A 103,265-nucleotide genomic window follows, 5' to 3' on the forward strand; every position below is an offset into this window, starting at 1 on the left:
GGCCTGACCTCCTATAGAGATTCCAGCTCTTCCCCAGTCTTTTTTTTTTTTTTTTCTCCTATTGTCCTCCACTGATTTTCTTTGCCTGTCTCTCACCATTGTCCTCTTTTCAGGTGATGAACTCAGGCTGTGTGGGTTCAGTGGGGGTGGAGAGGGATTGTGAAAGATGACCACCCAGATTTAATGAGGATAGTTCACATTTATTGGGAAGCCTACAAAAGGCTTAGAGGATGAATTTTGCATTTTCAATGGCATATTGGACAAATAGCATCAGATAAATTCTTACTGATCACTTCCTATAAGTTATGCATGGTGCTAACTTTTTTTTTTTTTTTTTTAGTTTTCGGTGGACACAACATCTTTATTTTATTTGTATGTGGTGCTGAGGATTGAACATAGCGCCCCGCACATGCCAGGAGAATGCGCCATATCCCCAGCCCCTAGTGCTAACTTTTTTGTTTTTGGAACTTGGAAAGGAACCCAGGGGTGCTCTACCACTGAGCTACATTTTTAGTCCTTTTTATTTTTTATTTTGAGATAGGGTCCGGGTAAATTGCTGAGGCTGGCCTCAAACTTGGAATCTTTTTGTCTGAGTCTCCTGAGTCACTGGGATTATAGGTGTGGGCCATCACACTCTACAGTAAAACCTATTTCCATAACTGGAAATGCCACTCAAACTTGAATGTATTACCTGCCTCCAAGAACCTAAAGCAGCTGGGTGTGATGTCACACATATGTGATCCCAGTGATTTGCCAGTGACTCAGGAGGCTGAAGCAGGAAGACTGAAAATTCTAGGCCAGCCTCTTGGCAACTTAAAGCCTGTCTCAAAATACAAAATAAAAAGGACTACATATGTAGCTCAGTAGTAGGAAGCTCCTGAGTTTAATCCCCAGTACCAAAACAAACAACAACCATAAACCCCAAAACCCTATAAAACAGTTCTCTCTAGAGAACTGACCTCGGTTTTAGGGAGGTCAGAATATAGTCCTCCTTCAGTGTCCATGGAGGATTGGTTTCCTGTGGTTAAGATGCTCAAGTCCCTTATACAGAATGGCCTGGATTTGCATCTAAGTTATGTACATCCTCGTGTGTGTGTGTGTGTGTGTGTGTGTATGTGTGTGTGTGTGTGTGTATCCCTAGTACTGGGGATTCAATCCAGGGATTTTTACCACTGAGTTACAGCCCCAGTTCTTTTTTATTTTTATTTATTTTTTAATCTAGAGACAAGGTCTCACTAAGTTGCCCAGGCTGGCATCAAACTTTGATCCTCTTGCCTTAGCCTCCCAAATTGCTGAGATTATAGGTGTGTACCACTATGCCCAGCTTGTTTTATTTTTTAAAAAATATTTACTTATTTATGTTTTTAGTTTTAGGTGGACACAATATCTTTATTTTATTTTTATGTGGTATTGAGGATCGATCCCAGCACCCCACACATGCCAGGTGAGCACGCTGTTGCTTGAGCCACATCCCCAGCCCCCAGCTTGTTTTATTTTTATTTTTTATAAACAAAAACATTTTATTCTTCATTTAAAAGTGGTTTCCATGTTACTTTATTTATTTATTTATTTATTTATTTTAAAATTTATTTATTTATTTTTTTAGTTCCCGGCCGACACAACATCTTTGTTTGTATGTGGTGCTGAGAATCGAACCCGGGCCGCACACATGACAGGCGAGCGTGCTACCTCTTGAGCCACATCCCCAGCCCCTCCATGTTACTTTAAATCATTTTTAGTTTACTTATAATATCTAATATGATGTAAACACTATGTAAATAGTTGTTATATTGTGTTGTTTAGGAAATAATGACAAGAAATAAAATGTGTACATGTTCAATACAAATGCACTTTGCACTTTTTTTTTTTTGGTACTAAGAATTGAACCCAAGGATACTTTACCACTTAGCTACATTCCCAGTCCTTTTCTTTATAAATTTTGAGTTGGGGTCTTGCTAAATTGCTGAGGGTAGCCTCAAACTTGCAATACTCCTGCCTCAGCCTCCCAAACTGCTGAGATTACAGGTGGATGCCACTGTGACTGGCTTGATTAACTCTTTTTAAAGAATAGTTTCCATCAGTCGTTAGTTAAATTCATGGATTGGAACATGGATATGGAGGGCACACCAGATTATATTTATAATTGGGGATCATTGTGAAGGTTTTTAATTTAATTTTGGTGCTGTGGATTAAATCAAGAGTCTCCCCAAAGTCAAGCACACACTATTACTGAGATACATCCTCAGCCTTTTTTTTTTTCTTTCTTTTCTTTTGGTACTGGTCATTTAACCCAGGGGCACTCTACTCCACTGAGATATTCTCCCTACCAAGAGTATCTCAAAGTTTGAAGCTGGTCTCCAACTTGTGATCCTCCTGTTTCAGCCTTCTGGGTAACTGGAATTACAAGATTGTGCCACCCCACCCTACGTCCAGAAAATGTTTTGAGTTAGGTCTAAAAGAAAAGGAAGGATTGGGCAGGTAGGGAAGGTGGGAGAAGGGCATATAGGCCAAAGCACAGAAGAATCTATAATAAAATCAACAAATGATGATGGAGATAAAGAGGTGGGAAATGATAGAAAATGAGGCTGAAAGCACTTGGCAGGTCAAATTAAAGATTTGAAATGGATCCTGACGGCAGGATCCATCAGAAGCCATTAAAGAGTTAGGAGACTGTGAATATATTCCAGCAACACAGAAAGAAGTGTTAAGGTAGTGAATGTTGGCCAGGCATGGTGACTGCCTGTAGTCTCAGCTATTGGAGAGACTGAGGCAGGAGAATCATTTTAGTCTATGATAGAGATCAGAATGAACAATATAGCGAGTTCTTAACTCCTTAAAAACAAATAAAAATCTGGTCGCGGTGGCGCATGCTGGTAACCTTAAAGACTCTGGAGGCTGAGGCAGGAGCATCTTGGGTCCAAAGCCAGCCTCAGCAATTTAGGGAGACCTTTAGTAATTTAGAGAGATCCTGTCTCTAAATAAAATATAAAAAAGGACTGGGGATGTGGTTCAGTGCCCCTGGGTTCAATCCTCAGTATTAAAAACAACAACAACAAATCACTGGGAATGGGGGAGGTGGGAAAGCACTGGAATGTAGCTCAGTTGTAAAGTACCCCTGGGTTCAACTCCCAGTACTAAAAAAAAAAAAAAAAAACACCATCAGATTATGCGGGTCTCAGGTTGGGGAGGAGGGAAGTTCAGGGAAGAGCTCTGAAAAGATTTAAAGAATGGACATTGGACTCCCTGTCCACCCTGCACGTGGGTGTGAGGATGAGAGCTCTCCCAAGGATGAAGCATAGGTCTCTGACTTGGGTGCCTGAAAGAAGGTTCAAAAGCGCGGGGACGTCAGTCAGGAGTCCAAGTTCCTAGGCGGTGGCCGCTCTGGCCGCCAGGGATCCGCCGCCCAAGCGTCGCGGGCAGCGGCAGGGACCTCTCAAGTCTGCCGGGCGCGGATCTAGCTGGTGACTGAGAGCAGCGCCACCTAGCGAAGACTGGGTCTTAGCACCCGCCCGATGAGGTCACCTCCCAGGGGCATGCTGGGAAGGGGAGCCTCCTGGGCGTGTCACCTAGGGGCGGAGGGAGGGATGTGACCTTGCTGTGGACTGTCCCGATCTGGCCTGTATCCTCACTGGGGACTCAGATCACACCAAAGGGTAGGGCCTCCCGCTCCGGTTCCCGGACTTTTAGCTTTACTGAGAGCGCTCCAGTTCCTTCCCCACCCTCCAGCCTGAGTGCCCGGTCACAGAGATCTGACCCTTTTAGACCCTCTTTCATTCATTTTATTTTATTGGACCAGAGATTGAACCCAGGGGCACTTAGCCACTGAGCCACATCCCTAGTCATTTTTCGTATTTTATTTAGAGACAGGGTGTCACTGAGTTGCTTAGTGCTTCAGTAAATTGCTAGGCTGGCTTTGACTCGTGATCCTCCTGCCTCAGCCTCCAGATCCGCTGGGATTACCGGCGGGCGCCGGCTCACATTCCATTTTTGATCCCTTCCTCTGCGCCTTACTTTCCTCCGACTTCTCTTACCACTTGACTTTTCTCACCCTCGTGTTGACTCCCTTAATTCTCTCAAGGCCAGCGCAATAGGGGTTCAGGTTGATCACCTCTGTCTGTTCTAAAGGCCTCTTTCCTAAGTCACACAAACATCCGCTCTAGGCCGGTAGGGTCACACTAGTCAGCAGTTCTGCTCTCTTTTAAATAAAAAGGAGGGCGACTGTACTGAGGATTGAACCAGCTTGGAAAACCTCCTTTCGTGCCTCCCCCTGGAATACTAGGAGAGGTGGAGACAAGAGGATTGCCTCAGCAATTTAGCGAGTCCCTAAGCAATTTTGGGAGAGATACTGTCTCAAAATAAAAAATAAAAAGGCCTGGGGATGTGGGTCAGTGGTTGAGCACCCCTGGGTTCAATCCCTTTTACTCACTCCATCCCATAAAACCAACCAAACAAACAACAACATTAAAAAACAAACAAACAAACAAACAAAAAAAACCCCAACAACCTAGGGGGCAGGGACTGTAGCTCAATGGTAGAGTGCTTGACTAGTGTGATCCGCAGCATGGCAAAAACAACATATCAATAATTTAGAAACTATGTCAATTAAAGAGTAAAACACAATAACACTGAAGAAGAGGAAGAGGAAGGAGGAGGAGGAAAACAAGGAGGTCTGGACCTGGTGGCACATGTCTGAAATCCCAAATCCCAGTGACCTGAGAGCCTGACACAGGAGGAACCCAAGTTCAAAGCCAGCCTCTGAAATTTGAGATCCTGTCTCAAAATAAAAAATAAAAAGGGCCCGGTATGTAGCTCAGAGATAGAATAACCCTGGGCTCACTTCTAGAGCTCCCTTCTCTTCTGTATGCAGGTTATCTCCTCTTCTTCTTTGAGACTGAGTTTAAAGGTCATCCTTCTCCTGCTCTCTTGAAGTCCTGGGCTTGCTCCTAGAACAGCAATTATTCAATAGAGCTTTGCCTGTCTGCATCTTTGTCCACTCAAGTAGAGTGTAAGCTTTCTATGGCAAGGGCAAGGGCTGGGTTTGTTCTCAGAGCAAAGTGCCTGGCATAGAGAAGGGACTGAAATACTTGTTGACTATTGAATGACCATTGAATATCTGGGTGTATTCTAAGCTTAAAGTAATTCTAGGACCAGGCATGGGGGCGAGGGGTGGGGTGGGTGGGGGGAAGAAGAGAAATCCAGAATAAGCCAGCCCTGGGGATGGAGGACAGAAAAACTAATGTGGAATAGTAGGCTCTTCCAGTTTTCCTCAAACCACCACCCACAAAATTCTGATTTAGGGCATATCTCCTCTCAAGAATGCCAAGAGAGCCTGGGGTCCATGTGTCAGCTCCCTTTTCTGTAGCCTCAAGGACCTACTCTTCTCTGCTGGGGTTTTTGAGTTCCACCTGTACCATCCAGGGCAACTGGAGATGGCATCATTAAAATTCAACAGTACCTTGTCTTTTTTTTTTTTTTCCAAGATTAAATTAATTTTTATTTTATTTTATTTTTTTTCAGTACCTTGTCTTTATTTTTTTTTTATATATCAGAGAAAAACTGACCCCAGTTTAGTCAAATGACTCATTATACCCTCAATGAAGCCACAGGTCAGATTCAGGTAGCAGAGCCAGTTCCTGCCCAGCCCACAGGCAAGGTGCTAGAAAACCAGCCAGCAGATGGCCCTCTGGAGCCAACACAGACCACTGATGTGTCCTGGGCATTCCCTGACCTCCACCCTCAGGGATGTCTCCATTATAGTTAAGGATTGTGGAAAGGACTTGAATTGAGTTTTAACTAGAATAACAATTCTAATAGCAGCTATGGTTCTTCTCTTTCTTCTTCTTCTTCAGTACTAGAGATTGAGCCCAGGGATGCTTTACCATTGAGCTACATCCTGAGTCCTTTTTATTTTTTATTTTGGGACAGGATCTCACTAAGTTGCTTAGGTCTTTGCTAAATTGCTGAGACTGGTCTCAAATTTAGGATCCTCTCATGTCAGCCTTGAACTGCTGGGATTACAGACATGTGCCACTGGATCTGGCACAGCTATGGTTCCTATTGAATGCACACTGTGTGCCAAACATCACTTTAAGTACTTGACATCTCTTACACTTCAAAAGAAACTGAGATTCTGAGAGGTTGTGTCAGCCCATTCACTTGGAGGGATGGGTACAAAGAGAGTGGTAGGGAGGGGGGACCTGTGTGGAGACACACACTCCGTTTGGGGTAGACAGAAGTGCAGTTCTTCAGTTCGAAGCAAAGGATGTACAGAGGAGTCTGTGATGATTACACTCCCTGACTGCCAGATGGAGGTGCTATGCTGGTTCCTCTAGGCTCCATACCAACTGCTCCTTTCCTCTGTGTTTCTGTCTTAGGGTGCTGAATGCTATGGTCCAAGGCAGTAGAGCTGGGAGTTCTGGCCCCGCTATAGTCTAACTGTTGGAAATTAGGCAGATTCCTACCCTCTCTGGACCTAAGTCATCTTCTATTTATTTATTTCCTGTGGTGTTAGGGTTTGAACCCATGGCCTGGACATGTGAGGCAAACACTCAATCAACTAAGCTATATCCTCAGCCCCTAAGTGTCTTCTTTCTGAACCACATCTCCAGCCCTATTTTGTATTTTATTTAGAGATAGGGTCTCACTGAGTTGCTTGGCACCTCGCTTTTGCTGAAGCTGGCTTTGAACTTGCAATTCTCCCGTGTCAGTCTCTTGAGCCACTGGGATTACAGGTGTGTGCCAACGCTCCTGTTTTTGATGCTGAAGATTAAACTCAGGGCCTTGTTCGTGCTGTGCATGTGTTCTACTACTGAGCTACACCCTCAGGGTCCTCTTTCTGAAGGGAGGGCTGCTCAGGTATTTCCAGCCCAGCTCACTGGTCTCTCTCCATTCATAACTTCAGAGCAGGATTAAACCCAGATGCAGGAACAGCTTTGACTTTAGCCCTTTCCCCCAAATAACTCCTTCTCCTGCTTCTCAGGTGCCCTTAAATACAAAACAAAGAAGCAAGAGGTAGGAACAAGCAAGCAGATCCCCTCCTGTCTGTACATCCCTCAGTAGATGAATTGTCTAGTCTCTCCTGAAGTCCTGGTCAGTCCTCTTGGTGGGTCCCCAGGCCCAGACAAATAACGTCTACTCCTCCTCCTTTCTTCAGTCTGCATTCATTCATTCTTTAACCTTCAAAGAATGAAAAATGCCTTCTCTGAGTCAGGCATTGTACTAGGTCCTGGAATACAGACATGAACCAGATGGATAACTGTCTCTCTTAGTCTACTGGCCACCAGGTGTCACTAGTGCCAGACACATGGCCTCTCACAGGCTTGAGAAAAGATGGGCTGGGATGGAGAAGTGTGCATGAGTGAACTTGACCTTCTCTTCTCAGCCAGCCTGAATCAGAAGCAAGTTCCTCAAATGAAGAAAAAAAAAAAAATCATCCAAATCTCCCTCTCGCCCACCACAAAGACACCCTGGCGACTTCCTCAACAGTCCAGGTGTCCTGGGACCTTGGAAATTCATGACTGGGGATCAGTTTGACATTCTTTGTGCAGGACTACCCTTGCAGAGAGTCCACGTGTTGTACAAACTCCTTCACTGAAGGCAAAATACCCAAACAGGGAGAGACCTCATAGATCAGTGATGTTTTTTATTAAGCAGCAGAGGGGCACATTTTCAGGAGAGAAAATGGTGGTAGGATACAACAAGGGTTTGAGTTTTATAGGGTTTAGCAGAGCCAGGTCATGGGATGGGTTGGTTGCCTATTTTTGGCAGGCTCATTTAGGGTGGGACAGGAGGGTAGGTAGGGAGGTTCCCTGGGGCATGTTGTATTGGGGTCAGCCAGTTCAACCCAGGAGCGTGTGTGTGTGTGTGTGTGTGTGTGTGTGTGTGTGTGTGTGTCCTCAGGTGTGAGTTCCTTTTTATGTTCTCTCCATTTTCCCTTCCTGCCTTCCCCCTGGCTGAGGCCTGGGCTTCTAAATAACAAAAGCTCCAATTTACCACAGACATCTCCTGCGCCCCCCACCCAGCGTGGTTGTGTGTAACACACACACACACACACACACACACACAAGGCAGGCAGGAAGGTGGATGGGGGAACAACTCTAAATAGGGGAAGTACCCTGGGGTTTATTCTCCATGTCCTTCATTTTAGACTCTGAAAGTGGTATAACGACTTGAGGTGACATCATCATATCTGTCTACTTCATGCTGAGAAAGGGCATAGCTGGGGCATCTTCTAGAGTCTGAAAGAGGAACATAGCTTTCACATGATCTTATGCGGTGGCCCTGGAGATGGTGGGGATATGTTCTGTTAGAAACTTTTGGAAAAGACCAATGAAACATGGAGGAGGGAGAGAGATAAGATAATCAGGAGAATGGGGGTCACAATGGGCCAAATCCAGGTTGGGAGTGTTCCCCTTCCCATCATCCAGGGGAGGAGGAGGTGGTTGCTAGGTTAATGGCTTAGTTTTTATTTTATTTTATTTTTTGGTACTGGGGATTGAACTCAGGGGCACTAAGCTGCATCGACCACTAAGCTGCATCCCCAGCCTATTTTTTGTATCTTATCTGGAAACAGGGTCTCACTGAGTAGCTTAGTGCTTTGCCATTGCTGAGGTTGGTTTTGAACTCATGATCCTTCTGCCTCAGCCACTCAAGCCACTGGGATTACAGGTATACGCAACTGTGCCTGACGCTTGTTATTTTAGATATTTTTTTCTTTAAGTCTTATCTTTTACTATTCCTGACTTATTAACAGAAAGGACCTCCTTTTTCCATGAGAATTAAATCTAAGCCTTTCTGTTTTTGAAGGACAGCAGCAGCCAGAGAGTCTAGTTGATCTTGGATGTCATTAATTTGAGAAGCTATATGGTCAGGTAATTCCCTAACTGCTCTGGAAAATTGCTCATATTTGTCTAGAGATACCCCAAGACCAGCTGCTCCTGTGGCCACCCCATGAGTGTTTCAAGAACTGCAAGGATGGGAATCAGGCCAGGGTTCTGCTGGCTGCAATAGAGAAAATGTTTAGTAGAGATAGGGATGATAAAGGTGTCCAGGTATAGGATACAGGGGGAGCTGAAAATGCTAGGGTACAAATTCCTTCCAATTGGAGGGAAGTCATAAGTAGGCCCAATCCCATCATATGAAGAATACTCCCTGCTTAGATTCCAGGCATCCCCAGGAGGTGACAGAGAAGTAGTTCTACTGAAGGACATGGAGAGTAGGCTCCAGGGCACTTTCCTTATATGCAGCTGTTCCCCCTAACCTCCTTCCTGCCTTGCACACTGGGTAGGAAGATATCTGTAGTAAATTGGAGCGTTTGCCCTTCAGAAACCCAGCCCCAGCCAGAAGGAAGACATGGAAAGGAAAATGGGGAGAACGCAAAAAAGATAATCACACCTGACTGAACTTTTTTTTTTTAAGAGAGAGTGAGAGAGGGAGAGAGAGAGAGAATTTTAATATTTATTTATTTTTTTTAGTTATCGGCGGACACAACATCTTTGTTTGTATATGGTGCTGAGGATGGAACCTGGGCCACACCCATGCCAGCCAAGCGGGCTACCGCTTGAGCCACATCCCCAGCCCCTGACTGAACTTCTGACCCCAGTACAATAGGCCCCAAGGAAACTCCCTTCCTACCCTCCTGTCCCACCCTAAATGAGCCTGCCCAAAGTAGGTAACCAACTCATCCCATGACCTGGCTCTGCTAAACCCTATAAAACAGACCCTTGTTGTATCCTGCCACCATTTTCTCTCCTGAAAATGTGCCCCTCTGCTGCTTAATAAAAAGCAACACTAATCTGTGAGGTTTGTCCCTGTTTCAGTTATTTTTGCTTTCATTTTGGTGCCAAAACCCAGGAATGGGATTTTCTGGGGTTCCTTTGACCCCTCCCCGTTCCAACAAACCTCCATCCTCCACCTCTTTTGCCTTTTCACTGGACAGTCATGTTAAAATTGTGGCTGAGACCTGAGAAGTGACCACTGATTGTCCAGTGCTCCTATGATTCTCTGAGGTCAGGGAAGCCCCCAGCGACAGCTCATGTGGCCACAGCTGAATTCCCATATTGTCTTCCACTCCCATTTCTTCCCACCTTTTAGAAGAAGACCCTTCACACTGTCTGAAGTCCACTTTGCCTAAATGGCAGCTGGTATTCATCCCAAATCGAACACCATTCTTGGGCTCAGATTTTGCTGTCTTATTGCTACATGGATGGAGCAAGGATCTGTATCAGGTCCTTTATTGGTGTTGGAGGCATCCTCCTTCTAAACCTCTCCTTTCCAATCTCTCTTTGTTCTTAGACCTCTTCCCTGCACCTAAGACCTCCAGACCGGAGACTGCTTTCTGCCATTTTGTTCCTGCATGCAACATGGGCCTTCTGTTTCTTCCAAGAGTTAAGATCCCTTCTGGTCTCTTGTAGAGGTGCCCTCCCTGAGACCCTCAACTTTTGGCACATCTAACTTCAGGAGTCCTCCACCTGGGGTTGTTGTAGGGACAGATGAGGCAAGGCACCGAAGATAGCAGGAAACAGTTTTATTTGGCTGCAGCCAGGTTCAGAGGGCACAGGTTTTGCTGTAATCAATTAATCCCCTGAACCCCAAGTTCAGGTATTTTCAGAGTTTTATACCTAGCATGTAATAGGAGGGGGCTCAGAAGTTCACAGTCTGCAGAAGTTCACATAAAAGCAGTTTTTTTTTCTTTCATTGTTTTGGGCAAGTTAACCTTTCAAGGATAATACCTGAGAAGGGGAGAGCTTTTCTCCCCTTTGTTTCCTCCCCCTGCCAGCTGTTACCATGAAGCCCAATTGGTAACTTCTCTAAACAATGTAGACATTTCTGTGAAGCTCAACTCAAGGCCAGAGGCCTTGTTTGAACATTTCTACAAACTACTATATTGGATATGTTTGTGAAAAACTAGTAAGGGGGTGTGCAGCGTGGGAGGCCATCCTCACACGTGATTTGAGTTACCTCCCTGGCTGCATGAGAGGCGCTTAGACACAGCTATGTCAGAGTTTTCCCCACCCTTCTCCAGGTCCGAGGGCTTGTCCGTGCAGAGGTGAGTCTGGCCACTGCCCTGAAAACCCAATCGTCGCCTCTGACCTTGGAATGCTGCCCCCCTTAATCTTCATTGTTTGGGATTTTCCCCAGAATTTCTTGTTCCCCAATAAAAGTCCACTCCCTAGCGTGTTCTCTCTCATGCGCTAGCCTCTTCAGCAAACCTTCGATTAGAACCTTCTTTCATGAAGCCAGAACAGGCCGCGGGCTAGAGTCCAGCACCTGGAGTGCTGATTTTTTTCTTGACAAGTGGCCAAGTAAGATAGGGCAATGTGAAAATAGGAAGTTTATCTACACTGAACTGTTTTGTAGAGACTCTTTGGTAATAGTCCTAAAATCAGCCATGGTGAAGAATTCTGGAGAAGCCCAGTTAGGACTTTTCTGTGTAGAAAAGAGGTGGCACTTCAGGATCAGATTGTAGAAGGGGATGTCCTCTCATTCTCCTGTGGAGCTCTGTCTGGTGACAAGAGATGTTAAGGGACACCTTGATCTCGACTGCCACCCTGGCCAAACTTCTCCAATATGGGGGCTAACAAGTCTGTCCCACAGGACTCCTTCCTAGGTTGTCTCATTAAAAACTCAAAATCCTTCACCTCCAAGCTGAACTCAAATGCAAACTCCTCATTAGGCTTAGTACTCTGATCTGGACACAATATTTATACAATCTGCATTGGTGACCTGAATTCAGGAAATTTGATCAAAAAATTCTCCAAGATTTGGACAATTTCCTCCAACAAAATGGCAAATGGCAAATGGTCTGAGGTTCTCTACCTCTAAGCTTTCTTTTACCTTTGCTCAAAGCCTTCATTATATCAGCCTTGCTCCACAACTAATCCTTGTGGACTTACAACTTTCTCATTCACTGCCCCTGAAATACCAGGCAAACACCCTCCTTACAGACCCTAGGGTCCCTTCCTCAAATCCCACACCCACACTTCCCCTACCCCTTGCCATCACCTTCCCTTACACAATCTAAAATTCTTCCAATGAAATACATGTTCCCTTTCCTGGAGGTGGCAGGGGCTGAAGGGATGATCAAAGTTCATGTTTCCATTTCTATGACAGATATGTCCCATACTGAGGACAAATTAATTTCATTTTCTGAAAATCTTACTCCTGAGGCTATTACCAAATATATCATCCTAGACCTCAATACTCCCGCTGGTATTCTCTTTCTCCATGTTCACTTTATTGGCAGATCTGTACCTGATACCCATTAAAAAATTTAAAACAGAAAAGCATCCCAAGACTCATCAGTAGCAATTTCTAAATACTGCTTTCAAAGCCTTTAACAATCGGGAGGATGAGACAAAAAAAAAAAAAAAAAAAAAAAGGAGAAAGGAAAGCATCTCAAAGCTCAGTATCAACTTCTGTCCTCAGCCATCCATAACCCTAAAAAACCCCCGCTGCTCATGGCCCCATCAGAACCTCTAATACACTCTTGGGGCCCATTTCCAATGTGGGTAGACAGGGCACTGGGAAAAAGCCTGCCATAACTCAAGGCCCCTCACCAAGCTGTCCCAACTATGGACAATGGGGACACTAGAAGTAGAGCTGTTCCCAGAGAAGGACACCCCTCCCCTCAGTACAACCTACTTTCCAAGCCCCATAAACTGAATTACTGGAATTGGGGGGCCCAAAATCCACTGCCCCATCACCTCATGTGATATATCCGAGGATCCCCAAGTTACAAGGACGGTAATTTCCAACATTGCTTAACACCATCTCGCTAGTCAAGTCTAACTAAAAGACCCCACTCAAACCTGGTCTGATTACCAACTGGGGAATAAAATTGGTCTCTAGGGTAAACATAAATTACAGGACCACACCTGAAGAGACTGATCTTAGATAGGAAAAATGGTTGAAATGCCCTAGGCATGAGGTGTAGCTTAAACAGCGGATTCTCTTGGCTTCTACCAGATCTCTATCTTGCCAAGACTTGCATTGTAATATAAATTTCAGAGGCCTCCCAAGCTTACAGGAATTGGGAACAGAGGGAAAAAAAATGTACCCCTTTTAAAACTAAGCCACTTGTGGCTGGGTATCTGACCAAGGAAAATCGGAGGGAAAATGAAATTGTCAATTCTTCTTTACCTTGAGAATCCTTATCTAAGTATCTCAGAGCTCTCTCTTATTCTTTCAATATCTGAACTCACGATTAGAGTGAGCCAAAAATAAACTCTGATCTGATAAATATATTCTGAATACTCCTCTACTAATTATAGCCATGTTATTATTTTTTTCCTAGGACTCTTGTTTTTTAAAATTCTGTCTTTTTGGACTCATGGTTTTATGGTGAATTCACATTTGATCCTGCATGCCTAAATTAAAATATTTTTCTAATCAGTCTTATTTCATCTAATAAGGTTTTACACTGTTTTTTCCCAAGGTCAAATTTTCAGGGGCTAGCTCTCAATCTGATAGAGACTTTAATAAACATCTGTAGCATTGCAATGCTGATCTACCTATAAAAAGCTACAAGATCTTTGTTTCTTGTTTTTTTTGTGTGTGTGTCTGTGTGTACACCTGTTGTCATTTCTACGTGGGCTTGTGTCCCTATATCATGTATATAGTATCAAAATTGGCATATAGATAAATGAGCACTCATAAATTAAAATTTAAAAGAAAAATGGATCCAAATACCTTTTAGTTCACATGATTTAAAAGGTTCAATTTAGCTAGTGCATGCCTGTATCCCCAGTGGGGAGGCCAAGCAGGAGAATCCTGAGTTCAAAGCCAGCCTCAGCAACTGTGAGGCACTAAGCAACTCAATGAGACCCTGTCTCTAAATAAAAATACAAAATAGGGCTAAGGATGTGTGGCTCAGTGGTCAAGTGCCCCTGAACCCTGGTACCAAAAAAAAAAAAAAAAGGTTCAATTTAAGTTAGGTAAACAGATGAGAATATTCTTTAAAATTACTAACTCATAAGTTTTTCCAGGTGATCAGACAATAAATTGTTGTCGGGAACTGCCCTGGATGCAGATGCCTTCAAGTCCTGGTGCACCGGGGTTCTGAACATTTATTGCCTTTAGTCTGGCAGAGTAGTGCCAAGTCACAGTGACTTGGGTGTTCCCCCAGCTCAGCTAACAAGGCGTGGCTCCAGGAGAAGGTATCACTCACTGGGGTTGAGTTACACTCACCTGTTCCTATGTAATCCTACCTCTTTGCCCTTTTTGGGATAGAATGTTCCATGGAGGCTCCCCTTATGTGTCCCGTATATAAGAATAAAGAATTCCAGTGGTTCTTTCTCTTTCCATGGACCCTTAAGGTCAAAGAGCTGTCACAGATTTTGAAAAGTTACTTCTATGTATTTGCATGCTTTCTTTGTCATTTTCTTAAGTTATTTGAATAGTCAGATTTTGTGAATCCAGCATTAGGTCGCCAGCTAGGATAGATGGTGATGGATTGTTAATTTCTATAAAATGTCTAAAATGTAATATCCATTGTTTCTAGGATTTTTTTCAACAAGGAAGAGATGGCTACTGATGTTAAAAATACTTGTCTGATATCTTGGTTTTTACAGTTAGAAATAAATAAATTAGATTAAACATAAATGGGATTAATCTTCATAAATTTGCTTGTTAGAAACATCTGATTAATTTACAAAGTTAAGGGCTGGGTTGTGGCTCAGTGGTAACAACTTGCCTAGCATGTGTGAGGCACTGGGTTCAATTCTCAGCACCACATATAACTAAAGTCCACTGACAACTAAGAAAATATTTAAGACAACAACAACAACAAATTTATAAAGTTAAAGTGCTAAAACATCAACTGCTAAATATAAAATCAAGTACTCTTGACCTCTTAAGTTTGATAAGGTAATATATTAAACATTATGTGTGTTTTCATAAATGGGTAAATGGAAAAAGGTTCAAGATTGTCTTATGTCTGTTTTTTCACTAAAACAAGATTACTAAGAGTCCAGATTCTATCAGATGTAATTTATATGCAGAGAGTATAAGAGGTTTCAGTTGGGCTTAAATTAAAGTACCATAAAAACAAAGTATTTCATCTTATTAAAGAGTAATAATTTGCCTAATTCAGAAATAAGGATTGTTTCAGAATGTGAATTAAGAAAAGGGTGAACAATCAGAAAAGAGATAAAGAAGGTTCTAGATATGGAAATACATTTTAGGTATTGGAAATGGAAGGAAAAGGAATGTTTCTGGATAAGAAAGTCTTTTGTATGGTAAAGTAAAATGTCTAAGCAAAAGGTTTGTGGAGGGCAAATTTCAAAAAGTTTGTGTGTAACTAAGTTAGATATATATATATATATATATATATATATATATATATATATATAATTAGCATAATCAGTTAAGACTATTTAAGTTTTTTTTTCCCTATGGTCAAATAATAATGTACTTATATAAACCAAAGTTTAATCCTCTATGGGTTAAAGTAACAAAGATTTCTTAAAACATTAATCTACTCTTATCTATCAAGATAATTTCTTGTGTCTGTTAAGTTTTATTCTTTAAAGGAACTAGTCTTAAAGTAATTAGAGTTTGTACAACTCTGGTTAAACAACAACTACTATTCTATAGTATTACACTACATTACTGAGTCAAATTTTTTATTTAAAAGCTAAACTTGGTTAATATAAGAATATCAGTGTAATCAGAGTGTAAAAACACCAAGCTGGTGTTTTTCAAGCTAAAATTTAAAGTACAGGTTTGGGATTATACATTTATGTTTCTTAGTTCACAGTTATTATACAAACTTAATGTTTTTACTCTTGTTAATTTCATTTTGTATTTTCCTTGTGAACTTTAACTGTTGTCTGTTAGTGCCTTATGGAACTATAACATTTAATAAAACAAAATCTACATTAATTTGAGGTAATAGGCCATTATCTATAGACAGATAGGATGTAAGGCTAACTTTCAGTACTAATAGATGCCCTAATTAAATAAAAGAGATAAATAACTGTAAAGTTATAGACATGAAAGTTAAAACCCAGTACTCTTATTTTAAGACTGTTAAACTGGCTTAGTGTATGTTTAAGATCAAAACTTGGAGATTAAAGTTAAGGAAGTAAAAAGGTCAAGGAAAAAAAATAGCCAATATTTAGTTTTTGACTTCTGAATCAGCTTGAACCCAGGGAATAAGGGGACTTCTCTAAGGTCTTTGCAACTCTGGGCCACAGGACCTCTTTATCAAGGGATCACTGAGACCCTGGAGAACAGAATGCCAGTGTACATGCTGCAAATGAAGAGGATCATTGGAGAAGTCAGACATCCCTGATGCTTCTAAGGGAAGCCACTAAGGAAGACCTTGACCTATCCTGCAGATGTCACTAAAGGAGCTAAAAGGATGTTCTCAAGTTCCCCAAGAGTGATTCCTTGATGGAACTCAGCTGACTCTTCATAGATAGGAACAAGACCAATTTGACCAACATGGTCTTGAACACCCAGCAAAACAGTTATAACAAAAGTACAGTCATACCTGGGTTTAAAAGAAAAGACAATAGTTCTTTAATAGAACTTAAGACTACACTTGTGTTAGCCCCACAACCTGGGTGCCTTCCCCAAAATTCTGAGGCATTTTTTTCCTTTATGAGTTTCATATTTACCCTTGCCTACCAAAATTTGTACTGGCCTCTGTACTTTTAGTCTTCCTTATTCCTCAGATTTATGTTTTACCTAACAACCAAAGTTTGCCTATCCTGGTAATGGTGCACATCAGATATAAGAGAGCCCTTCAGTTTATTCCCTTACTCATAAGACTAGAGATATCTGCCAGGATTGGCACAGGAGCAGCAGGATTAGGAACCACTATTCACTACTATAAAAAGTTGTCAGAAAAGGCTATTGAAGATATTCATAGTTCACCAATTCAGATAAATTTACATGATCAATTGGATTCCTGGCATCAGTCATCCTACAAAGTTGTCAGGGTCTAGTTCTCCTTACTGCTGAACAAGGTGGCCTCTGCCTCTTCCTCGGGGAAGAATGTTTCTTTTATGTCAATCAATCAGGACTGGTAAAGGGATAAAGTTAAATAATTACAGGACTGGGGCTGGGGCTGGGACTCAGCAGTAGAGCGCTTGGCTAGCACGTGTGAAGCCCTGGGTTCAATCCTCAGTACACATAAAAATAAATAAAATAAAGGTATTGTGTCCAACTACAACTAAAAAATAAATATTAAAAAAATAATTACAGTACTGATTGGAACAACAGAGGCAAGAACTCGCTGGTGGTCCTCATTAGGGTATCAAAATGGTGGACTCCCTAGTCACACCCCCTTTTATCTCCTTTAATATTCATCTTCCTCATAATAACATGTCTTCCCTATATCCTTAATGTCATACAACATCAAACTGCTTCCCAAGGACACATCAAAGCCATTCTCATCCTGCATTTAAGACTGTATTCCCAGAAACCACCATGGGACAAGATATCCTGCATTGACCATTTTAGCCACAATTGCCAGAGTCTCTGTATCCTCTTCCAGGATTCTGAAAGGGAATTTCTCCACAACTTTGCCCCTTCTCAGCAGGAAGTAGCCAGATATTATGACATCATCCCAACTCATTAACTCCTATCAGAGTCTAAAATGAAGGATATAGAGCATAGGCTCCACTTCCCCTATCTATAACTATTTTCCTACAGGCCTTTCTGCCCATGTGGGTAGGTAAACTGGAGCTTTTGTTATTCAGAAGCCCAGGCCTCAGCCAGAGGGAAGGCAGGAAGGGAAAATGGGGAGAACACAAATTGAACTCTCACCTGACCCCCCCCCACACCTGACTGAACCTGCTGATTCCAGTCCAATAGACCCCAGAGAACCTCCCTACCTTCCCTCCTGTCCCACTCTAAATGAGCCTAACAAAAGTAACTGACCAGGATAGGGCTATAGCTCAGTTGGTAGAGTGCTTGCTGAGCATGCACAAGGCCCTGGGTTTAATTCCCAGCATCACCAAAAAGAAAACAAACAAAACAAAAATAACAGACCAATTCATCCCATGACCTGGCTTTGCTAAATCCTATAAAACTCAAACCCTTGTTGTGTCCTGCTGCCATTTTTTTTTTCTTGAAAATGTGCCCCTCTGTTGTTTAGTAAAAAGCATTGCTGATCTGTCAAGGTCTTCACCATTTCAGTTATTTTTGCTTTCATACTTAATCTGCAGGCAGCTCATGGTGATAAACTAGCAGGGTGGTGTTTAGATGTGCTGCTGTAAGTGGTTGTAGTTTGGTGTTTGCAGAGAAGGGAACAGGGTGTTCAGAGGCAAGTCTTCCCATGTTTTAGTGGAGAAAGAAGCAGTAAGGGAAAAGAGGTGGGAAGCCCTACACAATCATTGTTTTGAAAAGATTCCGTGTAGGGTAACCCATAAAGTGAGATCTCCTGGTTTGTGGGGGCTCGACTTGACAGAAGGCTGATATTGTGGATGTGGTTGATCCTGATGTAACCTGAAATTAGGTATTTTGAAGTGGGTAAATGGGTGTTATTTGAAGCCATCCAGCTTGAGATCCTCCTGTAGTGGTGTTACCGCTGTTGACCGGTGATGAGTCCTTACTTCCCCGATGTTGAAGAATAACACCAGAAAAGCACGGCGAGGCAAAGTCAGAGTAGAAATTAGAAGTTTATTAAAGGACAGCAGAAAAGACTTCTCCCGGAGGAAGAAGGGGACCCAAGAGGTGGAATCAGTGGAAGTGCGGTTGTCTCCCCTTTTTATAGTTTTGGTGATGGAATGTAAGGGGGGAAGGGTTGGGACACAGGTAATCTGGGCAGGAAGGACTTCGTTAACACTTCTTTGGGATGGGCTATCTTCAAATCTGCTGGGGCTGTTCATTAACATTTCTTTGGGATGGACTTTGGGCCTTGGGACTTCATTATCATTCCATGAATTGTCCTACTTTTCCCGGAATTCATTGTCAGTATGGCCTCCATTTTAGATTTCACTTGATATTAGACCCGATTTATCTAACTACACTGACTATCTAATTTTAAATCTGGCTTCAGTGGTAGAATAGGAGTTCTTAAGGGTAGAGGGAGTGGGAATAGTTATGGTGAGAGAGCAGTTTGGGTAAGCACCCAGGATGTTTCCTCCAGAAATGAAGACTGAGAGATGCAGAGTGGGGCTTGTGATTGAGGAAGACATCAAGTGATTATGGTTGAAAGCAGGGAGCTTCATCTGGAGAGTGAACAAATGGAGGGAAAGAGAGGAACGAGAGATGGGTAAATAAGAAATGAAAGGCAGAGGACTGGGCATGTGGCTCAAGTGGTATCGCACTCGCCTGGCATGAGTGAGGCCCGGGTTCGATCCTCAGCACCACATACACACAAAGATGTTGTGTCTGCCGAAAAAACTAAAAAATAAATATTAAAAAAAAAAATGAATGGCAGAGACCAGGCAGAGATATACACGAGAGTTTATTTGTCAGAGCTGACAAATGAAGGCCATCTCTCTATAGCAGAGAGAGGCAAAATAGGGTTGGGTTCCAGGACTTTTATGGGGCAGGTTCAGGAATCAGAGCCAGGCAGGTCCTAATTCGGGTGGTTAAGGGTTGGGTTGGTAAGAGGAAGTGGTGAGCCTTTCTCAGAAATGCCCTTGGGCGGGAAAGTTAAACTTTTTTCTTAAAATGGCAGCTGTCACTTAAGGTGGTTGTTCAGATGCTAAGCAAGGACCTTATACTGAGTTAAGTTGCTGGGTGAAGATCTGGAGAGCATTGTTGGCCATTTTAGGGGCATTATATTGGAATTCTCTTGAAGAGAATACAGAACCCTTAGATTGATGGTGATAGAGCCTCATAGAACTTGTAGCCCAAACATGGGGGGTGCAGGGGTGAAAAGCCATTTGTTGGAAGAGGCCTGGGCTCACACCCAACAGGTTGACCACTCTGGGTTAGCTTCAAAGAGGAGGGTGGCTGAGGAGTTGAGGAGAGTAAGAGAGAGTTCATAGCTGCAGCCACAGAGCCAGGGTGAGGGGTATGGATGAAGCTCATCCAAGTAGAGGATAAGAATGAGACAGAAGGAAAAGAAAGTAATTGGGGGAAGAAAAGAGAGAGAGAGTTCCTTGGAACCATAAATCTGTAATCCAGGAGAGAAGAGATGTAATGAAGTAGGATGTCCTTTGAAGAGTGGGGAGAGGAAAAGAGATTAGATCCATATGAATGGCAGTTAAAGAGTAGTGGAATTCTCCAAGTGAAAGCATTTAATTGTTGGCTTCTTCCTGTTCAAGTATTGGGGGAAGATTTCCTGTTTCCTGGAAGAGTTTGAAGCTTAGCCTGTGGGAATAGATTGGCAGTTAAAATGGGCTAATCATGGGAATGGGCATATTTCCAGACGGTGGTCCTGAGGTGGGTTAGGAGGAGATTCAAGACATTAGGAGGAGTGTTTGGTGATTGTGGCTGAAAGGTGGGTGGGACAAGAGGTTGTCCATAGAGGAGTTCAAATGGGCTAATCATGGCAGGCTTCTTGAGGAGAGCCCTGATTCAAAGGAAAGCCAAGGGGAGGAACTTAATCCAAACTAGATGAGTTTCTATGGATAATTTGGTTAGGGTTGTCTTTAGGGTTCTGTTTGTCCATTCGACCTTCCCTGAGGATATTAGGGAATGTGGAAGTTCTATATTATATGTAAAAGTCTAGTTAATTCTTGGGTAATAGAGGAAGTAAAAATCAGGGCCATTGTCAGACTGCAGTGAGATAGGTAAGCCAAAGCATGGGATTATTTCTCAGAAAAGTAAGGTTGCATCTGTTGAAGCCCTTTTATTTGGTGTTGGAAAGGCCTCAATCCATCTAGTAAAAGTGTCCACCAGGACAAGGAGATATTTAGTTTTCTATATAGGGGGCATTTGAGTGAATTCCAGCTGCCAGTCCATGGCCAGAAGGACTCCTCTAGCTTGGTGTGTGGGGAATAGAGGCAGTCAAAGTTGGAGTTGGGATTAGTTTTAAGACAGGTGGCACAAGACTGGGAGATTTGTTGGAGGTGTAGTGAATCAGAGATAGATTTGTGAATTCTTTTTTATAAATATTTTTTAGTGTTGATGGACCTTTATTTTATTCATTTATTTACATGTGGTGCTGAGAATTGAACCCAGTGTCTCACACATGTGAGGCAAGCACTCTACCACTGAGCCACAACCCCAGCCCAAATTTATGAATTCTTTAGGAAGACATGAAGGGAATGAAGATTGGGGTGAAAGAGATTGTGGAGTTATGACAGTAGAGGTTTGGTTTTATCAGGAAGAAGATGAAGTTTTGTGGGGGTGGAGTATAGGACCCGACTAGGATATTTGATGATTGGTAGTGGTGACCAGAGAAAGAAATTTGTTTGGCTAGTTGGTCAGCTTCATTGTTACCTAAGGAAATGTATTGTTTATTGCTTTGATGTTTTCTGCAGTGAAGAATAGCTGCCTGGAGGGGTAGGAGCTGGTCTCTACTAATCTTTTATATAGCTTGCATTGAGAATTGGTGTTCCCTTCTGATTGAGGAAACCTCATTATCTCCAAATCAGGATGTTAGAATGAATGATGTTATAGATATATTTGGAATCTGTAAAAATGTTGATTGATTCATCCCTGGCTAGTGATAAAGCCTGAGGACTACTCTTTGGCCTATTGGGAAGTTATGCCTGGGGGTAGGGAGGAGTCTTCAATTATTTGGGTTACAGTGAAAGGGGAATTTTTAAAAAAATATTTATTCTTAATGTTTTTTTTAGGTGGACACAATATCTTTATTTTACATTTATGTGGTGCTGAGGATCTAACCCAGTGCCTGGTGCATGCTAGGCGAGCACTCTACCACTGAGCCATAACCCCAGGCCCCAAGTGAAGGGAGAATTGGTAATAGTTTTATCTTGGATTATCCAGAGCCTGTGAGGTAAGGGGGCTATTTTTGGAAGCTTCTGTCAGTAAAACAATCTGAGGAGTCGAGAAGTAGTTGGTCAGTTATATGTAAAAACGCATTCATTAAGAAGTTAAGGGTATCAGGACAGGAATGTGAAACCACAGGAGCAGAAGTTTTTTTTTTTGTTGTTGTTGTTTTTTTTGCCAGGAGAAGAGTAAGGGGTTTAATGAGGAATCTTGCTGGAAGATAGTCAGGGATCCAGGAGGTGTGCGTGCAGTAATCAGATTCTGGCTGGGGGAAGGGAGAGGATTGAGTGATGACTGAGGAGGTCTGAGAGCAGGTATGTGGTAAGAACAGTGATAGGTTAATACAGAGCAAATTTGTGGGCTTCAGGGATGAGGAGAGCTGCTGTAGCTAAAATCTTGAGGCACTGGCACCTGCTGATAGACTGAGTCTAGTTGTTTGGATAGGAAAGCAATGGGATGGGGGGTATTGTACGCATATGGCCCACAAATGATGGAGGCAAGAGATCATGTTGGAGAGGTTTGACCAGGGTGACAGTCATAATCAAGGTGTCCCTTGACATCTCCTGTCACCAGACAGGGTTCCATGGGAGTCTGAAAGGGCATCCCCTTCTATAATCTCAATGGTGGAGGATTCCGAATCCAGATGAGCCAAAAGGTGAGGGTCTCAGGCAGGGCACCTCTGCAAAAGACCAAAAGGGATCCTTACCTCTCCAAAGAATGAGAAGGCCAGTGTTGTATACAGGAACAAAATGGCAGAAAGCAGCCTCTGATTTGGAGGTCTTAAATGCTGGGAAAAATTCTAAGTACAGGCAGGGATAGGAGAGGAGAGGGTTAGAAGGAGGATGCCTCCAATACCAATAAAGGACCTGATACAGATCCTTGCTCTGTCCATGTAGCAATAAGACAGCAAAATCTGAGCCCAAGAATGGGGTTCTATTTGGGTTACAAACCAGCTGCCATTTAACCAAAGTGGACTTTGGAGAGTGTGAGTGAAGCCAGATTTAAAGTTAGGTAGTCAGTGTAGTTAGGTAAATTGGGTCTAATATCGAGTGAAATCTAAAATGGAGGCCATGCTGGGAATGACTCAGGGAAAACGCAGGACAACTCATGGAATGTTAATGAAGTCCTGAAAAGGCCCTAGGCCAAAGTCCACCTCAAAGAAATGTTAATGGAGCTCAGAAAACAGCCCCAACAGACTTGGAGATAGCCCATCCCAAAAGGTGCTGACTCAGAAGTCCTTCCTGACCAGATTACTTCTTTGGCCCACCTGTGTCCCACCCCTCTTCCAACCTACATTCCATCACCAAAACTATAAAAAGGGGAAACAACCGCACTTCCACGGATTCCACCTCTTGGGTCCCCTTCTTCCTCCGGGAGAAGTCTTTTCTGCTGTCCTTTAATAAATTTCTAATTTCTACTCTGACCTTGCCTCGGCGTGTGCTTTCTGGTGTTATTCTTCAACATTGGGGAAGCAAGAACTCGCCACCGGTCAACAGCGGTTTCATGAGGAAGGAGGCATGGGAAGAAAAGTCTGGGAATTCAGTTGTGGCCGCATGAGCCATGGCTGGGGCTCTCTTGACCTCAAAAAATCATAGAGCACTGAACAATCAGTGGTTATTTCCCAGGTCTCATCAGCTTTTTTACATGACTGTTGGGTGAAAAGGTGAAAGTGGAGTGGGAAGGGAGGTTCATTGGAATGGGGAAGGGTAAAAAGAACCTCCAAAACTCCCATTCCCTTTTTTTTTTTTTTTTTTGGTACTGGGGATTGAATTCAGGGGAACTCGACCACTGAGCCACATCCCCAGCCCTATTTTGTATTTTATTAGGGCAGAGTCTCACTGAGTTGCTTAGTGCCTTGCTAAATTGCTGAGGTTGGCTTTGAACTTGCAATCCTTTAGCCTCCACCTCCCAAGTCACTGGGATTTCAGGTGAACGCCACTGCACCCAGCCCCATTCCTGGGTTTTGATACCAAAATGAAAGCAAATGTAATCGAAATAGGGACAGACATCCAGGGATCAGTGATGTTTTTTTATTAAGCACCAGAGGGGCCCACTTTTTTTTTTTTTTTTTAAGAGAGAGAGATTGAGAGAGAGAGAGGAAGAAAGAGAGAATTTTTTAATATTCATTTTTCAGTTTTTTTTTTTTTTTTTTGGTGGACACAACATCTTTGTTTGTATGTGGTGCTGAGAATCGAAGCCGGCCCCACGCATGCCAGGCGAGCGCGCTACTGCTTAAGCCACATCCCCAGCCCTGAGGGGCCCACATTTGGAAGAGAATATGGAGGAAGGATACAAGGGTCTGAGTTTTATAGGCTTTAGGAGAGCCAGGTCATGGCATGAGTTGGTCACCTATTTTGGTGGGCTCATTAAGGGTGGGACAGGAGGGAAGATAGGGAGGCTCCCTGGGTGCAAGCACGCACAGAAAGGCGGGTAGGCAAACAGCTGCACATAAGGAAGTGCCCTGAGGTTTATTCTCCATGTCCTCTAACCACTAAATACGTCTTCAGTAGGCAGCCTATGTTATTAGAAGATTCTTCCTGATTTCAATCCAAAGTTTGACACTCACTTTGACTTGTCCTACTTCTGCCCTTTGCGGCTAAAAAGAGGAAGGCTCATATCACCCACACAGCCCTTCAGACATTCGAAGAGATAGCTCGGTCCTCTGAATTTGTTTGTTTGTTCATTTACTTTGTTAGTTTGTTCACTTGTTTTTGACTTTGTAAGTGCATTTGCTGTGTGTCAGTCTTGGGGCCACAGCAGAGAGCAAACAAGGTTGCTCTTCTGTGACCAAGAAGCCAATGACCAAACTGGTAGGAATAATGACTAATGCATCAGACCAAACAGGAGAGATCGATCAGGCCTGGAGCAGGAAGCCAGGCCAGTCCTCCTGGGCATAAGGCCTGGGAAGGCTTCCTGGGACTGTCTCTTTATGGTCAGTCAGACAGTAAGTAACTCAGCTCTGTTCAAATATCATTTTTTAAGACAAACTGAAAGAACTGGGAATATAGCTTAGTTGCTAGTGAAAGGCGAGTGACTCACCCAAGATGGAGATTCAACCAAGAGAGTTTACTTGGGGTGCGGTACCTGAAGGGGAAGAAAAGGAGAGGAAGAGAGTAGACAGCAGAGGAAAAGAGCAGAGAACAGAGAGCAGATAGCAGAGAGCAGATAGAGAGCGTGAGCTTGCAAGCTTCACCTTAAGAAGGGTTGCTTGGGCTGGGGATGTGGCTCAAGTGGTAACGCGCTTGCCTGACATGCACGGGGCGGTGAGTTCGATCCTCAGCACCACATAAAAATAAAATAAAGATGTTGTGTCCACAGAAAACTGAAAAATAAATATATATATAAAAAAAGAAGGGTTGCTTGGTGACTTGGCAGATGCTGATGTGTCCTTCGGGGATTGGTCGAGGGAAAACTTTTGACTTTGGAGAGGAAGGGGAGGATTAAGGGATTAAGTGATGTTCTTCTTATGAAAAGGAAACTTAACTTCAGCGGGGAGAAATCTGATGGGGGAAATAAAACTAAAATTCAAGGTCTCCCACACACCCAACAGCTAGAACGCTTGCCTAGCATGCACAAGCACTGGGATCAATCCCCAGCACAACAAAAAAGAAAAAGTGAAAGGGTTTTGCTAGTGCCCTGAGCTTATTCTGCTCACTGTGAAATATAGGATCATGGGTAGTCGGTATGTTTGGGGGATAGAGGAAAGACAGAAGATCCACCTAAGGAATGAGAGAGAGCATGGAGTGTCTTGCTGGAGTGTATGACTGACGAAGGGCTGTGAGGCAAGATGCCCCAGAGTGAAGGAAGGTGCATCTTCCAGCCCTTGACACCTTCTGGACACTAATGTTCAGTGCTTAGTGGTTGTGTGCTGTAGGGCATGTTGAGACCACAAGGTCACTTCCCTTGATGTAGAGACTACATTCCCACCAACATGACCCACAAAAGAATCAACCTTTGGATGATGATGACTTGCAGTGCACTTGTGACATTCTAAAGCCTGTAAAAATTCCTTTAGGGGGCCAGGTGTGGCGGCCCACACTTACAATCCCAGTGGAAGGCAGACTGAGGCAGGAAGGATCTCAGGTTCAAAGCCAGCCTCAGCAACTCAGTGGGGCTGTAAATATAAGGTCCTTGCTTAGCATCTGGATGGCCATCTTAAATGACTGCCATTTTAAGGAAAAAGTTTTGCTTTCTCGCCAAAGGGTGTTTCTGAGAAAGGCTCAACATTCCCTCATACCAACCCATCCCTAACCACCCACATTAGAACCCCCACTCTTCTACCTGAGCCTCCCCCATAAAAGTTCGAGAACCCAAGCCTGTTTTGCCTCTCTCCGCTTTAGAGAGATGTGCCTTTATTTTTCAGCTCTGACAAATAAACTCTTGTATGTATCTCTGCCTGGTCACTGTCTTTCATTTCTCGCTTACCCGTCTCTTGTTCCTCACTTTCTCTTCATTTTGGTGCTAAAACCCAATCCCATCTTCAAGAGTCACTGAGCACCCCTGGGCCCCAATCCAAATTCTATCGTGGGACCCGGCCCTCCATTCTGACGAATGCCCTCTCTGCACCCACCACTAGACATTCCAGGTAAGACCCCTGTCTCCAGTCGGCCTAAACAACCTACAGGTCCCAGGAAATGACCATTGAATGTCCGGCATTCCCAGGGTTACTGTGTGGTTGGGACACCCCCAGCCACAGCTTTTACAGCTACAGCTGATCCCTACTGTCGGCCAACTTCACATGTGGTATTTTATTTAGGTCCTGGATTTTGAGAAAAAGCCACAGAGGGTGATTGGGAGTTTTTCCTGGTGATACCTCTTAGCCTTGGGTTAATCTCTACAGGCTTCTGTCCCTTCTACAGGCTTCTGCACCTACTACTAGTCCTGGCTGGTCGCTGAAGTGCCTCTGCAGGCTCCTGCCCCGATGCTTACCCAGCAGTGGTGATGACCCCCTGAGTGTAACTGTCCTCTTGAGTAGGTGATACTAGAGACTGGGGGATGCCCAACCTCTAATCTTACCTCCCATAGCTCACCTCATCCATTCCCTCCCATAGTCCCCTAGGCTGCCTCCTGGCTAACCTAGTGTCTCTCTCTCACACCCTGGACCTAAACCCCCGGAAAAACTTATCTACTTGTGCAATCTGGCCTCTTTATCCTTTGGCTAATGACTCTAAATGGCCACTTCATGGCACTCTAGATCCCAATATCATCAGGGATCTTTTCAATTACTGTGAGCTTTTGGGAAAATGGAATGAGTTATCATACATTCAGGCCTCCTCTTTTCTATGTTCTAAGTCCTCTCTCTGCAAGTCTTGCTCTCCTGCACAAGTCCTCTTAGCTTTCATCTCTCCTATGCCTTCTTCCAAAGGGATAGAAGATCCTATCCAAGATTCCTCTTCCTTCCACCCAAAAGATGGGCTTCCTCTATACCACAATTCTCTTTCTGATGAAACCACCATAGCAACTGTCCTCTCAGCCCCTCCACCCTTCTCTCCTCCTGCCCCATGCTCATGGACGCATCTCTGTGTCCTCTACTCGATGTGACTGGGGTAGATGGTGTAATCGGGGTTCATGTGCCTTTCTCTTTATCAGATCCTTCCCAGATAGAAAAGTGACTAGAGTCCTATACTTCAAGTCCCACCACATATATCAAAGAGTTTCAATATCTGACTCAATCATATGATTTGATCTTCCACAAAGTCCATATGATCTTGTCTAACACCCTCCTGCCTGTAGAGTGCAGGTGAGTTTGGGAGCAAGCTAGAAAATATGCTGATGAGGTACATCAGACCTCCCCTGCCCATCCAATTGGCACTGAAGTGGTCCCTGATCAGGACCCCAATTGGGATTATAATTCACCTGGAGGAGTAACTAGTAGGAACCAATTCACTACTTGCCTCATGGCGGGACTTAGAAAGGCAGCTCATAAGGCTATCAGTTATGAAAAGCTCCAGGAAATTATCTAAGATAAGAATGAAACCCTTCAGCATTTTTAGACTGCCTGACCAAGGCTGTATTACTAATCTGGACCCTGAGACTCCAGATGGGAGATAACTGCTAATGACCTACTTTTGTTATAGGAATACCAATCCCTCACCAAAATTGGGCCTCTGGTGGTAGCATTCCAGTTACATCCTAAACCTCTAAGGAGGGATTCAAACACTGCCCCTTCCCAGCAGGAAGCAGTTACAGAAGATTGACCTATGTCCCTGTTCCCTAAGGGGCCCAATAAAAACAAAAGAGGGGGGAGAATATAAGGTCCTTGCTTAGCATCTGGATGGCCACTGTAAGTGACAGACACCATTTTAAGGAAAAAATTTCGCTTTCCCGCCCAAGGGCGTTTCTGAGAAAGGCTCACCACTCCCTCATACCAACCCAACCTCTTAACCACCAGAATTAGGACCCAATAGGCTCTGATTCCTGAGCCTGCCCCACAAAAGTTCCAGAACCTAAGCCTGTTTTGCCTTTCTCTGATAATAGAGATATGTGCCTTTATTTGTCAGCTCTGACAAATAAACAATAATATATCTGCCTGGTCTCCATCTTTCATTTCTCACTTACCCATCTCTTGTTCCTCGCTTTCCCTTCAGTAAACAAACTAGTGAGACCCTGTTTCAAAATAAAAAATAAAAAGGGCTGGGGATATGGCTCAGTGGTTAACTGCTCTCGGGGTCAATCCCTGCTACCAAAAAACAAACAAAAACAAAAACAAAAACAATTCTTTTAGGCACTGGGGTTGAGCCCAGGACCTTGCCTGTGCTAGGAAAGGGCTACAAGGATTTTTTGTTCAAAGTACATAAACATCCTCATGTAGGGATCACACAGCTGGGCTAATGAGCCTCAGGCTAAGTTTTATTTCTATTTTTCTCTTAGTCTTTTCCTTTTCTCTCAGGCTTTTTTTTTTTTTTTTGGTTCTGTTTTTGCAATGCTGGGAATCAAATCCAGGACCTTACTTATATTAGGCAGGTACTCTACCACTGAATAACACCCCAGTCCTTTTTATTTTAATTTTGAGACAGGGGCTCACTAAGTTGCCCACTCTGACTTCAAACATACAGTCCTCCTACCTCAGCCTCCCAAGTAGCTGGGATTACAGTGAAAGACCCTCCGACTCCCTGTCCAAGGAAGAACGCACGAGACACTGGCTGCAAAAAACATGAGGCAATTTATTGATACACAGGCGCCTGCGGGTGCTCAGCAAAACCTCAGCTGGAGCTTTGGTGAACTGGCACACCGGGCTTTGGGGTACAGGTCTTTTATAGGATAAAGGGGCAGGTTTCGCGCCCGTGGTAGGCAACAGGTTCTTATTGGTTATTTTGAACCCAGCATATAGATTACCTAAAGGACAAAGTTGTTCTTCACTTTATGTTATCAGTTCCTATTTGCCTAAGAATGCCCTGGGACCTAGTTTTTTGTTCTTTTCCAACCATCCTGTTCTTTCACAACTGGCTACCCTTAACTGATTATCAGATAAACATCTCCGGTGTTTGCATGGGTCTGCAACACGCCCTGATGGTTTTGCAATTGGGCCTGGGGTTACTGGGCTAGGGTCTTTCAACAGTTTTATGCCACTGTTCCCATTTCCATATATATATTTGTTTTAATAAAATATTTAAAATGCAATAAACAAAATTAAAATCTCTAATTACTATGTATAATTTTATTCATTGCTGTGTAACAAATTATTCTAAAATTTAGCAGCTTTAAACAATAAGTATTCATTACCTCACAGTTTCTCAGATTCAACAATTTTATTTATCTATTTATTTATGGTACTGGAGATTGAACCCAGGGTGCTTTTTTTTTTTTTTTTTTTTTTGAGACAGGATCTTGCTAAATTGCTTAGAACTTCACTAACTTGCTCAGGCTGGCAATCATGCGTTCTAGTTGTTGTGATTAGAGGCCAGGATAACCACACCTGGTTCAGATTCAACAATTTAAAACAGGCTTAAATTGTTCTGGCTCAGGGTTTGTCACAAGATTGCAACCAGGATGTCAGCCAGGGCTGCAATCTGAAAATTTAACTGAGGTTGAGATTTTCCTGCCAAGGTGACTGATTCATACACCTGGCAAGATATTGCTGATTATTGGTAGTGACCTCTTTATATGGTTGCTTGAGTGGCTTCATGACATGGCAACTGACTGTCCCCAGAGCAGGTAACCCAACAGAGAACAAAGATGAAGCTGCAATACCTTTTATGATCTATTTACATCTGGGAGAGGAATTAGGCTCCACCTTTTGAAGGGAGGAGTATCCAAGATTTTATGGCATCTTTTTTTTTCTTCTTTTTCTTTCTTTCTTTCTTTTTTCTTTTTCTTGTTCTTTTTTTTTTTTTTTTTGAGATGGAATCTCACTAAATTGTCCAGCTGGCCTCAAACTCCAGATCCTCTTGCCTCAGGCTCTCAAATACTTGGGATTATAGACATGCATCACTATGTCCAGCATTTTTTTCATAATTTTAGAGTATAATCCTACTTCTTTTTTTTTTAAGTCTCTTTTATTTTTTATTTTTATTTTTTAAAGAGAGAGTGGGAGGGGGAGAGAGAGAGAGAGAGAGAGAATTTTTTAATATTTATTTTTTAGTTCTCGGCGAACACAACATCTTTGTATGTGGTGCTGAGGATTGAACCCGGGCCGCACGCATGCCAGGCGAGCGCACTACCTCTTGAGCCACATCCCCAGCCCTAATCCTACTTCTTAAAATATTTACCATAAAACATGTGCTAAGTTATAACAATATCAGCCTCTTACATCTCATTTATGCCTTCTCTTGATTGTATCATTTTCTCCCATTATTTATTTGTTTGTTTGTTTATTTATTGTACCAGGAATTGAACCCAGGAGTGCTTAACCACTGAGCAACATCCCCAACCCTCTTTCATATTTGATTTTGAGACAGGGGCTAAGTTGCTGAGGCTGGCTTTGAACTCGCGATCCTTCTGTCTCAGCCTCCTGAGTTGCTGGAATTACAGATGAACACCAACACACCCAGCTTTTCTCCCATTTTTTGAATTTAATCTCATGTTTTGTTCATCATGGCTTCAATGTGTAAAAAATTCACTAACAGGGGCTGGAGTTGTGGCTCAGTAGAAGAGCGCTTGCCTAGCATGGATGAGGCACTGGGTTTCATTCTCAGTACCACATATAAATAAATGAATAAAATAAAGATCCATTAACATCTAAAATTCTTTTTTAAAAAATTCACTACCAAAGTCAGGCAAAGACCATTTTGAGTGATTAACCTGGAAATTGAATTAGAAATAATTAAAGACTACAAAAGGCTGGGTGTGGTGGCGCATGCCTATAGTCCAGCAACTTGGGAGGCTGTGACTGGAGGATCACAAGTTCAAGGTCAGCCTAAGCAATTTAGTAAGACCCTGTCTCAAAAATAAATAGACTACAAAAGTAGAAAATAGTGATGGTCATTGCTAATCAGACAGGTGTATTTCCTTCCACATAGCTATGATCTTGAAGAACAAAAATAAAATGATGAACCTGTTAAAGATTCTGCTTCATTGAACACAGTGAAGCTAACAAAACTTTGGGAAGGGAGGTATGAATAAACTTATAATGTCCTGGATTGGAGACTAGACACAGAAGATTGGCGACTAGACACTAATGCCTTTCATTACTATGATAAAAAAGGGAAAAAAAATTGTGGCACTAGGGATTGAACCCAGAACCTCCCACATGTGAGGCAAGTACCCTACCACTGAACTACACCCTCAGCCCAAGGCAAAGTCCTTGTGATATTGAAAGAAAAGGCTGGTCTTGCCTCCAATACTGAATTTTCTTCTAGCTTTAGGTCGTTTGAATAACTCAAAAATCATTATTCATTATATGATGTGAGAGTAAGTGGTGAGTCTGCAAATGCTGATGTGAAGGCAGCTGAAGAATTTTGGGAAACTCTAGATAAGCTGATTGCAGAGGAAAATTACTTGCCAAAGCAACTCTTCCATATGGATGAAAACTCATTATTCCGGAAATAGATGCCTGAATGGACTTTCATGTATAAGGAGGTCAAGTCAATGTCAAGTTTCAAGGCTTTTATTTTTTAATTTTTTTTGTGTGGTATTGGGCATTCAACCCCGAGGTTGAACTGAGCCACACTCCTAGCCTTTTTTCCCCCCCTTTCTCTCTCTCTCTCTCTCTCTCTCTCTCTCTCTCTCTCTCTCTCTCTCTCTCGGTGCTGGGGATTGAACCCAGGGTTCCTTAACCACAGAGTCACATCCTCAGATCTTTTTTTATGTTTTATTTTGAGACATGACCTCACTAATCCTCTTGCTTCAGTCTCCTGAATACCTGGGACTACAGACATGAGACACCATTCCCAGCTGCTTTCAAAGTTTTTAGGGATAGAATAATAATCTTGCTTGGAAGCAATGTTACAGGTTACAAATTGAAACCCTTCATGATCTGGCATGGTGAAAACCCCAAGGTCTTCAGGTACAGCAATAAAACACAGTGCCAGTCTACTACAGGAGCAATAAGAAGTCACATATGACCCAGCTCCTCTTCCAAGGTATCCTTCTTAACTGCTATGACAGAGAAATGGAGAGGTGCTTTTTAGAGAATAAGAAACTTTTAATATTTTGCTTAATGTTGGTAATGCTCTTGCACACCCTTCCTTTATTGGTGATCTCTCTCTCTCTCTCTTTTTAATATTTTTAGTTGTAGAGGGACATAATACCTTTATTTTGCTTATCTACATGTGGTACTGAGGATTGAACCCAGGACCTCACACATGTTAGGCAAGCGCTCTACCCCCAAACTCCTTTATTGGTGATCTTAATCTCAACAGTGAAGTGCTGTTTCTCCTTCCACTTCTTCAATTCAACCAAAGACTTAGAGTAGCTTCTAAGGCCTACTACCTGAAGAGGGCCTTACCCAGTGTATTGCTACACAGAGGAACACATTGATATAATTCTGGAAAAAGTGTAATGTCTATGACTGCATCAAGAACTTGCTCTGGGGCTGAGAGATAGCTCAGTGGTAAAGAATGTTTAGTATATGCAAAACCCTGGGTTCAATCCCCAGCACTTGGAGAATTTTTTTTTTTTTTTTTTTTTTTTTTTTTTTTTTTTTTGGCCTGGGCTTGGTGTTCATGTGTCACCAAGGAATATATGAATGATATCTGGGAGAAGACACTCAAGAACTTCATCCGTGTCCTCAAAGGATTTACCAAGGATGAGGAAGTTGCAAAAGTCAACAAGTTTGTTATTAAGATCGTAAACAATTTTAACCTGTGGATGAGCATGATGTTGAGGATCTCCTAAGAGTGGTTCTGAGAAACAGACTAATAGGAGTTGGAACTTGTACAGGAAGGCATAGCTGAAAAAAGGAAAGAGAAAGGGAAATTACAGGAGAAGAAAAAGAACCCTGGGAAAGTTTACAGAGAAAGATTTGGAAGACGGTTTGCAGACTTTAACAAGCTCCTTAAAAAGTTTGAATATAGAGAAGGACATGTAATCCCAGCAACCCGGGAGGCTACAGCAGGAAGATTACAAGTTCAAGACCAGCCTTAGCAATTTAGTGAGACCCTGTCTCAAAAACAAACAAACAAAAAACCTGGGATGTGACTCAGTGGGTAAGTGCTTCTGGGTTCAATCCCTGGTACCAAATAAATAAACAAACAAAAACTAAATAAATAAAATAGCGGGAGGCAGAGTGGTACATGCCTGTAATCCCAGCAGCTCAGGAGATAAAGGCAGGAGGATCATGAGTTCAAAGCCAGCCTCAGCAACTTAGTGAGGTCATAAGCAACTCAGTGAGACCCTGTCTCTAAATAAAATACAAAAAAAGGGCTGGGGATGTGGCTCATTGTTTAAGTGCCCTGGGTTCAATCCCTAGTACTAAAATAAAATAAAATGAAAAAGGGTGAAGCATGAAGCTTGGTGGTAATTGCCCTAGGATTTAATCCCCAATACTGTCAAAAAAAAAAAAAAAAAAAAAAAGAGAGAGAGAGAGAGAGAGAGAGAAAAAATGCTCACTATCTCCATTTAAGTATGAGAAAACTGAGACTCAAAGAGGTTAAATAACCAGGCCAATATCACATAGCTAGGAGATGCGGAAGCCAGACTGGATCACAAGTCTACTGTAGACAACTGGTACTTAAATCCCCCAATGTCCTGTTCTAGCAAGATTAAGGGGTATGAGGTTGTGGGCAAAAAAGGGACTCTAAGTGACCAAAGGCTTCCCTTCACACCCTGTCCAGGGCCCAGTTCTCCTAAATGAGTGTGTGGAGCTTATTAATTTTCCTGGAACACTGATGACTGGTACCAAAGAAGATGAGGAACTGTAAATGGGCTGGAAATAGAAATAAGAGACTGCCCAGACCAGCACTTCTGGGGTATCTGGAGGGAAGAAGTAACTACTGGGACTTTGGCCTGAAAATAGCAGCCTGGAAGCCAGGCAGCCTGCAACTTGGACCTAACTTCCCTCCATGGCCCTCAGTTTCTACTGGATGACCAGATGGTCAATCTGGAAGAGCTTCAGGCAACTTGCCTGTTACAGAGCTGGTCTGAGTGTTGAGAACAATCCCATGCAAACAGCTGTCATGATGCTTTCCAGGCTCTGAGGCCCTGGCCACAGCTGACAAGCATCCCACTCATTCTTCAGTCCCCTCCTTATATAACTGGCCTTGTTAGGGATTGAATTGTGTCCCCCAAAAATATGTTAAAGTCCTAACCTCCAGTACCTATATCTTAGTATGTTTCTGTTACAAATAATACAATACCATAAGCTGAGTAAGTTATAAAGAAAATAGGTTTATTTTACTCATGACTCTGGCCCAAGTTTCAGGGCCTCATTTATTGATGGCTTTCTTGCTCACAGAGTCCCAAGGTGGTACAGGGCATTACATATCAAGAAAGAGGGAGCCTGTATGTATCTCCACCAGTTTCTTTCCTTTTTATAAAGCCACCAGGATTCATCATAGGAATTCCACCCTGATCACTTTATCTAATTCTAAGGATCTCCTAGAGGATTCATCTCTAAACACTATAATTGGATTAAATTACTAACCTCTTAATACCTCACAATGGGTATTAAACTCCAACATGAATTTCAGAGAGAATGAACCATATTCAAATCATAGCAACCTAATCCCAGCTATTTGGGAGGCAGATGCAGGAGGATCACAAGTTTAAGGCCAGCTTAGGCAACCTGGCAAGATCTTTTCTCAAATTATAAAACAATTTTAAAAGAGTTGGGGTGTAGCTCAGTGGTAGATTATCTCTGGGCTCAATTCCCAATGCCACACACTCACAAAATTCCAATACCCCCAAAAGTCTATCTCACTCTTGAGTGCCTATTCTCCTCCTTCCTTTCTTTGAATGCATATCCTGCTCCATTGCTTGCTTTCTTAAATAAGTCTCTTGAGCCTCTTTTGACACATCCTGAAATTCTTTCTGTGGCACAAATCAAGAACCTTCCAGGAACTGGGTGTGGTGGCACATGCTTGTAATCCTAGAGTTCAGCAGGCTGAGGCAGGAGGATCACAAGTTTGAGATCAACCTTGGCAAGTTAATGAGACCTTGTCTCAAAATAAAAAATAAAGAACTGGGGATATAGCTCAGTGGTAGAGCACCCCTGGGTTTAATTCCCAGGAGCCCAATCCAGTGACAAGCTTAAATGGCACACTTTCAAGGAAAGCTAGACTTTTATTATTCCAATTTACCCCTCACAGTTGCAAGCTCAATGTATCCTTCATAGCCCTCATCCCATCTGCATTAATTACTTATTTGGATACTAATGTTATCTCCATTTCCCCATCTGAAAGCACCATGATCATAAGGCCTGGCCTGTGATACATTCACCAGCAATCCTATCCCATGCCTAGCACAGTCCTAGCACAAAGGAGAAAGACAGGACATGTGTGCATGGCATGCATGGATAAAATCTGTGCAGAAGAAACTGCCCACCTGACATTTAAAGACCCAGACAGTGGGGCTTCAGTCCCCAGAGACCTTCTCTCTCTTGCCTTCTCTACAGGACTTTTTCTCCAGTCAGGCTAGCTCATGAACTGGCCCACCCATCAGGCTCTGGCTGGCCTCCCTGATTACTTGGTCTCCATCATCTCTATTCCTGACATCCAGGCTACAACTTGCTCTTTCTGGCCCCAGTGCCTTCTGTGTCTTCAAGGCCTCCATTAGAAAAAGTCCAAACAGGGAAATGATTCAGAGAAACAGGGGACAGGAGGAGAGGGGAGAGAGGACAGAGGAAGGGGAAGGCATTCCCAAGGTAGACACAATATTGAGGTTTTCCTCTTTTTAGTGCACACTTTAAACATTAAACAACATAGGTTCAATATAATGAGCAAAAGGGGGAAAATAAAATAAAAATCACCCAGATTCCTACTGCATAGAGTAATCATTTGTCATCTATCCTTCCAGACTTTTATGTAACCAATTATACAGAAGAAAAAGCAAAGGGAATTCCCTATATCCTTATAGGGAATATAGGGAATTATGAAAGTAATTTTCAAATTATGAAGTAATTTTCAGAAACCAGGGAGTTTCTAGGAAGCTAAATTGCTCCTTGGGAAAGCAAAGGTAAGACTTTTCCTATGTCTGCTTCTTCTTCTTTTTTTTTTTTTTTTGGTATAGGGGATTGAACCCAGGGATGCTCACTGAGCCACATCCCTGGCTCTTATTTTAATATTTTATTTAGAGACAGGGTCTTGCTAAGTTGCTTAAGACCTCGCTAAGTTCCTGAAGCTGGCTTTGAACTCATGATCCTCCTGCCTCAGCCTCCCAAGCCGCTGGGATTACAGGAGTGTGCCACCAAGCCCTGCCTGTGTCTGCTTTTGATATGGGGAAGGTCTAGGTAAGGATCCTCTGACCTGGACAGGAATGACTATTGCTGCTCTGTGGGTGCTACATTAACCCAACTCCCCAGGCCTGCCCCCGTCCTCAAATCTAGCAGCTTGCCAGGCCGTAGCTAGGGTCTCTCCCTACACCAAGAGAAACATGAATGAAACTTGATTCTGGTATTTTCCACCCCCACCAACCTCCTGCTCTTGAAATCAAGGCACAGAGCAAGTTGAGCTTTGGAGCAACTCACCAGACTCAAGTCCTTGCTCCCTCACTCAGGCAAGTTATTTCACCTCCCAGGGCCTTAGATCACTCATCTGTGACCCAGGGATAGAATAATAGCTACCTGACAAGGTAGCAGGGAGGACTAAGGGACATGATACACATAGCACTTGGCTGCAATGTGGCAAATGCTTCAGCATTGTTACTATCCACGTGTGGCTTTTCTGAGCACTTTCTGAGAATTCACAGGCGTGGCCACTTCTGTGCAAAGGCAAAAAATCACTTTTTTCTGTCTGCAGGCCTCTCCCACCAAGCCCTTTGCTAAGAAGGAAGTAACTGTACTCATTTCCCCCGCCCCTTCCTGACGTCCCAGTCTTCAGAAAAAAAAGGATCTACAACTGGAAATCTGCTTTAAACAATTAACCAGCATTGCGTGTGTTGCCTTTGGCCCTTGTGTGGAGTCCTGCTGGGTGTTGGTAGAGTGTTTTGGATCCTGGGGACTTGAGAGGAACCTGGTGTACAGGGTTGTGGCTACAGGTGCGTGTCTTTCTTTCTTTACTTCTTTTCTTTCTTTCTTTCTGGCCAGACTGCCGTGGCACACACCTGTAATCCCAGAGGCTTGGGAGGCTGAGGCAGGAGGAATGCAAGTTCAGAGCCAGCCTCAGCAAAAGCAAGGCGCTAAGCAAGTCAGTGAGATTCTGTCTATAAATAAAATGCAAAATAGGGCTAGAAATGTGGCTCAGTGGTTGAGTGCCCCTGAGTTCAATCCCCGGTACCCACCCCCACAAAAAAAATCTTTCTTTTTAAATATTTATTTTTCAGTTGTAGTTGGACATGATACCTTTATTTATTTACTTACTTATTTATTTTTATATGGTGCTGAGGATCGAACCCAGGGCCTCACACGTGTTAGGTGAGCGCTCTACCACTGAGCCACAACCCCAGCCACCAAAACTTTCTTTCTTTCTATACTGGGGATTGAAACCAGGAGCTACACTCCTAGTTCTTTTTATTTTTTACTTTGAGACAGGGTCTTACTACATTGTTAAGGCTGGTCTTGAGCTTGTGATTCTTCTGCCTTAGCCTCTTAAGTCGCTGGTTTTACAGTTTTGTGCACCACCGGCCCCCACAAGTGAGTGATTTTTTGAACCCACTCAGTTTTGGGATATCAAGACTATCAAAGGAGTTTTCTCAAACCTTACCCCCACTCTAAGACTCAGAACTGGCTCATCAGATCTTTGGGCACAGGGTTCTTCCTCCCTGCCGGAGGGCAGGAAATACCCTACACCCCCTTCTAAAGCTAAGGTCTGGCAAGGTGCCCAACTTTGGGCGTTGCTGAGAAAGCTTCAGTTATTTTGAACATTTGTTTTTTAGGGCTGTACCCAGACAGGTTTCATTGGCTGCTGGTAGTCGCTGTGCCTGCCCTTCAACGTCTGTCATCTACCAGAAAGGACCTGTGTGTAGGAGGCAGAAGGTAGGATAAGGAGTGGCCCAGCCAGAGCCCCAAGGCTGGGGTCCTGGGTCCCAGATGTGAGATCCAAAGGTCACCCTCACTACCTGAGCTCTGGTGTTCTACTTTACTAAGGTCTTCCCTGGCGTGCGTTCTTGGGACAAGAAAGCCCAAGTCCGCAAAGGTCCCCTGGTGGGTGGGGCAGCTCATGTCACTTTTGAGTCTGGATCTGGGGATAGTTACTCCCTGCTTCCTTCCTTTTTTCTTTTTCTCTCTCTCTCTCTCTCTCTCTCTCTCTCTCTCTCTCTTTTAGACAGGACCTTGCTAGTTTGCTGAAGCAGCCCTCAAACTTACAATCCTTGTGTCTCAGCCTCCTGAACCTCTGGGATTACAAGCATGCACCACTGCACCCAGCTTCTGCCTGGTCTCTTTTCCACACCTGTGGTCTCACTGGGGCTGGGTGGAGTGTTTGTGTGCAGGCCTTGGTCTGTTCGCCACAAATCTGTCCTAGACAGTAGCTGTGGGGTGCTGTGTGCCTGAGCTATCCCCTAAAGATATCTTTAAGGCAAATTTGTGGGAATGACTGGGCGCCAGGAATGGGGACACTAGAGGAGGTGCCAGCCAGGGCCTTAGTCCCAGAAGGGCAGGAGAGTGACAGAGCATGTCATGGATTTCTTGGTGCCCACAGATGCCATGCTCCAGACTGCATCCATCCATCCCACATCCCAGGGGTCACCGGGCCCAGCAGATGGCCTTGATCCTGCTGGGGGTCTGCCTGGTGGCCCTTTGGGGACTTGGAAATTCTCCAGACCATACTCTTCAGTACCTAGTATTCTACTTAGCCTCTCTGCAGTTGGGACTGCTGTTAAAAGGGATCTGCTGTCTGGCCGAGGAGCTATGCCACATCCATTCCAGGTGACTTCCTATAATCCTTGTGGCAATTGGGTTCCCCACCAATTCGAGTCCCCTCCTTGAATGTCTCTGGCTGAACTGGGCTTGGGTCTGGAGCTGGGATGTCCTCTGCAGGTACCAAGGTAGCTACTGGAAGGCTGTGAGGGCCTGTGTGGATTGTCCCATCCGCCGTGGAGCTGTGCTGCTGCTGTCCTGCTATTTCTACTGCTCCCTCCCAAACCCCACTGGCCAGCCCCTCAACTCGATGCTGGCCTTCCTGGGCCTCTCACAGGCCCTGAGCATCCTCCTAGGTCTCCAGGTATGGTGCAGAGGGAGATAGAAGGTCTGGTCGAATTGGGGCATGGTCTTGTGTGATCTGCCTAAGCTTAGAGCTGGGAGTGGAGTCCTGGGAGTGGAGTCTGTAATGTCCTGGGATGGTAGGTTCAGTGGTGTCAGAGAAGTGAGCAAGTCATCAGCAGGTTGGAAAGCTTCTTGGAAGAGGAGAGCTCTGGTCCCATCTTGCTACCTACAGGGCCTGGCCCCAGCTGAAGTCTCTGCAGTCTGTGAAAACAGGAACTTCAACGTTGCCCAAGGACTGGCATGGTCATATTACGTTGGATACCTGCGGCTGATCCTGCCAGGTAGGCTGCTTTCTGTGCACTCATTCCTAGACACCATAAGACACATAGCCTCTTGTGTTCCTAGAATGCACTATATTTTTCAAAGCATTTTTGTGTCTATCAAATCATTGGATTCCCAAAGCATCCTTGTCAGCCTAAACAATGTTGTTACTATGCTTGTTTGGCAGTGAGGAATGTGGAGCCGGAAGCCATTCAGTGACTTTGCCTAAGGTCATCTGTGAATGTTTTTTGATAAATATTTACCCTATGCCTTGTGCTTTTCCTTTTTTAACTCATATCTATGAGGAAGAGATAGTTATCATCCCTGTTTTCTCTCTCTCTCTCTCTCTTTTTGTATTGGGGATTGAACCCAGGGATGCTTAATCACCAAACCACATCCATCCCCAGCCCTTTATATTTTTTGTTTTGAGACAGGGTCTTTTTAAATTGCTGAGACTGGCTTCCAACTTGTGATCCTCCTGCTTCAACCTCCCAAGTAGCTGGGCTTAGAGGTGTGAGTAACTGCAGCCAGTTTATCCCTATTTTAGAGATAAGAAAAGTGTGATTCTGAGAGATTAGTGACTTGTCCAGTGTTATACGGCTTAGTGAGAGGAGGAGATAGGACTTGATCCCAGCTCTGTTCAGACCTGAACCCTTGACCCCTTCACGGTGGAGCCATAAGTCTCATTCCTTTGACATGCAGGCCAAGCCTGAAGCTCTTCCACATCTTAAGGTTGCCTGCCTTTCGCCCCGGGGCTTCTCCTAGGAGATGGTTCTGGAGTTAGAGACCTGGCTCTCTGTCAGAAAATGTTAGCAATTTCACCTCCCGGAGCTCTGGCCACCTCTGAGAGCTCTGAAAGCTGTGATGGGAAGGGGAAGAATTGGCACTGAAGTCTGTGAAAAGGAGGAGAAACAGGATGGTGGGTTTAGGAAGAAGACCACTAGGTACTCTTCTCCACTGCTCGCTGGCCTCCTATACAATGAGATTGGACTTGAACTGGACATGGTGGAATGGCTATAATTCCAGCAACTCAGGAGGCTGAGGTAGGAGGATTACAAGTTTTTGGCCAGCCTCAGCAATTTAGTGAGATCCAAAGCAACTCAGTGAGGCCCTGTCTCTATATAAAATACAAAAAAGGGCTGGGGATGTGGCTCAGTGATTAAGTACCCCTGAGTTCAATCCCCAGTACCAAAAACAAAACATAGGGCTGAGAATGTCACATAGTGGCAAAGAGCCTCTAGGTTCGATCTCCAGTCCCAAAACAAACACACAATGAGAGTGGACTAGACCCTCAATTCTCTTGTACCCATAGACTAAGGGGGGACAATGGCCTTGGTATTAGTCCCGGATTTCATGGGATGCAGGGTTTACAGAGATGACTTCTTGACTTCCCTATCCAGGACTCCGGGCTCGGATCCAAACTTATAACCAGTTCCACAACAACATGCTACGAGGTGCAGGGAGCCAACGGCTGTATATCCTCTTCCCGCTGGAGTGTGGGGTGCCTGATGACCTGAGTGTAGCTGACCCCAACATTCGCTTCCTGCATACGCTGCCCCAGCAGAGTGCTGACCGTGCTGGCATCAAGGGTCGGGTTTACTCCAACAGCATCTATGAGCTTCTGGAGAATGGGAAGCCGGTGAGCTCACAAGGAGGTAGGGGGTCCCTGGAAGACCTCCAGGACCCTGGGCTCTGACCAAGCACTGATAAAACTGAGGCTTCTCTGAGCCTCCGTTGGTCCCAGGGCTAGCAAGATTCAGTTCTGAATGGTAATAGTAACTAACATTTCTTAAGCATTTACTGCATGCCAGATGCCATTCTGAGTGGATCATATTACTATTCCATTGAAACTCACCATGTCTCTGGGGATAGGGACTGTTACGATGCCTACCTTATAAAGGAAGAAACTGAGGCTCAGAGACAATGAAAAAGTGGATGATTTCAGCTTGAGTATAGTGTGCTCTGGATCACCAAGCTGCCCTAAATGCAGGCTGTGAGACCATCTGAAGAGTTTCCTGTAGGTAGGGGGAAACCCAGACCACAGTTGGAGCCCAGAGCCCCGCACCCAGACTCCACTTCCAGCTGGAGCAGCTGCTGTAGGTCTTGCCCTGGGATCTTAAAAGGATCTGTGAAGGATAAGATTTGCCCAGCCTAGTCCTGATTTCAGGAGGGAGGTGTCAGGTGAAAGCAGATCAGAGAGCACAGACATCATCAGTGGCCACCTCCCAGAACTCGGTTTCTGCAGACTGAGGGAACGGGGCCTCAGCCCAAAGCACTGCAGTCGAGAGTCTGTCTGCCTAGACAGAAACTCAATCTGTTCTTTCTTTCACCTCCTCCAGGCAGGTACCTGTGTCCTGGAGTATGCCACCCCCTTGCAGACCTTGTTTGCCATGTCACAAGATGGCAGAGCTGGCTTTAGCCGGGAGGATCGGCTTGAACAGGCCAAACTCTTCTGTCGAACACTTGAGGACATCCTGGCAGAAGTCCCCGAGTGTCAGAACAACTGTCGCCTCATTGTCTACCAGGGTGAGGGGTTGATAGACTGGGGGGGCAGGAGGAGTCAGGGTCTGTGGGTCTCTAGAGAGTCAGAAGGCAGCACTGTTTCCTGAGCCATCTCAAGTGGTCAGGGAGGTCAAACCCTGCCCCTTTCTTCTGTGGGAAAGGTTCCCCTACCAACCTGGGACACTAGATTGATTTCTGAGGTTTTTGGCTATAGACACTGGGTGGAGCCTGAAGAGGTGGGTTCTGGGAGTCCCTTGTTTTATCTAGGATTGCCATGGGAAGCAGAAGAGTCCTTGGCTAGAGAACAGGGAGCACAAGAGAAGAGGGCTGCAGCCTCAGCTCTACCTTGACTGTGTGACCTTTTGTAGCATCATCTCTAAGACCAAGAGAATGGAATTCCAGGACCTCTAAAACCACTTCTAACTAGGATTCCATTGAGCCTCTAGCCCCAGAGACTGTGGGTGGGTGGGAAGAGGGGGTAGGGAGGAATGGGGGATCTTCTCTAAGTTTGTTCCAGTGGGTTTAGGATCCTAACTCCTGTCTCATGACCCCACTCCAGAATCTGCAGAGGGGAGCAGCTTCTTGCTGTCACAGGAAGTTCTCCGGCACATGCGGCAGGAGGAAAAAGAGGAGGTTACTTTGAGCAGCATGGGGACCTCAGTGGTGCCCAGTTCCTCCACCCTGTCCCAAGAGCCCAAGCTCCTCATCAGTGATATGGAACAGCCTCTCCCACTCCGCACTGATGTCTTCTGAGGCCCAGGATCATCTTGCCTGAGCCTTTGAGAATCAGAACTGGAACTTGCTTCAACTGCTGGATGTTCAGCAGAGCCATGCCTCCCAAAGAGGACTTTGCAGAGAAAGTTTCTGGACTTGACATCTCCAGATGAGTCCTGTATCCATGGGCAAGCCATTTTACCTTTTTGAGCCGTAATCTCTTCTACAAAATGGGACTATAATTATTGCCCTACTTCACAGGGTTGTTGTGAGGACTGTGCATATATAGAAGTTTTGTCTAAGCTCTCAGTACCAGGTAAACTTAAGGGGTATGCCAGTTATTTTCCATTAGACCCTCTAGTGCCAAGGGACAGATTTGTCTGGGTGGCACAACAGACTCCCTTGTCCTTGGATTTCTGGTCATGTTTGGTCAATGAGGAGCTTCAGCAGGAGAATGGAGGGAGGAAGAGGTTGGGGTGTTTATCCCAGCTCCCTCCTGGCAGTTCAGAAGTCCAGTGGGCTCTCTTGACAAGTGACCCTCCTGGCCAACCTGCCCATCTCCAGGTTTTGGGAACTGCCTCCTCTCCTTACCCCTGGCAATGGCATTGGCTCTCCAGTAGAGGCCTCACTCTCACTTGTGGTTTCCTTATGTCCTGCCCTTTCTCAATGTCCTTTTTTATTTGAAGTGGTGGTGGTGTGTCTGTGTGTTGGGGTGGGGGGGCGTGTACCAGGAATTGAACCCAGGGGCACTGAGCCACATCCCCAGCCCTTTTTCATATTTTATTTTGAGACAGGGTCTCACTGAGTTCCTTAGTGCCTCCCAAATGCTGAGCCTGGTTTTGAACTTGCGATTCTCCTGTCTCAGCCTCCCAAGCGTCTGGGATTACAGGCCTGCGCCACCACACCTGACTCTCAATAGTCATTTCTCTAGTCCTTTTTTGAGCTCAGATTACCTACTTTGAGTATGTTATCATTTTGCTGTTAGACTTTGCCAGATTAAAAAAAGAAAATTGTGTTTATCTGCTCTGATGTTCAGACCTAAGTCCAAGCATGCTTCCACGCACCTCTCATCCTGTACAGGGCAGTGTGGGTTGGGTGCCACATCAGTCTGGGCAGAGCCTACCAGTTGGCAAAGAGCATAGGGTCAGGCGGTATCCCCCTAACCTCCCTGCCTTTTCAATGCCCTTTCAGTATCTCCAGTGAGTGGCTTGGGGAGCAGGGGCCAGAGGATAGGCTGAACCAGCACATAGATGCCATGAGTGGCATCCTGGGAAAAGGAGCAGGGCCCACTGAATAAATGTCCCCAGATGAGAGAGCCTGCGATAGGATCAAGGAGGAAGAGTTTGTGTGAGAAGATGGGATATCCCCTGGGAAGTCTTGGACAACACAGCTAGTCATCATGCCATATGATATTGGCATCATCCTCAGAACAGAGCCACTGTGGTGGCACAGTAGCTCCTCACTGTGGGGGGAAGGCAGCCTGTTTCTACTAGTTCCATCTGGGATGACTTGCTCCCTCCTTCCTACCTTTGTTGCTTTTCCAACTTTGTTTTTTGATTTGTAGGGTTTTTGTTTGTTTTTTTGGTACTGGAGATTGGACCCAGGGGTGCTTTACCCCTGGACCACAATTCCAGCCATCTTTATTATTATATTTTTTTAAAATTTTGAGATAGCATCTCTTTAATTTGCTTAGGGCCTTGCTAAATTGCTGAGGCTAGCCTTGAATTTGTGATCCTCCTGCCTCAGCCTTCTGAATTGCTGAGATTATAGACATGCCACGGCACCCAGCTCCACCTTTGTTTTTAATTTTTTTTTTTTCATTTGTAGATGAACACCATACCTTTATTTTATTTATTTGTTTTTATATGGTGCTAAGGATCAAACCCTTTGCCTCACACGTGCTAGTGCTCTACCACTGAGCTACAACCCCAGCCCCTCCACCTTTTTCTTTTTATCACAAATGCTCAATAGGCATTTCTGAGTGTAGCATCACTTTGAAGAAATGTTCCGCACAGAGAAAACCAGCTACTCCTATGGACAATAGAGTCAAGGGAATCAAGGGGGAAACTATCCCCTTGCCCAGCTGTTCCAGCCATATTCCTTCCAAGACCTGAGATTCTTCCATCATGTCAGTTACTCTTACATCAGAAACCAGTCCAGAATCAAGGGCCTCGGACTTGACCTTGCTCCACCCATCAGCGCCCAGCATGGTGGCCAGTTTGTAGAGCTTAATGGCCCCAAGTTCAAACCCTGACTCCAGATCAAGGGTGTGGCTCTGTATACAGTGAGGTCCTGGGTTCCATCCCTACCCAGTACTATAAAACAGGTAAATAGATATAATGTCCTGACTCTACCACTTGGTATTTGCATCTGTCTGGGTGTTTCTTGTTTGTTCGTTTGTTTTGTTTTGTTTTAGTACTGGGAATTGAACCCAGTTGCTCTACCACTGAGCTATACTCCTAGCCCTTTTTTATTTTGAGATGGACTCTCTAAATTGTGCTGACTGACCTCAAACTTGCAATCTTCCTGCCTCAGCCTCCCAAGCAGCCAAGATTGTGCCATTGTGCCTGGGTAGGAAGTGTTTTGTGGTAAATTCTAGGCTTATTTCTACAGATCCATGTGGATAGAAAGTGGGAGATGATGAGAATCCCCAAATTCCCCCATCACACCCTGAGAAGGCAAAACAGAGTCAGTGGGGTCCATTCAAAGGCAATCTTTGAACTATAAATGGTGCTTGGGATTTCCAAAGGCTTTAGACATTGTCAACAAAACCTAGGCCCTGCACCAAGATTTGCTCCATCATGGGTGAAAGGCAACCTTTCCTTCCTTGAGTCCTCAGAATCTCAGAAAAGGCAGATCATGGGTTCTTTGCTGTGGCTGTCCCTGACTGGACTTTAATAGGTTCTGGGCACTCTATGGAGCATCTGACATTCCTGATTAGAATTGAGGTGGGTGGTGGAATCTTTCACAGTGGATTCACTTTACCCCAAAAGGAAAGGAGATTAAGGGTGATGGTGTGGGCAGGGACTCAGAGCTTAAGGGTCAGGAGCTCTGTGAAGGGAGGTAAGTCTTCATAAACCTTAGACCCTGAGGACACCCATAGCTGCAGGCCCCTGCTCTCAAGCTTCTTTCATTTTTCCTGTCCATCAAGAGCTCTTTTCAGAAACATTTGGAGAGGGCAGCTCCTGCTCAATCCAGTATACCCATCTACAGCTCTGATGCTTAGGCTCCAATTTGCTTTTGCTCTACTTCTCAGTCCAGTTTCTTGTGCTGAGCCAGATCAGATTAACTTCCCAAATCTCCCTCTTACAGATACGTCACTTCATCAATACTGGGCCTGGGCCCTTCTGGAGTAGGATCAGATCCAGGGATAGGAGGTCCCTGCTGGTCTTCTTTATGACTGTCCTGGGGGCCCAGCAGCCTCCAGTGGATGAGGTAGATGCCATATTCTGGCTTTGGGGCTGGTGGCTCTGTGGAGAGAGTAGCATGGCCTTGGTGCAGCCTTGGCCCAAAGTGGACTGCCACCACAATACAGACCGCAAGCAGGACAAAGGCGGCAACAATGATGGTGAGCGGTGGCAGCCCATCTCCTTGAAGTGGTTCCCAGGCTCCACCCAGCACCTCTGGAAGCTGCCTCTGGGGCTCCTGCCCCAATGAACCATTCACAGCTGGAGGAGGAGTCATCAGTCTGGGAAGGAAGGAGAAAAGAGAGGCTGAAGTGGGCATGTACACATAGAAAAAGGCCAAAATGGAGCGGGGAGTGATGGTGCATGCCTGTAATCCTGGCAACTCAGGAGGCTGAGTGGGGAGGATTGCAAGTTCAAGACCTGCCTCAGCAATTTAGCAGGAAATTAAAAAAACAAAAGGGGCTGGAGAGGGCTGGGATTGTGGCTCAGAGAAAGAGCCCTTGCCTCGCATGTGTGAGGCACTGGGTTTGATCCTCACACCACATAAAAATAAAATAAAGAGACTGTGTTCCTCTATAACTAAAAAATAATTTTTTTAAAAAGAGCTGGGATGTAGCTCAGAAGTAAAGCGCCCCTGGGTTCAATCCCTAGTGACCCCCTCCAAAGAAAAAGACCAAAATAGAAAGAGACTGACACCCAAAGGAAACAGAGAGACAGAGAAACTCAGAGAGGAAAACACACACACACACACACACACACACACACACACACATACACGAGAGATAGAGAAACAGAGATAATCACACACATAAACAGAAAATAAAAGACAAAGACAAAAGACAGAGGGGGATACAGAGAGAAAGATACACATGGGAAAAGGAAAAGAAAAGGAGATAAAGATGGAGACTGAAATAAAGATGGAGACAGAGACAAAGAAATGGAAAGACAGCAAGTTAAAGTTGCTCAGAAAGGGGCGAAGAGAAGGGCATCATTATAGTCTGGCCAATAGTTTGGTCCCAAGTCCCTTCCCACTGCCTGCCTGCTTTCCCCAGGTCTTAGCAAGATTCCTAAATAGGTCCTGTGTCCTGGGTCAAGAATCTGAGCATGCTATGGGCTGCTGTCCCACGTCCTGGGCAGTGGGCAGTGAACAGCTGCTTCTTAAAGTCCTGGAGAAAGGGAATCATTGTCTGGCCTCTTAGGCTCCCCTACTCCCCACTCACTGGAAGGCAGAAAGGTGCTCCTCTGAGGGAGGAAACAGAGCACAAAGAACCCCAGAAGCTTGGGGTGAGACGGGGAGGCCTCATTCTATACTATGTGCCCGCTGCTCCCAGGCCTCAGGGTCAAGTTCTGGAGGCTTGAGGGGGCAGTATCCATGGTGTATTCCTGGTTCTGCCAAGGACAAACTGAGGAGATTCAGGGCCAGTCTACCCCTGTCAGGATCTATGGGTTCTACCAAAAGCATGGGGACATAATCCCCACCTATCTATCTCCACCCTGCTGGATGGTAGTGAAGGAAACAAAGCTCAAAACTGTAATCCCCAGAGTTAGGTCATCACAAGCCTGAGGAACATTTCTCCCCAGCTTCCCCTCCCGAGCAGGACCATGCTGCAGACCCTAGGGGGAGGGGCGCCCTTCTAGCCCTCAGCCCTGCCCTCAGTTGCTTGCCCTGGGTAAGCAACTGGGGCTCAGGAATGGCTTGCCCCAATTGTCCTCTGCACGCTGTCCTTTCTATCCCATCTCCCTTTGCATAATGTGGAAAGCCCAATACTCACCGCCCCTCCTTGAGGTTTCAGGGACCAGCCATAGGCTTCCAGGGCAGAGGACAGGAAAGCAGCACCGGATGTAGGGGGTTGGGGGGGAAGCCCAGGACTGGGAAAGGCTTGGGGCCCCTGCAGGGAGTCAGGCCAGCCTGGCAGGAAGGGATGAGCAAGAGTCTACCTGGTTCATTGTCCGGGACTGGTGCAGGGCTCCCTTGGGATTCGAGGCCAGGTAGGCAAAGGCGAGCTGGCTGCCCCCGCTCAGCCCCTACCCGGAGCTGCCACGTCTGCAGGGCTCATGGGGCACACACCCTCTGCACACAATTTTACTACTCTTTCCCGCGCTTGCACTTCCGGGAACATTTGAGCTACCCTGGGCCAGTCATTAACTCTGATAGTTGATCTTCCTCCTTGGCCCCTCCTTTCTGGCTGACTGCCAATTTCAGGAGCTGGGTCAGCCCGCCCACCGGTCCAGGATATGCACTCCCCACCGCCACCTATTTCCTGAAGTTACTGTCCTTTGATCTTCTTTTTATATATTATACTTCAAACTCAAAGGAAAATGTAGATTAACACACACTCCCTATGTAACATATTGTATGTATAATAAATCTCTAAATATCTATGGCCTAACCACGGGCTCTGTTCCTTTCTTATCAGTTTTCTGACATTTTTATTTATAAAATGTTAAGAATTAAAGTTTATTTTAAAAATCTATTTTTACTTCATGCCTTTAATTCCAGCACTCAGGAGGCTGAGTCAGGAGGATCACAAGTTCAAGGCCAGCCTCAGCAATTTAGCAAGACCATAAGCAACTTAGTGAGACCCTGCCTCAAAATATAAAATAAAGAAAAGGTCTGGGGATGTGATTCAGTGGTTACATACCCTGGGTTCAATCCCCAGGAGAAAAAAAAATCGATTTTTACTTTTAGTTAATTTGGTGTGCAGTGGTGCATGCCTATCATCCCAGCTACTCAGGTGGGTGAGGCAGAAAGATCCCAACTTCAAAGTCAGCCTCAGCTATTTAGCTAGACCCTGCCTCAAAAAAAAAAAAAAAAAAAAAAGAGCTGGGGACAGGGCTGGGGATGTGGCTTAAGCTGTAGCTCGATCGCCTGGCATGCGTTCGGCCCAGGTTGGATCGTCAGCACCACATGCAGACAAAGATGTTGTGTCCGCCAAATACTAAAAAATAAATATTAAAAAAATTCTCTCTCCCTCTCTCTCCTCTCTCTCACTCTTAAAAAAAAAAAAAAAAAAGAGAGAGCTAGGGACACAGTTTAGTTTTAGAGCGCCCCTGTGTTTAATTCCCAGTACTGCAAAAAGAAAATCCATTTTCACTTTTTATTTATTATTATTGTTGTTGTTATTATTATGCAAATAATACTGGGAATTGAACACACACATGAGGTAAGGGCTCTATCACTCAGCTACTTCCCAGCCCTTTTACTATTTATTTATTTATTATATTTCTTGGTACTGGGGATTTAACCCAGAGGCACTACTGCTGAGCTACAATCTCCAGCCCTTTTCGTTTTTTATTTTGAGATAGAGTCTCACCAAGTTGCTTAGGGAATCCCTAAATTGCTGAGGCTGGCTTTGAATTTGCAATCCTCTTCCCTCTGTCCAGAGTTCATGGGATTACAGGCATGTGCCATGGCATCCAGCAAAAAAAAAAACATCCCTTTTGGTTTTCTCTCTCTCTCTCTCTCTCTCTCTCTCTCTCTCTCTCTCGGTAGTTGTAGAGGGACAGAATGTCTTTATTTTATTTGTTTATTTTTATGTGGTGCTGAGGATAAAACGCAGTGCCTCATGCATGCTAGGCAAGCGCTCTTCCTCTGAGCAATAGCCCCAGCCCTGGTTTTTACAAATATGAATTTTATATCTCTTTGTATTTATTTGAATGTAACTTCATTTGCAAAACTGTTTAATGTGTCAAAGTCACAAAAAGTGACCAACAGAGTGCTCTCTAGTCAGTTGTTTGTTTGTTTGTTTGTTTGTTCCAGGACTGGGGATTCAACTCAGGGACACTGAGCCACATTCCCAATCCTTTTTTATTTTTTATTTTAACACAGGGTCTCAATAAATTGCTGAGACTGGCCTTGAGATTGTGATCCTCCTGCCTCAGACTCCCGAGTCCCTGGGATTTACAGGTGTATGCCATGCACCCAGTTCAGAGACACTTTTTACAAGATTTTTTTTTTTCTAGCTGGCTTCATGGGACCAACCATTCTTCATCCTGCCACCTGATGCACATGCATTATTACCAGAGAATATAGGTCACTGGAAGAGGGTTTCCAAAGTGTTCCCAGAGAGGGCAGAACAAGTTCCTGAGTCAAGCTCAGGATAAGTGGGGTCCTTGGTATAAGTGACAGAAAAGAATTTCAGTACACACCAATACATACATGGAGATTTATTAAGAAAAACAAGTAAAGAAAATAACAAAGAAAAAAAAAAAAGAAAAACAAGTAATGCACATTCAAGGAGAATGCAGAGAGTGAGACACAGTTCAGAGTTCTCTGACTCTTCTTTTAAAGGAAACTTGGTGAGGGGTGGACATGAGCGGGTATGCTAGGATGGCATCAGTTTGGTTCTTCTCAGTGTTCTTAGGCTGTCCAGGTCTTCATTATCTGATCAGTAGAAAATATTGGAAAGTCCTCTAAGTTGTAAGTTTCTATTTATTGGGCTAATTAACAGTGTGAAAGGTAATTTTCCTAAGTGAGTCAATTTACAGTAAATTTAAGATTTACAGATTTCCCAGAAATTTGGGAGGGACCTGCCTGGGAGAGAGAGTGGCTCAGAGAGTGACAGGCATGGAAAGGTATGTCAAACCTCAGATCAAAATTATATTTCCTCATTGGACACAGTGGTGAACTCCTGTAACCCCAGTGACTCAGGAGGCTAAGATAGGAAGATTGAAAGTTCAAGGCCAGCCTGGGCAACTTAGAAAGACCCTGTCTCAAACTGAAAAATAAAAAGGACTGGGATTGTAGTTCAGAGGTAAAACATCCCTAGGTTCAATTTCCAATACCAAAAAAATTTTTTTGAAAAGAGGAAATGTTTCCTTTTCCTTTTTTTTAAAAATATGTTTTTAGTTGCTGATGGACCTTTATTTAATTTATTTATTTATAGGCTCAAAATCGAACCCAGTGCCTCACACGTGCTAGGCAAGTGCTCCCCCACTGAGTTACAACCCCAGCCCCTCCTTGTCCTTTATATATATATTTAGTTGTAGTTGGACACAACATCTTTATTTTATTTATTTATTTTTTATGTTGTGCTGAGGATCAAACTCAGTGCCTCATGCATACTAGGAGAGCGCTGTACTGCTGAGCCACAACCCCATCCCTCCTTGATGTCTTCTTTCTACTTTTTTTTTTTTTTTCATTGTACTGGGATTAAACCCAGGGACCCACTGAGCTACATCCCCAGCCCTTTTTATTTATTGTAGAGGCTGGCCTCAAGCTTATGATCCTCCTCCCTCAGACTTCAGAGTTGCTGGGATTGATTCCAGGCAAGTGCCACAGCACCCAGGTGTCTACCTATTTTTTGTCTTTTATCCAAGTCCAACCTCAGCACCACTCTGTCTTTCAGATGGGAGACCAGGAACCCACCCCTTACCTAGTGACTTGATGAAACAGGGTATAACCTCTTGATTCCTTGTCTCTTAGTCAAACAGCCCACATCCTGACATGCAGGGAGTCCACTGAGCCCTCCATGATCACTTGAGCCCAGATACCTTGAACTGAACTGACCCTTGAATTATATGAGCATGGTTGCTGGTTGATCCTGAAGCCTCTGGCTAGCACTTGCCCATGCAATTAAGGGCTCTGGTCATCCTCTGCCTCCTACTCTGATCCACTTAGACATTAGTCAGTGGGAATCTGGAGTGTATCCCAAGTCCAAGGTTTTAGCCACTGCTTCTTGCCTCCCCCCTTCTCAAGACACATGTGCCAATGCTCTTACAGGCACCTTCACTGGGGCCTTGGGTCAAAAAGCTCAATTTATAATTCTTCTGATGGATATTATATATATGTATATTTCATCAATACTGGACCTATCTCTTAAAGGGGTCCATGGAGGATAAGAAGGTGGAACTTGTCCACCACTTTCCTATCTCCACACTCAGTATTGTGAATTGCCTTTCCCCATTCCTACCCTCTAAACCTTAACCATCAATATGGCTTAATTCTAGTGTCACCTCCTTCCAGAATGTATTCTACCACCCATTATACTTGAGTAGCCTTCTTTCTTTTTCTTTTCTTTCTTTCCTCTCAGTACTCCCTAGTACCAGGGACACTTTATCACTGAGCTACATATCCAGCCCTTTTTTATTCTTTGTTTTGACATAGGCTCTCACTAAATTGTTGAAAGTCTCACTAAATTGCTGAGGCTGACCTTGAACATGATTCTCCTACCTCAGCCTCCTGAGCTTCTGGGATTACAGGCATGTACCACCATGCCTGGTGCCTTCTTTCTGTTCTTTAAACCTTATAGCAGTTGGTTTCTCATCAGCTTCTAATATTTGTTACATTTTTATTATTTGGTATTGGGATTGAACCCAGGGGCACTTAACCACTGAGTAACAGCACCAGCCCTTTTTTTATTTTTTTATTTAAAGACAGCATCTCACTAAATTGCTTAGGGCCTCACTATGTTGCTGAGGCTGGGGGAATCACATGTTGCAATCCTCCTGTCTCAGCCTCCTAAGCCACTGAGATTACAGGCATGCACCACCATGCCTGGCCATTTTATTTTTATTTTAAGACAGGATCTTACTAAATTACTGAGGCTGGCCTCAAACTTCAATCTCCTGCCTTGGCCTCTAGAGTCACTGGGAGCAGAGATATATGCCATTATGACCTTCTCACTCTGCAGGAGGTGTGGGATTTCTTTTGGGGGTAATAAAAATATTCTAAAATTTATTTTAGATGTAGTGCCACTGAATTGTACATTTTATTTTATTTTAAATTTTGATACTGAAGATTGAACCCAAGGGCACTTTACCACTGAGCTATGTCCCCTGTTTTATTTATTTATTTATTTATTTATTTGGGGGGAGTACCAGGAATTGAATCACTGAGCCACATCCCTACATTTTATTTAGAGACAGGGTCTCACTGAGTTGCTTAGCACCTCACTTTTGCTGAGGCTGGCCTTGAACTCACAATCCTCCTGCCTCAGCCTCCTGAGCTTGTGGTAGTATATGTGTGAGCCACCACACTGGGCTTATTTTTTATTTTGAGACAGAGTCTCACTAAATTGCTGAAGCTATCTTTGAACTTGAGATCTTGCTGCCTCAGACTCCGGAGTTGCTGAGATTATGTGAGCCACCATAACCAGCTCTGAATTATACTTTGAGGATGATTGAAGGTGATGAAGGTATCCATACAGTGGTAGCATGTCTAGCACCTGAGTGGGATGAAGAAGGCATCCATGAGGCAGGGTGTGGAAACAGAGACTGTAGCTTGGTTACTGAAAAGGAAGTAATCAAATAAATAAACATACCAAGAATATGTGAGGGGTGGGGTTGTGGCTCAGCGGTAGAGCGCTCTCCTAGCATGTGCGAGACCCTGGGTTTGATCCTTAGCACTACATAAAAAATAAATAAATAAAATAGAGGTATTGTGTCCACCTACAACTAAAAAATAATTTAAAAAAAAAAAAAAAAAGTATATGTGAGGGGAAAAAAAAATATGTGGGGCTAGAGTTGTGGCTTAGTGGTAGAACACTCGCCCAGCACATGTGGGGCACTTGGTTCGATCCTCAGCACAACATAAAAATAAAAATAAAGCCAGTTGGATAGTGGTGCACACCTGTAAACCCAGTGATTTGGGAGATTGAGGCAGGAAAATTCCAAGTTTAAGGACAGCCAGAGCAACTTAGAGAAATCCTATCTTAAAATAAAAAACAAAAACAAAAACAAAAAACTTGGGATTGTAGCTCAGTTGTAGAGCACATCTGGGTTCAATCCTTAGTATTACATACACACACAAAAAGATATGAAAGTGGGTCCGCAGTGGCACACACAGCTCCAGAGGCTGAGACAGGGGGATCACAATTTCAAAGATAGCCTCAGCAACTTAAGACCTAAGGAACTCAGCAAGACCCTGTCTCAAAAGAAGGGGCTGGGGATGTTGCTAAGTGGTTAAGCACCCCTAGGTTCAATCACTGGTTCAAAAAAAAAATAAAAATAAAAAGATGAGTGAGTCAGATTTCAGAGAATGGCCTTGGAGAAGCTACCAGTTTCACCATCTGCTTGTAAAAGGAACGAAGTTTCCTTGGAGAAATTGCTGATTCCAAGACTAGGCAGGTTACACAATAAACTTGGAAGATCTCATTAAGCTAGGAAGTAAAACAGTGCTCATGATGGAGCTTTGTCAAAAGGACTCAGAAACCAGCTTGAAGGGGCTCCCACTGACCCCAAAGGGAACAATTGGAGCAGCAAAATCATAAATTATTATGATATATTATAATCCATTGAAAAAAACAGGAATGACTTCATACAAATATGAATTTAAAAATAAAGTTGGAAATTTGTTGAAGAGTGAAATATTTAGACAGTTTATATAAGTATCTCCCCACAAAATACCCACTAATGATACAAAGGAGAAAAGTATAACTTTAATGTAGAGAAAGCCAGCTAATTAGTGACCCCCACCCTCACCCTCACACTCCCTCCCCCACCACAAGATATATCTGTATCTTAACCCTCAGAATTTCTGAATGTTACTTCTTTGGAAAAAAGAGCCTTTGCAGATGTAATTAAGCTATAGTCCTTAAACTGAGATGATCATCTTAAATTATGCAGATGAGTCCTAAATTCAATGTCAAATGTCCTTCTAAGAGACACACAGAAGACAGGAGGAGAAGGAGATGTGAAGATGTAGGCACAGATTAAAGTGATGTGGCAGGGCTGGGGATGTGGCTCAAGCGGTAGCACGCTCGCCTGGCATGCATGCAGCCCGGGTTCGATCCCCAGCACCACATACAAACAAAGATGTTGTGTCCACCAAAAACTAAAAAATAAATATTAAAAAAATTCTCTCTCTCTCTCTCTCTAAAAAAAAATTATAAAGTGATGTGGCATAAGCCAAGGAGTTCCAAAGAAAGACCAACAGCCACCAGAAGCTGGAAGAAGGCAAGGAATGTTCTTCCCTAGAGCCTTCAGGGTAGAATGGCCTTGCTGACATCTTGATTTCAACTTCTGGCCTCCAGAATTGTGAGTGGTGCTGGGATTGAACCCATGGATTCTCTACCACTGAGCTACATCCCCAGACTGTTTTATTTATCTATCTATCTATTTATTTATTTATTTATTTATTTTGAGACAGGGTCTCGCTAAATTGCCGAGGCTGTCCTGGAACTTGGGCTTCTCCTGCCTCAGCCTCCCAAATCAGTGGGATTACAGATGGGTACCGCTGCACCTGACAATTTCTCTTGTTTAAAGCTGTGTGGTAATTTGTTAAGTAGACACAGAAAATGGATATAATGGTAGACACCATCTTGAGCAGATGATCAATATGAACACCCTCAGTAATGGAACAAATCAAAATCATGAATCACTAAATAGAATATGAAGGCAGGAAAACAGCACTGCTTCTGTGATACTCCTGCCAAAGACATAAACCTAAATCTGATCATGGGGACACATATTGAGGGACAGTCAACAACATAACTAGACCAAAACCTTCAAAAGTGTAAAGGTCTTAGAAGTCAAGGTAAGCTGGGCACAGTAGTGCACACCTATAACCCCAGCGACTAGGGAGGCTGAGGCAGGAGGATCACACGTTCAAGGCTAGCCTTAGCAACTTGTGAGACCCTTCCTTTAAAAAGGGAGGTGGTGGTGGTGGGAGGAGGTCTCAAAATATAAAAGAAAAAGGGCTGGGGATGTGGCTCAGTGGTAGAGTTCCCTGGCTTCAATCCCCAGTTCTACAAAAAGAAGAAAAAAAAAAAAAAGATTTCTATTTTTAATTTTTTTTAATGGTGTAGGGTTGAACCAATGCTCCTAAAATTTTTGAGTTTACTTCAGTAACCTGCCATATGGGAGGCATTATGCTAGGTCCTAGGGATACTGAAAAAAGTAACCATGCTGGTCTATAGTCTGCAGGAGAGAATATCATGGGATGCAGATGAGTGATAGATGGAGGCTAAGGACAGGGTGCTGCCAGAGCACAGGGAGCACCTAACTCCAATGGGGTAGGAGGCAGAGGGAGGGATGCTTAGCACGTGGTGTTCTTGCTTTTCTATTAGGAATAATAATAATATTTATAAATTCTCCTTGAAAGATGTTGGGAGTCCTGTCTGGATTGGGAGCCCTGAGGAGGAGAGGAATGTGGAGAATTCAGAGTCTACAGAGCATGGGCGGCTAGTGGGCTCAGCCTCAAGCTCAATCCTGGGAGAGGAAAACCTGGTCTGAAACAGCCTGCTCCAGGAAAACCTCCAAGTAATATATGGAAGGACTTAAGGGACCCCCTAGGCAAGGAAGGCAGAGATGTGACCAGATTGCTATCATTGCTCATCGGCCCTAGAGCCAACCGGAGGCGGCGCACTGGCCACAGTCACTGCTGTTCAGCATCACATCCTCATCTGGGCTGCGTGCTGAGCAGGGCCCCTGGAGCCGGTCCCAATCTGTTTCCTTCTATTCTTTGACAGGAAGCTCCTGGAGAGCCAACCCCCACCCCACACCCCGCCCCAGTACTCCCTTTCTCTTCTCCACTATGGATAGAGTCTCCACAGAGCAGCTGCCTGCTGGCCACCTACCCAGCTGACATGGGGACCATCGGAGCCAGGCAGCTGTGCTGGGCGATCCTGGGCTTGCTCTTCCTCCAAGGTAAGGAGCGCTTGCCACTTTCCCTTAGTAATTCCCACTCATCCCTCCCCTGGGACACATGCCACACATGCTCTGCATCCATGGATCTGCCTGAGGGAGGGAAATTCCAGACCCTTTCCACAATGGGGATCAGTCCGACTGGGGGGTGGGGTAGGCATTACCAGGCAGGGACAAAACAGAGATACTATTAAATCCATTTGTGGAAAAATTTTCAGGGAGAACTGGGTCCCTCATAGAGGTAGGCCCCCTGAAATGTGAGAAGCAACTGGCTTGGCTTGAGCTTGAGGCTGGAAAGCTCCTTCCAGAAGGTACACAGGCAAGAAGAAGCCTGCAGCTGTTCCATCCAACCTTTCCCTTGGGTCTGGGTGCTATGGTCACCCTATAGATTGTTGGAGTACAAAATTGTGTCCGGGCCTTTACAGATCACCTTTCTCTTTTTTTCTTTTCTTTCTCCTTCTCCTTCTCCTTCTCCTTCTCCTTCTCCTTCTCCTTCTTCTTCTTCTTTTTTTTCCTTGCTGGTGAGAAGTAAGAACCTGGGATTTCTAAAAGCTCAAATCACAGCAAGAAGGCCTAAGGTTAGACACAAAGAACTATTTACCAAAGCAGTTGTGTATAACATTCTCACCCAGGGGGCTAGATGAGATGACTTCCAGAGGAGAGGACTCAAGAGCAACACCTCTCAGACAGGTCTCTTGCCAGCTCATGAAGGAGCTCTAATTAGGGAGCAGTTGCTGGTAACCGTGAGAAGTCCAGGACACTCTGACTCACAGGGCAGCAACTTCCCTTTGGTCAACCACCCCCCGCCCCCACCTCCCAAGTCCTCTATGGAAGATTTAGGAGGTTGTGTTCAAAGCAGCAGAAAGAGAGAGTGCAAGAGCACTTCCATGGAGAGAGGTGACTGCCCTGATTGGTGGTAGGATGAGAGGGCCTGAGTATCAGACTATTCTGCCTCCTAGAGATATCCGACATTTTTCTGAAAGCCGCTGGCTGGGAATAAAACTCTAACCAGGCCTCTCTGCCCACATAGGACAGAGTCAGAGATTTGATCTGGGGCTGAAGGGGAGGCTGTAACAGAAACTGCAGGGGGAGACTCATGAGGCATTTTCAAGGGCCTAGACTTCTCCCAGTTTTCTGACTCACTGCCCTGTCCCAGGCATATACCCAGGCTTTATATACACTCTTCCTAAGTGACTAGCCTCCTTGGGTTCCCTAAACCTCTCATCCTCTGAGCTCTGGAGCTCTGGGCATTTGCTGTCTCCTTCATTTTGGTAAACCCAGGAATCCTTTTGAGCATATTCATGCCCACAAAGAGACTTGACTGTGGCTACAGAGTCAGGGCCGACTTGTAACTCAGAGGATTTGAGAAAGTGGGGCAAAAATTAAAATGTCTAGCACTGATTGAGCATGTACTGTCAGGCACCGTGTTAAGTGTTGAACATGTGTTTTCTTTTCCTTGCAAAAACTTGTACGATACTAACATCTCATGGGTTTTTTTTTTGTGTGTGTGTTTATTAATTAATTCATTTAGGCCTTGGGGATTGAATCCAGGACTTTGCTTATGCTAAGCAAATGAGCTCCACCACTGAGTCACACCCCTATCCCCTCATAAAAATTGCATTTTAAAGAAAACTGAGTCCGATGTCAGACAGTGAGTGAGTGACAAAGGCAGGATTTGAACCCAAGCTTGTCAGACTGTAAAATCCATGATTTTACCTACTAAACATGCTGCTCTGAGGAAAACAGAGGGATAGGGAAGTGGTAGATTGGGAGGAAATGAAGCAGGGAGGGGTTAGGGAATGGAGACCAGGAAAATCAGAAATTCCCTTGTCCACTGTTCTTTGGGTGTCTACATGCCAAGTGGTCAGAGGTACCTGGCCTGCTGAAAAAAACCTGACTCTAATTCCTCCCTTACTTGCAAGTGAATCTTTGCAGGTGAATCTTTACAGGTGACAAGTTGAGGGAGCAGAAGGGGACAGGAGTCAAAGAGAGGGCAGGCAAATGAGACTTGAAGCTTGTGACTTTGGAACTGCTTCCAAGATGCTAGACAGGTTTCTTTCTAGGTAAATGCTGAAGTTGGTGCACTGTGACCACTTCTTACAGCACTTCGATGATTTGTAAGATACGCTGGATCAGTAACTGATAGTGTTAAGGTGCGCTATGGGTTGAAAGTCTTCCCCAAGTTATCCCCAGCTAAAAAGGCTTATTTCTAGCCTCGGGTTTCTATAAGTTTTAACTCCTCTCTCTATCCTTCACCCACAAAGGAATAGGGTTGTCAGATTGTGCCCTGATAAAACATGGCCTAGGGTTTGGGCAAGCTTGAGCTTGGAAACAATTAATTCCACACTCTCTAAGTGGTAGCCCCATGGAGGAAGGCAGTGGCTTAAGAAAAATAAACAAACCAGCAGGCTGCCACAGGCGGGGGTGGGCTCCTGGCACCCAGCCGCCTCCATCCACCCAGGTTTGGGCTTGATGCTTCCCTGATGATGACAGGCCACAGGAGCAGAAGGGCCAGGCAGGGGCCTTCGGCCCAGGCTGAGTAAAGGGACGGGAACCCAGCTGGGCGGCTCCACTTCCCCACGTTGTTTTCCTTTCACATTGTTCACAGGTTTCAAGAATGATTTCATTGTGGAAAGTGAGCAAACCCAACTGACCCTTGAGGGCCCACGTCCACAGCAGGATACAGATAGGGGACCATAAGCGCACACACATCTGTAATAAAAAACCCACAGACACACACATAAATGTACTAAATGGCTAATGAGGCTTCTGACCCGGGACTCTTAGTAACTGACTCCTCTCTGGGTTTGGTCAATAATGACCTTTTCCAAAGAAGCCTCTGCCTGTGAAAGTAAACTGGTAGGTAGCTCCTTATAGAGCTTCTTTGACTCCTGTACACATCTCAGAACCTGCTTCCTGTGCGGGCCCCTACCACTGGCTGGGAAGAGGGGAGAGAAAGAGAGAGAGAGAGAGAGAGAGAGAGAGAGAGAGACACACACACACACACCCTAACATAAGCATTATATCTCTGTGCCCTTCTCTTCTTCTCTATATCTGGCATTTTCTGGTCTTTCTTCCTACCCATTTCATTCATTCACCTTCCCATCTCCTCCCCTTGGGAGAACAATCTTCACAGAGGAAAATGAATGGCCTGAGCAGTAATATAGGGTGCACATTAGCCTAGAGACCTGGAATCCTGGGTCCTTGTCCAGACATGCCAGGCTATTGGCTTTCTCTCTTTGAACATGATGTTAGTTTAAAATAACCTTCCTCTGGGCTGGGTAGAGTGCTTTCCTAGCATGCATGAGTTGGGTTCAATCCCCAGTACCACAAAAAACAAAAACAAAAAAATCCTTCCCCCAATCTTGTGTGAGGTTGATACTGTACCCATAGATTGGTCAAGAGCCAGGAAAGGATTCTGGGACTCTGGACCATGAGGTGGTGGTAATGATGCAATTGAGTCCCATTTCTAATGGAAGCCAACACCATGAGCTGGAGACCTATCCTTTAGCCCTCCGCCATGTGCGCCTTCCTTCCAGACTGCTCAGGGTAGGATCCAACTTGTGGGTCTTATTCTAGCATCTGGGCCTAGAAGCTTAGGAAAGGTGAGAGGAGCGCTAGGCCAGTTTAGCACTGACCCCAGGGCTCTGCGGCTGGGGCCACAGTTCTCAGTGGCTCCTCTAAGGCTGAGCTCACAGAGGGATATTTTTCACTTGGCCCAGCCTAACATGTCTTGAAAGAGGAGAGAATGAAGGGGGTGGAGGACGAGTAGGAAGAAAGACCAGAAAATGCCAGATATAGAGAAGAAGAGAAGGGCACAGAGAGCTAGGAGGTAGCAGACCCTTCAACCTAAAACGATCTGTTTCAGGACCCTTTAGCAGTTTAAGTCTGGTCACGGAGCCAACTTCTCCCAATACAGGTGAGTGAGTGAGCTTGCCTGGGGGCCTTCCCTCTCCCCATCCCCTTCCCCCAGCCATTCAAACCAGTTTAAAGCTCCAGAGTTCTTGGATGGGCAAGGGATTGGGGTTTCACCAAACCTGCCTAACCCCCAACTCTCCATCTGCCTCCATCCTTGCAGGAGAAAAATCTTCCTCAGAGTTTGGCAGCCCAAGGCTTCTTTTCAGCTCCAGTATCCCAGGTACTCAGCCTTTGATACCACAGAGGTCATCCAGGGAGGAACTGGGGAGGACCCAGACACTGCATCTTCTCTACAGGAGACTAAAGACCAGTGGGGGAAGGGACAAGCCTACAAAGCCTCACACTAGCAATTTTTATAAAGCAGGGGGAAAGTTCATGGGCAAGAGTAAAAAATGCTATAGAGGCCAGACAAATATCAGCCTTCAGACTTGGGGGGCCAGGGATGATTCCCAGAGGCATTGGCCTCCAAAACTGAACCAAGAAGGAGTTATGAATAGGTGGGGGTGGTAAGGTGGAGGATGATGGGGTATGTGCCAGGCAGAATGAACATCAAGGGTAAAGGCCCAGAGGTGAACCAGAGAATGGCTGCTTCTGGAGTTGTAAGCAGTAAAGAAGAGGAGGATTTTGGACTAACGAGCCCTCTCTGTGCACGGGCTGCCTGAGGCCCTGAGTAGGCCATTTGTGTTTCCTAATGCACAGCAACTTCACAGAAGACCCCACAAAGCCCTCTGGGATCCAGTAACCCTGTAACAGGGAGACCAAGCATCACAGATGGGCACTCCTTTAAGAACCTGACTCAGGCCCAGGCACAGAAGCACACAGCGGAACTTAGTGAGTACTCAGGGTGGGAGGGGCAGGGGTGAAGAACCCTGGGTTACATCTGGGTGGGGTCCTTCTTCCCCTCCTCGGGAGGCACAGGTGTCGGGTGGGAGGGGCAGGGGTGAAGAACCCTGGGTTACATCTGGGTGGGGTCCTTCTTCCCCTCCTCGGGAGGCACAGGTGTCGGGGTCTTGAGGCCAGGAGCCACATCAGTTGCACCTTAGTTTGGAAATAATGAAAGAGATTGGAGAGGAGTTGAGACAGGAAGTTAGGCCTGGCCACAGAGAAGGCAAAATGAGACTGGACCTGGGACCAAGAAAGGCATAGATGAAAAGAAGAAGGGGCTGGAGGGCAGAAAAGGTCGAGAAAGGCTATGCTTCTCAGACAAGGCTGGGGAGGGTGGACACCCTCTGTCTCCCGCACAGGCACCGGAGCTCCACACAGCAGTAGCAGCAGTGGCAGAGGCGGCAGCAGCGCAAGGGGAGGTATGTCCTGCACGGCAAAGAAGGGGGTTGGAGATGTCTTGTGGCCCTTTCTCTCAAGCTGTCCCGTGGCTCTTGGATAGTTTACTCTCCAGATTTATTTGGGAGGGTGGGGGTGAGGAGAGATAAGGAAATGGAACAGCAGTCTGGCCTGAGATACAATTAGTTGAACAGGGGAGGAGTAGAGTGACATGCTACTTTTTAAGAGGGCCCAACACCTGTACTGTCTCCTTAACTGACAACCCAATTTGTTGAATCATCTCCAATCCTTGGCAAAACACAGACAACTCTACCTAGCCTGATCTGGCTTCCTAGCTCTAAAGCATAAATCCTTTTCCTGTGGGCTCCAAATTGTAGTGGGAAACATCCTGAACCTTCTGGAATCCTCTGAAACCAGTAACGTGAGCAACTAGCAGTGCTGTTCAGATGAGCCCACATCTTCACAGTCCACATTTCCACCCTCTATCCCCATGAGATCTGGCCAGAGTGGCAAGGAAGTCTTGTAGGATGTGGCTCTGTAGCGTTGTATATGGGGAGCAGGAGAGAAGCTAGCTGTCTTTGGTGGCTGTGTCAGCACCCTTCACTGATACATCAAACCCACTCTGTTTCAGAAACATCTCAAAATGATACTTCTAATTCAGTCACCATAGAGCCAAGGATGATGGAAGACTTGACCATCCTGCCTAGCCCCACATTAGCGACCGTGCTCACTGTGGCTGCCTTTGGTGAGAAAGAAAGGGAAGATTAGGATGTGGGGTGGGATCTGGGTCTGAGCACACAAGTTCAAATCTCACCCGTTTGTTCCAGGAGGGACTGGCTAATGAGCAAGGCACTGATGGAAGAAAGGTTCCATTGACCCTCTAGCCAGCTCTTTTTGGCTGTGCTGGACTCCATGTTCTTATGACAGGAGGGAGCTAGGCTGCAAAGCCCACTCCAGCCAGGGACAGCAGGCTGATAGCTCATTTGCTCAGCAGAGAAGTGAAATTCACTTTGTTCCCGGAGCCTGTCTATATAGTACTTAGCCAGGAAGGGTATTCTGGACTCTTGTTGCCCCCTCTTGTCCCCCGTCATCATCTTTCCTTAACCCCATTCTTTTCCCTGTTCAGGTGTGATCAGCTTCATTGTCATCTTGGTGGTTGTGGTGATCATCCTAGTCGGTGTGGTCAGTCTAAGGTTTAAGTGTCGGAAGAACAAGGAGTCAGAAGGTATATGTCTTTCCCCTGTGCTGAGGGACCTGGAGCCCAAGGCCAAGGTGGACACCCAGTTCAGGCTGAGGGAAGGAATGGCACAAGCCTATAAGCCCCATGGATGAGTTGGAAAGATCCCCTTGGGTGGGCTTTGAGGGGAAGGCTGAACTTCTGAATTATAGCATGTGACCCTAATGTATGTCCTTGCATTTTTATAGATCCCCAGAAACCAGGGAGTTCAGGACTATCTGAAAGGTAAGACTGTCAGAAGTTCAAGGGAGGCATCTTCTATCTGACCCCCTTTTTCTCTACTCCAAAAGGAAAACACTTCCTGCCTCACACACACATGTGTGCACACACACACACACACACACACCACATCACATGCCACACACCACACATCACGTACACCTCACACATATATATACACCCCATACACACTCACCATACAAATCACACATCACACACCACTGACACACACACACCATAATCCTGTCGCCTTTACTGAGGCTGGGGGGTAGGTGTAGGAAGGCCAGTGGCAGACCTGAAGAGAAACAACCAAGTGACACGAGATGGATGGGAACTTTTCTTTTTTGATACCAAGAATTGAACCTAGTGCTTAACCACTGAGCCCCGTCCCCAGTCCTTTTTATGTTTTATTTTGAGACAGGGTCTCCCTAAGTTTCTTAGGGCCTCGCTAAGTTGTTAAGGCTGGCTTTGAACCTGTGATACTCCTGTCTCATCCTCCTAACCTGCTGGGATTCCGGGCAAATGCCACGCCCCCCCCCCCCAAAGGAACTCTTCAGCTCCAGGGCTAAGCCCTTAATGATAATTATAGGAATGCAGATTCTAAGATAAGACCCCTCCTCTAAGTTTAGGAACCTCTTATTGATTGGGTCACTCGTAATAGTATGTAATGTGCAATATGAGTTCAAATCCTTTCAACAATTCTCCAAGGTAAATATAACTTCATTTTATATAATTAAAAAACTGAGGGGGTCAGCTATGGTGGCACATTCCTATAATCTGAGCTACTTGGGAGGTTGAGGCAGCAATTTAGCAAGACCCTGTCTCAAATTTAAAAAATAAAAAGGGCTGGGGGTGTAGCTGGGGGTGTATCTCAGTGGTAGAGTGCCCTGGGTCCAATCTCCAATACCAAATATAAAAAATAAAATTCAAAAATTGAGGCTGTAGGGAAGTTGTAACTTGATCAAGATTAAATCAGTAATGGGTAGTAAATGCAAGTCTTTGAAGCTTCAAAGCTCACTCTTTTTTTAAAAAAAATATTTATTTATTTTTTAGTTGTAGTTGGACACAATACCTTTATTCCATTCATTTATTTTTATGTGGTGCTGAGGATTGAACCCTGGGCCCCGTGCATGCTAGGCAAGTGCTCTACCGCTGAGACACCATGCCAGCCCCTCAAAGCTCACTCTTGGTTCACTATGGTGCACCCCCTAAATATAGATGTTTTTGAAGCGCCCCCCTCCCCCTGCCCCTACTGGGTTCCTTGCCTCTCATTGCCCTTCCAGCTTCTTTCTGTAACTCAAACTTCCTTCCTGCCCCAGCTGCTCCACAGCCAATGGAGAAAAAGACAGCATCACCCTCATCTCCATGAAGAATATCAACATGAATAACAGTAAAGGCTGCCCTTCAGCAGAGAAGGTACATTTATCTATTTCCTTCCTTCTCCAAATTCATCTTTCCCTCCTTCTGCTCCTATTTTCAGGCTCTGGTTCTTGGTCAGCAAAGAAATACTTCCAAAGACCCATGTTCTTTTGCCCTTTCCCCTATCCTCCCCTTCCTAAGAAGTTCACCCTTCCTCATTATGTATTCATTTTGCAGGTTCTTTAAAAGTGACTTTGGTCCCCATGGGTCCAAGGATGATGCAGCTGTTCCATGACTATAAGGAGGAAGAGATGAAATTGATAGAGGCAATAAACCATATATAAATTATTTTATTGTTTTGTGTCTGCTCCTGGATCTAAAGGACACTGGCACTCCTCCAGATCTGGCAGCAAGCTTCCAGCATGAGAGATTGCTTCCCACACAGACAGAAATATGGCCTGGTCCTCTTCTTTCTAGAGTCATACGAAGGAGCAGCCTATAAAGCAAGAAGAAGGAAAAATACCGCAGTGGACTGATCCTTTATACTTGCATTAAAATTATTTTCTAGTCTGCAGTCTAATTTCTTTTAAGGTCTATGTTTCTATGCACATTTCTTCCTCTTTGTGTGTGTGGTACAAATACAGGACCTCATACTTTCAAGCACTTTATCACTGAGCTACATCCCCAGTCCTTTTTGTGTTTTGAGACAGGATCTCCCTAAATTGCCCTGGCTGGCCTTGAACTTGTAATCCTCCTGTATCAGCCTCCTGAGTTGCTGGGATTACAAGTGTGCACCACCATGCCTGGCTCCCTTGTACATTTTTTTAACATTCCAGAAGCTTTCCAGCTTTCTTTCTAGGCCAAGCATTCATACCTCTTTCTGCTTCTGTGGAAAGCTCTCTGAGAAATGTGGGAGAGGAACTTTTTATTCAGTCTGCCTCTGTTCACCTATTTTATTAAGTGGGGTTGAGGTAACTGACTGACCTACTCAACAGAAATGAGACACAAGGGACTGTAAACAGAGACCAATCATCACCAATAAAAAGGTTGTTTTTTGAAGTGCTGGGGATTGAACAATAACCTTACCACTGAGTCACATTCTCAGCCCAGGCAATACAAAATTTTAAATCTGCAGAATAAAAACAAGGGAAGCACAATCCATTTTGACTAAGAAACTTCAGGAGTGAAAGCTGAATGAAATTCAAGTGTCCTCTGCCAGCATGGATACACTTCATTTTGGCTCTGAGCATGAGATGAGCACTGGGAAGATTTACTTCAAGAATAAGTCTTTAAGGACCAAAAATCCACACATTTGACCTTTAACTGACATTGTGTTTGTGTCCTAGAAACATAATAAAGGATTGCAGACATACTGTGAAGTCATTAAAAAGAGAGGAAATATCTGTTTTCTTAGTAATAGTCATGTCTACCATGTCATTGGTTTGGAAATGAATCAAGAGAAGTCATCTGTGTGTATCTAATCTACTGCTAATCGGCAGTTTAGGACACAGGGAGAATGGAGCTTACTCACCTGCAGGAACAGTATGCTATTTTCTTCTGGCTTTGACTTCATAAAGTGGTATGAGACAGAATGTCTAGAACAAAAAGTTTTGTTTTATTTGTCTCAGTTAAACTATAAAAGACTAGGCATGGTGGTACATGCCGATAATCCCAGGAACTCAGGAGCCTGAGGCAGAAGGATTGCAAGTTCAAAGTCAGCCTCAGCAATTCATATAGGTTAGCAAGGCCCTGTGTCAAAATAAAAAATAAAAAGGACAGGGGGTGTAGCTCAGTAAGGTGCCACTGGATTCAACCCCTAGTTCCCAAAACCCCTCCAAAAAACTATTAAAGTGGGCTAGGCACGGTGGCACACACCTATTGTCTCAGTGGCTCGGGAGGTTGAGGGAGGGTGGAGGGAGATACTAAAGAGAGCTTGTTGGGGACTGAAGGTGTGTAGCTCAGTGGTACAGCATCTGCTTTGCCTGTACAAGGCTGTAAGTTCAATCGTTAGCACCAAAAATAAATAATAAAGTGAGGTGGCTGGACTACTTGGCTTTCACTAACTTCTTTTGTTTTATATCCCACAGTTTTGTGAACTCTAGATCTAAGAAAAAAAATGAAAGAATGAATGAAATGAATCTGTTGAGCAGAGTTTACTCTGGTGGGAGCCAGAGACACGACCTAGGTGTCACTGGCAAGTCTTTAACATTCTCAGGAATTCCTTCTCTCCTCACAAGCTACTGGGTAGGTAAAATGAAATAACAAGTGGAGATACTTGGCAAGTAAAGTACTCATCAGCAATTGTAGCAGACAGTCTAAAGCAGTACCACCCAGGTCCCACTTCAGAATTAAGATTTTTGTTCCCCAATTGCAGCAGTGTGCTGGCCGCAGAGAGCTTTTGGCTGCTTGATGGCTGGCTGGTGGGGGTGAGGGGAGGGATGAAAACCTGGACCCCTTGCCTCAATTTTCCCCCCTGCTCAATCCTGCTCCTCTTACTCTTCACAACTGTAGTTTTCAGAAGCATCACCAATAAACCCTCAGTAGGCAAATCTCAGCATTTCAGTCATTTCCTAGAGAATCCAACCTATGTAGCAATACTACAGCATTTTTAAAAAAATAATTCACATACATTTGATTTATACCACACTGCAAAAGGCACATACATGACTTACTAGTCAGTTCCAATACAAAAATCTATCACTGGGATAGAACCTTCCAGGTGACATAACAATGTATAAAAAAGTCTTGGATTCTGTTTAGGGCACTTATTCAAATGCTTAGCATACTGAACTAATTGGTCAAGTGTGTGGGTCTCACTCTAGATAATTCAGTCAGCGTCTCCATTATAAGGCCACAGATTTCTCCTGACTCTGGACAATGTCCTGCAAATATGAGCTGTTAGTCATAAGGTATTTATATGTGTGGGAGAAGGGGTGAACTGGTGTTAATATCTTTGGGTTTAAAAGGCTCTCACCCTACTGCTGACACTGCAGTACCACATTAGCCATGTTGATTTTCCTGCTGCTAAGTAAACTTTATACTTTGGGAAGGGGTTGAGGATGAACTCAATGCTGAATTCTGCTTTTGAGCAAACTATGTTAGAGGGGGTTATTTGGGAGGATACTTTTATTTATGCATATACAAGACCCCACCTCTGACAGGAAATCCGAGTGTAGCCTTCTGCTGCCCTTGCAGCTTCCCTAAGACCACATCTCCTCCTTGTTGTCTAGACAACAGGATGGTGGCCATTTACAAATGACTTCCTCCCTTTTCTGATATAGGACTACATGGTCCTAAAGCAGGAGCAAGTGGTGGGGTGGGGAGACTTATGTAAAGTGTCCTCTCATTTATTCCCCAATCCTATGGGAGGGCAACCAATACACCAGCTCAGGCACACAGGCCCCATGGATGGGAGGACTGTTTTCCCAGTATCTTTCTTTCAGGCCTGGATGGGGCAGAACTCAGTCTTACAGGGCACATCGAAAACCTCTGGATCAACAGGAAAAATTCACTACAATTCAACAAGTATTTTTTTAAAGTAAGTGTAGAAAATGGAAACCTGGCTGCAGGCCTCCTTGACCTAACTTTGGCACACAATTTCCCCAAATCAGGCTATTCCAAAAAAATTCTATGTGAATCTGTCGGAAAATATTTATGACTCTTTTTACCAGGCTTTCCTGGGTTTGTGGATATCCTCCTTTTTATTTTATTACTAGGGGTTAAACCCAGGGCTTTACACATGCTAGGAAAGTGTTCTACCACTGAGCTATATTCCCAGGACTTTTTATTTTGAGACAGGGTCTCACTAAGTTGCCAGAACAGCCAAAACTTGCAATCCTCCTGCCTCAGCTTTCCCAGTACCTGGAATTACAGGTGTGTACCACTATACCCAGCCTTTCCAGTACCTGGATTCTGCTCCTAACTAGTTTCTTTATTCATGGTACCCCTTCTCAATCCTGCACTCCCCCTCTCAGCCAAATACCCATGACTTCATGATATTGAGACATCTCTGAGTACCTGTAGACTTTAACCATGTGATTCTGGCTCCAAGTTGCAGTCCATCTCAGCTGGCCATCTTCTCGAGCAGGCTGTCTACCCTCCCAGAACCAAAAAAAACTTCCTTATATACAACCACCTGCTGGATGTTACTGATTAGGTTCCTGAGCCACAGATCCACAAGTAGCTCCTTCAGGATCTAGATTTCTGTAATCACACTGCTGCCTGGAATATATAAGCTGGTCATAGGCCCAGGGTCCCAGCATAGAGCCTTTGACTCATCTTTTGGTTTGGGTGCCTCCCTTGCCACTCAAGAGTATAACAATCTAATTGAGATGAACATTTCTTCTCATATTTTTTGTCATCTTCTGCTCTTTCTGAAATATTGGATAATCACTGGCTTGGGCTGCTGGTTCAGGGGTTAGGGTGAAGAGAAAAGCAGCTTTCCCGCCATTCTTGGTAGTGTTATGCTTCTTTCCTACTTGTAGTAATTTTGCCACATATATATGCTCGGGAGTCCAGTTAGTCATAACCATGACCTTATGACATACTCCAGTATAGACATGCCCAGTATACACTCCTACATTTTTAAAAATATTCTTCTTTAGTTGTAGATGGACACAATGACTTTATTTATTTATTTTTAGGTGGCATTGAGGATCAAATCCAGTACCTCACCTGTGTTAGGTGAGCACTGTACCACTGAGCCACAACCCCAACCCTACATCCCTACTGTTAATTTGCTATAACAAAACACACACAAAAAAATGATTTCTTGCTGGGCACAGTGGCATACACACCTGTAATCCCAGCTACTCAGGAGGCTGAGGCATGAGGATCATAAGTTTGAGGCCAGCCTGGACAACTTAGTGAAGCCCTATCTCAAAATAAAATTTAAAAAGGGGCTAGGGCTCGGCTCACACTTGTAATCCCAGAGGCTCTAGATGCTGATGTAGGACTATTGTGAGTTCAAAGCCAGCCTCAACAAAAGTGAAGCACTAAGCAACACAGTGAGACCTTGTCTCTAAATAAAAAATATAAAATAGGGCTGAGGATGAGGCTCAGTGGTCAAGTGCTCCTGCTTCAATCCCCAGTATCCCCCCCCCCAAAAAAAAAGGGGCTGGGGAAGTAGCTCAGTGGTAGAGCATCTACTATATATATGAGGTCCTGGATTCAACCCCCAGAACCACACACAAACACACACAAACATTTCTCTTTCACCAAGCTAGTTCATAATGGTTGGCTACAATGTATTAAACACATACTGCATGCAATATAAGATACTAAATACAAACACTCTTATTATATTCTATAACAATCTTATTCAGATCTCTCAACAACTATGCTAATTCTCCCTGCTCAGTCAAATGAAAATGATCCAATATCAGTGCTTATTGGGATTGGGGGCACCGCAGAGCACTATCTTAAGGACTTGTTTTGTAATTGATGCTACAAATGACATAAGCATTTAGTGGTCAATTAGTTTGGTAGTTTTCAAATAGTGGGTTTTTTTTTTTTTTTTCTTTAGTAGACCACAAAATGTAAGCCAGAAAAAAGCAGAGCTACTTTGATTGAAGAAACAAAGAAAGGTAAGATGCTAGAGCCTTCCCTGATGTGCTTTCCTTCCCCTTCCCACTCTCCATATAAGATCCCAGAGACAGGGTTGGGGATGTAGCTCAGTGGTAGAGCACTTGTCCAGTACTGCAAGGCCCTAGGTTCAATCTCCTGCACTGCAAAATAAGATAGATAGATAGATAGATGATAGATAGATAGATAGATAGATAGATAAAATTAAAACCACCAATCTAATCTAATCTAACCTCTAGGTGAGATGTATGTGAGGACTTGGGTTCAAACCCCAATATAATTCCCATCCAAAAAATTCTATAAGGTGGAAATCATCTTACAGGTAAGAAAATTGAGGCCAAAGGAGAAGAAGGGAGTTGGCCAGGGCCACACAATGATTTGTTGCAGGGAATTGCTGGAATTGCATGCCATTTGGGGCTTTTCCTCTTCCAGTTCCTGTCCAGGGTTATCCATCATCACCACACCTACCCCACTCCCCCAAAAGACTAAGTAGCCGCTGCTATCATAATTGATTTAGTCTTCTTGGGTGAAGCTCTGAATGAATTCCAGTTTTTTTCAGGTGTATTTTTGTTTGTTTTTGAGATGACAGTTTTGCCATTTCCTAGATCTGATCTTTGGACATTCCAACCCACCCACATCTTCCTGCATGCATGAGTCAGTGAATGAGGATACTGTAGCCAGTAGAGCCATCCAGACTCTTTTCTTTTTTTCTTTCTTTCCTTCTCTCTCTCTCTCTAATATTTATTTTTTAGTTGTAGTTGGACACAATACCTTTGATTTATTTATTTATTTTTATGTGGTGCTGAGGATCGAACCCAGGGCCTCGAATGTGCTAGGCGAGTGCTCTACTGCCGAGCCACAACCCTAGCGCCTCTCTAACTCTCTCTCTCTCTCTCTCTCTCTCTCTCTCTCTCTCTCTCTACTGGGGATTGAACCTACTTGCTTTACCACTGAGTCTCATCTCAGCCCTTTTTAAAAATTCTATTCGTTTATCTTTGTTGTTGTTGTGTTGTTTATGTTTTTTGGTACCAGGGATTGAACACATGGGCGCTTAAACGCTGAGCCACATCCCCAGCCTTTTTTTATTTTTTGAGACAGGGGTCTTGCTAAATTGCTTAGGGCCTCACTAAATTGAAGCCGGCCTTGAACTTGCAATCCTCCTGCTTTAGCCTCTGCAATAGCTGGGATTACGTGTGAGGCCCTGGGTTCGATCCTCAGCACCAGATTTGGTACTTCAGAAAAGGAACTGGCCAAAGAAACGCCTGCGTGGGAGAAAAGTCTCCAGTACTGGGTTCGATCATTAGCACCACGTAAAAATAAACAAATAAAATAAAGGTATGCTGTCCATCTACAACTACAAGGGCGTTTCTACTTCATTTTTCTAATTCTAATTTCGTGGCTCTTAAGCTCCCCAGAACTGGAGTGTGCACCCCACAAACCATCTCTGAATCTCTGGGGCCCAACACAGACTTCACACTGAATAGGAATTGGTGTATTTTTAAAAGGACATCCTGAAGAGTAGAGTCAAATTGTCACCCACTACCCTATAGATTGCGAAGCTCTTCGCAGGCAGGACGCTCAGTTGCGCCTCCTTGGATGCACTGAGGTAGAGGCAGGGCAGAAGCCGCTACTCGCTCTCTACAGGTGAGGAAGTGTCGGTAGCTGCGCAGTGGTCGTTTAGCCGCACCCGCGCTATTCTCTGGGTCGAGCCCCTCGGTCTGTCTGCACCTCCGCAGACCTTTCTCGTGAGGCCTGCCGGGAATTGTAGTCCCGTGCCCCCTGTAGCCCATACAGACAACTACAATGACCAGCGTGCCCCGCGCTCCGTGCCCCCCTTCTCTTTCAGCCTCGGGAGCTCAGGAGGCTCCAAGCATCTGCTGACTGGGAACGGATATGGCGGCCACTCTGGGCAGCGGGGAGCGCTGGACCGAAGGTAGCAGGTCCTGGCTTGAGGGTGGGATAAGGTGGCATTCCGGAGAAATCAGGGATGGGGCTCCTGAAAGAGCATAAAGGTTGAGATCCTGAGCTCGAGGTGAAGGATGGAGGCCTGTAAGAAGATGCTAAGCTTAAGTAGCATTCCGAAAAGGGTGGAGGACCGCCCAGGATACAGGCCAGAATCCCGGAACGGGAACTCTGGCCCGAGCTAGGGCCCCGGCAGGAACTTAGAGTCACCGGTGACGATTTGTTGCCTCCGGCCCCCAGCCCCGCCCTGTCCCGTGCCCCGCCCAGGGCCCCCCGAGGCCATCCTGCCCCTCCTTCACCAGGGTAACTGAAGGGTCCCCCGGGTGCTGCGGTCTCCTGCAGCTTGCTATCTTAACCTTATCTATTACCCCATCAAACTGAGCCGCACGACCCTCAGTCCTGGTTTGATCTTGCCCCTGCAATATGAATCAGGACCTATAGGCTGCCCTTTTCCATCCTATAGCCAAGCAAAAAGTATTGATCCATTACTTACTGTGTTGAACCTATAATGGTGATTTGACAGACATGGGCCTCTGAGCCAATAGAACTGTAGGCTCAGTGAGAGAGTTCGAAGGGTTACCAACTAATTACAAAACAAGCCCAGTAAGCCTTGGGCTAACATAGCAAGGTTGGGGGTTTGAAGCACACTGATAAGGCCCAGCACAGCCCTGAGTGTCAAGGGAGGCTTCTTGAAGTAAATGTTACAAATGATGGTATGAAGGATTCATTGGAGTTAGGCCCACTTATAGGAGGAGTGTCAGGGAGCAATGGGTAGTCACTGAAGGATGTTAAGGCTCTGCTCTCTTTGAATTCATGAAACTCTCTTTATATTCTGCTGGTGTTATGATTTATTTAATCCTCTCCTATTAAACTAACCTCTTTGTGGTTAGGAGTAGGTCTTACTCCTACATTCCCCCCTGAACTATCTAGCCAAGTTTCTTGGTATATATAATTGTTAGTTTAAAATAATTGAATTTCTCTCTACTTTAAATCTTAGGAGTAAGAGCCATTGCAACAAAAAGTTTCATTTTCTGAGCAATGTTGCTTCTGACCATGGAGCAGAGAGAAATAAATTTCCCCCTGTATTGCACTAGAAGCAGGGTTTTGAGTAGATGCCCCCTTTTCTGACTTTATTTGATGATTGACCATTGTTAAGTATGGTAGACTTTCTATACTTCATGTTTCTTTTCTTTGTTCCTCTTTTTCCCTTTGTAGTACTGGGGATTGAATCCAGGGGCACTTTATTACTGGCCTACATCCACAGCCCTATTTATTTATTTACTTTTTAGTTGTTGATAGACCTTTATTTTATTTATTCATATGTGGTTCTGAGAATCGTACCCAGTGCCTCACACATGCCAGGCAAATGTGCTACCCCTGAGCCACAGCCCCAGCCCTGCCCTTTTTATTTTAAGGCAGGATCTCACTAAGTTGCAGAGGTTAGCCTGGAACTTGTGATCCTCCTGCAGACTCCCAAGTTGCTGGGAATATAGGCTGTGCTTCATATTTCTAGCATTTCTAAGTTTTTCTCAGCTGCTTTCTCATATTTTCTATAATAGTTTTCCAGGAAAGATGTTTATTCAGCTTTGTATAGATACTCAAAAGTCAGCATGAAGGGTATATAGCTTATAATAAAGCATTTGCCTAGCGTGCTCAAGGCCCTAGGTTCACTCCCTAGGACCACTCCCCTGGGGGAAAAAAAAAAAAGTTGGCATAATGTCCTTTGCCTCTTCCTAATACCTCCCTTCTCTTGTCTCCAAGCAACCTCTAAGAGAGTTAAGGCATATAGCAAAGTTGATTTGCAGAGTCAGGCAGAGGCCTTATTGAGAAGCTATTACTTTGCAGCTTATATTGATGCAGTTAGAAGAAACAAATACCCAGAAGACAAACCTCCTGAGAGTCATGACCCCTGTGGTTGCTGTAACTGCATGAAGGCACAGAAGGAAAAGAAGTGCGAGAATGAGTGGAATCAGAACCGACAGGGTGAAGGGAGCTCCACTTATACTGAGGAACAACTGCTTGGGGTACAAAGGTAAGCATGTGGTGAGATGAAATGAATGATTGTATGTAAAGTGCTTAGAAGAATGCCTGGCACAAAGGATGTGCTGTGTAAGTATTGACATTATTACTTCTATTTTTAAAGCACAATAGCTTCTTGACCTCATAAGAAAGACTGGGTAGAAGAGGAATATTGAATATCAGGTATAATGTGAGCTGTCAGCCCTGCTATGGCTTTAAGAGAGGCAGAGGAAACCAGCTAGACATTACAGATATCTATTAGAATATTTTATCTAACGACCAGAGAATACACATTCTTTTCAAGGATACATGGGATATTCTTCGGAATGGACCATATCTTAGGTCAAAACAAATCTTGATAAATGTTAAAAGATTGAAATCATAAGCCATGATTTTATGGTGGTGCGATGCACACCTGTAATCTCGGTTGCTCAGGAGGCAGAGGCAGGAATGGTTGAGTGCCCCTGGGTCAATTCCTGGTGCAAAGAAAAAAAAAAAAAAGGAAAAAAGAAAGAAAGAAATCATACAATGTATATGCTGCAAAATTAATAACAAAAGGAAATTTGGTATACTTACAACCAGTGGAAATTAAACCACAAAGTCCCCCCAAACAATTATGTCATGGCAGATTAAAAAATCCCTTTTTTTTTGGGGGGTGTGGTACTAGGGATTGAACCCAAGGTCTTGAGCATGCTAGGCATGTTGTACCACTGAGCTACACACCCAGCCCCTAGAAAATGCTTTAAGATGAATGAAAATGAAAATACAATATACCAAAACTATGGGATGCAACTGAAATACTGCTTACAAGGAAATTTATGACTATAAAATTAGGAGTTTTGTTTTGTTTTTTAGTTGCAGTTGGACACAATACCTTTATTTTTTTTTTTACTTTTATATGGTGCTGAGGATCGAACCCAGGTCCTAGAATGTGCTAGGTGAGCGCTCTACTGCTGAGCCACAACCCCAGCCCCTACTTATGTGTTTTTTTAAAAAGACCATAAATCAGTAACCTTAAGAAACTAGAAACAGAACAAACTAAACACACACAAGCAGGATAAATAGAATAATGTAACATAGAAATAAATGAAGTAGAGAATGGAAAAACAATAGAGAAAGTCAATAAAACCACGATGTAGTTCTTTGAAAATATCAACAAAATTGACACATCTTTAGATAGACTGGCCAAGAAAAAAAGAGAGATGGCTCAAATAACTAAAATTCGTAATAAAATAGGGGACATCACTACTACTACAAAAATAAAAAGGATTTTTTTTTTTTTGGTACCAGGGATTGAACCCAAGGGCACTTAACCACTGAGCCACATCCCCAACCCTTTTTATTTCTTTATTTTGAGAAAGGGTCTCACTAGGTTGCTTACAGCCTCACTAAATTGCTAAGGCTAGCTTTGAACCTTCAGTCCTCCTGCCTGAGCCTCCTGAGTCGCTGGGATTAGAGGTGAGCACCACTACTCCCAGCTAAAAAGGATTATAAGAGAATACTATGAACAACAAATTAGATAACCTAGATGAAATACACAAATTCTTCTGTCTGGATTGAGAAATAATGGAGGAGAGGGTGCCAGGAAGGGTGGGCACTATTAAAACACAATATGTGCATGTATGAAAAATGTCACAGTAAGCCAGGTCTGGTGGTGCATGCCTATGTATCCAGTAACTCAGGAGGCTAAGACAGTAGGATCACAAGTTTGAGGGCAGTCTCAGCAATTTATTGAGACCCTGTCTCAAAATAAAAAGGGCTGGGGGTATAGCTCAGTGGTAAAACACCTCTGGGTTTTATCTCCAGTACCACAAAAAGAAAGAAAGAAAGAAAATGTCATTGTGAAACCTGTTAATTTATATGATTAATATTGGTTAGTATGTATTTTTTTAAAAAATTAGAAAAATTAGCTTGGTGTAGTGGTACATGCCTATAATTCCAGCTACTTGGAAGGCTAAGGCAGGAAGATCACAAGTTCAAGGCCAGCTTGTGCAACTTAGTGAGACCCTGTCTCAAAATAAAAAATAAAATGAGCTGGGAATTATCATGTGTGAGGCCTTGAATTCAGCTGACTTCACTGGTAATTCTTTTATATATATATATATATATATATATATATATATATATATATATACTTTTTTTTTTTTTTTTTTTAAGAGAGAGAGAGATTTTTAACATTTATTTTTCAGTTCTCGGTGGACACAACATCTTTTTTTTGTATGTGGTGCTGAGGTTCGAACCCGGGCCGCACGCATGCCAGGCGAGCGTGCTACCACTTGAGCCATATCCCCAGCCCTTCACTGGTAATTCTACCAAACATTATTTATTTATTTATTAGTACTAGGGATTGAACTTAGTGGTGCTTAACCACTAAGCCATATCCTTAGTCCTTTTTATTTTTTATTCTGAAACAGCATCTCACTAAATTCCTAACCACTAAATTGCTGAGGCTGGTCTTGAACTTGTAATCCTCCACCTCAGCTTCCCAAGTGTATGGGATTACAGGTGTATGCAACCACATCCAGTTCTACCAAACATTTGAAGAATTAATCCTTCATAAACTCTTACAAAAAAATTATGAATGAAGTTAATACTTCCAAACTCATTCTGTGAGGCTAATGTTACCCAAACCAGACAAAACACACACACACACACACACACACACACACACAAATAAAACCACTGGGGCTGAGGGTATAGCTCAGTGATAGAACCCTTGTCTAACACACATGAGGCTCTGGGTTTTATCCCCACCACAAAAGGGGAAAAAAAGAAAAGAAACCAATCTATTAACCATTATCCCTTTAGATATAGTTCCAGAAATCTTTAATAAAATACTAGCAAGCCAAATGCAGCATTTTGTAAAAAGAATTATGCACCTTGACCAACTGGAATTCATCCCTGTTTAGAAACATTACATAACCCAAAAATCAATCAGTGTAATATACTGTTAATAGAATAAACAACCAAAAAAAAATGCACACTCATTTCAATAGTTACAGAAAAAAATATTTGACAGACTGGGTATGGTGGAGCATGCCTGTGATCCCAGCTACTCAGGAGGCCAAGGGAGGAGAATTGCAAGTTTGAAGCTACTCAAACTGTACAATTTAGGGAGATCCTGTCTCCCTAAGGGAATGTAACTCACAAATAGAGTGCTTGCCTAGTATATGCAAGATTCTGGGTCCATTTCCTAGTACTCCACTTCCCACACAAACACAAAAGCATTTGACATGATAAAAGCTCTCATATGAACTAGAAGAGAACTTTCTCAATCTGATAACAGTCATCTACAAAAAATCCATACCAATATTATATTTAATGTTAAAAATCTCTGTTTTCCCACCATGATTAAGAAAAAAGACAGGTAAGATCTATCCCTTACCACTTCTATTCAGCTTTTTTTTTAGCGGTACAGGCCTGGTCATTTAAGCAAGAAAAAAAAATAAAAGCCAACCAAATTGGAATGAACAGTAAAATTATGTCTGTAGATAACAATATCTTGTATATAGGAATCCTAAGGAATTGCATACACACAAAAATACTATTAGAACTAATAAGTTAAGCAAAGGTGTTAAGATATAAGAACAATATGCAAAATTAATTGTTTTTTATATACTGGCAATAAATAATCTAAAAATTAAGTTAAAATAATTTCATTTATAAATGCATTAAAAAAAACAACAACAACAAAATGCTGGCCAGGAGTGGTGGTGCACACCTCCATTTCCAGCAATTTGGAAAGCTAAAGCAGGAGGATCAAAGGTTTGAGGTCAGCTTCAGCAATGTGGTGTGGCCCTACACAACTTAGCAAGACCGTGTCTTGAAATTTAAAAAAAAGGACTGGGGTGTAGCTCAGTTCTGGAGTACCCTGGGTTCATCCCCTGTACTAAAAACTTTAAATAAAATAAATAAATAAATAAATAGATATATAAGACTTGTACATTATGAACTATAAGACTTCATTAAAGAAATTAAAGAAGACCTGAATAAAGTAGAAGATATATTTTCAGAAATTAGAAGGCTTAGCATTGGTAATATGAAGATAAGCGCCATGGCTCACATCTATAATCCTAGAAGGTCTGGAGACTGACGCAGGAGGATCTCAAGTCAAAGCCAGCCAGCCTCAGCAACTTAGCAAGGTCCTATGCTCTTAGTGAGACTCTGTTTCAAGAAATAAATAAATGAACAAACAAACAAACAATTAAAAAGGGCTGGAAATGTTGGCTCAGTTGGTTAAGTGCCCTGGATTTAATTCCCAATACCAAAATAAAATTTTGATAATATGATAATATTCCTCAAATTGATTTACAGATTCAATACAATTCCTATCAAAATCCTAGCTGTCCTTTTTTTTAAATATGTTTGAGTTGTTGATGGACCTTTATTTTATTTGCTTATTTATACACAGTGCTGAGAATCAAACCCAGTGCCTCACACATGTGAAGCAATGCTATAACTCCAGCCCCTAGCTGTCTTTTTTTATTTTTGTTTTTGGTAGTATTGGGGATTGAACCCAGGGACTCACACATTTACTAAGCAAGAATTCTACCACTGTGCTACATCCCCAGTCCCTTTTAAAAATTTCTTTTTTTTTTTTTTTTGAGGTGGAGTTTCACTAAATTTCCCAGGCTAGCCTTGAATTTGCAATCCTTCTGCCTCTGCCTCCTGAAAAGCTGAGGTTACAGGGGTGCCACCATACCCAGCTCTATCTGTATTTTATTGAGAAAATTGACAAGCTGATTCTAAAATTCATAAGGAAATGCAAGGGACCCAGAACAGACAAAACTATTTTGAAAAAGTGGAACGAAATTGAAGGACATATGCTTCCTTATTCAAATCTTAGCACAAAGCTACAATAATGAAGACCATGCAGACTGATATAAAGAGAGACATATACATCAATGGAATAGAATTGAGAGTCCAGAAATAAACTTTCATATTCACATCCCTAGCCCATTTTTTGTATTTTATTTAGAGACAGGGTCTCACTGAGTAGCTAAGTGCCTTGCCAAGTTGCTAAGCCTGGCTTTGAATTTTCAATCCTCCTGCCTCAGCCTCCTGAGTTGCTGGGATTACAGGCATGTGTTACCTCACCCAGTTGACTAATGCTTTTTGGAAAAATGAGATAGGGGCTAGGGTTGTGGCTCAGTGGTAGAACACTCACATAGCACTTGCGAGGCGCTGGGTTCAATCCTCAGCACCAAGTAAACATAAAATAAAATAAAATAAACGTATTGTGTCTAACTACAACTAAAAATATATATATTGAAAAAAAAAGAATGAGGTAGATATATAATACTTAATGTTTAGTATTAGATGCTATTAATCACTTTGATAAATGCTTTATTTAATCATAGCACTAACTCTCTGAAATATGAGTATAATTTTAGTTCATTTTGGAAGGCAGCACTAAGGTACACAGGTTAAATATACAGGAGAATCAGATTCAAACCAAAGTATTTTGACCTTAAGTTCATATTCTAGTCCAGTAGTTCTTAAAGCATGGCTTGGGAACTCCCAAGACCTTTCCAGGGTGTTCTGTACATTTAAGACTATTTTTATAATGCAAACATGTTACTTTTCTTTTTTACTCTTATTTTCTTATGATTATACAGGGAAGCTTTTGAAAGTCTATATGGCATAATTATATCATCACTCTATTTTTTAAATATTTGTTTTCAGCCAGACACAGTGGCTCACTTCTATAATCCCAGTGATTCGGGAGGATGAGGCAAAAGGATTACAAGTTCTAGCTGGATGCAGTGGTGCATACCTGTAATCTCATCTACATAGGAGGCTGAGGCAGGAGGATTGTAAGTTTGAAGCCAGCCTCAGCAATTTAGTGAGGCCCTAAGCAACTAGTAAGACTCTCAAAATACAAAAGACTGAGGATATGGCTCAGGGTTTAAGCACCCCTGGATTTAATTCCCAGTACCAAAAAAGGGGAGTGGTGTGCTAGGGGTGTAGCTCAGTGGCAAAGTGCCCCTCGATTCAATCCCCAGTATTTAAAAAAAAAAAAAAAAAAAAAAAAACCTACAAGATGAAAAAAGTGATGATGTTTCCTTTAGGTAAGAAAAAATGGGGTGGTTTAGTTGCATATTCTCTCTGTACATAATTCACAAAAAACATCTAATGGTGGTTTTCCCTAAGGTGGGGTACAAGGGAACCAGGAATGAGGGAGCAGGAAGATTTTTCATTGTATATACTTTAGTACTGGTGGCTGTGTTTTTTCTGTGTGTGTATATTAACTTTTTACAAACACAGTTTAAATAGATAGCCATAAAGGAAATGGGAGGAGGGACCTAAATAAATAAATAGGGTAGTTAGCTATTTCTTCTGGCTTTGAAATCCAGTGGTTCATCTCTTAAAATCTGAGCCTGAACTTTGATGTAAGGATTAGTATTCTTATTCTATCCACTCACAGGGAATATAGGGAAAATAAAATACTAGATTTAAAAGTACTTTGAAAGGTATTAAAGCCTGGATGGGAGGATTTGAATGTTTCATTAATGAGTTCACTAATTTTCTTTTAAGTCTGTTTTGAGTAGATTGAAGGAGGATTGATGTATTATTTTGCAGCTAATCATATAAAAATGCCCTTTGTAAACATATTCTGATTATTTCTCTTTTTATAGGATCAAGAAATGCAGAAATTACTATGAAATTCTGGGAGTTTCTCGAAATGCCAGTGACGAAGAGCTTAAGAAAGCTTATAGAAAACTTGCTCTGAAATTTCACCCTGACAAGAACTGTGCTCCAGGAGCAACAGATGCGTTCAAAGGTCTGATTCTGAGCTGATGCTGAATTTTTCCCTGTTAAGTTTCTCAGAGCCAGTTGTTTTCAACCTTCCCTGCAGTTGTTTTATAAGACCTTAAGCAGGTTTTTTGCTTGCCCCACTTCATAAGTAGTGATTATCAGCAAAGCTTTCTCCTGCCTTCATCCATGTAACCTTAATTTGTTTTGAAAATAAAGTATTTGATTTCTTTTCCTTATTTTTGTGATACTGGGAATTGAACTCAGGTCCTCATACTTGTTAGACAGGTTTTCTCTCATAGAGCTACATCCCCAGCCCTTTTTATTTTACTTTGAGACAGTGTCTTGGTAAGTTGCTGAGGCCAAGGGTTACTAAGGCTGGCCTCAAATTGAAGATTCTCCTAACTCAGTTACTCAAGTCGCTGGGATTACATGTATGTGCCACCACACTTAGCTCAGGGAAAAAAAAAGAAAAAAGAAAAAAAATATATATATATATTTTTAGTTGTCAATGGATCTTTATTTACTTATATGCAGTGCTGAGAATCGAGCCTAGTGCCTCACACATGCTAGGCCAAGTGCTGTACCCCAGCCCTAAAATATATTCTTTTTTTTTTTTTTTTAAAGAGAGAGAGAGAGATTTTTTAATATTTATTTTTTAGTTCTCGGCAGACACAACATCTTTGTTTGTATGTGGTGCTGAGGATTGAACCTGGGCCGCATGCATGCCAGGCGAGCGTGCTACCACTTGAGCCACATCCCCAGCCCCAGAAATATATTCTTAAAAAAAATATTTTGGGTTTGGCAGAATGATGCACACCTGTAATCCTAGTGACTTGGGAAGCTGAGGAAGGAGAATCCTAAATTCAAGGCCAGTCTGATTATTTATTTTTGTATTGGGGATTGAACCCAGGAATGTTTTTACTTTACTCAGATACATCCCCAGTCTTTTATTTTGAGAAAGGAGCCCACTAAGTTGCAGAGGCCCTATGAAACTTAGTAAAAACCCAGTCTCAAAATAACAAAGGGCTGGAGGGGCTGGGGATATAGCTCAGTTGGGAGAGTGCTTGCCTCACATGCACAAAGCCATGGGTTCATTCCCTAGCACCACAAAAAAAAAAAAAGGGTGGGGGGTTGGAGACTTATTTCAATGGTAAAGTACCCTGGTTTCAAACCCCAGTTTTGGGGAAAAACATTTTTTTTTTTGCCAACATATGAATAAAAACTTAAGAGCATGATTCACAATGAAGTCATTGATTAATATAAGACTCATCAGTAGATGCTAAAACTATTGGATGATAGATTGTTGTTCCATGATTGTTGTTCTGTTTTATCCCACAGAATACTTACTGATTACAAAGGGGAAAAATTCCTCTATAATGGAGAGACCTGGGTGTCACCACTATAACCAAGTGATCCAACTTAGCATTACTAATACTAGGACAACCTAACATGATAAAGCACCTGTATGGTATCTTGTCAATTTTTTTTTTCCTTTTTTTGGTACGGGGATTTAACAGGAGTGCTTACCCACTGTGCTACATTCCCCAGCCCTTTTTATTTTTCATTTTGGATAAGGATCCAAAAGGGTCTAGGTAAGTTACTTAGGACCTTGCTAAATTGCTGGGGCTGGTCTCAAACTTGCAATCCTCCTGCCTCAGCCTGCTGAGTCACTGGGATTACAAATGTGTACTACTGTGTCCAACCAAGAACATATTTTTGATGCATGAGTGTTGGACAATTGGAAGACATTTCCAGGACAGCTATGATGATTTAAGAACTTTTTTATTTTTTATTTTTTGGTGTTACTGGGGATTAAACCCAGGGCCTTTGCATGCTAGGCAAATGTACTCTACCAATGAGCTGCATTTCCAACCCTTTTAAAATTTTTTTATTTTATTTTTGAGACAGGGTCTCACTGAGTTGTCCAGGCTGGCCTCAAACTTATAATCCTTCTGCCCTAGCCTCCCCCAGTGGCCCACCAGGACCAGTTTCAAGAAGTTTTTGGTTTTTTTTTTTGGTATCAGGGATTGAACCCAGCGGCACTTAACCACTGAGCCACATCTCCAGTCCTCCCTAAATTGTTTAGGGCCTCGATAAGTTGCTGGAGCTGACTTTGAACTTGGAGTCCTTTTCCCTCATCCTTCTTAGCTGCTGGGATTATAGGCGAGGGCCACTGCGCCTGACAAGAATTGATTAAGAGTTAACTCTCACATCAGCAGTTTTTGTTTGTCTGATTTCAGCGTTGTTATTTCTGGCTTACCAAACTAGATCACAAGCTATCACAAGCACTTTGGGGAAATTTGCAGGCCAAAGATCCTCTCCTTGGGCCCTTGGAAAGTTGTCTAACACCAATCAACTCTGGGCTCCTCATTGCTACTGCTGTGATTACCCTCAACCACAGTAAAGACTGTGCTCATGTGCTTCTTCTTGGTTGCAGCAATAGGAAATGCCTTTGCAGTTCTGAGCAATCCTGATAAGAGACTCCGCTATGATGAATATGGAGATGAACAGGTGACTTTCACTGCACCTCAAGCCAGACCTTATAATTATTACAGGGACTTTGAAGCTGACATCACTCCAGAAGAGCTATTCAATGTCTTCTTTGGAGGCCATTTTCCTACAGGTTAGTAATCCAAAGCTATGATTGTTTGTTTTTTTTTTTGCCAGGAATTGAGGCCAGGATTGCTCTACCACTGACCTACATCCCCAGCCCTTGTTTTATGTTTCGTTTTGTTTAATTTTGAGATTTCTTTTTTTTAAGGTGCCCAAGCTGGCCTTGAACTTATAATCCTTCTGCTTCAGTCTCCCAAATCACTGGGATTATAGGTATGTGCCACTGCGCCTGACCAATGTTATGATTCTTAAAAATATTTTTTTATTTATGGCTTGTAACAAGCTCCTGTTTGAAGATTTAAATAAAAGGACAGTGGTTTGATGGGAACAACAGGAATTTCAAATCAGTTGCACAGGAATTTGAAGCAAATCTCAAGTCTCTAGTTGTGGATAATTTTGACCAGTTTTTAGCATTTCTCATTATCTAGTTCCTCACCCAAAAAATGGGACTGATCATAATGTCTACTTTGCAAGTTGCTATGAGGATTAGATAAATATATTTGTTTTATAAATGAATAGAAAAAATACTATTATCATTATAAAAATAGCAGTTATAAATATATTAGAAAATTACCCCGTCAGTACATGGCTATAATTCCCACAACTCTGGAGGCTGAGACCAGACAATTAGAAGTTTGAGGCCAGCCTCAGCAACTTAGTGAGACACTGAATAACCCGGTGAGACCCTATCTATCTCCAAATAAAAAGGGTTGGGGATATAACTTTGTGGCAAATCTCCTCTGGGTTCAATCTCCAGTACACATACACAAACACACAAAAAGCAAAAGAAAAGAACACAGGCCCAGTGGTATGTGCCAGCTACTCAGAAGGCTAAGACAGCAGGATCACCTAAGTGTACAGATTCAAGAGTAGCTTAGAGCCAAGTGCAGTGGCACACACCTGTAATCCCAGCTAGTTCGATATCTTTCTGTTTCAAAGTGAAAAATAAAAAGGGATTGGATATGGCTCGGTGGTAGAGTGCCACTGGGTTCCATCCCTGATTCTGCAAAAAAAAAAAAAACAAAAAAAAAACACTAGCCAGGAACATAGCAAGATCCCATCTCTAAAAAACAAAAAAAGATTGACCAATGAGCATCCAATTCAGTATTAAAATGTTTTAAAAAGTATCTTCTAAGTGTGTTAGAAATTGAGATAATTCAATATCCAGGAAATAAATGGAAAAATTTTTGTGGTACCAGTGACACAATCTGATTTTAGTCACAGAAGTAGTCCTAGGATTCATGGCCCAAATGTACTTTCTCTCTCTCAGAGCCTTTCAGTGTTCTCTCCCTTATTAGTTGCAAAAGACTATTTAAACCAAGTCAGAAGAGCTAAGCACCATCTGTCTCCAGCTGACTTATGTCTTACCTATTCTCTTCTACTGGGTAAAATAGGGCAATACTGTATCCTTAAAGAACCTAGTTTGGAGTAAATAACTTGCAAGAAAGGAATGTTTGCCATATCCTCTATTAAGTGGCTATTTTCTTTCTTTTCCAGGAAATATTCATATGTTTTCAAATGTGACAGATGACACTCACTATTATCGACGGCGGCATCGACATGAGAAAACACAGACACGGAAAGAAGAGGAAGACGATAAACCTCAGGTGCCTAAGGAAGAAAGGAGAGCTGCTGCTCATAAACAGTTGTACTGAGCCCACCTTTATTGTGCATGATCAAGTTCTAGAAGTTAAACTTGAGATATGTTGCCAAAGTGTCCTTTAGGGAAGCAGAGGCAATAGTGTGAAGAGCTGAATCATTGGCCCAAGTAGGCCAGAATGGTAACCCCATCCTGCCCACCTAGTTTTTGTGACTCTCCCAGTATTTCAGACTCTGTCAGTATTTCAGTCTTCCTATGGGGATGGTTTCTTCATCTTCTTCTTTCTTCCTTCTTCCTCCTCCTCCTCCTCCTTCCTCCTCCTCCTCCTCCTCCTTCTTCTTCTTCTCTTCTTTCTTCTTCTTTCTTCCTTCCTCCTCCTCCTCCTCCTCCTCCTCCTCCTCCTCCTCCTCCTCCTCCTCCTCCTCCTCCTCCTCCTCCTCCTCCTCCTCCTTCTTCTTCTTCTTCTTCTTTTCTTCTTTCTTCTTCTTTCTTCTTTCTTCTTCTTCTTTCTTCTTTCTTCTTCTTTCTTCTTCCTTCCAGGGACCGAACCCAGGGGCACTTAATCACTGAGCCACATCCCCAGGCCTTTTTATTTTATTTTTTATTTTGAGACAGGGTCTCATAAATTGCTTAGGGCCTTGCTAAGTTGCTGAGTTTGGCTTTGAACTTGCAGCCCTCCTGCCATAGCCTCCTGAGTTGCTGGGATTATAGGCATTATGGCAAGGAGGTTTTTTTTGTTTTTTGTTTTTTTGTTTGTTTGTTTTTTATTCTTTTACACAATACCTTTATTTAATTAATTTATTTATTTTTATGTATTACTGAGGATCAAACCCAGTGCCTCTCATGTGCTAGGCAAGCGCTCTGCCGCTGAGCTAAACCCCAGCCCCATGGCGCTATATCTTGATCAAGGTTTTCATGACTACAGAAAATAGGACCCTCCTTTGAAATATGCAGAACTAGTCAGGAGTGGTGGCACATGCCTGTAATCCCAGCAATTCAGGAGGCTGAGACAGGAGAATTGCCAATTCAGTGCTAGCCAGGGCAATTTAACAAGATTCTATCTCAGAATAAAAAGAGCTGGGAATATAACTCAGTGGTGAAATAATCCCCAGTACTGCAACAAGCAAAAGAATTAAATTAAATTAAAAGGGATGGTAATATAGTTCAATGGTAGAGTGCCCTTGAGTTAACTCCCAGTACTACAAAAAACAAAACAAACAAAAAAAACAGAACTAAGAGGTTAACCCAACCAAGGGAGTCTCATGAAATTCAATGGTAGGAAGCACAGCTGGGCCTCCTGACAGATAGGAACCATGAACTGGGTGCTGGCAGGCTTCCAGGCAGTTAAGCTCACCATAATTTTTTTTTTTTTTTTGGTACTGGTGATTAACCCCAGGAGCACTTTGTCACTGAGCTACATCCCCAGCCCTTTTTATTTTTTATTTTGAGACAGGATCTCGCTAAATTGCTTAGGGTCTTGCTAAGTTGCTGAAACTATCCTTGAACTTGAAATCCTTCTTCCTCAGTCTCCTGAGTCTCTAGAATTACAGGCATGCATCACCACACCCGGCTCACCATGTTTTTTAGGGCCAAATTATCTCCAGTTTTCCCACCACTCTGCCTCTCTTTTGTTCTTTCTAGCAGTCTAACTTGTTCTACTTCCCCTTTCAAATGGCTGGTTCACAGCTTGTAAGAGTGAGTATGTATCCTTTTTTCAAATGCCTAGCAGCAAAGGGTGATGAATCTCAACCCCAAATTCCCCCCAAGGAGGAAGAACGTGGTTATCCCTGCTAGAGTTAGATGTCTCCCAGTTCAGTCAGCTGTGGCCAAGGCAAGAGTTGCCTCATATTAATATGGCTTCTAAAGTCCCAGCACTGTGAGAGTCACAGTCTGGGAAGACCTTAGTTAGAGGTGTCTGCTTCATTGGTCTAGGGCTGCAGGAAGATTGCTGGGAGTCAGTCCAGTTTGTGGGTAGGCCTTCTTCATCCTTCTCAGCAAAGAGTATAAATAAGGTTGCATGGTACCTCTCAGTTGCTGGTACAGCCTTGCCAGAAAAGCCTTGGGCATTATGCAGTGCTTTGATAATTTGTATTTTCTTTGAGACTTCTTTGCATTTGTATTTTTTTTATATTGAGAAAGGAAACTTATACTGAATATTTTTTTCTTTATTTTTAGACCACATATTCTGCATTTATTCAGTTACTTCCAGTTCTTGTGATTGTGATTGTATCTGTCATTACTCAGCTGCTGGCTGCTAATCCTCCATATAGTCTATTCTATAAATCGTAAGTCAAATACTTATAAATCTTCCTTAATAATAGTCTGGTGAATGAAAGTCTTGAAGGTTTTGCTGATATGTTACTAACGCTTTGTTTCACCTTTCACTGTAGAAAACACTGATTTTATATTTAAAGTAGTAATAGTGCAGACTCAAATGCTGTAAGCAGTCTCACGTGTGCCTTATGAGATAGAGTTTGTTGTTCTACAGTGACATCATCTGGTCAGCTGCAGAACAGCAACCAGTGGTTTCTGAAGGATCAATAGAATTCTGAAGAGTTCTATTGAAGAAAGTCCTTCTCTCACCATGGTGGAGTTAGAAAGGATACTAATGAACTTGTAATAGAGTTACTGGACATTTGCAGCCTGCGGGGATAGTAACTTGGACCCGATGATGATTTTCAACTTAAAAAATTACAAGAAGGGGATATTTATTTATTATTATTATTATTTTTAAATATTTGGGGGGAATATTTATTCACATAATTTTGTTTAATACATTTTTAAGAAAGGGATATTTTATTGATATCACATTTGTTTTTGCCAAAAATGTAGAGAATCAGTATGCTTGTTAATACATATAGATTAAAAACTCTTAATAGGAAAATTTTATTTCTTCAATTAACTATTTTTTTTAAAAAAATAAATTTTATTATTTATTTTTCGGCGGACACAACATCTTTGTTTGTATGTGGTGCTGAGGATCGAACCCGGGCCGCACGCATGCCAGGCGAGCGCGCTACCACTTGAGCCACATCCCCAGCCCTCAATTAACTATTATTGTTATCATTGCAGTGCTAAGGCTTGAACCCAGAGCCTCACACTTGTTGGGCAAGCTCTCTATCACTGAGCTATACCCTCAACCTTAATTATTTTGATTAATTTAGCTCTCCAAGTTAGGTCCTTAGACCAGCATCATCAGAATCAACTGCAACATATTAAAATGGCAAACTTAGCTAGGCGCATTGGCCCATACCTGTAATCCCAGTGATTCAGGTGGCTGAGGCAGGAAGATTACAATTTCTATTTCTTTTAATATAATTTTTTTTAGTTGCAGTTGGACATAATACCTTTATTTTTTTTATGTGGTGCTGAGGATCAAACCCAGCCCCTCTCATGTGCTAGGTGAGCACTCTACCGCTGAGCCACAACCCCAGCCCCAGGAAGATTACAATTTCAAAGCCAGCCTCAGCAATTTAGCAAGGCCCTAAGCAACTTAGTGAGACCCAGTCTCAAAATAAAAAATAGGGCTGGGGTTGTGGCTCAGTGGTAGAGCACTTGCCTAGCATGTGTGAGGCACTGGATTTGATCCCCAGCACCACATTAAAAAAAAAAAAGTAAATAAAATAAAGGTATTGTGTCCATCTGCAACAAAAAATATTTAAAAAGTAAAAAGGGCTGAGGATGTGGCCCAATGGTTAAGGGGATGAGGGGACTTAGCTCAATCACAGGGCACCTGCCTTGCTTGGACAAGGCCCTTGGTTTAATACCTTGTACTGCAAAAATAAAGAAAGACACAAACTCTTAGGCTCTCCTCTGTATCTACTAAATCAGAAACTCAGGGAGTGGGTACCAACCATCTGAGTCTTTTTTTGTTTTTTTTCAGTACTGGGGATTGAACCCAGTGGCAATCTACAATTGTGCCACATCCCAACCCTTTTCATTTTTTAATTTTGAGACAGGGTCTTGCTAAATTTCCCAGGCTGGCCTCTTACTTGTGATCCTCCTGCCTCAGCCTCCTGAGTTGCTGAGATTAGGCATGCACCACTGAGCCTGGCTAAAATCTGAGTTTTTGGCACCAAACCCAGTGATGCTTTACCACTGAACTAAATCCCCAGTCCTTTTTATTTTGAGACAAGTTCTTGCTATGTTGCTGAGGGTGGCCTTGAATTTATGTCCTCCTGCCTCAGCCTCCCAAGTTGCTGAGATTATAAGTATGTGCCACTGCACATAGATAACAACCTGGAATTTTAACAATACACTTAGATGATCCTGGCCCATACTAAAATTTAAGAATCACTGAATTAGTTATTTTTAAAATAATAATGGAATCTGGGCTGGGGATGTAGTTCAGTGGTAGAACTTATGCCTAGCATGTATGAGGTACTGGATTCTATCCCCAGCACCACCACCCAAAAAAATATTCTCTGAGTATCAGACAGTGTTGGGTGACTTGGACCCAGGGAGTAAGCCCTGAGGCATCACTGAAATCCCTTATCTAGCCAGACAGTGGCCCATGCCTATAATCCCAGTAACTGGGGAGGCTGAGGCGGAAGGATCATGAGTTCAAAGCCAACCTCAGCAAAGGCAAGGTGTTAAGCAACTTAGTGAGACCCTGTCTCTAAATGAAATACAAAATAGGGCTGGGAATGTGGCTCTGAGGTCGAGTGCCCTTGGGTTCAATCCCCGGTACCCCCACCATCACTCCAAAAAAGAAAGAAATCCTTTGTCTACATTTTTTTTTTTTTTTTTTTGCAGTTGTCACTTAGCAACTCTGTGTGAAGTACTTTAAGTGTTTTGCTCTAATATTAATCAGCTCATGCAACCAGCATTTACCTATAGCCTATTCTGTCAGGTACTATGCTAATTCCTACACAATACACAACTTTTATTTATTTTTTAGCATTCAGCATTTTACTTTTTATATAGAGACCAGTATAAGAGAGGTGAATCTTTAAAGAGAATAAACTATATATGCTGAAGCTGAATTCACAATATGAATGTGCTCATGTTAATATTGATAATGAAGGCTTTTTGCTTTCTACTTTACTAGGGAAATAAGAAGTTTTGAGTATATTATAAAAATGGAATCTGCCTCTGGGCCTGGGGTTGTGGCTCAGTGACAGCACTGCATATAAATGAATTAATTAAATAAAGATTCATTGACAACTAAAAAATATATATATATTAAAAAAAAAAAAAACTGGGGCTGGGGATGTGGCTCAAGCGGTAGCACGCTCGCCTGGCAAGCGTGCGGCCCGGGTTTGATCCTCAGCACCACATACAAACAAAGATGTTGTGTCCGCCAAAAACTAGAAAATAAATATTAAAAATTCTCTCTGACTGTCTCTCTCTCTCTCTCTCACCTCTCTCTTTAAAAAAAAAAAAAAAAAACTGGTATCTGCTTCTGCACTGTGAGGAGGTGATGGTGACATGGAGTTTACGAGGCTAGAGCTAAGAGTGACATTGCCAAATACTGCAAACTCTCCAAGCCTTTCACTCTTTGTTTCAGGACCTTGGGCTACACCATTTCCAGAGAAACTCAGAACCTGCAGGTGCCTTACTTCGTGGATAAAAACTTTGACAAGGCCTATAGAGGGGCTTCTTTGCATGACCTGGAGAAGACAATAGAGAAGGATTACATCGATTACATCCAGACAAGTTGTTGGAAGGAGAAACAGCAAAGTAAGATCTGTCAAAGGGGCTTTCACTAATGGCCAGACTCCCAGCATAAGTTGGACCCAGCTTCCTGATCCCTTCTCTCTTCTTGTTGGGGTTATATATTTATGTAAACAGAGACAGAGGCTCATTCAGGATGCAAAAAGGGAGGAAATTACTGACAGGATTCATGTGCTCAGGACTTAGAACTTGTAGAAACTTAGGCAGTGCTTATTGCCTGCCTCTCTTTGGGTCTCTGCCTCTCTCTGCCCATCTGCTGCACTGTCCTCTCCGCCATCTGCCTTTTATCTCCTCAAAGATCTCTCCTTCTTAACTGTTGCTACCCTCCTTGTTGCTCTCCCAGCTTCCAAATCCCACCTGTCATTGGCCCATTTCTTCATTACAAGCTCCCTCGTGAAGCTCTTAATGCTAGTCCACAGTTTTGGTCCATAATTTCCAAATTCCACATTCCCCAGAGGGAAATCTGATTGAGCTAGCCTAAGTTTTTGAATCAAGCCAAATGTTTAGATGTTACTCCTATTGAGTCAGGTGTCCCCTACCCTCACCTCTGTTGACTGTGGTCACACAGAATAAAAATAACCCTCTGATTCTGCCTCTTCAATATGGGTGAATATGAGCAAGTCCTGCACACTCTTTTCTTCTCTGGAGACAGTGAGAGTGACAATATCTGCCACTTGGCTTACAACTCCAGTTGTTACTAGGGAGAGCTGGCAGCTGGGCTAGCCCAACCTCAGCTAGCAGCTTCACTTTGTATTCCACTTGAATTACACACACACACACACACACACACACACACACATACACAAACCATTAGGAATTGTATATTATAAAACTAGGCTTTGGTTAATTTTTTTTTTCCAAAGTAAATGCTAAGTCATCTTTTAAACCTTATTACTGGGTATAGTTAAACATCTAATAGTGTCTGTTAAAATTAGCTACTTGGTCATAGCTAAGGCCTCACTGACCCATCACACACTCCCAACCCCAACCCCCCAGTTCATCTGTCCTTCCTGTATGATCTTAAACCACTTTGTTCTTCCTGCTAGCATAGTACTGATTACATAGTGTTAATGTTCCATGGGTACCTGTCAATCTGACGTGCAGGACTACTGGTTCTCCAAAGATAAGATGATGTCTTAACTAATTTTAATTTCACAAGCTGTTGGCACAGTCCTTGCTTCAAAACAGGTGCTCAACAAATGTCTTTGGAGGGTGCATTCTCAGGAATGGAAAGGAATGGAAATGCTGAGGATTATGAATAACAGATCAGGGCTAATGTCTATTCCTGATCTTTATGGGTCTCTTATTTCTGTATAGCAGAACTCAGCTGCCCTCTCAAGGTACATTAATTGGTGGGCAGTGACTCTAGGACATAATGGGCAATTTAATAGGAGGAGGAAGTTGATTTTTTTAATGAAAAAATGGGTAAGCTGTGTGCAGTGGCACACTCCTGTAATCCCAGCAACTAGGTAGGCCGAGGCGGGAGGATTACAAAGTCAAGGCCAACCTCAGCAACCTAGAAAGACTGAAAATAAAAAATAAAAAGGGCTGGGGGTGTACCTAAGAAGTAAAGTGCCCATGGATTCAATCCATTGTACAAGAAAGAAAATGAGAAAGAAAGGCAGGGACAGAGGGAGAAAGGAAGGAAGAATTTTGGGAATAAGATAAAGGCCTGGGGCTAAAAGACTTTATAAAGATGGATCCAAAACAAGTGAAAGCCATTGAATTCCTAAACATCTCCATTATTCTGGACACTAGGAGGGTCTTGGATATGTTGCTCAATGCAAGAATTGAATGGGAAAATCTATATTTCATATCTTTAAAACATACATATGCCCCCACATCCTACACACACACACACACACACACACACACACACACACACGCCTTCTTCTGTGGCATTAAAATGTTAGAACTATACGAAAAGTTCTGGTAGAAATTGCAGTGAAGATGGCTTCTAAACTTTTGTTCCCATCTACTTGAGGCCTAGTTTTAGAGCTTTGGCACAAGTAAAAATCCAACGAGTAAGTGGGCTGCGTGAACTCACAAACTCTGAACAGGGATTCATATCACATACCCCTTAAAAATCTATTTCTGGCATTTAAGTACAATGGCTGAATGGAGCCTCCACACTGCTCAAGTGCCATTTGAGAACAGGCAGCATCTGCCTTCTGAATCCAGCAGCAAATGCAGCCAACAAGGTTAAATTTAGCACTTGGAGGTTGTAAAAATAAACCCACTTGAGAACAGAGTTCACTCTTGGCAAAATACAAATGGAAACTGTTTTTATCAAAACAAAGTTAGCCATTGTCTTTTTGAGTCTTATTTCTGTTCTCTGCTTTTCCTTAGAATACTTAACCTGGATTAATTTTTATGAGTTATTCTTAACTATGAACACTGATTGCCCTGTTGTCTCTGCCACTGGGCAGGGCGAAACAAAAGTAACAGTTGGGAACTGCATCCTGGCCTAGTTGAGCTGACTGAGACCCTGCCCTGACAGAGGTGCACTTCTTAACATGCCCTTGAACAGGTTAATGAGTCGGTAGAGGCAGAGGCTTTGAAAATGGGAATTAACTTCCTCCTAGAAAGGGTATATGGAGTATAGGAGATTGTGAGGGTATAACTCAGCACAGTGCCTGGCATATAAATGCCTGATTCCTGGTGGAGTTCAGGTTTTTGCATGGCCTTGCACTGTAGACTGGTGGCAACAATGTCTCATGGGGCTGGATCCTGAGGGTAGTTGGGACTTGTTGGGACCTTCCAGCTGTCAAGCTCCAATCTGGGCTCTTGCACAGACTATTCTTGAGAGAGGCTCTGGGATTTGCTTTGCTTGGCAATTTGCCAGAGTCAGTTTACCTTCAAGGCTCAGCGCTCTGTCCATCTGTTATACTGGCATTAGGGGCAAAGAGGAACATTTTGTTAAGAAAAGATGTTCTCTTGATCCTCCCCTCCCAAAGATTTTTTTCAGCTACTTAAAAGTTACTGAATATTAACAAAATTCATCAAAATAACATTCTTTGAGTTGACCCTTTGCACATGTAAGAGTGAAGGGATTCACCTATAGTTTGGAGAGGTTTCTCAAGAGTGTGGTAGAGAGGGTGTGGGACACCACTCCTTGAAATGCTGACCTTATGCCAGGTCATCGCTTTGGAGCAGGGGTCCCTGACCCAATTTTAATAGTTTTATGAAAAGAATGTGATGTTTTGAGAAAAGCATTCACACAGGTGCAGTTATCTTTCATCAGCTTGTTAACAAATAGTGTTCTCCAATGTGGAACATATGAGGAATCAGTAGCCTTTAGTGTTTTCTAGAATGAAAATTCAGGGAATGAGGCATTTTAAAAAGGCCAGTAACCAAAAAACCTAAGGAAATAATGTCCATGAAAAGCAAAACCACAGAATCTATCCCATATACTGGTGTAACTGTGATTCTGAAGGACCAAAAGCATAGACTGATTTCATGGAAGATTCCTGATTAGGTTTCCCACATGCCAGAGAAGCTGGAGAAATAATGCTGAGTTCTGGGCAGGACACAGGAGCAGAGGATTTTTTCATTTGGGTGCTGCACATGATCCTCTATGAAACGCCATCACCTGCAAGGCTGACTCTGCCAAGGCAAGCTCTAGCTTGCTGGCGCTGCAGGCACCCTCTCCACGGGGTGAGAGCTCATTGTCCTAGAGCCTAGGGGACTCGCTGCTTGCCAAGTCACTGCTGGGCTAGAGCCCAGGCTCTGCAAGCTCCATTGTAGAAGGAGGGTTTTCATGCATATCCATCCCTCACCCAGGAGTCCTGCACTTAATCGCACTTTGAGTCCTATGCGGTGTAAATAGAATTATTGTGAACAGAAATACCAGCGAGTGCTTTGTTTTGATAGAAACTTATTCAGAAAGCAATGGCCATTGTTTCTCCTGGCTAAATATTAATTCCTGTTTCCAGGCAGTTTGCTGATTAATCAGACAGGTGCCTCTTGTTTCCCCAAGAAAAGCAAAATCTGTCACCAAGATGATTAAGAATGATTAGACATATTTCAAAATGATTAAGATAATATTTCACAAGTGTGGTCCTTTAAATATGGAGTAGCTGCCTGCTGTAGGAGGCTCTATGAAGCCATACGCCATCCAGGCATGCCCTCTTATTAATGTGTCCTGTTGGGCATACCTCTGAAGATGCTTTTTAGGCCTTCCTCAATTAGAATATTTCTGAAACCTCACAAAAGAATAAAAAGTCAAGACAGCCAAACCTCCATAGGGTCAGGAAACACAGCAGAGATTATATTCTAGTTAAAAATAGAATGACCTTCTCTATCATGAAGAGAAAATGAAATTCATTTAGCCAAGGAGACAAAGGTCACCAGATCCAGATGATTTCATTTTAAGAGTCTCATTCTCTACTGACTGAGCTAGTTGGACACTATGATTTCACTTTCAAAAGAGCCCAGTTGGGCTCGCCTAGCATACGTGAGGCACTGGGTTCGATCCTCAGCACCACATAACTATAAAATAAATATTTTTAAAAAAGAGCCCAGTTGCCTTTGGCTTTTAAGTTGGGGACCCCAACTTAAAAGAGAGGCAATAAAGAAAGCCACTAGCAGCCTTGTCTTCTGTAGACACTTCCCAACAGAGATAGGCCCTGTGTCATGTGAGTTATGATCCATCAAGGCCAGAGAAAGAATGAAGCAGCTGTCTTTGTTTCAGATGACAGGAACAGGCCATTGGACTTCAGTCTCTCCAACTGCCATCTGAATACCATTGGTGGGAAGGTGGTGACAGTCTCCTCTTACTGCACACGTGCATATTTCCTAAGTCTGATGCCAAATGTTTTATAGATAAGAACTACATCCAGTGCTTTTATAATAGAGCACAGATACTGTAGGACAGCAGGATCACAGGTGTCCTTTAATCCTCAGCACCTGGTCTAGTGCTAGAACATGTTTCTTGAATAAATGAGTAAACGTTGCTTAAGTTTATTTTATTTTTTTTACTTTTATTTGCATTTATTTTATGTTGAATTTATTCTTGTGCCATGAGTTTCTGTTTGTTCAGTTTCTTTTGGGATATCTTTTCCTTCTGTGCAACCTCCTTTTCTGGTTTAGGAACAGTTTGTTCCTTTTCAGTGAGAATCATCTCAATGTGGCATGGTTTATCTGACCATGAGCTCTGTAAATACAGCAGCGCATCTTAGTGCTTTGTTCATTTGGATATGATCAGTGATCAGAGAATCTCTGTCTAAACCCTTAAGTTCATTACTCTCTGCATTTTTAAGCATGAGCAGCAAAAACTCAGCATTCTTTTTAGGCCACCAATTCTATGACCAGCTCCACTCTTTGGCCTGGCATACCTCCCAATTCCACCATTATAACTCCAGAATGGCACACATTATTTCTTTAAAGTAACATCTTTGCCTTGGGAGGCTGAAACAGAAGAATCACGAGTTCAAAGCCAGCCTCAGCAAAAGTGAGGCACTAAGCAACTCAGTGAGACCCTGTCTGAGGTGCTTTTTAGGCTTAAACTAAAAAATAGGGCTGGGGATATTACTCAGTGTTCAAGTGCCTCTGAGTTCAATCCCCTGTACACCCAACCCCCAAAAAATGTGACATCTTTCAGGTACTTCGTATCTTTTTCGCCTATGCATGTCCCTGATGGCCTATGAAGTTTCATGGGTGTTCTTAAACTGAACTTGAGAACCTCTTGATTTACATCATTTTGTGGGGTTTTTTGGGTCATCAGAGTAGGGAATCATTTTCACAGATCACCTCAGGCAGCTTACAGGAAGAGCTGTTGCTTAAATTTAAAGGAAAAGAAAAGCATTAAAATAAAAGGCACTTTGGCTGGGCATGGTGGCTCATGCCTGTAATCCCAGCAGCTTAGGAGGCAAGGCAGGAGTATCTCAAGTTCAAAGCCAGCCTCAGCAAAAGTGGGCTGCAAGTAACTCAGCTGAGACCCTGTCTCTAAATAAAATACAAAATAGGATTAAGGATGTGGCTCAGTGGTTGAGTGCCCCTGAGTTCAATCCCTGGTACCCAAAATAAATAAATAAATAAACGGCACTTTGATTCTAGAAATGTTGAAATGAAACAAGCTCAACACTTGATGAATTTGTTATTTTTTTTTTTATCTTTCAGAATCGGAGTTGACAAATTTAGCAGGATTATACAGAGATGAACGATTGAAACAGAAAGCAGAGTCACTCAAACTTGAAAATTGTGAAAAACTTTCCAAACTTATTGGCCTCCGCAGAGGTGGTTGAGAGAATGATGGTCCAGGGCAGGGTTGGGGTTTTGTTACTTGTTACTATTTATGTTCCTAATTCCATTTTATAATACAAAATTAGGAAATGACAAACATTTTACAATTTACTAACTTTGTTTACTGAGCAAAATTAAGAGCTTGAGCTTGGAGCCAGACTTGTCATCACAGATTCCTTCCTAGGGAGTGGCTCCCAGGACAGGAACATTCCTAAGTGACATGAATGGCAAAGTGTTTCACTGAGCCCCCTTGCACCAGGCCTATCCTGCCTCTGTGAATGTAGTTAAGGGCATCCCAGAGAAGATCTACATTTTTTCCCTTCCCTTCTTCAGTGAATTTTCATTACCTAGGTACCCCTGGACTTATCCAAAGCAGCTTTATATTACTTACAATGTCTGAAAAATTATACCTCTCCTTGCATTAGAGTCATCATCTCCCCCAAGATTCAGCTTTTGGAACTTGTTCCTGTTCAACTTTCCATTTTCTAAGGGGAATATGGAGACATTTAAACTATTTAACCAATAGTTATTTGTTATCCTAGTCTCTGTTCAGTCAGGGGCATTAGCAAACTGAATGATTCGAGGTTCTTTTATTTTTCTTACTCCTCCTTCCCGTAGAGGGGCCAGAAATTAGAAACTGTTGAGCTGTGATACAGTTCCACTGACAACTCAGCAGCAGGAAGCAAGGACTGAGGGAGAAGATAAAATGTAAGACAAAGTTTCAGCTCCTCAGCGCACATTCTCAAGTATATCACAGAACTAGAGAATGTTCTTTTTGTCATTTCCCCTTGGTATCATCATTTGGTATCATTGTTTTTGAGCCAAGTCCCTACACCCCACAGAGGAACAGTGATCAGACCTAAGAGGAGGCATTCCAGCCAGGCTATGGCTCATGCCTAGAGACGGAAGGGGAAGATTGCCTCTGTGTCCATCAGGGGCTAGCATTGGCCCGAGCAGTCATTTTGTTTTACCCTCGAGTTTGTGGTATAAAATGGTTTTCATTCATTCAACATTTATTGAGTGCCTGCTATAAAACACGGGCTCTCACATATATTTTTTTAGTGAAGCTTTCTCACAACTCTGTGAAGTAGGTGTATTATCTCTGCTTTTATGAATGAGAACCTTGACCAGAGAGGATGATTGACCTTGGTTATACAACTGGCAGTGGCAGAGCTGGTTGGTAGGCGGATTATCAGTGGAAAATGTGAGAGCTCATCCTCATTTCTCAGGTGATTCAAGCCAGACTGGCAAAGCAGCATCTTTCCCAAGGATGCCTCTGTTGCCCACAACCCACTCCTCTGTTCTTTTTATGGCAGTCCTGCATTCCTGTTGCTCATTGGAAGCAGGACCACATGAATAAATTCTGTATACAAAGTAAGAGTTTCCTTAAAGGCAGGCAGCCCTTCCCACTGGTGACAAGGAAGAAATAAGTCGCTGCCTAGACTATGTGGTTCTACGCTTTTCCTGTGGAAGGGAGCGACTTGGAATGCGCTGCCCAGATTATTATGAGCCTCTGAAATTGAAAGGACCAGGAAGATGACCATAGTCTACATTCTTCTCTGGGTTTGGAAGAAGAGTTCCTATTGAAAGGAGGGTCTACATTAAGTCTGAGTTCCAAAGTTTGTCCATTCCGATGTCTAGCACTGTTCATATGTACACATTCCATAGGGACAGGAGATGAGTTCTTAGGTAAAGAATGGGGGCTTTGGGCCTGGTATGGTAGCATACATCTGTAATCCCAGAGTCTTAGGAGGCTGAGACAGGAGGATTGCAAGTTCAAAGCTAGCCTCAGCAATTTAAGGAGGACCTGAGCAACTTAGCAAGTCCCTGTCTCAAAATAAAACATAAAAAGGACTGGGGATGTGGTTCAGTGGTAAAGTGTCCCTGGGTTCAATCCAAGGTGCCAGAAAAAAGGCGGGGGTCGGCAGGGGGTGGGGGGGGGCAGGAAGGCTGGTGACTGGTAGTGACAAATGTTCAGTTATAGGAAGGAGAAACAGTTCTGGATATAGCCAGATTTTGCTGCCCAGCTAGGTCTATTCTGGGTTTTGTTGGGTCTTCCTGACCTCTGAGTGACAGAGGATTTACACTATAAAATTGTTTCCATGAGTCAAACAGTCTTATGGAAAGCTCTTACACAAAAATCAAAGCTCTCCTCAACCTCTGCTAGAAAGTGAATCATATCTGGTCATAATTGTGCACACCTATAATCCCAGCCACTCTCCAGCCTCCACCTCTGCCAGAAAATGAGCCATAGCTGAGTATTATGGTACACAAATGTAATCCCAGTCCCTTGGGAAGCAGGCAGATTGTAAATTCAAGGCCAGCTTTGACAATTTAGTGAGATCCTGGCTCAAAATAAAAAGGGCTGTGGGTATAGCTCAGTAGTAGAGTGCTTGTCTAGCATGCATGAGGCCCTAAGTTCAATCTCCAGTACTGCAAAAAAAGAAAAAGAAAAAGAAAAAAAAAAAAAAACACCACAGTGGAAACAGTGATAGGTTTAAAGGCAAAAGACCCTGCCCTAGAAGATATCCACAAATAGTGTTGCCAAACATTTTATGGATTTCATGGTAGTGATTAATTAAATGTGATGCTACTAAATAGAGACAATACTAACTCCATTAAATATCACACTAATTGTTTTTATAGCATTAGTAGTATTGTTTTATTTGTTACTATTGGACCATAGTACCCACATCTGGTTTTTCTCAAGGGAACCATATTTGCTTTTGGTTGACGGATAATTTAATCTATTTGGTACTATCAAGAATAATGTTAAACAAATATCCTTGGCTGTATTGTAGATGGGCTGCCTGCATGGTGGTAAAATAAGATTTTCCTTCTTGCCTAAATCCTTTGGAAGATTTTTACTGGTAAATAAACTCTTTAGGGAAGGCTATTCTCATTGTTGGAACTTGGCACACAGCTCAAGACTACTTGTTGGAGGGCTATTACAGATTGGACCCTGGTGTTGGGAGTGAGGCTAAGAAAGAGGGCTTGAAGCTCACACAGAAACAAGCTCTCATTCAAGTGAAGATGCTCTCCTGCACTGCTTGATCAGAACTAAGGAGGGAAGAATGAAAATCCTTCTCACAAAGAAACTTGCAGCTTGAAGGAACCCATGTACCCAGGTCAGTAGACCTGGATGGAGTTCATCTGCTCAAACCCAGAAAACTTTTAAGCTTCCTTAACAGGCCTTATGGCTTAAGAGTGAGAAAATAATGTTGCACTGAGTGCAGTGGTATATGCCTGTAATCCCTGTAACTTGGGAAGCTGAGACAGGAGGATCACAAGTTCAAGGCCAGCCTCAGCAACTTAATGAAACCTTGTCTCAAAAAAATAAAATTTAAAAAGGGCTGTGGATATAGCTCAGAGGCAGAATGCTCCTGGGTTCAATCCCCAGTACCAAAAAGAAAAAAAGAACATTGCTGCGCTCTCTGGAAACCATTAGAAATTACAGTGAACTCCAGACCTCACCAGAACATGAGATTCAGCAGCCTGGCCAAGCTATGTACTCCTTATTTTTATCCTCACACTCAGGACAACACTGTGAGGAAGCATGTTGGAATTCCAGAAGCTTTCTGTTAACAACTGGCCACACAACCAAGTCTCTGCATGCACTGCTCCTCACAGGAGCTAGCAATTTGCATTTATTTTGGACTAAGGTGTCAGCTTAGTGTCTTAATTATTTTTGGAGATAGACAAGTTACTATACATCGTATATTTTGAGGCTGCATTATTGATATCTTGTGCAGTGGCCACTACATAATTATATACCCATGTGTTAGGTACTGATTACATCATTTGCATCATATTCAGTACGCAGATTTATAGATGTGAATGTTCTGTGACCAGAGTCAGGGAGGACACAGATGAAATCAGCTCCTGGTGGAGTTCAAATCCTGAACACTCTGTTCACCTGATCTACTGCATCTAGATTGAGTGTATTTTAACAAAGAACATTAAATGATTTTATGTAAAAAGAATGGCTTTTTTTTCCCCTTTATTATTTTACCCTCTGCCCATGGTATCCTTGGGCACTGCACATGTTGACTTCCTTAGGGTATTTCAGGCTACAGAAGCTGTTATCCTCTGCTTTAATCTTACATCATCCATGGGTGGAATTATTTGTGTTTACAACAGTAGATCGTATCTATGGCATCATGGAGTCCATATTTTCTATCAGATAACAGCAGATGCAGCATATCATAGTCAATCTACAGATGAAGACAAGATTGAGCATCAGAAAAATCAGGTGTAGTCCAGGTTCCTTGTTGGCTTCTTCCCAGTGCCCCATGATTAGGAAAGTCAATTTAAAAATACAATGCATGGGGGGCTGGGGATGTGGCTCAAGCAGTAGCACGCTCGCCTGGCATGCGTGCGGCCCGGGTTCGATTCTCAGCACCACATACAAACAAAGATGTTGTGTCCGCCGAAAACTAAAAAATAAATATTAAAAAATTCTCTCTCTCCATCTCTCACTCTCTCTTTAAAAAAAAAAAAAATACAATGCATGGTATTTACATAAGCCCAGATTGTCATGATATCTTTCAGTTTAAAAAAATGGACATGAGATTCAATTCAGCAAAGTTTGAGAAATTGCTATGTGACATATGGTCTTCATTTTTGGGATGGGGTCAGGGAACAAGTGAGACCTAGGTCCAAAACTCTTGAAGTGAACATTTAGCAGGAAAGCCAGACTTTAGACAATGCTCCTCAGTGGGATGAATGTCAAAGGGAAGACCTAAGGGAGCAAGGAATCCATATCAGGGACTTAACCCAATCTGAAGGATCAGTGAATGCAACTCCTCAGAGAGACACAGAGTTTCAACTCAGAGATTGGAACAAAATCATTCTTCTTCCTACAGAGATGAATTTTTTTAAATGTAGGAGCATGGAAGCCACACCTAGGGCTTCCATTCCCATGAACAGCATCACTCTCTATCCAAGTACAAAAGTCAGAATCCCAGGAGGGATTCTGTGTGGTCACTGAATTTGGTGTTCCCCAATAGACCACATATCTTCATGCCCTTGTGTAGTCCCCATTCTAAATCTGACTTGTTTGTTGATCTTCAACGGATAGAATGTGACAAAACTGGCAGTTTCCATTTTTGCACTTTGGGGGATGCCAGTCACCATATGAATCCAACTACCCTGAGACTGCTATTCAACCACATAGAAAAGCCATGCAGAAGAGACCCAAGGAACAGCTGACAGCAAAAATCTGAGATCCCAGTTGGGTGAGATGACACATGCCTATAATCCCAACTGAGGCAGGAAGTTCCTAAGCTCAAGGCCAACCTCAGCAATTTAGCAAGACCCTGTCTCAAAAAATAAAAAGGGCTGGCAGTGTAGCTCATGGTAAAGTGCCCATGGGTTCAATCAGCTGTGCCAGAAAATGAAACATTTCAAGTAGCTTTCCTTTGTCTCTGGGATGAAAATTGTCAGTCTTCAGAATAGCCCGCCACGGTTTGGCAAAGCTCTGCCAAATTCCTGGCTTCTACTCACTGTCCTAGAGATTTTTTTAGTTTTCTAACATAATAATCTTTTACTTTCTACCCTCTGCCAACACCTTTTGCCTCAGAGATTTTGTGTATACTGTTCTCTCTTTCTAGAATCCTTTTCTACTCACCTGTCCCTACCTCCTTTGCTAAGTACCTCCTGGTTATCTTTGTAGATTTAAGCAAGAAAATCACTTCCTTACAGATGCTTTTCCTTCCACAGACAGGGCTAAAT

At 43.3% G+C, this 103,265-nt stretch overlaps 4 protein-coding genes across 6 annotated transcripts; 3 read left to right on the forward strand and 1 right to left on the reverse strand.

Moving 5' to 3' along the window:
* Positions 1–37,307: 37,307 nt before the first annotated feature.
* On the forward strand, positions 37,308–44,132 carry Sting1 (stimulator of interferon response cGAMP interactor 1). 2 transcript variants are annotated; one of them, XM_076855983.2, is made up of 8 exons: positions 37,308–37,431; positions 38,269–38,368; positions 39,033–39,259; positions 39,371–39,554; positions 39,768–39,876; positions 41,257–41,495; positions 42,196–42,382; positions 42,918–44,132. In XM_076855983.2, the coding sequence occupies exons 3-8, from the start codon at positions 39,033–39,035 to the stop codon at positions 43,109–43,111; spliced, it is 1,140 nt and encodes a 379-aa protein (XP_076712098.2). In that variant the 5' UTR covers positions 37,308–37,431; positions 38,269–38,368; the 3' UTR covers positions 43,112–44,132. The 2 variants fall into 2 exon arrangements, with proteins under 2 accessions (XP_076712098.2, XP_076712097.2); XM_076855982.2 differs by lacking the exons at positions 37,308–37,431; positions 38,269–38,368 and having other exon boundaries at positions 38,954–39,259.
* Positions 44,133–46,378: 2,246 nt separating this feature from the next.
* Positions 46,379–46,756, reverse strand: Smim33 (small integral membrane protein 33). The gene has a single exon (XM_076857672.1). The coding sequence runs from the start codon at positions 46,754–46,756 to the stop codon at positions 46,379–46,381; it is 378 nt and encodes a 125-aa protein (XP_076713787.1).
* Positions 46,757–56,948: 10,192 nt separating this feature from the next.
* Positions 56,949–65,657, forward strand: Ecscr (endothelial cell surface expressed chemotaxis and apoptosis regulator). 2 transcript variants are annotated; one of them, XM_076855984.2, is made up of 10 exons: positions 56,949–57,066; positions 60,932–60,982; positions 61,142–61,201; positions 61,681–61,812; positions 62,199–62,285; positions 62,894–63,007; positions 63,389–63,487; positions 63,688–63,724; positions 65,038–65,134; positions 65,315–65,657. In XM_076855984.2, exons 1-10 carry the CDS (start codon positions 57,006–57,008, stop codon positions 65,321–65,323), a joined length of 747 nt encoding a protein of 248 aa, XP_076712099.1. In that variant the 5' UTR covers positions 56,949–57,005; the 3' UTR covers positions 65,324–65,657. The 2 variants fall into 2 exon arrangements, with proteins under 2 accessions (XP_076712099.1, XP_076712100.1); XM_076855985.2 differs by having other exon boundaries at positions 62,226–62,285.
* A 6,854-nt stretch (positions 65,658–72,511) lies between these two features.
* Positions 72,512–99,459, forward strand: Dnajc18 (DnaJ heat shock protein family (Hsp40) member C18). The gene is made up of 8 exons (XM_076856874.2): positions 72,512–72,593; positions 74,468–74,654; positions 81,280–81,425; positions 83,838–84,023; positions 85,511–85,620; positions 87,789–87,898; positions 91,123–91,295; positions 97,410–99,459. Exons 1-8 carry the CDS (start codon positions 72,554–72,556, stop codon positions 97,532–97,534), a joined length of 1,077 nt encoding a protein of 358 aa, XP_076712989.1. The 5' UTR covers positions 72,512–72,553; the 3' UTR covers positions 97,535–99,459.
* Positions 99,460–103,265: the final 3,806 nt, after the last annotated feature.

Source organism: Callospermophilus lateralis, chromosome 5 (assembly GCF_048772815.1).
Source record: "Callospermophilus lateralis isolate mCalLat2 chromosome 5, mCalLat2.hap1, whole genome shotgun sequence".
NCBI classification, from domain to species: Eukaryota; Metazoa; Chordata; class Mammalia; order Rodentia; family Sciuridae; genus Callospermophilus; species Callospermophilus lateralis.

Bases quoted from the DNA above. Each gene is read 5' to 3' on its own strand.
- Smim33 (XM_076857672.1), bottom strand. From the start codon at position 46,756: ATGACTCCTCCTCCAGCTGTGAATGGTTCATTGGGGCAGGAGCCCCAG.
- Sting1 (XM_076855982.2), top strand. From the start codon at position 39,006: ATGTCATGGATTTCTTGGTGCCCACAGATGCCATGCTCCAGACTGCAT. The intron at 39,555-39,767 runs GTATGGTGCAGA...TGCTACCTACAG, and splicing joins GCATCCTCCTAGGTCTCCAG to GGCCTGGCCCCAGCTGAAGT. The intron at 41,496-42,195 runs GTGAGCTCACAA...CACCTCCTCCAG, and splicing joins TTCTGGAGAATGGGAAGCCG to GCAGGTACCTGTGTCCTGGA.
- Ecscr (XM_076855984.2), top strand. From the start codon at position 57,006: ATGGGGACCATCGGAGCCAGGCAGCTGTGCTGGGCGATCCTGGGCTTG. The intron at 60,983-61,141 runs GTGAGTGAGTGA...CCATCCTTGCAG, and splicing joins GCCAACTTCTCCCAATACAG to GAGAAAAATCTTCCTCAGAG. The intron at 62,286-62,893 runs GTATGTCCTGCA...ACTCTGTTTCAG, and splicing joins CGGCAGCAGCGCAAGGGGAG to AAACATCTCAAAATGATACT.
- Dnajc18 (XM_076856874.2), top strand. From the start codon at position 72,554: ATGGCGGCCACTCTGGGCAGCGGGGAGCGCTGGACCGAAG. The intron at 84,024-85,510 runs GTTAGTAATCCA...TTTCTTTTCCAG, and splicing joins TGGAGGCCATTTTCCTACAG to GAAATATTCATATGTTTTCA. The intron at 85,621-87,788 runs GTGCCTAAGGAA...CTTTATTTTTAG, and splicing joins AGGAAGACGATAAACCTCAG to ACCACATATTCTGCATTTAT.